This window comes from Triticum dicoccoides, chromosome 4B (assembly GCF_002162155.2).
Source record: "Triticum dicoccoides isolate Atlit2015 ecotype Zavitan chromosome 4B, WEW_v2.0, whole genome shotgun sequence".
In the NCBI taxonomy this organism is placed as follows: Eukaryota; Viridiplantae; Streptophyta; class Magnoliopsida; order Poales; family Poaceae; genus Triticum; species Triticum dicoccoides.
Genome location: NC_041387.1, coordinates 275,198,128 through 275,342,306, shown reverse-complemented (window position 1 = coordinate 275,342,306; position 144,179 = coordinate 275,198,128).

Here is a 144,179-nt window from a genome sequence, read left to right as displayed (position 1 = left end):
CTAACGCCACCCTCGGCACATTGAAACCGACCGTGTCTAGCGATGATATGAGCGTGTCGCTCACCGCGGTCGCCGTGTCCAGAGGCGGTGTTGGAGCTGCGCCCCCTTGTTGGCCCCAACGACCCACATGAACGGTTGTCGGTTGCGAGGAGGTCGTGGGCCAGCTCCTCCATTGGACTAGTCTGCGCTACGTCGTCCCGACGGGTGTGCCGCACATGTCGGTTTCCATATTTTCCCGGCCATATTCGAGCGTCAGTGCTCCGCGTTGCACATTAGGCCTTTCACTATGTAGGCCAAGTGAGACAAATTATTGTTTATTTGAGCCGTTCAAGTATAATCATGTGGCGTTTGCTTATTTCTCATTCTTCTCCAACCCTCTTCTCCAACGATCATGTCGCCCTCCAGTCGAGTCCATCCTCCCGCATGCCTCATTTGAACATTCTGCCGAGTATCATTCGCATGTACCCACCCTAGTCCTCTTTCAGTAGATCTCCGGACCCCGAGATGAAATCGAGAGGGAACGAGTGGGGGCACGTGATACCTAAGGCGGATTCAAAATTTTGAACCGGTGATCATAGCATCCGCAAATCATATATAAAGGGTATTCAATGTTCGTTTCGTTTTTGAACGTACAATATACTCCCTCCTATCCTTTCTAGTTTACATATAAGTTTTATGTGTTGTCAAAGTATCTCTACTTTGATCAAAAAGGTATCAACATTCAACAACGCCCAATCAATATTGTTAGATTCGTACGTACTCCTAGATTTGTACTCGAGATGGTTTCCAATTTGACTATTGACAAGGTTAATAGTACATGAGATGTATAATGTGAAAACTATATCATTTGAAACTCCTTTCACATACGAATTTGACCGTATGCTTTGTGTAAGTTGCATGTCATATATTATTACTCTAACATTTGGTCAAAGTTAGCCTCAAAAAACACATTAGGCCCTGTATAGTAAATGGAAGGAGGGAGTAGTAGTGGAAGTGGATCCTCTAACGTAGGTATCCCTGCCTTACCCTCCCTTTCGGTCACTTACTGGCGGACCCCATGCTTCCTAGGCCTGGCATGTCAGTTACTCAATAGGTTCGGCCATGACAGGGGATCCTCATCCGTAGTATACTCCCTTTGTTTTTATTTACTCCGCATAAAACGGAGGGAGTGGTAGTATAATAAATGACGCGGGCGGGGGAGGGGGAGGGACGTCGGTTTGCTCTTAACTGTGGTCCCACAAGCAAGCAAAAACGCAAGACGAAGCACGTTCCATTCGATGAGCGACATGGAGGGTCCAGCGTGCCGGGCTGCAACGCGAACGCGACAAGAGCGATGTGCAGTCAAAACCGATTGACCGGTCGTCACCGGAACCACTATTCACACCAGAACCTTCACTGCTCGGCCTATGCCAGCCACTGCCCTAAAACCACACCAAATCTCCAGCCCATTCCCCCACCTTTCGATCCCCTAGCCCGCATCAAGCATCCCCTAGTTCGCCGGAAACCCATGGTGCGCCGCAAGATCACTTACTACAAGATGATAACGCCGGAGCGCCACATAGAAATCGCAGCGGCGGTCGGCGCCACAGACCTCCGTTCCCAAGCCTGCTTTGCGGCAGGCCAATCCCCGAGTTCTCTGGAGCCAAGCTACAAGGAGGAGGAAGCCGATCCAATGTTCATGGCGGAGGTCGCGGCGCAAAAGGTGCCCGATGGGTTTGAGATGATGGACGTCGACTTCGTGCTGGCGTCCGAGGCCCCCATGGTGCAGGCGAACCAGTGGTTCAACATGGCGATACTAAAGGAGGCCCGGGAGGCAGAGGCTCAACTCGACGCGGAGCGCGCGCATGCCGCTGCCATTGAGGCTCTCCTGCAGGGGGAACCGGATGTCGTGGATGTGAACTAGGCGGCGGAGGCTCAACTTGAGGTAGAACGCGCGGATGCCGCTATCATCGAGGCCCTCCTGCAGGCGGAACCGGACGTCCTGGACTTGAACCGGGCGGCAGAGGCTCGACTCAACGCAGAGCGCGCAGATGCCGTTCTCATAGACGCCCTCCTGCAGGCGGAAACGGAATGTCCTAGACTTGAACCGGGCGGCGGAGGCTCGACTCGACGCGGAGCGTGCGAATGCCGCTGCCATCGAGGCCCTCCTTCAGGCGGAACTGGACGTCCTCGACTTGAAATGGGCTGTGCTCTCATCCATGCAGAGCGCCCGCACGCTCCGCTTGAACGATTAGCTGAAGGCCAAGGACAACCACTATGCAGAAACACACGTCGGCAGCTACGGCTGGTTCGCGCCGGCAGCCAAAGACGACGAGGCTGTCTCTTTCCGCGAGCAGTGATAGTTTTTCTTTATGTTGTTGTTTTTATGGAACTTTTTTTGTGTAAAAACATATATTTGTTATGCAAGTCGCCTGACTTGGGTCAGTCTACCATGTCAGGCAGTTGGATGAATATCCTACGTCTCGTAACCCTTCTTTCCTTCTTCCTCACCTCTTCTTCTTCCCCAATAGACCACCGCAAAGGCCGTACGGATACTCCCCAACATGCGGTTGGATAAACATACTCTATGAAAAAAAATATGTGTCAACGATAGGATGGCTGTGTTTGGTTTGTTCACATACGACAACACATGTCAGTGAGGGTGCGTTCCCCTGGTTGGGTTTGCGACATGCAGGAGCGATTGTGTGAGGGTGCGGTGCGACCGCGGTGTGCAGGAGAGACCATGTGAGGGTGTGGTGCAACCGCGACAGCCGTGCGCAAGTGTACCTCCTTCTCATTTTGAAAACTTTAGGCAAGCTTGGCAAAAATGTGTGGCGAACTTTGGCAATGCAAGGCCTAGACCCAAACAGGATAAGTACGTACGTACTAGGAGTACTAGTGTTAAAAAAGAAAGGCGGGGGTTTCCTTCGCGGGATTTAATCGATACAAATCCTCGTTTCACGTGTCAATTAATGCGTATTTTTTTCTCCAGAGACCAAAGAGCTAACCATCTCACTCCTCATCGCTTGATTAATGCAGCGCCATGCAAACCAACCTTCTCACTTCCGCATGCATGCAGGGGATATTAATGTCCTTGGTTGCTAACCCCATCAAGTTTGCCTCGATTAGTGTTAGTGGCCCTTTGCAAATTGTAATTTTGATATACTGGCCTTCTGTACAAAAAAATGGAGGTAGTAACTATATTTGACTTCCTTCCCCATTGCGGTGACATCGACGATATCTTTTTTTCGGTGGTTTGGCGAAGTGTGTTCGACGGAGAACACCATTGAGGGATACCACGGTAAGTCTTTCAAAAGTGCCAGCTGCAAGCCGAGACAACCGCCTTATTTGCATCCAGGAAGTCCGTTGAACCAAAGGACTAGTACTACTAGGAGTACTAGTGTGGTGAGATGGTTTCTCAAAGAAGACGATGGAGAAGCGGAGTCAGCGAAGAGTGAAATGATGGTTGCTTCGTCCGTGCTTTTGTGATTTGATGCCTCACTGCTTTGTGATTTGTGATAGAAGGGACAGGGGAGTAGACTCTGTGTTCTATATTGTACTACATGCGTCCAAGCATGGGAGAAAGAGGAGAGACGTTGCATTTTTCTATTCCTTCAATCAATCAATCAGGGAGCTTCGGTTCCATCTTTTTGGCTTTGGCAACACCGTCCACAATGGTTCCCACGATGCCAAAAGCTATTTTCACATTTGGATACACATTGTAGATGCCCTTAACCGTACCACTTGGTTTTGCTCCTGTGTGCTATCTATACAAATCTCAATTATATTGATCTAAAAAAATTATAGAATCAAGATTAGTAAAAAGGAGGTGATTTTGCCACACGGATGGCGGGGGAGGTTTCTTATTTTCGGAGGACGTTGTCCTGGTGGTTTGCTAACACGCGGTCCCACGTGTCAGTGCTTTATCAAGCCAATCCGCGTCCCACATGAGGCAGAACAATGACAGAAGCAACATGTGGTTAAGTTGAAGAAGATGAGGGAGAAGCGGATTCAACATCGAGTGAGATGATGGTTGCTTCGTCCCCCCAACTTATTTTTTTAGCATTATTACTTTGTCCCTCCAACTTAACTGCGGGAAAGGTGCAGCTTTGTGATCCGACGCCTCATTGCTCATTACTACACAGTGCCATGACTGGGGTGCTTCACCCCGGCTGCCCTGCACTGTATTCCAGTATGGCACGTGGACCCGGTAGCTTGATGTCCCACATGTCGGTGAAAGGGGCTAGAAGATTTATGAAAGCGAGCGCTCCACTCTTACGACGGAGGAGTAGACGACATGATGGCCCAGAGAACCGTCACTTGTACTGTATAGTACTATAGTTTTGCTGTTTCGCACGATCCATCGATACAAACCCGATTAAACAGGAAAGGGCGTGATTTTTCCCGCGTGGTAGATGATACTAGCCATACATTTCAAAGGCAATTTTAATGTATGCAAACTGAATAATTATAAGTAATAATATGATATCTAGTAAAACTAAAAACACATATGATTTATTGTGTTAGAGTGTAGTCGTAGTGCTGTATTGCATAGTTGTTAGATGTAACATGCGAGAACGTGTAGAGATGTAGTTTTGGAGGTCCTATAGAGAGAAAAGCGTAATACGGTCACTGAACTTCAGAATAAGCTGATTACGGTCACTATATACGTTTTGCGGTGATTATACGGTCACTTGCTCACGGTTCAGCATCGGATTGCACTCTGTTGACCGGCCAAATAGTTTGCGTGGTGCCATGTTGACTAGTTAAATTGACCATGTTCCTTGTGGGTCCCACCTGTCAGTTCGCATAGGGAAAAGATCAGATAAACACAAATTTACGCAGGCGCGACAAGGCTCCAACCCGTGCGCGGGAATCACCTGGTTTTGTATGTGTCTGTCAGGGCCTGATGTGTGCGCATGCACGTGTAGGTTGAGCACTTGAGAGTGTGTGTTGGTCGTGTGGTGTACTGGTGTGTGCATGCATGCGTGCGTGTGTGCATGTGAGTGTTGCGTGCGTGCGTGGCTGCGTGTGTACGTGTGAGTGTTGCGTGCGTGCGTGGGTGCATGTGTTTGTGTGACTGTTGCGTGGATGCAGTTCGTGTGCATGCGTGCGTGTGTGTATAATCACCACACCAGCTCCTGTGTGTTAAAACAAACGGCTCAGCATACCAATACAAGGCCACCTTGTCCGCTGTGCCCGCGGTCATGACTTTGAACCACCGTCCAAAAATTTTTTTCCGTTTGTTTTCATTCTTACTAGCAAGATGCCCGTGCGTTGCACATAACATCAAGATGCATTTGTATGACTTGTTTATCTTGTGAGAGAAAAGGATGAATGAGGGAAGGCCTTAGTTGCAAATGTGGAGAGGTGTGTGGGTACCTTTTTGCAAAACTGCCATAGTTTCTTTCTTATCCGTCAGATATAAATCAAAAGGCCTATATTACAGGATGGCAGGCACACCATCATCACCAACTCTGTTTTTATAAGAGTGTATTTTATGTATTTTATAAGAGTTTAGATGTAGAGTAGATACAAGTCGACAGGTGGGCACGATGGTAGTGAGATAATGTGATGCAACACTAGAGGTGCCACGTGGAGCGTTTAACTGGTCAACTAGTCATGTCATGAGCAAATACAGAGTTGTATGGTGAGCCCATGACTATATAATAACCACTAAACGTAAATGGTGACCGTAATGAGTGGATTCTGAAGTCCAATGTACGTATCGTGCTTTCGCTTCAAATACAATGATCGTCATTGCATATATCACGAGAGAAAGATGAAACATGCATGAATTTTCTGGGGGCTTACTCTTAGAGGACCTGGAGATAGTTTTGTGTGCATACGTGAATGAGGCGTACAGGGGGGGGGTATGCGATGGAGAGAGAGATGCTCTTCGTTTCTCTTTATTATGACTATCTTTGTATATAGTATAAAAATATACATATTCACAGTGCGGAATAAATATCATTGTGAGCACCATGCAATGCAAATTAGCGTTCGTACTCCTCCATATAACTTTGTAATGTTGTATATATGTAGAAACTCTAAAATAATTGTTTGGCCACACTTTATTCAAAAGGAATGTTGTATGCGAAATAAATGTGAAGAGAGGGATTTTTAGATCAATGGGGTAGATGATGTAACATGTGTGAATGTGTAGTTGATGCATTTGGCGGGGCCTAGAGAGGCATGTGTCTGTATTACGTATTCGAGAGAGGCATGGATAGAGGAGCCGACGGGGGGCATGGGAGAGATAACATGAGAAATGAGAGTGGTATATAGAGAGAGAGAGAGAGATGAATAGGACGTCATGACGAGAGATTCCATTCCCTTGAGTGTGTATATGCAAGGGGGAGGGAATAGAGGCACCAGGAGAAATTTTTTGTGTGTGTGGTGTTTGTGTTGGTATGTGTGGGTGTGAGAAGATAATGAGACGTGAGGGCAGAGGGTGTGTCACCGCGTCAGGTCCGGTGGGTCGAGGTGAGGCCCTTCATTCGGTTCCGTCCTACGCCACATTGGTCGGCCCGAGACGCATTTAGGAAGACCCATGGATGACTAGTCGTACAAGACAAAGATAGCAGAATTGTGAAGGACTTGGTGTCCACTGACAAAGCCGGCTAGGATTTGTAACCCTAGGTTCTCGGACTAAGGTAACCCCTTTATCTCTGATATTACTATTCATCCAACCTAACTTTAAGGGGCATCCTACAGAATGCTCTGCTAGAATCATACTCGTCAATTAGGAAGAGAGGTGTGAGACAATGCGTGAGAGACAGGACTAAAGATAATGTGTGTACATGAGACACGTAGGCAGGTCCGTGTATATAGAAAGGGTCGATGGGGATTGTGCGTGTGTATGTTTGCGAGAGGAAGAGTGCTTGTGATAAAGGTTAGTGAAAACAGTTGTAAATGGTTACGAGAGGGAGGGTGGGTTATATCTAGAGCATGTGTGCGAGAAAGACACCTCGAGAGAGAGTGTGTGAGCATGTGTGAGAGACCACTGATGGAGAGTGAAACTACACGTAAAAGACTGCTGTACACATTGATTAAAGATATAAATTGTATCCAAATATTAGGATGGGATCATGATATTTGCAATTCGCGTAAGGAGCGGTCATTGATCCATCAGACATCTAGATTCTATCGAATTTGAGCATGTCTATGTTATTATTCGACACAATTGATCCACATAGTTAGTATTTTGAACTCCAGACAATGCATCGCTTTAGCAATCGAATATAAACGTGAGTATAGTTCATGTTCTGTGTGTAAAGCACATTATACATACGAAAGTTACACAATGAACATTATAAATAGCTACCTATGAACTAGCATACATTTGAATTCAACTTAAGGTGGTTTAAAAAAATCGAATTCAATGTGAAGTCCATTCAATTATTTGAATTTGATATCATGGCATTTGTAAACCATACCTAAATTATGAGGGCACCAATCTTTGCTCTGATTTTGTACATAATAGCATATGTAGTCATGTACAAAATAGATTCAAATTTAGCTCCTCCATTCCAAAATAATCGTAGTTATAGGATTTTCAAGTGTCAAAATTTCAAAAAGAAGCGGATAATTTAATGAGGTTTTCAAACATACAAGGTCAAATATAACGTTGTCTATTTAGGTCAATCCTCATAGTTCAAGAGTACTCTAAACGTGAATGCTTGTGTTTTAAAATTTCGAACGAAGCGCCAAAAGAGCCTCTACTCGCCCGAAACCGTGTGAGACCAATGTTTGGTAGTACAAGGAAATTACTTCTCTAATAACTCCGACCCGTGAAACCTACCGGCCCGACGTCCAAAGGTCTAAACCGGGGTATGTTTGTAGCTTCATCTAGACACCACGCAACCGCCTCCGAAAAACATTCATACACAATGGCCGCCTAAGCACACATGCGCGCGGCCGAAATCGCTCCCGCACACTATTTGGGACACCTAGGATTACCATCCTACCCCCGACCCATAGTAGGTCCAAAATTTAAGAGGGGGGCAAAGTTTGTACTTTCCCCAAATTTCAAACAAGCGCGTCCCATCTTCTGTTCAAAAAAGCCAAAAACAAGTGCGTCCCAGACCGAAACATGGTTCCCCCTACCCGTCCAATTCCCCATTCGTACTCTGTGGGCGCCAAAACTACCTCTCCACCAGATGCGAAACCCCGGCGTCCTCCGTCCGCCACCCCATCCCACCTATCAACCGCCGCCCTCCTCCATCACGCCGGAGCCGATACCCCGACCTTGTCGTCTACCGCAACCTCAACCGCAACGCCCTCCACGGCTAGTAGTTGAAGCCGAGGCTGAGACGTCCATACCCGAGCCACTTCAACCACGCCATCCTGCGCCTCACCACTGCCGCGGCAACTTCCCCACCGTCCACCGCACCAGAGCTATTCATGCTACGCCATCCTTCGCCGCCTCGGATCTGCTTCCCCTCCGCCGACATACGGCCACGGCAACACAGTCAACAATCTGGCCATGGGTTTGTCCAAGCCTGCACCCTCCAGAACATCAGTTTCCTCAGTAAAAAGAAGAAGATCGGCGAGACATGTGGAGGTGACCACACTGGCAACCGAAAAAGGTACTCCTCTTCCCTTATTCGTGCAAATCTTACGTCTCTGCTTGCACGGTATTCATCCCATAGAAGACACTAGTTGACCGCTTCTTCTTGACAATAGATGTTCCTAGTAACTCGCGATGCACAAAGTTTCTCCTCATATACTATTTCACCTTAGCTAGAGGTCCATCGCCCCCCTGAATTTCAATTTCTGGCCAGTTGATTCCCAATTAACGGAAGCATTCCCCGGTGTAACAGGTGCTAGTACGCCTATTACGCTGGGGAAGTAGCGCCTTGGTGTTTGTCTTAGGGGCGTGTGCGGCCTAGAGCTACTGGCGCCCGATCTGGAGGTCGGCCAGGATTAAAGGGATGGCCTAGGGGCGCTGCCAAGCATGGCGGTGGTGTGAGGTCGAGTGGAGGGCAGGGCGGCGGAGGCAGGGGTCTGGGCCGGTGGTCGCTGGCAGTTCGAGAAAGATCGTCAACAATGACTGGTGGGAGGTAGACGAAGGCCATCTGCCCATTCCTTATAGATCGGACGGTTCATTAAAAAAATCGACTGACCTATTTATTTTTAGTCGACTGTTATCTTAGATATGACCACATGTGGTGGTGTGCTGGAGGAGTACCTGCATTTCTTGTGCTCATATATTACAAAATCATACAGAGTAGAATCTAGTTTTGTTTGCCATGCAATTTTGTAGAGCTATCATATGTCTCCTGTCATTTATTTTTCAACCACCTACTATCTGCTACTTTTAAAGTGCACTAGTTCTGCACACACTTCACCCATACTCTCACTATTGTGTTTTTATGCAAGGGTAGTTCAGAGTCTGCCAAAAGAGAAGCAACAAAGAAAAGAGAGAAGTCGCGCAAGCTTTCTTCACGGGTATGCATGACACGTTACAGCGCTATAAAGGGTGTAGTGTCAGCAGATGGAAACGGTAAACGTAGCTCTGGAGTTGATGACCTCGCTCGCAATGAACCACCATCCCAGGTGCTTGCTTTAACTTCACGGTGTCATATGTGGTTGCATGTTCCATATGGTGTCTAGCTTGTATTCGAAAGGCCGAAGTTGGTCTTTGGGGCTGTTTGGTTCTAGGCCTAGCATTGCCACACTTTGCCACATATTTTTGCCAAACTTGCCTAAGGTTAGTTGATCAAAATGCCACAAGTTGGCAAGCCTTAGGGAATCTTGCCACATTTTTTGTGTGTATGCCATGTGGGGTCCAAGTGTGGCTTGCCTAAGGTGTGGCTTGAACCAAACACTCACCTAAGTTAGTCAAACTTGCCTAGCTTTAGGTGTGGCAACATTTGGCAAAGTTAGTCACAAACCAAACGGCCCCAAGATAAGGAAATATTTTTTTACATGAACCACCATCCCGTGAGCACCAGAAGACAAATAGCTAGTCAGGGCACTGGCCGAGCCAGTGACAAGCCCAACAAAGACAGGCATCACCTGGAAGCCAACTAAAAAGCTGCGATGGTGGCGAAGCAGCCCGCCTCCCACCAGGCTCTTAGGTCCTAGATGATCATGCTCACCACTCCAGCCGGATGTCTAGCTTGTATTGCTTCCAATTTGGTTAAATTGCATCTGCTTAGCTTACACATTATACCTTTGAATATGACATGCCTTTCTGTTTTTGTACATACTAGTACATCTGTGTATCCCTCATCAATCAATTATGATGAGGCAGGTAGGCAAGGGGACTACTCCTCATTTAAAGAATGCAGCGTCAGCCTCCCGACATGATTATCAAGAAATAAAAATGCTAGATGAAGATAGTGAACGTAGCTCTGTAGTTGATTACAGCATTTCCCTACACTAGCATCGCAGGGGCTTGCTCTAACTTGGCAGCGTGATATGTGGTTGCATGTTGCATATGGTGTCTAGATTGTAATTCTTCCAATCTGGTTAAACTGCATGTGCTAGTCTGCTTAGCTTATACATTATACCTGTTAATGTGACATGCCTTCCTGTATTTAGTACATAGTACATCTGTCTATTAAGCATGTCCTTACATAAAACTATTGTTTTTTTGTATCCCGCATCAATCAATATGACGAGACACCTTTAGTATATGCAGTGCGATATTAGTAGCATCTTTCATATGATTTATAGCATGCGCTGCTTCTAATTTGTTGAAATTCCATTTATGATGGGACGATTTTAACTTGGTAGAGTCATATTGGTTGCATATTTCATGTGGTGTCTACCTTGCATTGCTTCTTATTTGCTGGAATGGTTTCTGCTTAGTTTACACAAACAGTTGTGAACATGCCATGTCGTCCTGTTTTTCGTACATATTCCATCCTGGTATCATGTGTTTGCCTTACATCAAAGTAGTGATTGTCAGTATCATGCATGAATGAGTTCTGAAGAGAGAATTTTATTCCTTTTTCTTGTCGGTTTTACTTGACAAGGCAGCGGATAAAGGTGCTCCTTCCGAACGGAGGGCCTCTACAGTTTCTACTCCTCCACACCCCCAAGATGATTTCCAAGACAACACATGCATAGACACTCAATATAGTTGTGTTTATGATGAGCATGTCTCCCCTAGTGCAGCATCACCGGTGCTCCCTCTAACTTGGCACTGTTATATGTGGTTGCATGTTATGTGTGATGTCTAGCTTGTATTGCTTCTAATTTTGTTGAATTCCATCTGCTTACTTTACACATTATACTTGAATAAGACATGTGTTCCTAGTTCTAGAACATACAATATCTGTCTATCACACAATGTTCTTACATAAATTACTACTCTTGTGTAACCTGCAACAATCACTTATCATAAGATACATTTGACTTCGGAGTGTGATATAGGTTACATCTCACATTCTTTTCTAGCTTGTACTACTAATTTGTTGAAATGGCACTTATGACGAGACAATTTTAACTTGGTAGAGTGATATTCGTTGCATCTTTCATATGGTGTCTAGCTTTCATTGCTTCTAATTTGTTGAAATGCCTTCTCCTTAGTTTACACATCATAAGCTGTGAATATGCAATGCTGTGAATATGCAATGGCACTAATGATGAGAGACCTCTAACATGGTAGTGTGATGTTGTTTGCATCTTGCATATGATTTATTTCTTGTACTGCTTCACATTTGTTTAAACGCCATTTATGATGAGACACTGTTAACTTGGCAGAGCGAAATTTGTAGCATCTTTCATATGGTGTCTACCTTCCATTGCATTGCTTCTAATTTGGTGAAATGTCGTCTTCTTAGTTTACACATCATAGTTCTGGTTATCTCTTTCGTCCTGTTTTTCATACATATTACATCCTCCTATCATGTGGTTGTCTAACATCAAAGTTCAGTTCGTCTACATCACGCATCAATTTGTTCTGAAGAACTAAATTGTTATTTGTTTTTCTTGTCGGCTTGACTTAACATGGCACAGAGAAAGAGGAAGAAACACAAAATGGCAGGGAATGAGAAGCGGATGAATCCTGCAGATTCTGCTGGTACTGATGGTGCAATAGAAGGTCAAAGTCCAGCGGAAAATTGTACAAACACGGCATCCCATGCTACACGAGCTGCAAAAAAAGCCAAACAAAAACAAATAGCTGCCACCAAACAAGCAGAGACAGCCCTAGTTCTTGCAACACCTACCACAGTACTACCAGCTGCACGACTTACTCGTGCGTCAACTGAGCTAGCAGCACATTCCCAAGCTCCCTTGCCACCTGACACTACTTCCCAAGCACTCTTGACACAAGACGAGTTGGCAATATCAGATGAACCTTGTGAGCTTCAACGGCAAGAAGGTAGTTGCTGGAGTCAAGTTACAGTTGCATGCTTCTTTATATGAAGTCTCAAAGTTTGATGTACACTAACACTTCCTATGTTCGTCGTTGGACTAGCACCTAGGCGCAAGAGGAAACAAACATCAGGGATATTGCTCGATAGGTTAACTAAATCTATAGGAGGAAGAATGGAGATCCATTTTGAGGTAGGTTTGAAAAGGCCACGTGATGCTACAGAATCAGCCAAGTTAGTATTAGAGGCAGCAGTTTCCGTTAGTTGTCATGTACGTATCCTCCCAACATGGATTCAGTACAGGAATGACAAAGATGAAACCCAGTTCAACACCTTCCTCGACCATTTATCTGTAAGTATGGTTATGTATGGAAACTAGTAATATCATCTTGCTCTGTCCCATACTTTCTAGGTTGCTGATAATGAGACTCCCATAATTACCAACAGATGAGGTTCAAGTTGGATAGCCAAGATGATGCAACCAGACAAGCTTGCACCCATGTTTTCAAGTCTGCTTTGCGAGAGTATCGGTATAACTTGAGGAAAACTCACTTTGAAGGCAAGGCTAACAGTGAACTTTCCCAAACATCTCCAGTGGAAAATGTATCGGATGAAGACTGGAGGGGCCTTGTTAAACACTGGTCTGATCCGAAGTATCAGGTACATTATATATATGTGATCAGATCACATGTTGAAGTCCTATTTACGCATGTGCCACACAAATCTATCTTCTTGTAGGTGAACTGTTCAAAGAACAAGGCCAACCGTACGAAAGTGAAATTCCAACAGACGACGGGATCTCGTAGCTATATTGCACACTACGAGGCTCTTGTAATTAGCTGCTATTTCACACTTTTCGTTGTAACATATTATTAGATCTATAGTGACTTGTTTGAAATGCAGAGGAAAGCCCGCAAGGACCAAAAAGTACCTGAACCAAATGTCGTGGAAATCTTCAAGGACTATCACACCAACAAGAAGAAGGGCATGACTACACCAGTCAAAGCCACTGTTGTAAGTCCTTAATCCTCACGCCTTTTAACTACTACTTACTCTGACTTGTGCCTTGAACTGCATGGCTTGCAGCCAATGTCTATTACTCTTTTCAATTTTATACACAACTGTCTTAGCGTATGATTGCACCTTACAGGGTTTAAAAGAGAGGAGTGATGTTCCTTTGATCTTGACTCGTAATCTAGTTCCGTGCTGGACTTGCCGACACAACGTTACAATTGCATGTTTGTCTGCTCTCATTTGTTTTGTGATATGAATGATGTCATACTATGCTTACCGTATTATAAACTTCGTCTCTTTATCCTTACCCCTCAATACAATGTGAAGAAATAGACAATACATTAGCGACGGTACATGGTCATATGTTTGGAACATGGTTTTATTATGTACTTTGCAATAAAATACAACTAATATTTTACATGGGTTCACTAGAATAAGTTCTGTATATAGACCAAAGCTATTTTTTTTGGTTTTGCTACCTCCTTAATATCTTCTGCTCTGGTACTACTAATGTAAAACCTCAACTTTTCAGCGAGCTATGGAAAAAATGCTAGAACCGCCACCTTCTGAAGGTGGCGAGGCAACTATAACTGCAATGTCAGCTCTTGCTGCAGTGGGTCAGTACATGTCCACTAACAGTGCCAAAACACGTTCCTGTGTAATACTGGTTTGGTTGTTAAGGCAATATCGTCCAAACTGCCTCATGATCAAGATATGCAAGCTCAAAGCAATGTTTTATCTGTGCTCCAGACACAAGTCCATTCCCTAACAGAGACCCTTTGTGAAACAAGGAGAGACATTGTTCGATGTCGTCAAGATAGTCATGGTTTTGAAACCAGACTATCAGACATTTGCTATGTTGTTCAGGAGCCTAGGGGAAATGAGGCGAGGGTTATGGTGCTCCATCGGACAATACAACATGAAAACATAACAGTTAGGTCAAATGAACAGAGCTTCTGAACTTCTGGTGGTGCATTTATCTACTAGACTGTTAAGTTTTATGCCAACCTTCCTTTCATTATATAGTTGTAATTTGTTTTGGTGCAATACAGAATTTATTCTTAACGTGCAGCCACCGGCTGAAGAAAATAGCAAGCCATTTTTGTATAGTGTAGTGTGTTCCCTATATTTGCACTGGTGGCGATCTTTGATGCCGAGTGCATGTAATCTGTGCAATCGCCTTAATTGCCTAGCGTTAGTTTCGGCCTTATTTATTTCCTAGTCTTCTTTTTCCCTAGTTTGCTAGTGGCCGCAACTACCATGGGCCATATACGGGCCGTAGCATCCATGGGTCTCCTACGGGCCGTAGGATCCATGGGTCTCCTACAGGCCGTCGCTAAATGGGCCTCCAACAGGGCCGCAGAATCGGTGGGCCTCGAGCCATCGGATAAATGGGTCTACATGGGCCATAAACGGGCGTAATTGGTATCGGCCCAGCACGATAACGGGCCATTAACAGGCCGTAGGACAGCAACGACTTAATTCTGTCACATGCATAACGGGTCGTTAATGGGCCAGAATATAGGACGGGCTGGAAACGGTGCAACGGGTTAACAGGCCAGAAACGGGCCGACTCTTGCCATGGGCCGAATTTGGCCCATTAGGGTAACAGGCGAGTACGGGACGACTCTTGGCATGGGCTGAATTTGGCCCATTAGGGGAACAAGCCAGTAACGGGCCGAAAGTAATCGAGGGCCGAAAAGGAGCCCAAGAACGTATGGGCCGTTAATAGGCCGAAAGCTAACACAGGCTGGAAACGGCCCATGTAAATCACGGGCCATTAACGGGTACAAAGAAAATTATTGTTCATTATGGGCTAGAGTCACCGTGGGCCTGTAAAGGGACGAAAGATACGAAGGCCTCATATGGGCCGAAAGACGTCGTGGGCCATACATGGGCCGAAAGTGAAATGGGCTGGTGTTATATTCGCCAGGCCACATGACGTTGTTGGGCCGATTTCCTTTAGGGCCTAATGGGCTGTGAGTTAACGGGCCGTAAAATGGGCTATTTGTGAAGAGACCGTTAACAGGATTTTCATGGGTGAGGGAGTCCTGGATTAGGGGGTATCCGGAAAGCCGGACTGTATACATCGTCCGGACTATTGAAGCGTGAAGATACAAGACTCAAGACTCCGTTCCGTGTCCGGATGGGACTATCCTTTGAGTGGAAGACAAGCTTGGCGATCCGGATATTGTGTTTCCTTTCTTGTAACCGACTCCATGTAAACCCTAGCCCTCTTCGATGTCTATATAAACCGGAGAGGTTGGCCCTTAGAAGGCGATCACAACTACAATCATAATCATCATAGGCTAGCTTCTAGGGTTTAGCCTCTACGATCTCGTGGTAGATCTACTCTTGTACTACCCATATCATCAATATTAATCAAGCAGGAAGTAGGGTTTTACCTCCATCGAGAGGGCCCGAATCTGGGTAAACATTGTGTCCCTTGCTTCCTATTACCATCAGCCTAAGACGCACAGATCGGGACCCCCTACCCGAGATCCACCGGTTTTGACACCGACATTGGTGCTTTCATTGAGAGTTCCTCTGTGTCATTGCTGCAAGGCTCGTCGGCTCGTCTCATTGTCCCAGACAACATTACCTCTGGGGGAGCTCTAGCTGTAGGCCAAACTCTCTGACTTGGCGGCTTCGTCATGGCCGTCCCATCGGCCGTCGCGCCGACGATGGCCTCTCGGGTCATCACGCATAACCTCCGCCTCAATTCGGAACTCGCCGAACAGATGGATCCAATAGAGTTCTCCTCCCTCAATGAGCTCTTGGATCGCATCTCCGCTCTAGGAGTCACTACGGACTATGACCGGATCGAGCTTGAATCCGACCAAAGGGACATTAAATCCCCGTCGGCACCCATGAGATAGCGGTAGTGGAGGAACCGCACACGGATTACCCCTCGATTTTGAGGATGAATTATGTCCGGATCACCGACCTCCCGGAGCCGGACACCCGCCCAAGGGAAGACATGACCTAGATCCCAAACTTAGAATCGGGGACTGGGCCGGAGAAATTGGGCGGTACCCCGGGTCCCGAGTTGTCAGGATCGGAAGCTCTCATACCCCTGGGTACCAGATCGGATCAGAATCCGGATTCAGCTATTTCCACCCACACGGACTTAAACCGTCTCTCCCATATCAGGCAAGAGCCCCAGGATACAGTACACCGTTACTAGGCTAGATTCCTCCTTGTGCTAAACAAGGTCAAGGAATGCCGCGAGGAGGACGTAGTCTCCCTTTTCTGCAAATACTGCACGAACAAAGGAATCCTCAACGCTATAAGTCGCCGTGACATAGTGCACTTTGCGGACTTGGCAACCATAGTACAGAAGTATTGTGCGATGGAAAGCGCCTGGAAAACCCAAACAGAATTTTGGGATAGTCTGGCTCTCACCAAAACCTTTGTCCGAACTAAACGGGCGAACTCTCGTAAGTCGGCCGACCCCATCCAAAAGAAACCAAAGCCCGCCCCAGGGCGGGGAACCGTATTGGAAGAATGGCTCAATGGGTCATGTAAGCTGCACAGTACTCCGGGCACAATACCAACTCATAGCCTTAGGGCATGTTGGATACTCAGGCAGGTTGCAAAAAGTGACGAGGATCTTCTTGCAAGCCATAAAGCAGAACAACATCCCGCCAATGAAGACAATACGGTACTAACAGTCTTTGAGACTTTTACCTCAAACTATAGGCGCAAGCGAGCTCATTGAAGCTCCACTGAAATTTGCCATGTGGCAAAAATAAACCCGTGGAACGACACTGCTATAACTTTCAATCCCAGTGATGAACCTCGATTCCAGACTGTCCGGGCACCAGCCGCTCTGGTCCTTAGCCCAATGTGGACGGCTTTCGGCTCACCAAAGTGCTCATGGACGGCGGGAGCGGATTAAATTTGATCTATGAAGAAACACTCAACAAGATGGAAATTGACAAAAGCCGCATTGAACAAAGCGGTACAACCTTCAGGGGAATTATTCCTAGTCGGGAAGCGCGGTGTGCGGGAAAAATCACACTCGATGTGGTATTCGGCACCCCGGAGAATTATAGGTCTGAAGAAATCACATTCCAAGTGGCTCCTTTTAGCAGCGGATACCACGCCCTTCTAGGGAGGGACGCGTTTACAAGCTTTCAAGCTATACCCCATTACGGGTACATGAAGCTTAAAATGCCCGGACCCAACGGAATCATCACTCTAGCCAGTGATCCAGACGTCGCACTTCACGCTGAAAACAAAACCACAACACTAGCCCTGGAAGCACTATCCGAAGCCCTAGCAGCCGAAGAATTAACAAAACTGCGGGCAACCGTGGATAGGGACGACGTGATACTCGACAAGCGACTCAAGTCCACCTCATTCAAACCCGCGGATGAGATAGTCAAATTCCAAGTCCATCCGACGGACCCCACGAAGACAGCTTCCATCGGGACACAGTTGAGCCCCGCAATGGACACCGCACTACAAGACTTCTTACGCGAGAATTGGGACATTTTCGCCTGGCACCCATCGGACATACCGGGCATCCCACGCAGATTGGCCGAACACAACCTCAATATACTAAAAGGATACAAACCGGTCAAGCAGACTCTAAGGCGGTTTTCAGAGCCCAAACGGCAAGCCATGGGGGAAGAGCTAGCCAAACTACTCGAAGCCGGATTCATCAGAGATATCAAGCATCTGGATTGGCTGGCAAATCTGGTAATGGTACCAAAGAAGGACAAATCCTTGCGCCTATGTGTCGACTTTAAAGACCTCAACAAGGCTTGCCCCAAGGATCCCTTTCCTCTCCCTCGCATCGATCAAATTACCGATGCCACAGCAGGACACGACTCGCTGTGTTTCGTCGACGCATACTTTGGATACCACCAAAAAAAGATGGCAGAGTCTGACCAAGCTGCAACAGCTTTCATAACACCATATGGCACTTTTTGCTTCAACACTATGCCTTTCAGGCTTAAGAACGCCGGCGCAACCTATCAACGCATGATTCAAACATGCCTGGAAAAGCAAATCTGCAAAACAGTGGAGGCATATGTGGACGACGTGGTCATAAAAACAAGACACATCGAAACCCTAATAGATGACTTGAGGCTTACATTCCATAACCTCCGGACTTACGACATCAAGCTGAATCCGGAGAAATGCGTTTTCGGCGTCCCCTCGGGGAAACTGCTGGGCTTCATCGTTTCCAATAGAGGAATTGAAGCGAATCCGGCAAAAATTTGAGCTCTGTCGCAGTTGGCTATACCAACAGACCTCAAGAACATCCAAAAACTAGCTGGATGCTTGGCCGCTTTGAGCCGCTTTATCTCCAGATTAGGAGAAAAGGCACTACCTCTTTACCGCCTTCTTCGGCGCATCGAACACTTCGTGTGGACGGATGCAGTGGCAGCCGGACTCGATGAAATAAAGACCTTACAGGCCAGTAATCCAGTCCTAACAGCGCCAAATATCGGTGAGCCTATGCTGCTGTACATAGCTGCAACACATCAAGTTGTAAGCGTAGTGCTCGTCGACGAATGAGAGGTTGACGGATACAAATTGCCGCTCCAAAAGTCGGTTTATTACGTATCCACAGTCCTCACCCCATGCAAATCCCGATACCCACACTATCAAAAAATAGCATACACGGTCTTCATGGCATCCCGGAAGCTGCGACACTACTTTCAAGAGTGTTCGATTACGGTGGCCTCCGAAGTACCACTCAATGACATAATAAATAACCGCGACGCTATGGGAAAGATTGCTAAATGGACTATCGAGCTCCTTCCATTCGACATAACATACAAACCACGACGGGCCATAAAGTCGCAAGTACTGGCTGACTTTGTTGCCGAATGGACAGAAGCCGAACTCCCTAAAGAGTATGGCGCGTACCACAACTGGATCATGCACTTCGATAGCTCTAAAATGCTGGCCGGATTGGGAGCGGGTGTAGTCCTGACGTCTCCCACCGGAGACACGGTCTAGTACGTCCTCCAAATATTATACACAGACTCCAACAATGCAGCCGAATACGAGGCTCTGTTGCACGGTCTTCGGATGGCAGTCTCTATAGGCATCCAACGCCTAGAAGTGCATGGGGATTCGAACCTTGCAATATCACAAATAAACAGAGATTTTGATGCCAAGGATCCGAAAATAGCGGCCTATTGCAATGTCGTCCTCAAAATATCAGCTCGGTGCGAGGGGCTCGAATTCCACCATGTGGCTCGAGAAAACAATCAAGCGGCGGACGTCCTCGCCCACATCAGCGCTAAGCGCGACCCTGTCCCACCTAACATATTCCTGGAAGGGTTGTCCAAACCATCCATAGTATGGGAAGGGGAGTCCGGAAATACTAGCACGGATCCAAACACACCCCCAGATTCCGAACCATCAGACATAATCGGAGGCTCTACCACCGAAATAACATCTTCGGCCTATGAAATCATGGTTGTAATCGCCCCGTGGACCGAGCCTTTCTTGGCCTACCTAAATAGGCAGGAGCTCCCCGAAGACCAAAATGAAGCACACTGCATCGTCCGGCGTTCAAAAGCTTACAAAGTCCATGAAGGGGAACTCTACAAGAAAAGTGCTACCAGAGTGCTCCAAAGATGCATCTCCGAAGAGGAAGGGCGACAACTCTTGGCTGAAATCCATGCCGGACTGGGCGAGCACCACGCCGTGGCTCGAGCACTAGTCAGCAAGGCCTTCCGTACATGCTTCTATTGGCTGACGGCCCGAGCAGACGCACAGGACCTTGTCCAACATTGCGTCGGTTGCCAGCTCTTTGCCAATCAAAGTCATATGCCCCCTACCGCTCTCCAAACAATCCCCATAACTTGGCCCTTCGCGGTCTGGGGGCTAGATATGGTTGGACCTCTTAAAGGGGGAAGCCATAAGAAAAAATACTTATTGGTCATGGTGGACAAGTTCACCAAATGGATAGAAGCCAAACCAGTCAAAACGGCCGAATCCGGACCAGAAATAGACTTCATATCCGTGGTCGTACACCGATACGGTGTCCCCCATAGCATTATCACTGATAATGGCTCAAATTTCACAGCCGATGAAGTGAAAACTTGGTGCGGAAAAATGGGCATTAAGCTTGATTACGGTTCCATCTACCATCCCCACACAAACGACCAGGTAGAGTGGGCAAATGGTCTCATCATGAGCGGCATCAAACCCACACTAGTGCGATCCTTGACGGAGCCGGATACGCACTGGGTCGAAGAGCTTGACTCCGTACTCTGGGGGCTGCGGACCACGCCGAATCGCACCACTGGATATGCACCATTTTTTATGGTATACGGCGCGGAAGCGGTACTACCCTGCGACATAATACATGATTCACCACGCGTACGCATGTATGAAGAGAAGGAAGCCGAGTTAGATCGGCAGGATAACTTGGATGCCCTGGAGGAGGAGTGCGATGTCGCAAAAGCCCGCTCCGCATTCTATCAGCAGCAGGCTCGACGATATCAAAGCAGAGAAGTGCGGGCAAAACTTACAATATTGGAGAGCTCGTTCTATGCCTACCAGAGAAGAAGAAGGACAAGCTCAAGCCAAAGTGGGAAGGTCCCTTCGTCACTGACAAAGTTCTCACCGGAGGAGCGTACCGCTTACGTAATGCATCCGATAACAGGCTCCAGCCGAACCCATGGAACGCGCCCAGACTCCGGATATTCTACGCCTAATGTCGAACTCAGTGTTCGTCTCCTTACCCCTCCTTTTTAATTATGCTCCACCCCTTTTCCTTTCTCGACCTTTTTCCTCTTCACACAAAGTATTTAATACAGTTCGGACTCCCGGATCACTCCGGCCGCACTATGTGTGTAAGAAATACCTGGGGGCTTCCTATACGGAAGCTAAAAATAATTACTCAAATGGCTTTTGCCCATCACATATGCGTTTCTTTTTTCATATGTGCCTTTTCTTCACCATTATATGCATCGATATGACTTAAGATGTGGCCAAGCTGGGTTGCCTGGCTCCTGTGTTTATGCCCTACGTTCCCGTTAGTTCGGCTAGGGCATAAGGGGAGCACCTTTGCGATTGTTACAGCCGGTTCAGTCGGATGTGTACCTCAGACTGGGTGAAGCCGAAAGCTAGTTTCCTTAAGAGAATATTCGATCAGTGAACAAAAGATGTATTCGTTTATTACAATGTAAATCCCCAGAAGTCTTGTATCCTGCGCCATCGACGCAGTCCGGACATGTGCATTGTCGCATGTGTACCCAGGGAAAGGAACCCCTAACGGAACTATTCTCCCTGGAAGACGTTTCTTACTATCCATGTAATATAACATAACTAGTTGGGTACTTGTCTGTTCAAGCACTTATGACCCCTACACCTAGTTTCCACGCATACCCCAGTTTTGTATAACTGAGTGGGAATTCGGACACACCCTGGACTGTAGGATCCGGGGGCTGAAGCGAAAAGGTCCGCCATGACAAATGATTTTAATCCGGCTAGGGACTAATTATGTCCATTGAATTACACAGTCACTTGGACTGACTATATTCCTCCTCCATACCATCCAACATGCTATATAGCTTACAATCTTGTTGCGAATACTTGGCGGCTAACGCTACCTGGTCATATACCAGACTCACGGGAATCTCTTGCCCATCGAGCCCCGCCGGTCCTACTTCGGCCATATGGTTTGGGTCCAGCTTGGTGTAGCGCGTCTTCACCATAGCCCAAGATTCTCTTGCACCTTGCCGGCACGCTGAAACCTTCCACAATCGGAAGCGCCGCTGTGCTCCTTGAAGCATATCCACAAGCTCCCCCATGCCATTCGGCAGTACGCTTGATGGCCACAAGGCCTGAGCAACACCCTGCATCACTTGCCGAGCTCGCTCGTGCAGTTGCGAGAGGTCTTCCAGTACATCACTTGTAGATGAGGGCATCTCCTCTTCAGGGCAACCCGTTAACATTCATGTAAGCAAAATTCTTTCAATATGCTTCCTTGCCAAACTATCATGCAGTTCGTCTAGGCACTCACCATAAATGCCGCGTCGAAGCCTTTTTTCTCCTTCATGGAGTCCGCCAGCTGGGCGCGGACGTCTTTTAATTCTACGTCCAGTCGGACATTGGCATCTTGAAGATTGTTCTTCTCCTGCCTAACTTGCATAAGAATGTGCTCGCCGGCCTTTAGCTGCCTTTTGAGATGCGAGTCGTCATCTCTTACGCCCTCCGGATTCACCCCGGGATTGTCTGCGAAATCCTCTGTTAGACTTATTATGCCAACCATTTACTAACTGGTGCATCTTCATACAATTAAGACAAATGTTACCAGATGAGGCCTTCTGGGATTCCTCTAACTTGGCAACCGTGTCCCTCAGCTGGGCCTTGCATTCCTCCAGCTCCCGAGCCAATTGTTCATTCTTATCTACAAGGACATGTGCATAAATTGATCCTTAAAATAGTTGTCCCAACCATTTTAAGTCTCAGGGGCTACTGCTATACATGCTCATCAAATTTTCTCACCCGTATATCTTTGGCATACTGGTCCGTTGCTCGGGCAAGCCCGCCTTGAGCAGCTCGGAGGTATGCGTCTCCCGAATTGAAGGCATTAAATGCCTCTTCGGAATAGATGTTGTTCCGAAGCACGGCCGTCGGTGCCGGTGATTCATGGCGCTCTCTACTTTGGAGTTTGTGGCCGAGAGCATGTCCGCGTCCTCTGTCGGAGAACTATGCGGCATCGGCCCCGCTTTCGCCTCCGCTCTCGAAGCCGGTTCTGGAATCCGGCTGGTGGAGGCGCGATTGGTGGGGTCCCCGGATTTAGTCCGGCTTCTCCTCTTCCTGCCAGGACACAAAGGGCGTTGTTATACTCCAAATACCATAATCACGGGACGGGTTTTTTCCTTACCTCTGCAGCGGCGTATCGACCCTTACTGCCTTCCTCTTGATCCTGCCCGATCCGGATGCCCGTGGTCGACTAGTCCCCAGGGGCTCGGCCCCGCGCTCCGACCGTCGTCTCTGCAAAAAACACGACACTTCAAGCGTAAGGCATGACATCTGATGGGAGTCCTCTTCGGAGGATAGGGCTTTTCGGTTTGGCTTACACGCGACGTAGGTAGCGGTCCGGGATAGTCGGCAATAATGGCCACTGAGGTGCCATCACAGCTCGCTTGATAAAATGTCCCGTTGACAAGCTCCACGGTAATATCCAGATCTTCCTCGAGTCCTGGATCTAGGGCCCTTCCAGGGTCCTCTGGCTATGGGGAAGGGTCGGAAATTCCTTCTACAGCCCTCCTCAGTTCCTGCTCAGAAATATCAAGGCATGTAATCTTAGCGAAGAACGCTACAATAAGTGAAGCGGGGAAAAGAATGACGACTTACCTAGTTTGCGGGGTTGTACATGGAGAATCCATCCCGCGGTTTAATGTGGAGGAATTCTTCCTCTTCTCCTTTGTACAAATCAGACAATATCCTTGCCAGGGCAGTGGCGGAGTCCAGACCCTTACGGCCACAGCGGGTGGCATCATCTTCCCCATTGAAGTGCCACATGGGCTTCCCCCGATATTGAAGCGGTTGCACCCCCCGTATTACGCATATTGCCATAACCTCGACTATCGTCAGTCCGGACTTGGCCAGTAATTTTATCCTGCTCATCAGGAAGTGTATTTCCCTGGTATCCTCCTCTTGGGGGCCCCGGGGGCGCCAGCCTAGACGTGCCCTCGGTGGGACATCATTGAACTTGGGGAGACCCGTCCGGACTGGATCGGGAAGGGGGACATCATCAATGTAAAACCACTCCGAAGGCAAGTTCTTTGGTGCCTTCTTGGGAGTGCCGGATAGGTATCCGGTCTCGGCAATGCGCCATACTTCGGCCCCGCCCACTTGATGTAGGGATTCCCCTTGGTTGCGAGGGACAAGGCAGAACAGCTTTTTCCATAGCCCGAAGTGAGGCTCGCAGCCTAGAAATAGCTCACAAAGGGCAACATACCCGGCTATGTCTAGTACGGAGGCAGGGGTAAAGTTTTGCAACTGGAGGCCGTAGAACTCCAGGAGCCCGTGAAGGAACGGGTGGATAAGAAACCCGACGCCCCTTAGCAGATGCGTGATGAGGCATATTCACTCCTCTGGTGATGGATTAGGAGATCCCTCCGCTTGTTCCCCTCCATTAAAAGTAGCTATTCGAGCTCGAACAGGGACCATGAACACCGGTGGGAGAAACCCCTAGGTTTGTAACTCTATCAAACGGTTATGAGGAACTGAACACTCTTCCCAGTCCCCCTGCTTGGAGCGAGAAGAGCGAGCAGAAGAGCTGCGACGACCGGCCATGTTGAAATGGTTTTCCGAAGCACTCTGTTGGATGCTTGCTCGAGGGGGAGAGTGGCGTTTGGATATGAGAATCCCCGTCTCTTCAAATAGACGGTCAGCCCAAAGGATTGGGGGTGGTAAATGCAAAATTGCCTCGGCCCCTCGCATTCGCTCGACACGTGAAGATGGTCATTATTGAGGCATTGAAGCCGAGGAGTACAACATTTATGGGATGCCGGACACTATTCGTCGTAACAGGTACTTTGGAGTATTCAGAGATGGAACCCGCCTTGCAATGCCGAAGACAAGACTGCGCGCCGGACTCATCGTCATTGAAGCCTCGTTCAGGGGCTACTGAGGGCGTCCTAGATTAGGGGGTATCCAGACAGCCGGACTGTATACATCGTCCGGACTATTGAAGCGTGAAGATACAAGACTCAAGACTCCGTTCCGTGTCCGGATGGGACTCTCCTTTGTGTAGAAGACAAGCTTGGCGATCCGGATATTGTGTTTCCTTCCTTGTAACCGACTCCATGTAAACCCTAGCCCTCTCCGATGTCTATATAAACCGGAGAGGTTGGCCCTTAGAAGGTTGATCACAATTACAATCATAATCATCATAGGCTAGCTTCTAGGGTTTAGCCTCTACGATCTCGTGGTAGATCTACTCTTGTACTACCCATATCATCAATATTAATCAAGCAGGAAGTAGGGTTTTACCTCCATCGAGAGGGCCCGAACCTGGGTAAACATTGTGTCCCTTGCTTCATGTTACCATCAGCCTAGGACGCACAGATCAGGACCCCCTACCCGAGATCCACCGATTTTGACACCGACAATGGGCCAGCCCGTTAACTTTTGACCAAGTCAAACAGGCTGGCTTTTTAAGCTAAATGGGCCAGTGGTGGGCTGCGGCACATGTCGACATATCATAGGCGCCTATCTGACCCACTGACGAGCTGACACGTGTTTCGTCCGGCCAATAAGAATTTTACACGTGCAAATTTCCCATTGGTCAGGGCTGTTAACGGGTTATCGGATCCAAAACCGGACCCGATAGCTTAACAACGTTCCGTTACGATGGATGCCACGTGTCGGTCACCCTCGACGAAATCACTTCTGTGACGCGCAATTTATCGTCATGGAAGTGGACACTTCCATGATGATAATTTTGGTAATGTCATGGAACACTTCTACGACATCACATGTATGACTATCTTGATTCTGTCATAAAGTCGTCATGGATGTACATGCATGACAAAAAACGTGACCTACTGTGACAAACACGTATCATCACGGAAGTGTATTTCTTTTGTAGTGCATTGCCCTGCCGACCGCGACTCGAACCCACGCTGAGGGTAGCTCGCGTGAGTTTGTGGTGTGCGCGGTGATGCCTCCCGACACCTGGATCTGGCTCCCGCGGTTCTTCGCCAGCGAGCTACCTCCGAGGGGGCCGGTTGAGTTGTGGCTGCAGCACACTGGATGTTGCAGCTTGGCCACCGGAGCTGAAGTCGAGGTGGTGCCCCTGGAGACGTCTTCATGACGCGAGGTCGCTCGGGCCTTCCGCGTAGAGGTGGCCCTGGTGATCCACTTTGAGTATGACGGCGCGACCACTCTGTTCTTCAAGGTCTTCAATGAGGAGGGCGAATGGTCGGAATGCTGTCCCGAACGAAGCGGCCTGTGGAACGCCGCAGTGGGCGCCGGGCCCACTACTGTCCCCCTTGGTTCCTCATCCAGCAACGGCGACTCCTGGGAATCCAGTGACTCTCCTAAGCCCAGTGGTTCTCCGAAGTCGAGTGACGACAGCTACGTGCCGCCAAGCTCCTGCCCGGATGCAGTGCGGCCGCGGCTGCCGCCCGGCGTCGCCAGCGACGCTAGAGGGCTTAATAGTTGCTTTGCCTACGCGGAATGAAGATTGGCCCCCGTGGGGCTTGTAAAGATCAGAATGTACTTAATATCAATGCTGCTTCTTTTGATTTTGTGATGGATTTGCGTATCCCAGTTCGGCTCGATTCCTCCCTTTTCTTTTCCCTAGGCAGCATGGTGCTCTGCGCTGATAGGACCCAGTCCCCAGGCAGGCTTCAGCCGTCACTAGTATGCCAGGTCACGATGCCGTGCTCAAGGATAGGAGGTGAGCGGCCCGAGGTCCGGTAAGAGCTCATGAGGCGCGATGCTCATGAGGTCCCCCTTGGCGTGCAAGCAGCTACACAGAGAATCGAAAAGGGGGGGGTAGAACTGCCAAAATGGAACTACGAGGCGGGGTGTGCTAGGAGCGAAGCTGGTGCCGCAGCGGATCGTGACTTATCTTTTTGGTGTCTTGGTCCATCAGGGAGATGGTGCTTGCTCCCGCGCCTGTGATACCGTTGGGTGCAACCTGCATCGGCCACCTTCCTACCTCGCTCGCCTAGGTGCTCTACGTCCTCGGGACCCGACCCTCGAGCGAGCTCAGCCGCCGTTGGTATGCCAGGTCGCGATGCCGTGGTCAAGGGCAGGGGGTGAGGGTTGGAGAGCTAGTAGGAGCTCCCAAGACGCGATGCTCGGGAGGCCCCCCTTTAATGTGCAAGCGACTCTCGAGGCTGGAGGGTGGTCGTCCAAGCCGACCCGTGGCCCATTGCCAGATGAACCTGTAGGTTAGAAGACAGGAAAGACCGGGAACCCCTGCGGAGCGGGCCTGCAGCCCAGTGCATAGGACAGAGGCGCCGAGGACCTGGCGAGGTGGTCTGCGCGAGGCAAGACGCAAACCAGAGCTCGATCCCCGGGTTTATCTGTGTTGCATGGACGGACCCGAGCACAAGCACCGTGCCGACGTGAGTTGTCATGCAGCGATGCAGGAGTGGTACAAGCCAGCAAACACATGGGGGGCTGCAAGGCAGCGGTCGTAGGGTGACAATCATAGGTAAATTCATAGAAATGGTTAGATAGTCCTGGTGAATGCAAAATGATACATGTCGTAGGGCCGGACCTGCACGGCCTGGGGATGACGTAGCCCGAGGGGCACCCCAGACTGGACGAACTAGAGAGATGTCACCTGGTACCGTCGCTGAAGAGGTGTTGAAATAGCCAAAAAACACGCGCCACTGGAGCCGTTCCTCACGAGTCGTTCAGGTGCCGAGCCTCGGGAGGCTCAGGGGGCCCGGAAGGCTCATGGAGGTACTCCTCCATTTCTGCCAGGATCGCCTGATGCCTGGCCTCGCAAGCCGTTAGGGCGTCCCTGATGTCTACTACACAACCTTCTTCTTATAGACGTTGTTGGGCCGGCAAATGCACAGGTTTGTAGGATAGTAGCAAATTTCCCTCAAGTGGATGACCTAAGGTTTATCAATCCGTGGGAGGCGTAGGATGAAGATGGTCTCTCTCAAGCAACCCTGCAACCAAATAACAAAGAGTCTCTTGTGTCCCCAACACACCCAATACAATGGTAAATTGTATAGGTGCACTAGTTCGGCGAAGAGATGGTGATACAAGTGCAATATGGATGGTAGATATAGGTTTTGGTAATCTAAAAATATAAAAATAGCAAGGTAACTAATGATAAGAGTGAGCGTAAACAGTATTGCAATGCTAGGAAACAAGGCATAGGGTTCATACTTTCACTAGTGCAAGTTCTCTCAACAATAATAACATAGATAGATCATATAATAGTCCCTCAGCATGCAACAAAGAGTCACTCCAAAGCCACTAATAGCGGAGAACAAACGAAGAGATTATGGTAGGGTACGAAACCACCTCAAAGTTATCCTTTCTGTTCTATCTATTCAAGAGTCTGTAGTAAAATAACATGAAGCCATTCTTTCCGTTCAATCTATCATAGAGTTCATACTGGAATAACACCTTAAGACACAAATCAACCAAAACCCTAATGTCACCTAGATACTCCATTGTCACCTCAAGTATCCGTGGGAATGATTATACGATATGCATCACACAATATCAGATTCATCTATTCAACCAACACAAAGTACTTCAAAGAGTGCCCCGAAGTTTCTACCGGAGAGTCAAGATGAAAACGTGTGCCAACCCCTATGCATAGGTTCATGGGCGGAACCCGCAAGTTGATCACCAAAACATACATCAAGTGGATCACGTGATATCCCATTGTCACCATAGATAAGCATGGCAAGACATACATCAAGTGTTCTCAAATCCTTAAAGACTCAATCCGACAAGATAACTTCAAAGGGAAAACTCAATTCATCACAAGAGAGTAGAGGGGGGAGAAACATCATAAGATCCAACTATAATAGCAAAGCTCGCGATACATCAAGATCGTGCCATAGGGAGAACACGAGAGAGAGAGAGATCAAACACATAGCTACTGGTACATACCCTCAGCCCCGAGGGTGAACTACTCCCTCCTCGTCATGGATAGCATCGGGATGATGAAGATGGCCACCGGTGATGGGTTCCTCCTCCGGCAGGGTGCCACAATGGGCTCCCGAGATGTTTTTGGTGGCTACAGAGGCTTGCGGCAGCGGAACTCCCAATCTATCTTGTTATTCGATGTTTTTAGGGTATATGGGAATATATAGGTGAAAGAAGTCGGCCGGGGGAGCCTCAAGGGGCCCACGAGACAGGGGGCGCGCCTAGGGGGGTGGGCGCACCCCCCACCCTTGTGGCCACCTCGAAGCTTCCTTTACTTCAACTCCAAGTCTCTTGGCCGTTCCAAAAATAACGCTCCTGAAGGTTTCATTCCGTTTGGACTTTGTTTGATATTCCTTTTCTTCGAAATACTGAAACAGGCAATAAAACAGCAATATGGGCTGGGCCTCCGGTTAATAGGTTAGTCCCAAAAGTAATATCAAAGTGTATAATAAAGACCATAAACATTCAAAACGGATAATAAAATAGCATGAATGCTTCATAAATTATAGATATGTTGGAGACGTATCAGTCCCTCGTGCAGCGTTGGAACACCACAGCCGCACCCGGCAGGCCTAAAGGCATGCGAACATAGCTGTGAGGTGGACCCTCGCATCGGCCGACACAAGACGGCCACATGAGCTGCCGAGACGCTGCCCTGTTGAGCCCCGGGATGTTGACGCAGATGCGGAAATCCTTACCCTCGCCGGGGCAGTGAGCTGCGCCTCGCGGCAGGTGACGATCTCCTTGCGGAACCTTGCTTCTTTAATCTCCTCGATTGCCTTGCTAATGAACTCTTGCACGCCTGGTGCCTCACACCTGATGCCTTCTCCAGGGAAGCGTGCTCTGAAGAGCGCCTCCACAGGGTGCCTGAGCGCCTCCATCGTGACGCTGGCTAGGTCTGAGGCCTTCCCGAGGAGAGCCCCCGAGCCCAGCATGAGAGGGGTGTCGGGCGCACCTTTCTGCGCAATGGGTAAAGGTGCCGCGTCCGGAGACGCGAGGCTCATCGCGACATCCTTGAGTGATGCTCCTTCATGAGACCCCTGTCCCAGCTGGATCTTCTTCGTCTTGGGGGCGACCTTAGGTGGGAGGGCGCCGCCCTCGTCTTCAGGGTTCCCAACCGCTGCAGCCTAAAAGGTGCGCTCGAGGGAGCACACCGCATCCTTCTCTTGGCACGCGATCATGATGACGCCGCTGCTTCCTGGCATCTTGAGGACGTTGTAGCCGTGGTGCATAGCTGCCCTGAACTTGGCCAGTGTTGGGTACCCTAGGATGGCATTGTAGGGCAGGCGGATGTCAGTGACATCAAAGTTGATGAGCTGAGTGTGGTAGTTGTTGCGCTCGCCGAAGGTGATAGGGAGGCGAACCTGCCCTATCGGGTGTGTAGAACCATCGGTCATTCTTGAAAATGGCTTGGTCGGGTCAAGCTGGTTGTATGGCACTTGGAGCTTGTCGAATGTCCGAACAGACAGAACATTGAGCCCTACTCAGCCATCGATGAGAGCCTTGGTGACGACCACATTGCTGATGACGGGGGAGCAGAGCATAGGGAGCGCGCCAGCAGTGGCCACACACTTGAGCTGGTCTGAGGAGCTGAAGGTGATGGCGCACTTGGGCCACCTGAGAGGGAGAGTTGCTTCGGGCTTGGGGAGCACCGCATTCACCTCGCGCACGAACTTCTTGAAGATACGGTGGGAAGTTGGGGCTTGTGAGCCGCCCAAGATGCAAGCAATGGTTCGAGGCTCCTGGAAGCCCCCAGCCCCCTCATCCTGGTGGTGATCCTCGTTCCTTCTTGGTGGTGGAGGCAGAGGAAGCAGGGCCGCATTGCCCCAAGGGCGCTCCTCACAAGGTTGCTCCCTCCAGGAGCCCTCGAGAGGCTGGCCTTGCCAGCGGTCCTCACGAGGCTGGTCGCGCCACTCCTGACGATGGTCGCATCCGTCCCAGCGTCCTCCACCTCGGCCACCTCCACGATCATAGCCTCGATGTTGCGCTTGGGGCATCGACCGAGGCGCCCATCACGGAGGGCCCTGAGCTCCTGACAGTCATTGGTGTTGTGGCTGTGAACGTTGTGGAAGACGCAGAAGGGCCGTTTTCTCTTGGATGACTCGGAGTGGTCGCTGCCGCGCTTCATTTATGGTTCGGCCGCAAGCACGGCCGACCCCTTGCGCTTCATGTCCTTGGTCTTGGCCTTCTTGTCTTCTGGATCACCATCAGGTAGCTCGAGGAGGGAAAGACGTCCCTCCTCAGCCCTCGCTCACTTGTTCGCCATGTTGAACATCTCCAGAGCGGTGCAGAGATCCTCATGGATGGCGAGCTCCACCTTCATCTTGACATCGCGCACGCCATCAGTGAATGCTGAGATGATGGCCTCGGCCGACACCTTGGGGATCTTGAGGCGAATATTGTTGAAGCACTGGATATACTTCTGCAGGGTCTCTCCAAGTTGTTGCTTGATGCGACGCAGGTGACCCGCGGCCGGCGGACGGTCGCAAGTGCCCTGGAACTTGGCGATGAAGCGGCCGGACATCTCCTCCCAAGAATAAACCGACCCCTCAGGTAGGTTCAAGAGCCAAGAACGCGTGCCATCCTTGAGGGCCATCGGGAACCACTTTGCCATGATCTTCTCGTTGCTGCTGGCAGCCTCGATGCTTAGGTCGTAGAGCTGCACGAACTCGGCGGGGTCGGTGGTGCCGTCGTAGCGTGGAGGCAGGTCAGGCTTGAACTTCCTTGGCCAGACAACGTTGCAGAGCTCTGGAGTGAACAGGTGGCATCCTGGCGTGGCCACGGGAGGTCGTCGAGGGGTTGGAAATTGGTCCTGGTACACGCGGACTGCCACCTCCTTGGGCGGTATGCGGGCCTAGTGATGGGGTGCTAGAAGTACGCGCGCTTCTCCTTGTGGTTGCTGCACCACCTGGCAGCTCACGTCCTCCCGAGCCGGTGCAGGGCGAGGTGGGTCGCGCCGCGGTGCCACACGCCTTCGCTCGATGATGATGCCCGGGGCTGGAGGTGGTGGAGAAGCCTCGTGCGCCATGTCGCCCGCTGCAGGTGGTTGCTGAGGCAGCGAGCGAGCCAGCTCGGTGGAGCCCCCGTGCGCAATGTTGACGAGATGAGCGATCTGCTCGAGCCACTCCTCGTAGAGGTCGCCAACCTGGCGGTAGCGAAGGAGCTCCTGCGCCATGAGCAGAGCGGCCTGAGCATCCGATTGGCCGTGACCCGCGTGGAAGGACGAAGCTGCTGGGGTCAGTGACGGAGTAGCGGTGCACCCGTCATGGCGCACCGACGGGTGCAGGGATGAAGCTTGCTGCTCGTGGCCCGCAGGGCCCGTGGCAGCGTTAGCCACCGGAGACAGAGCACGACGGGCAGAACCATCACCCACTGGAGCCGTTTGTGCGACGCGGGCAGCGACCACGGCCCGACGCTCGGCGCGCGTCGGCCATGGAGGTGTCAGAGTGGTGGTGGATCGATTGACGGAAGAGACGATCTGACGCATGTAACAGCCCCAAAATTGGGTTATCAATTTTTGTGCTGTTATTCCTTCCTGGCACTCATTTTCAAAATCTTTCTCCTGTGTTGGATGACTCTGAGATTTATTGTCATTTCCACCCTTTCAAAACTTGCTTATGTCTTTTTCAGTGGCCAAGACCCCAGTTGCATCATCCTAAACCCTCTCAAACCCTAATTCCAAATTTTTGGAATTTGAATATGCCCTTTTTGATTACAAAGGAGCTATCATTTTCCTTGATCTGTTGATCATCCCATCTGTTCCTAGAGACCCTCCTACCCTTTTAACCTTGGATATGCAAAAGTATTGCCAATTCCCATGCAATATTTTTCAATTATGATTTATTCCTTTTCTTGCCTTTCCGAGGAATAAAATCAAAAGGCATTGCTAGCCATTTCCTAAATTCATGTGAATTGGTGGAGTTGATAATTATGCCTAATCCAAACTCTGGTAATTATATTGGCCATAATTAAATAAGGAACATTGCCTTTTCCTATTTAATACCAATATTGCATTTCTGCCATTTTCTAAAGGAACCACTATTTTTATAGCTGGAAAAATTCTCACATAAATTGTGGAGCTTTTCCTTGCTATATAATCAGTAGTTCCATCTTCATCTCATGTTCCACAGATCAAAAATTGGGCACATGATCCAATGCAAGTTTTTGCCTTCTCTGAAATTTTGCAAAGGAAGTGCTTTATTCCTAATTCCTATTGAGCTGCAATTTGGCAGGGTGTTTAGTATTGATAAATAACCCATGGATACCAAATATGAGCTCTATCCAATCATCCTAGCTCCCTGTGAAATTTTTCAAAGTTTCTGACCAGATTGTCACTTTGTGAAAGAAGTACCTTCATAGAGTTTCCAAATGGGATGAAACTTTTCCATCCTCTCAAGTATCCCAAATATTTATCCTTCACTCAAATTCAGCTCATTTCATTGAGTTATGTGAGCACATGAGCAATTCATGTTTTCTGCCCAAATTTTCAGTTTGTGAAGCAAGTATATTTTATATTGCTCCATTATAGCTGAAAATAATTGAGGCCTTCTCCTATCCATATAACCCACCTACCCAAGAGTTTGGCTAATTTTATTTAGCCAATATTTTCCTAGGATTTTCCCAAGTTTCTGGTCCAAAGTAATGCTTGTGAAGAAAGTACCAATTTGGTAAGTCCATTTGGTTTGATATTTTTACAACATCTATTTATGACCTAATAATGAGGGCTTGCCAAGTTATAGCTCAATCCAACACTCCGAGTGAGTGCTTCATCATCATCTAGTTTCTGGACATATTTTAGCAGTTGTTAAGCAACTATGCTAAATCATTGTCCTAATGGTCCCAAAACCCCCAGGACCGTAGTCCTTGCTTCCTTAAGCCTCCTAGACATCAATTCTACCATTTACCCTCTCTGGTTTTATCTCCAAAGTGTGGCCAAGTTTGCAACAGCAAACTTGTGGAGCTTGTTTTACTCAGCTCACTTTGTCTCGGCCTGTCTTGTTACCGTAGTAATAATCCACTCTAGAAGGACTACGCATTAGACATGGTTTAACCTCAGTAAAAACTCCAGAGCATGCCATGCCAGTGGTGACCACGAGGGCAGCCAGCCAAAACGGTGGTCTAGCAACTGTTCTTGTCGGCAGCGCTGTTTTGACCGTCCCTAACCTCGCCATTAATGTCCAGCTGCTCCGCATCATTGTTGCCGTTCGCCTGGACCCCACTCCCCCTTCGTTTGCTTCTCTGACGAGCCGTGCCAAGGGTCGAGCAGTGCGTGCCCGTGAGCCCGTCTTCTTCCTTGCCCCTGTCTTCTTCCTTCATCCGTCTGCGAGTGTCCCTCGTCTTCACGAGCCTCTGGCGCTCGTCGGGATCCCCCTCGTCGCCTTCCCACTGCCTCCCATGAGCCTTGGCCGCGTCTGCCGACAACTGCGCCATCGCCGACGCGCGACACGTCGCCCGCCGCGTGCCACTTCTGTTGGAAATATGCCCTAGAGGCAATAATAAAAGTATTATTATTATATTTCCTTGTTCATGATAATTGTCTTTTATTCATGCTATAACTGTATTATCCGGAAATCGTAATACACGTGTGAATACATAGACCACAATATGTCCCTAGTGAGCCTCTAGTTGACTAGCTCGTTGTGATCAACAGATAGTCATGGTTTCCTGGCTATGGACATTGGATGTCGTTGATAATGGGATCACATCATTAGGAGAATGATGTGATGGACAAGACCCAATCCTAAGACTAGCACAAAAGATCGTGTAGTTCATTTGCTAGAGCTTTGCCAATGTCAAGTATCTCTTCCTTCGACCATGAGAGCGTGTAACTCCTGGATACCGTAGGAGTTCTTTGGGTGTATCAAACGTCACAACGTAACTGGGTGACTATAAAGGTGCACTACAGGTATCTCCGAAAGTATCTATTGTTTTATGCGGATCGAGACTGGGATTTGTCACTCCGTGTAAACGGAGAGGTATCTCTGGGCCCACTCGGTAGGACATCATCATATGCGCAATGTGACCAAGGAGTTGATCACGGGATGATGTGTTACGGAACGAGTAAAGTGACTTGCCGGTAACGAGATTGAACAAGGTATTGGATACCGACGATCGAATCTCGGGCAAGTAACATACCGATAGACAAAGGGAATTGAATACGGGATTGATTAAGTCCTTGACATCGTGGTTCATCCGATGAGATCATCGTGGAACATGTGGGAGCCATCATGGGTATCCAGATCCCGCTGTTGGTTATTGACCGGAGAACGTCTCGGTCATGTCTGCATGTCTCCCGAACCCGTAGGGTCTACACACTTAAGGTTCATGATAATTATAAAGGAAGTTTGTATGTGGTTACCGAATGTTGTTCGGAGTCCCGGATGAGATCCCGGACATCACGAGGAGTTCCGGAATGGTCCGGAGGTAAAGATTTATATATGGGAAGTCCTATTTTGGCCACCGGAAAATGTTCGGGATTTTTTGGTATTGTACCGGGAAGGTTCTAGAAGGTTCCGGAGTGGGGCCCACCTGCATGGGGGGACCCACATGAACGTGGGTAGTGGGGGAAAGTCCCCACACCCCTGGTCAAGGCGCACCAAGATCCCCCCTTAGAAGGAAGAAGATCATATCCCAAAGGGATAAGATCAAGATCCCTAAAAAGGGGGGATAGCAATCGGTGGGGAAGGAAATGATGGGATTTCTTTCCTCCCACCTTTTCCAACGCCCCAATGGACTTGGAGGGCAAGAAACCAGCCCCTCCACCCCTATATATAGTGGGGAGACGCATGGGAGCTTGACACGAAGTTCTGGCGCAGCCCTTCCCCTCTCTCAAGTCCTCCTCCTCTCCCGCGGTGCTTGGCGAAGCCCTGCGGGATTGCCATGCTCCTCCTCCACCACCACGCCGTTGTGCTGCTGTTGGATGGAGTCTTCCTCAACCTCTCCCTCTCTCCTTGCTGGATCAAGGCGTGGGAGACGTCATCGGTCTGTACGTGTGTTGAACGCGGAGGTGCCGTGTGTTCGGCACTTGATCATCGGTGATTTGAATCACGACGAGTACGACTCCATCAACCCCGTTCACTTGAACGCTTCCGCTTAGCGATCTACAAGGGTATGTAGATGCACTCTCCTTCTACTCGTAGCTGGTTTCTCCATAGATAGATCTTGGTGACGCGTAGGAAAATTTTGAATTTCTGCTACGTTCCCCAACAGTGGCATCATGTGCTAGGTCTATTGCGTAGATTTTTTGCACGAGTAGAACACAAAGTAGTTGTGGGCATTGATGTTGTTCAATATGCTTACCGTTACTAGTCCAATCTTGTTTCGACGGTATTGTAGGATGAAGCGGCCCGGACCGACCTTACACGTACTCTTACGTGAGACAGGTTCCACCGATTGACATGCACTTGATGCATAAGGTGGCTAGCGGGTGCCAGTCTCTCCCACTTTAGTCGGAACGGATTCGATGAAAAGGGTCCTTATGAAGGGTAAATATAAATTGACATATCACGTTGTGGTTTTGCGTAGGTAAGAAACGTTCTTGCTAGAAACCCATAGCAGCCACGTAAAACATGCAACAACAATTAGAGGACGTCTAACTTGTTTTTGCAGGGTATGCTATGTGATGTGATATGGCCAAGAGGAATGTGATGAATGATATGTGATGTATGACATTGATCATGTTCTTGTAATAGGAATCACGACTTGCATGTCGATGAGTATGACAACCGGCAGGAGCCATAGGAGTTATCTTTATTTATTGTATGACCTGCGTGTCATTGAAGAACGCCATGTAAATTACTTTACTTTATTGCTAAACGCGTTAGCCATAGAAGTAGAAGTAGTCGTTGGCGTGACAACCTCATGAAGACACGATGATGGAGATCATGATGATGGAGATCATGGTGTCATGCTGGTGACGATGATGATCATGGAGCACCGAAGATGAAGATCAAAAGGAGCAAAATGATATTGGCCATATCATGTCACTATTTGATTGCATGTGATGTTTATCATGTTTATGCATCTTGTTTACTTAGGACGACGGTAGTAAATAAGATGATCTCTTACAAAATTTCAAGAAGTGTTCTCCCCTAACTGTGCACCGTTTCTACAGTTCGTCGCTTCTAAGCACCACGTGATGATCAGGTGTGATGGATTCTTACGTTCACATACAACGGGTGTAAGACAGTTTTACACAGCGAAAACACTTAGGGTTAACTTGATGAGCCTAGCATGTGCAGACATGGCCTCGGAACACGGAGACCGAAAGGTCGAGCATGAGTCGTATAGTAGATACGATCAACATGAAGATGTTCACCGATGATGACTAGTCCGTCTCACGTGATGATCGGACACGGCCTAGTTGACTCGGATCATGTGATCACTTAGATGACCAGAGGGATGTCTATCTAAGTGGGAGTTCATAAGATGAACTTAATTATCCTGAACATAGTCAAAAGACCTTTTGCAAATTATGTCGTAGTTCACGCTATAGTTCTACTGTTTTAGTTATGTTCCTAGAGAAAATATAGTTGAAAGTTGACAGTAGCGATTATGCGGACACTAGAACGCTTATGTCCTTAATGCACTGCTTAGTGTGCTGAACCCCAAACGTCGTTTGTGGATGTTTCGAACATCGAACATACACGTTTTGATAACTACGTGATAGTTCAGTTAAATGGTTTAAGTAGAGGCACCAAAGACGTTTTCGAAACGTCGCGGAACATATGAGATGTTTCGAGGGCTGAAATTGGGATTTCAGGCTCGTGCCCACGTCAAGAGGTATGAGACCTCCGACAATATTCTTAGCCTACAAACTAAGGGAGAAAAGCTCAATCGTTGAGCTTGTGCTCAGATTGTCTGAGTGCAACAATCACTTGAATCGAGTGGGAGTTGATCTTCCAAATGAGATAGTGATGTTTCTCCAAAGTCATTGCCACCAAGCTGCTAGAGCTTCGTGATGAACTATAACATATCAGGGATAGATATGATGATCCTTGAAATATTCATGATGTTTGACACCGCGAAAGTAGAAATCAAGAAGGAGCATCAATTGTTGATGGTTGGTGAAACCACTAGTTTCAAGAAGGGCAAGGGAACAAAGGGATACTTCATGAAACGGCAATTCAGCTGCTGCTCAAGTGAAGATACCCAAGGTTGAACCCAAACCCGAGACTAAGTGCTTCTGTAATAAGGGGAACAACCATTGGAGCAGCATTACCCTAGATACTTGGTAGATGAGAAGGCTGGCAAGGTCGATAGAAGTATATTGGATATACATTATGTTAATGTGTACTTTACTAGTACTCCTAGTAGCACCAGGGTATTGGATACCGGTTCGGTTGCTAAGTGTTAGTAACTCGAAATAAAAGCTACGGAATAAACGGAGACTAGCTAAAGGTGAGCTGACGATATATGTTGGAATTGTTTCCAAGGTTGATATGATCAAGCATCGCACGCTCCCTCTACCACCGAGATTGGTGTTTGCGTTGAGCATAGACATGATTGGATTATGTCTATCACAATACGGTTATTCATTTAAGGAGAATAATGGTTACTCTATTTTTGAATAATACCTTCAATGGTCTTGCACCTAAAGGAATGGTTTATTGAATCTCGGTCGTAGTGATACACATTTTCATGCCAAAAGATATAAGATAGTAATGATAGTACCACTTACTTGTGGCACTGCCATGTAAGTCATAATGGTATAAAACGCATGAAGAAGCTCCATGTTGATGGATCTTTGGACTCACTCGTTTTTGAAAAGTTTGAGACATGCGAACCATGTCTATTGGTGTATATGCATGAAGAAACTCCATGCAAATGAACCGTTCGGACTCACTTGATTTTGAATCACTTGAGATATGCAAATCATACCACATAGGCAAGATGACTGAAAAGCCTCGGTTTCAATAAGATGGAACAAGATAGCAACTTGTTGGAAGTAACACATTTTGATGTGTGCAGTCCAATAAATGCTGAGGCATGCAGTGAATATCGTTATGTTCTTACTTCACAGATGATTCGAGTAGATGTTGAGAATATTTACTTGATGAAACACAACTCTGAATTATTGAATGGTTCAAGTAATTTCAGAGTGAAGTAGAAGATCATTGTGACAAGAGGATAAAATGTCTATGATACGATCATAGAGATGAATATCTGAGTTACGAGTTTTGGCACACAATTAAGACATTGTGGAAATTGTTTCATAATTAATACCGCCTGGAACACCATAGTATGATGGTGTGTCCGAACATCATAGTTGCACCCTATTGGATATGGTGCGTACCATGATGTCTCTTATCGAATTACCACTATCGTTCATGGGTTAGGCATTAGAGACAACCACATTCACTTTAAATAGGGCACCACGTAATTCCGATGAGATGACAACGTATGAATTATGGTTTAGAGAAACCTAAGTTGTCGTTTCTCAAAAGGTTTGGGGCTGCGACGCTTATGTGAAAAAGTTTCAGGATTAAGCTCGAACCCAAAGCGGATAAAATACATCTTCATAGGACACCCAAAACATTATTATTATATTTCCTTGTTCATGATAATTGTCTTTTATTCATGCTATAACTGTATTATCCGGAAATCATAATACACGTGTGAATACATAGACCACAATATGTCCCTAGTGAGCCTCTAGTTGACTAGCTCGTTGTGATCAACAGATAGTCATGGTTTCCTGGCTATGGACATTGGATGTCGTTGATAACGGGATCACATCATTAGGAGAATGATGTGATGGACAAGACCCAATCCTAAGACTAGCACAAAAGATCGTGTAGTTCATTTGCTAGAGTTTTGCCAATGTCAAGTATCTCTTCCTTCGACCATGAGAGCGTGTAACTCCTGGATACCGTAGGAGTGCTTTGGGTGTATCAAACGTCACAACGTAACTGGGTGACTATAAAGGTGCACTACAGGTATCTCCGAAAGTATCTATTGTTTTATGCGGATCGAGACTGGGATTTGTCACTCCGTGTAAACAGAGAGGTATCTCTGGGCCCACTCGGTAGGACATCATCATATGCGCTATGTGACCAAGGAGTTGATCACGGGATGATGTGTTACGGAACGAGTAAAGTGACTTGCCGGTAACGAGATTGAACAAGGTATTGGATACCGACGATCGAATCTCGGGCAAGTAACATACCGATAGACAAAGGGAATTGAATACGGGATTGATTAAGTCCTTGACATCGTGGTTCATCCGATGAGATCATCATGGAACATGTGGGAGCCATCATGGGTATCTAGATCCCGCTGTTGGTTATTGACCGGAGAACGTCTCGGTCATGTCTGCATGTCTCCCGAACCCGTAGGGTCTACACACTTAAGGTTCGATGACGCTAGGGTTATAAAGGAAGTTTGTATGTGGTTACCGAATGTTGTTCGGAGTCCCGGATGAGATCCCGGATGTCACGAGGAGTTCCGGAATGGTCCGGAGGTAAAGATTTATATATGGGAAGTCCTATTTTGGCCACCGGAAAATGTTCGGGATTTTTCGGTATTGTACCGGGAAGGTTCTAGAAGGTTCCGGAGTGGGGCCCACCTGCATGGGCGGACCCACATGAACGTGGGTAGTGGGGGAAAGGCCCCACACCCCTGGTCAAGGCGCACCAAGATCCCCCCTTAGAAGGAATAAGATCATATCCCAAAGGGATAAGATCAAGATCCCTAAAAAGGGGGGATAGCAATCGGTGGGGAAGGAAATGATGGGATTTCTTTCCTCCCACCTTTGCCAACGCCCCAATGGACATGGAGGGCAAGAAACCAGCCACTCCACTCCTATATATAGTGGGGAGACGCATGGGAGCTTGACACGAAGTTCTGGCGCAGCCCTTCCCCTCTCCCAAGTCCTCCTCCTCTCCCGCGGTGCTTGGCGAAGCCCTGCGGGATTGCCACGCTCCTCCACCACCACCACGCCGTTGTGCTGCTGTTGGATGGAGTCTTCCTCAACCTCTCCCTCTCTCCTTGCAGGATCAAGGCGTGGGAGACGTCATCGGTCTGTACGTGTGTTGAACACGGAGGTGCCGTGCGTTCGGCACTTGATCATCGGTGATTTGAATCACGACGAGTACGACTCCATCAACCCCGTTCACTTGAACGCTTCCGCTTAGCGATCTACAGGGGTATGTAGATGCACTCTCCTTCTACTCGTAGCTGGTTTCTCCATAGATAGATCTTGGTGACGCGTAGGAAAATTTTGAATTTCTGCTACGTTCCCCAACAACTTCCTCCCCTCCTCCCTCAAGCTCCTCCGCGGCTATAAGTAGCCAGCCTCGAGCCCCCTCGCAGTCACCAAGCCTCCCTAGCCTCTTTCCCTGAGCTCCCGAGCCTCTCCGGCCTCTTCCCATCGCCATGGCCGCCGCCTCGGGCCTTGCTTGATTTCGGCGCTGCCTCGCTCCCCTCGCTGTTCTTCCACCACCAGCGCCTCCCCCAAGGTCCGGTGAGCCTCCCCGTGGCCTCAGCCCCCTCATTCCCTCGCTGGAGGCCCTAGTTCGCCCGATGCCCGAAACCCTACGCTGCCGTTCGCCATTCTCTAGGACGCCGCCGCTCCTCTCGTTTCTGGAGTCCATGGAGTGGGGGAACGGGTGCGCCTCTCCGCGGTGAGCACGTCGGTGGCTGGAGCGCCGCCGGAGGTAGCCCGTGTCGCCGGGGCTCGTCGCCGGAGCGCGGCCATCATCTGTTCCGCGGGCGTGCATCGAGGAGAAGAAAGGGAGCAGCCGGCTGGAGCGTTGACCTGGCCACGCTGGCCAGGCGGGCCCCTCGGCCCCACCTGTCAGCTGCACTGAAGCCCGGCCCCGCCTCTGCCCTTTGACCCAGTCGTCACCATGTTAGATTAGTGGAAGCGCCCCCGCCGAAGCCGCTTTCCTGATTCGAAGACATATTTCAGAAAAGACGTGTCCGTTTGAAACTGCCAGGGACCTGTTTGTAGAAGCATTTTTACAGATTAGTCCCTGAGTTTTAAACGTCCATATCTTTTTACTCTTAACTCCGATTGAGGTAAATCCAACGCCCACGTCTTCGTCTCGTCGAGCCCGTTCCGTTTCCATTATTTTCAGTATGGTTTGACACTGTCAAAATGACCACTTTGCCCATGTCCGTAAACAGCCCCCTTCGAGAGAGAACTGTTTCCGGCAATCTTTCCGCGGTCGTTTCTCACTTCTTCCCGGAGTATTTGTCGATCCCCAGGCAAGCCAACCTCTTATCATGAGCCCCAAACTTGCATGTTGACTTTGCTTGCAGCTTGTGTGTGTGTAGTTGCAGTTCTTTCTTATCGTTTTCGTCTACAGTTATTTCATTATGCTTATCATGCTTGTGTGTTCATGATATATTTTTCCATGATAATTAGAATGTTGTTATTGATGATGCCATGTCACTACTCTAATTTATTTTCATGTCATCGTTATAAAATGCTATGATGATGGTAATGCACCGTGGATATGTTAGTACTTGGTATTTTCATGTTCTTTATGCTGTAGTTGTTCACTTGAGAAGTTCGATGTGTTGTTAAAGCATTTGTATGATGTATGGTCATGGTTGCATTCAAGTTAAAATGCCGGTATGATGATTGATGATGGACAAGATAATAATATGACTTAATAATAAAACCCCTCCGTCATTGATGGGATCGAGTCATAGTGCCGCCAAATCGAACTTTTTCCAAGTGCAACCACATTTGCCGGTATGGGACGGCCTTAATGTGGTCTATTGTCGTGCCTCTAGTCGGTGCCTCCAACTAGGGGAGGTTATGGGCGCGCACTACCCTGATCAGGTAGGCGGAGCATAACCTTGTGAGCCCGTTGTTAAGTTAAGTTTTGGTACCGGGTCCTAGAGTGGATCGTGGAAACGACGGTGGTCGAGGTGTCTGGAGATAGACACGGGGCCACCCAGGACTAGCCTAGTGGGGAGTGAGTCGGACTGGCTGGGAGAGTGTCATGACAGTAGATCGGTTTCGTCAGAATGCTGTTGGTCCACCCGAATGGGAGTGCAAGGCCATGGGTTCCGTAGTGTGGGTACAGTGCGCTACCTCTGCAAAGTGTATATTTCACTATCAATAGCCGCGTCCTCAGTTATGGGCACAAGTTCATAGTAGGGTACACTATCGGGTCTTGGTCGAAATGGAGGATAAACCTGAAATAATTAAGCTGGTTAATGTGGTTAAGGATCACGGGCCAGATGTGGTCGGGTGGTGTTCTCCGTAAGGATTACAGGCCAGTTGTTGGTCCGGTTGTGATTGCCGTAAGGATCACATGCCAGTTGTTGGTCGGGTTGTGATCGCCGTAAGGATCACAGGCCAGTTGTTGGTCGGGTTGTGATCGCTATAAGGATCACGAGTTTGTCTTTGTTGATGATCAGGAAATGAGGTGATCACCGTTGGTAAGAGAGTCCGAGGGACTCAGTGCACAAGTTTGGTGGCATTGCATGAGTATATGATTGCATTTAAAGAACCATGGTAGAACATGAGATGGTTGCATACAGTTAACATGCTATGTCTGCATTTGATATGATAGGTAGTTTATTTTCAGCAGAGTTTCCTGATGCCATGCCATGCTTTGATTGATATGATTGAGATGATATGTTATGTTTTGCTGTTGCCATGTTAGAAGTAAATTTGCTATACCATGTCGTTGCCATGCTAGTGGATGCCATGTTGTTAGTTTGATTTTATGTTTTTGGGTGACATTATGCCATGCTTAGTTTCTGATATGAGATAGTTATTGTAGACGCTTGGTTCTTGCTTTGTCTTCTGCTTGTTTGGATGCTATGTATTTGGTTGTCTTGCAAGTACATTCAATGTACTGACCTGGCGTGTCATGCCAGTTTTGTAGGTCGTTCATTTGTTCCGTCGTGCTAGGCCATAATCTTGCCAGTCCTGTGAGTTGTGGAGCCCAGCCAGAGTGTTATGCTGCCAAATCTAGACTTCCGCCGCCATTTAAATAGACTTCCGCTGCCATGTAATTAGCCTTAGGGCTATGCCAAAAGATTATATTCATCACTGATGTAATCATATACACATGTATTTGATGAATATTCTTGTACCTAGAATGTTGTATGACGGACCTGTCGTGTGTCTGGTGTTATCCTGGGCTGACGCGTGAAGGCCCCCTGCTCCATCGGATCGGGGTGCCACATGGCTTGGTATCAGAGCAGCCAGGCTTGGCATAGATTATCCTAGCATTAGATCACTTCTACCATTAAGCCTTAATAACCCTAAGGGATTTGACCCATCCCTAGCATCCGGCATGGCCACTATTAATCAACAGTTGGCGCAGACGGGACCGACACGTCCTCACCCCGCTGTCCTCGCCTAGTTATCTGTGGATCAAGTAGCAATCCTATCCTTTCTAGTTGGCCGCACCGCTTTCCCGTCACCACTAAGGGAAAGGGGCCACGCCATGCGGGCCTGTCCCGCGTAGCTTCCTATAAATGCCCTTTCCGCCTGCCGTATCGCTCGCTCCTCAGTCCGCCATGTCCTTGCAGAGAAGCTTAGCTAGTAGCACCCCAGCCATGGCTAGCAGCTCCAAAACTCCCACGTATTACACCCGCACCTATGCCGTTAACCACCCTCGCTTTCCACCCCTTCTTGCCGAGATGCTCACCATAGCATTTGGCGGTAAGACTAGCCCCGATTACCTGGTGTTCCAATCGACACCTGTCCCTCACCTTCATTGCTTTGTTGCAAGAGTGCACATCAGCCTAGGTCCTGCAGCAGATGTCCAGCCTTTGGTTTTACAGGGTAGAGCCATGCCTACCTCTGGTTTAGCCATTCAAGCCGCTGCTGTGGAGGCCATCCTTCACCTCCGAACCAACTTCCCACATGTAGCAACAAGGCGGGAGTTCTGCTTTTTCCCCACTGTGTCAAACGCAGTAATGCAACCTTCTTCCGTTAGCCAAGGAGATGATCCTGCAATCGCTCGCCTGGTGCAATACATCACTGCCCAGAGGATGTTGATTTCAATGCTGCTTGCCGAGTTTAGAGCCATGGACAATAATGTGGTATGAGTCGTCAAGGAAGCATACCGTGAGGCTCGTAAGTTTGCATCTCAAGCTGTTGGCCCAACACCATCCGAACCAGTGCTATCCTCTCAACCAGTTCTATCCTCTCAACCTGTGTTGTGGCCCAAGCCAAACATCATCACCCTCGACAAGTCTCTTCTCCGGATCCATCAGCAGCATTTTCCTGGAGCAATTCCAGCCCCACCGCCCCAACCCATAGAAATGTCAGACAATGAAGATGGAGATTGGCCCAGTCTTCGTCCTCCAGGAGAGCCCCAGCAAGGCCAGTCTTCTGCATGACTTCAGTCACGCAGTCAGTGGTTCCTGCTAGTCGATCGGTCTGTCGGTTCATTCCCGATATGAGGATAGAACCATGTATCCTAGAGTGAGTAGTTTTGATTAGCGCGGAGTGCGTCTGTGCTTGTTGTATGCTGGTACTGTTGTAACCCGTATGCTGTGTTATTTGCTTGCTTGCTTTTTTTTGTGTGTTTGGTTTGCTTGTCTCTCTGTCAAATAGAAATGTTTGACAGGGTTGGCACCGTGTTAACAAGATTTTAATCAGTAGAACACATACACTAAAAACAACATTGACCCATTCCGAGTCTCTAATAAAATACGCGCTGGTGTAGGTATATGTATACCAGGAGTACATATGCCCACTAGCATTAAAACATCTAAGTGTGATTTGTCTGCTTTATTTTTCTGTTGCATGTTTATTACTTATGTTTGTTTATTTGGATTTTATTGTATACTGTACGCATACTCGGTTCACCCACGAGTACATTTGAGCAGTACTCGGGGGAATGCAAAGTCACATATCCCTCTCTATCTGTGCATACCCCGCATGCCAGATTTTCCAAACCTAGAACCTCTAACAGGCCATTTTGAAAGAACAAGTGCTCCCTAGGTGGTTTTGGTAATTAATGTCAACATATCTCTTGTTTGACTAACACTTTTATCTAGTATATTTCAGATAAGTTCAACAATGGAGTGGCATGGACTAAAGGATGTGGGAACTCCTTCAAGATGCTAAGGACAAAGGATTGGCTCAAGATTCAAGCTCAAGACTCTTTATTTTACATTTCAGTGATCCAAGATCACATTGAGTCTATAGGAAAAGCCAATACTATCAAGGAGGGATGAGGTGTTGCTTAATGAGCCAGTTGCTTCAAGTGCTTAGTGATATGCTCCAAATACCCTCAACTACTTTCCCACTTCCACACATATGTCCTAAACCTAAAGTCAAACTCGGCCCCACTGATTCTTTCTATCCGGCGCCACCGAGTTTGGATGTCTTAGCCACTGCCACAAACCCTAGGCAAATCGGTCTCACCGATAGGGATCTCGATCTCACCGAGATGGGATTGTAATCTCTTTGTGTATGCCCATTACCAAAATCGGTCTCACCGAGTTTGAGCAATCGGTACTACCGAGATTACAATGCAAACTTCCTGGTTGACTCATTACCAAAATCGGTCCCACCGAGTTTGATAATCGGTCCAACCGAGTTTGCCTGACCAACTCTCTGGAAAGCTTATTACCAAAATCAGTCCCACCGAGTTTGTGTAGTCGGTCTTACCAAGATTACGTTATGCCCTAACCCTAACCAAATCGGTCCCACCGAGTTGCATTCCGGTCCCACCGAAAACCCTAACGGTCACATTATTTGCTAAATCGGTCTGACCGAGTTTAACGATTCGGTCCCACCGAGTTTGGTAGATTGTGTGCAGTGGTTAGATTTTGTGTGGAGGCTATATATACCCCTCCACCTCCTCTTCATTCGTGGAGAGAGCCATCAGACTGAACCTACACTTCCAGCAGCCTATTTCTGAGAGAGAACTACCTACTCATGTGTTGAGGCCAAGATATTCCATTCCTACCATATGAATCCTGATCTCTAGCCTTCCCCAAGTTGCTTTCCACTCAAACCCTCTTTCCACCAGATCCAAATCCTATGAGAGAGAGTTGAGTGTTGGGGAGACTATCATTTGAAGCACAAGAGCAAGGAGTTCATCATCAACGCACCATTTGTTACTTCTTGGAGAGTGGTGTCTCCTAGATTGGCAAGGTGTCACTTGGGAGCCTCCAACAAGATTATGGAGTTGAACCAAGGAGTTTGTAAGGGCAAGGAGATTGCCTACTTCGTGAAGATCTACCGCTAGTGAGGCAAGTCCTTCGTGGGCGACGACCATGGTGGGATAGACAAGGTTGCTTCTTCGTGGACCCTTCGTGGGTGGAGCCCTTCGTGGACTCGCGCAACCATTACCCTTCGTGGGTTGAAGTCTCCATCAACGTGGATGTACGACAGCACCACCTATCGTAACCACGCCAAAAACATTCGTGTCTCCAATTGCGTTTGAATCCTCCAAACCCTTCCCTTTACATTCTTGCAAGTTGCATGCTTTACTTTCCGCTGCTCATATACTCTTTGCATGCTTGATTGATATGTGTTGTGAATGTTAAACTTGTGCCTAAACTCCACTTAAACTTTAAAGAAACTTAAAAACTGCAACTTTGGTACTTAGTGTCTAATCACCCCCTCTAGACACCTCTTCTCAAGGTCCTACAAGTGGTATTAGAGCATTGGTCTCCATTGCCTTGGTTTAATCACCATTGGAGGAAGATGGATGAGTCTACTTTGGGGAGTCTTAGACATAGAGTGCCTATTCTTGATGGAGAGTATTTTTGTGAGTGGAAAAATGAGATGCTTGTTATTTTCAATCAATATCATTTTAACAAGTACATTGCTAGCCCTTGTGCACCTTATGTTGATCCTATGCATACAACCCACGATGAGTCAATTGACATGATTAGGAATGTTAGAATTGATAATCTTATCACCAGAGGCTTGCCCAGAAACTTGATTATAAAACTGCCTACTTTTAAGTGTGCCTACACTATATGGAAATTTCTTGAGGAATGATTTCCTGCTTATTCTTTGAAAAATCTAGATGAAATTCTCCATAAGTCAATTGCTTTGAGTAAAATGAATTCTAGCGATCCTATGTTTGGTGATCGTCTATTTGAGCTTACAAACCTTATGCGTGCCAAAGGAAATGTTGGTATTATTAGTGATATTATTTCCGAAGCTATAAAAATTCATAGACAAGATTATTGTCAAATTCACTCTAACGAATCACCCTCTCTAGGATTTGATCCACCACATGATGATGTTGAACCTGGATACTATGATGAGGATGATGATAGTGACTTCGATCTTGATGATGCAATGAGACATTTTGGTCTTATGGCAAATCTTCGGGGATATATGTCAGGAGGAAAGGAATGGGTTCTTGAAAGTGGATGTACTGATCACATGACCGAAGATAAAGACATGTTTCGTGAGCTTGCTGATAATGATAGTCCTCGAAAGTATGTCACTTTCGGTGACAACTCAAAGGGTAAGGTGGTTGGCCTTGGTAAGGTGGCCATCTCACATGATAGCTCCATACAAAATGTCATGCTCATTGAATCTCTTGGATACAACTTACTTTCAGTATCTAGACTTGCTGATTTCGGTTTCAATGTCCTATTTACTGAAGTTGATTGCCAAGTGTTTATCGAGATAATCATAAAATGGTCTTTACCGGCATACGTAGAGGTGATCTATACATTGTTGATTTCACTGAAAAGGCTCAACCTAAAACTTGCTTCATTGCTAAATCATCAAAAGGCTGGTTATGGCATAGACGATTAGGTCATGTTGGTATGCGAAACCTTGACAAGCTTATTAAGGGGAATCATATCCTTGGAGTTAATGATGTCATATTTGATAAGGATAGACTTTGAAGTGCTTGTCAAGCAGGTAAATAGGTTGGAGGAAGGCATCCCATGAAGAACATCATGACCACGAAGAGGCCACTCAAGCTACTTCACATGGATCTCTTTGGTCCCAACTCTTACAAGAGTCTTGGTGGAAATACTTTTGGTCTAGTTATAGTTGATGATTTTTCCATATTTACGTGGGTTTTCTTTCTCGATGATAAATCGCAGGTCCAAAAGATCTTCAAAAACTTCGCTAGGAAGGCCCAAAACCAATTTGAATTGAAGATCAAGAAGGTTCGCTGCGACAACGGAGCGGAGTTCAAGAATGCAAATGTGGACACCTTTCTTGACGAAGAAGGGATTTCACATGGGTTCTCGGCTACGTACACACCTCAACAAAATGGAGTTGTTGAGAGGAAGAACCGGGCGCTCATCGAAATGGCGAGAATGATGCTTGATGAGTACAAGACGCCGAAGCACTTTTGGGCAGAAGTGGTTGAGGCAGCTTGTCATGCAACAAATCGCTTGTATCTTCACAAGCTACTCGGCAAGACGGCATACGAGCTACTCACCGGTAACAAACCCCAAGTTGGATACTTTCGAGTATTCGGCTCAAAGTGCTACATTCTTGATAAGCATCGTCGTTCTAAATTTGCTCCTAAGTCTCATGAAGGTTTCCTACTAGGTTATGGCTCAAACTCTCACACATACCGTGTCTACAACAATTTCACCCGAAAGGTTGAAGAGACGGTAGATGTGAAGTTTGATGAATCTAACGGCTCGCAAGTAGAGAAATTGCCAATTGATGTAGGAGACAAAGATCCTTCGGAAGCAATCCAAGACTTGTCTATTGGCAAGGTCCGTCCAACGGAGGTGAAGGAGAGTACCTCATCCGTCCAAGTGGAAGCTTCTACTTCACGACAAGGTGAACCAAGAGTTGATACGGAAGCATCCACAAGTGGGACACACCAAGATGAAGAAAACAAGGAAGTGCATCAAGATGAACGTGAACAACCTCCTTCTCCACCACGACAAGAGAATGACAACGCCAACAATGAAGAAGGCCAAGATGAAGAAGATGTTCAACGAAGATCCAAGCAAAAGCTTTCACGAGTTCGAGCAAGAATTGCTAAAGACCATCCCGTCGAACAAATCTACAATGATATTCAAACCGGGAGAATCACTCGCTCTAAAACTCGTTTAGCTAACTTTTGTGAAAACTATTCTTTCATCTCTAGCATTGAACATATGAAGGTCGAAGAAGCATTGGAAGATCCGAATTGGATAAATGCTATGCATGAAGAGCTACACAACTTTGAGAGGAACCAAGTTTGGACATTGGTTGAGAAGCCCGACAACAACCACAACATCATCCGTACCAAATGGGTGTTTCACAACAAGCAAGATGAAGATGGACAAGTAGTTCGCAACAAAGCACATCTCGTCGCCCAAGGCTACACACAAGTCGAAGGTATGGACTATGGTGAGACTTACGCCCCCGTTGCTAGATTTGAGTCTATTCGCATCTTACTTGCCTATGCTAATCACCATGATATCACCTTGTAACAAATGAACATTAAAAGTGCTTTTCTAAATGGTGAAATAGAGGAGGAAGTTTATGTTAAACAACCTCCCGGCTTTGTCAATCCTAAGAAACCCAATCATGTTTACAAACTTCACAAAGCTCTTTATGGTCTTAAACAAGCTCCTAGGTATAAATGCTTGACCAAGTTCCTTATTGAAAAAGGCTTTGAAATTGGGAAACTTGATTCCACACTCTTTACTAAAAGGGTTAATGGTGAACTATTTTTGTGCCAAATCTATGTTGATGATATTATATTTGGTTCAACTAACCCTCATTTTAGTGAAAAGTTTGCGAAGCTAATGTCAGAGAAGTTTGAGATGTCTATGATGAGTGAACTCAAATTCTTTCTTGGTTTGCAAATCAAGCAAACCAAGGAAGGTACTTTTGTCTCGCAAACAAATTACACCAAGGACTTATTCAAGAAGTTCAATATGCAAGAATGCAAAGGTATGACTACACCCATGCCTACTAGTGGACATCTTGACTTAACCAAAGATGGTGAACCGGTTGATCAAAAGGTTTATCGCTCTATGATTGGTTCATTGTTATATCTATGTGCTTCACGTCCCGATATTATGCTAAGTGTGTGCATGTGTGCACGATATCAAGCTGCTCCTAAAGAATGTCATCTTAAGGCCGTGAAAAGGATAGCGAGATACTTAATCCATACACCAAATTTTGGCATTTGGTATCCTAAGAGGGCCTCTTTTGATCTTGTTGGCTATTCCGACTTGGACTATGCCAGAGATAAGGTTGATTGAAAGTCCACTTCGGGTATTTGTCAATTTCTTGCTAGATCTCTTGTGTCTTGGTCCTCCAAGAAACAAAACTCGGTATCCTTATCCACCGCCGAAGCAAAATATATTGCCGCTGGTTCATGTTGTGCTCAATTACTTTGGATGACCCAAACTCTTAAAGATTATGGGATATATGTGAAACATGTTCAATTGCTTTGTGACAATGAAAGTGCTATCAAAATTGGTCATAATCCTATGCAACATTCTTGAACTAAGCATATTGAAGTTCCTCATCATTTCATTCGAGATCATGTTGCTAAGGGTGACATTGATCTTAAGCATGTTCGCACCGAAAATCAATTAGCGGATATATTCACTAAACCTCTTGATGAGAAAGTGTTTTGCAGGTTAAGAGGAGAATTGAACATCATTGATGCTTCAAACTTGGAGTAGAAACTCCGTTGGATACATGCAAGACATGAGCTTATGACTAATCCTTGATATTTCTCTTATGATGAAAATCTTATGTCTTGGATATATTTGTATCTTGCATGTTATCTAACCCATGTAGGTACTTGGTTGAATCAAACTCCATGAGATTGTAACCTACTCATATCTTGAGCAATCTCTACATCACCAAGTCTCTACACAAGGTGGTTGAAGCCAAGGAAGCACAAAACTATTTAAACATATCCTTTGACAAATTCTATGTTGAGCTTCATGATTGTCATTTTTGGATACACAAGTGCTCTTCCTTGCAAGAACTAACCCATGTTGGTAGATGGACTCAAATTCCAAGTGGTGCTCCAAATTCTTGATGAGCTACATCGACCTCGAGCAACTCACACAAGTTCAACTACATGGACAACACCACCAACCAAGGTATGTTATTCCATCTTAGAGAAGCTTTACTCCAAGTCATGAGCTAAGGCAACTCGACAAGATGTGAATACATCAATATGCTTAAACAAAAAATGGCAACCCCATTTTGAGCTTAAACGATGAGTATGGCCTATGATCAAGTGATCTCACTTGACTCCTAAGTCAATATACTCTAACATAGGTGACTTTGTCGCCAACCATCTCTAGATGAAGTTCTCCTATGTTCTTTTCTGAGTTTTTGCATTTGTCTCATGCATATGTGTTTCCCCTTTCAAAAAAGAACTTCATCTAGATTTCTTTCTTTTTGTTCTGCATTTTCTGCATCCAATTCCTTGCATATCATTCAGTAGATTCCTTGCAAATCTTTGTGAGATCTTATTAGTCTAGTGAGCTGAGGTGACAAGTGTTTTCTCTGCGATGAACTCGGCCTCACCAATTTTTTGTTTTCGGTCCAACCGAATCCTTTCGGTGCAACCGAAGCCTACAACTCGGTGCCACCGATTTCACAACAGGAAAAACAGTTTGCCACTTATTTTGTGTTTCTTCTGATCCAGCTCCACTCAATGAATCTTGTCCTCTACAAGCATCACATTTTTATCATTGCTTTATGTTGTGACTCAAGGATCAAACCCATTCACGACAACTTCCAGAGGGAGAGAGAGAGATTGCATCTTTATCAAGCCCTTCTTGGAAATTGATGTCAAAGGGGGAGAGAGAGATCACATCAAAGCTTATCATTTTAGACAGAGTATCACCTCCTCTGGGGGAGAGAGATCCTTCAGGGAGAGAGAGAGAGATCTCCAGGGGGATAGAATACTAGTAGAAAGTATTTATCAAGGATCCCAGATGCTTGGTGTTCAAGAGGAGAGATGCCACATGTCTTCTTGAGGGGAAAGGCATGTTCATATGTGCTTACTTGCATTAGTTTGCATTAGCTCTGTTCATTTATATCTGTCAGCTCTGATTTTCTGTTCCCTATCTTCTCCCAATATCCCATGTTAGATTCAGGGGGAGCAAGACATCTAAGGGAAAGAGATCATTTAAAGTCATTGCATATCTTTACTCTTGGGGACATGTCTAATCCAATGTGGTACTCAGTACTCACTCTCTACATGTCATCCCAGTCTTGGTATTCTTGTAGTTTCTTTTGTTTGCTCTGGATAGTAGATGTATTGTTATCTAACCTTATTTTCACAGGTTCATTCCATCCTAAGCCTACTCAAGACTACAAGGTAAGTATATGCATCACAATCATGCGTATGAGGAATTCTTGCTGATGTACATACTGTTTGCAAGAAGGACTCATGGGCATGAAGGTATTTCCTTTAATACTTTTTGCTCTGATGCATATGGCCAAGATACATGTAACACATTGCCTGCTCTATCATGGTTATGCTCTCACATGCTTCTATATTTCATATTCACATGATAGCATACATGTAGGGGGAGCCTATGCTTGTTACATGTCTTTCCAAAGCTTTACTTGCTATTTATTAAATCTTTATCTAAAGCTTTGATGTATGTTGTCATCAATTACCAAAAAGGGGGAGATTGAAAGCACAAGTGCTCCCTAGGTGGTTTTGGTAATTAATGTCAACATATCTCTTGTTGGACTAACACTTTTATCTAGTATATTTCAGATAAGTTCAACAATGGAGTGGCATGGACTAAAGGATGTGGGAACTCCTTCAAGATGCTAAGGACAAAGGATTGGCTCAAGCTTCAAGCTCAAGACTCTTCATTTTACATTTCAGTGATCCAAGATCACATTGAGTCTATAGGAAAAGCCAATACTATGAAGGAGGGATGAGGTGTTGCTTAATGAGCCTCTTGCTTCAAGTGCTTAGTGATATGCTCCAAATACCCTCAACTACTTTCCCACTTCCACACATATGCCCTAAATCTAAAGTCAAACTCGGCCCCACTGATTCTTTCTATCCGGCGCCACCGAGTTTGGATGTCTTAGCCACTGCCACAAACCCTAGGCAAATCGGTCTCACCGATAGGGATCTCGGTCTCACCGAGATGGGATTGTAATCTCTCTGTGTATGCCCATTATCAAAATCGGTCTCACCGAGTTTGAGCAATCGGTACTACCGAGATTACAATGCAAACTTCCTGGTTGACTCATTACCAAAATCGGTCCCACCGAGTTTGATAATCGATCCAACCGAGTTTGCTTGACCAACTCTCTGGAAAGCTTATTACCAAAATCGGTCCCACCGAGTTTGTGTAATCGGTCTTACCGAGATTACGTTATGCCCTAACCCTAACCAAATCGGTCCCACCGAGTTGCATTCCGGTCCCACCGAAAACCATAACGGTCACATTATTTGCTAAATCGGTCTGACCGAGTTTAACGATTCGGTCACACCGAGTTTGGTAGATTGTGTGCAACGGTTAGATTTTGTGTGGAGGCTATATATACCCCTCCACCTCATCTTCATTCGTGGAGAGAGCCATCAGACAGAACCTACACTTCAAGCATCCTATTTCTAAGAGAGAACTACCTACTCATGTGTTGAGGCCAAGATATTCCATTCCTACCATATGAATCTTGATCTCTAGCCATCCCCAAGTTGCTTTCCACTCAAACCCTCTTTCCACCAGATCCAAATCCTATGAGAGAGAGTTGAGTGTTGGGGAGACTATCATTTGAAGCACAAGAGCAAGGAGTTCATCATCAACGCACCATTTGTTACTTCTTGGAGAGTGGTGTCTCCTAGATTGGCTAGGTGTCACTTGGGAGCCTCCGACAAGATTGTGGAGTTGAACCAAGGAGTTTGTAAGGGCAAGGAGATCGCCTACTTTGTGAAGATCTACCGCTAGTGAGGCAAGTCCTTCGTGGGCGACGACCATGGTGGGATAGACAGGGTTGCTTCTTCGTGGACCCTTCGTGGGGGGAGCCCTCCGTGGACTCGCGCAACCGTTACCCTTCGTGGGTTGAAGTCTCCATCAACGTGGATGTACGATAGCACCACCTATCGGAACCACGCCAAAAACATCCGTGTCTCCAATTGCGTTTGAATCCTCCAAACCCTTCCCTTTGCATTCTTGCAAGTTGCATGCTTTACTTTCCGCTGCTCATATACTCTTTGCATGCTTGCTTGATATGTGTTGTGAATGTTAAACTTGTGCCTAAACTCCACTTAAACTTTAAAGAAACTTAAAAACTGCAACTTTGGTACTTAGTGTCTAATCACCCCCCCTCTAGACACCTCTTCTCAAGGTCCTACACATTTTCATCTGGTCATTTCTCGTCCCCGATTCTTTTTCGTGAACCCTATCGTGTTTCCGGAGAAACACTGCCAACTTTATTTCTCGCGAGCCATTACAACTCCCCAATACAGATTTCAACTCCGATTCTACCTCGACACCTAAGTTTCATGGAGTAATCCGCAAAAATTTTCCCGTGCCCTAAACTGATTCCCGAGCTGGCGTAGCCACCTCACCTGCATCCGAACCCATCATCCACACCATCACTGCCTTGCGTGGCACCGCAAGTCGCCACCACTGCTCCACCAAAGGGTTAAATTTAACCCAGAGGTTTTTCCCCGGAGTGGTTATCCTTTCTTTGTGGTGTAACCCTAGGAATCTCGAGGACGAGATTCTTTTAAGGGGGGAAGGTTTGTAACAACCCCAAAATTGGGTTATCAATTTTTGTGCTGTTATTCATTCCTGGCACTCATTTTCAAAATCTTTCTCCTGAGTTTGTTGGATAACTCTGAGATTTCTTGTCATTTCCTCCCTTTCAAAACTTGCTCATGTCTTTTTCAGTGGGCAAGACCTTAGTTGCATCATCCTAAACCCTCTCAAACCCTAATTGCAATTTTTTGCAATTTGAATATGCCCTTTGTGATTACAAAGGAGCTATCATTTTCCTTGATCTGTTGATCATCCCATCTGTTCCTAGAGACCCTCCTACCCTTTTTAACCTTGGATATGCAAAAATATTGTCAATTCCCATGCAATATTTTTGAATTATGATTTATTCCCTTTCTTGCCTTTCCGAGGAATAAATTCAACAGGCATAGCTAGCCATCTCCTAAATTCATGTGAATTGGTGGAGTTGATAATTATGCCTAATCCAAACTCTCACAATTATATTGGCCATAATTAAATAAGGAAAATTGCCTTTTCCTATTTAATACCAATATTGCATTTCTACCATTTTCTAAAGGAACTACTATTTTTATAGCTGGAAAAATTCTCACATAAATTGTGGAGCTTTTCCTTGCTATATAATCACTAGTTCCATCTTCATCTCATGTTCCACAGATCAAAAATTGGGCACATGATCCAATGCAAGTTTCTTCCTTCTTTGAAATTTTGCAAAGGAAGTGCTTTATTCCTCATTCCTATTGAGCTGAAATTTAGCAGGGTGTTTAGTATTGACAAATAACCCATGGATACCAAATATGAGATCAATCCAATTATCCTAGATCCCTGTGCAATTTTTCAAAGTTTCTGACCAGATTGTCGCTTTGTGAAGGAAGTACCTTCATAGAGTTTCCAAATGGGATGAAACTTTTCCATACTCTCAGGTATCCCAAATCTTTAGCCTTCACCCGAATTCAGCTCATTTCATTGAGTTATGTGAGCACAGGATCTATTCTTGTTTTCTGCCCAAATTTTCAGTTTGTGAAGCAAGTATATTTTATATTGCTCCATTATGGCCGAAAATAATTCCAGGCCTTCTCCTATCCATATAACCCACCTACCCAAGAGTTTGGCTAATTTTATTTAGCCAATATTTTCCTAGGATTTTCCCAAGTTTCTGGTCCAAAGTAATGCTTGTGAAGAAAGTACCAATTTGGTAAGTCCATTTGGTTTCATCTTTTTACAGCATCTAATTATGACCTAATCATGATGGTTTGCCAAGTTATAGCTCAATCCAACACTCCTAGTGAGTGCTTCAGCATCATCTAGTTTTTGGACATATTTTAGCAGTTGTTAAGCAACTATGCTAAATCATTGTCCTAATGACCCAAAAAAACCAGGACCATAGTCCTTGCTTCCTTTAGCCTCCTAGCAATCAATTCTACCATTTACGCTCTCTTGTTTTATCTCCAGAGTGTGGCCAAGTTTGCAACAGCAAACTTGTGGAGCTTACTTTACTCAGCTCACTTTGTCTCGGCCTGGCTAGTTACCGTAGTAATAATCCACTCTGGAAGGACTACGCGTTAGACATGCTTTAACCTCAGTAAAAATTCCAGAGCATGCCATGCCAGTGGTGACCACGAGGGCAGCCTGCCAAAACGGTGGTCTAGCCACTGTTCTTGTCGGCAGCGCTGCTCCGACCATCCCTGACCTCGCCATTAATGTCCAGCAGCTCCTCATCGTCGTCGTTGTTCGCCTGGACCCCGCTCCCCCTCCGTTTGCTTCTTTGATGAGGCGTGCCAAGGGTCGAGGAGTGCGTGCCCGTGAGCCCGTCTTCTTCCTCACCCCTGTCTTCTTCCTTCCTTCGTCCGCGAGTGCCCCTCGTCTCCGTGAGCCTCTGGCGCTCGTCGGGATCCCCCTCGATGCCTTCCCACTGCCTCCCGTGAGCCTTGGCCGCGTCTGCCGACGACTGCGCCGTCGCCAACGCGCGACACGTCGCCCGCCGCGTGCCACTTCCTCCCCTCCACCCTCGAGCTCCTCCGCGGCTATAAGTAGCTAGCCTCGAGCCCCCTCGCAGTCCCCAAGCCTCCCTAGCTTCTTTCCCCGAGCTCCCGAGGCTCTTTGGCCTCTTCCCATCGCCATGGCCGCCGCCTCAGGCCTTGCTCGATTTCGGCGCTGCCTCGCTCCCCTCGCTGTTCTTCCACCACCAGTGCCTCCCCCAAGGTCCGGTGAGCCTCCCCGTGGCCTCAGCCCCCTTATTCCCTCGGCGGAGCCCCTAGTTCGCCCGATGTCCGAAGCCCTTCTCCGCCGTCCGCCATTCTCTAGGACGCCGCCGCTCCTCTTGTTTCTGGAGTCCATGGAGTGGGGGAACGGGTGCGCCTCTCCACGGTGAGCACGCCGATGGCCGAAGCGCCGCCGGAGGTGGCCCGTGTCGCCGGGGCTCGTCGCCGGAGCGCGGACATCCTCTGTTCCGCGGGTGTGCGTCGAGGAGAAGAAAGGGAGCAGCCAGCTGGAGCGTTGACCTAGCCACGCTGGGCAGGCGGGCCCTGCGGCCCCACCTGTCAGCTGCACTAAAGCCCGGCCCCGCCTCTCCCCTTTGACCCAGTCGTCGCCATGTAAGATTAGTGGAAGCGCCCCCGCCGAAGCCGTTTTCCTGATTCGATGACGTATTTCAGAGAAGACGCGTCCGATTGAAACTGCCAGGGACCTGTTTGTAGAAGCATTTTTACAGATTAGTCCCTAAGTTTTAAATGTCCGTATCTTTTTACTCATAACTCCTATTGAGGTAAATCCAATGCCCACATCTTCGTCTCGTCAAGCCCGTTCCGTTTCCATCATTTTCACTATGGTTTGACACCATGAAAATGACCACTTTGCCCATGTCCGTAAACAACCCCTTCCGAGAGAGAACTGTTTCCGGCAATTTTTCCGCGGTCGTTTCTCACTTCTTCCCGAAGTATTTGTCGACCCCCAGGCAAGCCAACCTCTTATCATGAGCCCTGAACTTGCATGTTGACTTTGCTTGAACCTTGTGTGTGTGTAGTTGCAGTTGTTTCTTATCGTTTTCGTCTGCAGTTATTTTATTATGCTTATCATGCTTTTGTGTTCAGGATATATTTTGCCATGATAATTAGAATGTTGTTATTGATGATGCCATGTCACTACTCTAATTTATTTTCATGTCATCATTATAAAATGCTATGATGACGGTAATGCATCGTGGATATGTTAGTACTTGGTATTCTCATGTTCTTTATGCTGTAGTTGTTCACTTGAGAAGTTTGATGTGTTGTTAAAGCATTTGTATGATGTATGCTCAGGGTTGCATTCATGTTAAAATGCTGGTATGATGATTGATGATGGAGAAGATAATAATATGACTTAATAATAAAACCCCTCCGTCATCGTTGGGATTGAGTCATAGTGCCGCCAAATCGAACTTTTTCCAAGTGCAACCACATTTGCCAGTATGGGACGGCCTTAATGCGATCAATTGTCATGACTCTGGTTGGTGCCTCCAACTAGGGAAGGTTATGGGCGTGCACTACCCTGATCAGGTAGGCGGAGCATAACCTTGTGAGCCCATTGTTAAGTTAAGTTTTGGTACCGGGTCCTAGAGTGGATCGTGGCCACGACGGTGGTCGAGGTGTCTGGAGGTAGACACAGGGCCACCCAGGACTAGCCCAGTGGGGAGTGAGTCAGAGTGGCCGGGAGAGTGTCATGACAGTAGATCGGTTTAGTCAGAATGCCGTTGGTCCACCCGAATGGGAGTGCGAGGCCATGGGTTCCGTAGTGTGGGTACAGTGCGCTACCTCTGCAAAGTGTATATTAAACTATCAATAGCCGCGTCGTCGGTCATGGGCACAAGTTCGTAGTAGGGTACACTATCGGGTCTTGGTCGAAATGGAGGATAAACCTAAAATAGTTTCCTGATGCCATGCCATGCTTTGATTGATATGATTGAGATGATATGCTATGTTTTGTTGTTGCCATGTTAGAAGTAAATTTGATATACCATGTTGTTGCCATGCTAGTGGATGCCATGTTGTTAGTTTGATTTATGTTGTTTGTTGATATTATGCCATGCTTAGTTTCTGATATGAGATAGTTATTGTAGACGCTTGGTTCTTGCTTTGTCTTGTGCTTGTTTGGATGCTATGTATTTGGCTGTCTTGCAAGTACATTCAATGTACTGACCTGGCATGTGATGCCAGTTTTGTAGGTCGTTCATTTGTTCCGTCGTGCTAGGACGTAATCTTGCCAGTCCTGTGAGTTGTGAAGCCCAGCCAGAGTGTTATGCTGCCAAATCAAGACTTCCGCCGCCATTTAAATAGACTTCCGCTGCCATGTAATTAGCCTTAGGGCTATGCCAGAAGATTATATTCATCACTGGTGTAATCATATACACATGTATTTGATGAATATTCTTGTACCTGGAATGCTGTATCACGGACCTGTCGTGCGTCAGGTGTTATCCTGGGCTGACATGCGAAGGCCCCCTGCTCCATGCGGATCGGGGTGCCACAACACACCCCTACCTAGCGTGCCAAATGTCGGATTACGGGACCAGCAAACCTGGCGCGACAAGCTCAAAGAGACAAAGATACACAATAGTTTATCCTGGTTCGGGACACCTTGCGGTGTAATACCCTACTCCAGCATTTTGGTGGATTACCTTGGAGGGCTGAGGACGAACTAGTACAGTGGATGTACTAGCCTCAGGAGGTGAGGTGTTCTTGAGCTCAAGAGAGCTGGTGAGGTGGTCGGGTGAGAATGGATCCCTTCCCCCTCTATAGTGGTGGCTAGTGCTATTTATAGTGGCCTTGGTCCTCTTCCCAAATGTTGGCAGGAAGGGATCCCACAACGGCCGGATTTGAAAGGGGACAAGTAGTACAACTTATCCTGACAAAAGTAGTCTTCGACTGCGAAAAGCCTCTGGCCGTGATGCTACGGTGGGCTCGTCGATCACCTCTGTCCTGCCATCCTGGCAGTCTTGGTCTCATTGCACCAGAATGGAAACCTTTGGCTGATTCCTTGGGCCTCCGCACCTATGGCTTGCCTCCTTTGCACGGAAGAGGAAACCTGCGCTCTGCGCCCGCCTGGCGCGTGCCATGCCTTGGTCGTCATGGCTCACGTCAGCTGAGCCTCATGAGGTAAGCCTTGCATAGAACTCTCTGCCCCTTGGGAGCCAGCCTGAGGAGGCCGTTCCCCTCGGCGGTCTTGGTGTCATCTGTCTCGTGAGGCTTGTCCCCTCATGATGGTCTTGAGCTGTTGATGTTGAAGCTGTGCCATACCAGGCCGTCGATGGAGCCACGCGGTGGGCCGCTGGCAGGCAGGGCTGGATACCCCCATATCCAGGACGCTGACAAAGATAATCAAGTACCACAAGTATGTGAGTAAGCAAGCACAATATGAGCAAGCACAAAGATAATCAAGTACCAACGCCATGAAGGCTCTCCCTATTCTCTCTGTGAGATATCACCACGAAGGCGATTCTCAACCACTAGTGGTAGACCTTGGGGTGGTCTCCAAACCCTCACAAAATTTCTGGGGGAAATCACAATGGTTTGATTCCTCATCGAATGACTCCTACCGCCTAGGAGTCTCCAACCTCCAAGAGTAACAAGATCAAGGGAACCGCTCAAAACTTTCTCAAATCACAAATTCCTTTGGTTGACAGGAGGAGAGAGGGACGATCTATCTTTTGATTGGAACAACACTCAAGAATACTCACAAACACTCTTGGGATCTAGGATTTGGTGAAAGAAAGAGCATGTGAGAGAGAAATGTGTTCTTGGAATTTTTGCACTGTGTTGGAAAACCCCCACATGAGGTGGGAGAAGGATATTTATAGTCGTAGTAGAAAAGTGGTTGTTGGAGGTCACTTATGCTGCATAGACACCGGACGTCCGACAGGTACTGGATGACCGGACAAAAAAGTTGGACCAAACGTCCGACAGGCATCGGTCGTCTAGCAATCAGGAAAAGCAGTGGTCTAGTGCAACAGTAGAGAGGAAAGACATAGAGGTAGCGGACGTCTGAGAGCGTCGGTCATCCGGTGCACGGTCATCCTGAGAGGACGAACTTCCATTAATTTAGGCTCTGTGAAGTGGCACCGGATGACCGGTCACTAATGGACGTCCGGAGGCCGGTCGTCCAGAAGGACCAGAAATCTAATAATTTCTGTTCTGTGGCAAGCCACCATACATCCGCAGAGCACCGGACATCCGGAGAACTAGGAAGCATCGGGCGTCCGGAGACCTTCGGTCGTCCGGACAAAACAGGCCAAAAAGCATAGCAAGACAAAAACTCCTTGTCGGTGTCAAAACCGGTGGATCTCGGGTAGGGGGTCCCGAACTGTGCGTCTAGGCGGATGGTAACGGGAGACAAGGGACACGATGTTTTACCCAGGTTCGGGCCCTCTTGATGGAGGTAAAACCCTACGTCCTGCTTGATTAATATTGATGATGTGTGTTACAAGAGTGGATCTACCACGAGATCAAGGAGGCTAAACCCTAGAAGCTAGCCTATGGTATGATTTTTGTTCGTCCTATGGACTAAAGCCATCCGGTTTATATAGACATCGGAGAGGGATAGGGTTACACAGAGTCGGTTACAATGGTAGGAAATCTACATATCCGTATCGCCAAGCTTGCCTTCCACGCCAAGGAAAGTCCCATCCGGACACGGGACGAAGTCTTCAATCTTGTATCTTCATAGTCTTGGAGTCCGGCCGATGATGATAGTTCGGCTATCCAGACACCCCCTAGTCCGGAACTCCCTTAGTAGCCCCTGAACCAGGCTTCAATGACGACGAGTCCGCCGCGCATGTTGTCTTCGGCATTGCAAGGCAGGTTTTTCCTCCGAATAATTTATAGAAGATTGTGAACACCAGGATAGTGTCCGGCTCTGCAAAAATAAATTCCACATACCACCGTAGAGAGAATAATATTACACAAGTTCAATCTGCTGACGTATTTTGTGGCGTGACGTCATGCCACTACCAAGCCTTTACTCAAATTGTTTTTATTGTTCCACCTCAGCGCGTTTAGCGAGGCGGTTTCCTTGGCACGTCTTGTCGAAGCAGAGATCGTGTTCCTCTTATTCCGGGATTCCCATCACTACGGACGTGGGTAACCCCACTGCGCCCGTTGCCACGCCCCCTCCATCGAAGGCGGGTTCCAAACGGTCACGGGGACAGCTCTTGGTATTCTTCCTCTTTATAATGAGACCAAGGCCCGTTCTTTTCCTTCAATCCTCTATCGAATCCGCCCCTCGCTCTGAGTTCCAACACCCAGGGCTCCATATTCGGGTACCTTCGATCTTCGACAATGTCCGGCCCCGACCTACGAGGCCGGTGGATGCCCTCCTCTGTCACGGAAGAGGACGTGCTAAAGCTAAGAGACGCCAGGTACTTAACCTACGAGATTTCGCATAGGTCGCCTGCCCGAGGGCAAGTTATTCCTACTCCCGAGCTTGGCGAGAGCGTCGTGTTCATGTCTCACCTCCGTCGGGGTTTAGGCTTCCCGACGGATCCCTTCGTGAGGGGGCTCATGTTTTACTATGGGCTGGAATTCCATGACTTGGCTCCGGAGCCCATCCTCCACATCTCATCATTCATTGTCGTCTGTGAAGCCTTCCTCCGCACTACCCCTCACTTCGGCTTGTGGCTCAAAACCTTCGACGTGGAGCCGAAGATGATTGAGGGGCGTCAGGCAGAGTGCGGCTGGCGGTTATAAGTAAGAGGGCCGATGCTCCATGGCCCGAGGGCTCTTTTCAGGAGGAGCTCAGCTTGTGGCAACAGGAGTGGTTCTATATCACCGCTCCCAGGGGCAGCAGGCAGAGGCTGCCGCCCGTCTTCCGCTCGGGCCCTCCACAGCGACTGACGTCATGCGTCAACAAGGGGCGTGACTGGGGGCCGTCCAAGGACGTTCCCTTGTTGCAGGACCATATCCGAGGCCTCCAAGAAAGGGAGATTAATCTGGCCGTAGTGGTACAGGTTATGTTGATCCGTCGCCTACTGCCCTGCAAACGTCGCCCCCTCCGCCTGTGGGAATTTAATCCGGAGGGGCCACGAGCTCTCCAACACTTCATGGGTTTGACACCCGCGGAGATGTACAAACTGTTCTTCGGATCGCCTGAGATGCGTCCGGAATTGACCGAGGATGCTGGCCTAAGATGCAATTGCCTGGATACTCAAGTAAGTAGCCATGTGTCCGGACACATCGTCCATTCATTTACTGTGAGTTTGCCTTTTAACCAGCTATTCCTTGGACAGGAGTGGATAGTGCAAGCAAAACTGATACGGTGTCCGGCCCCCCTCCCTGAGACCACGCAGGATCCCGTGTTAATCAAAATGTTAGAGGTTGCACCTTCGGAGGAGGGCGAAGAAGGGCACAGGGGAACTACCACCCCAGCCACGGAGGCTTTTAGTAAGGGAAGAATCAAGAGTCCCTCCTTCCAGGGGGAGAAGAGGGCCGCTTCCGAAGACCCGGAGGCCAAGGCCTCAAAGCGGGGAAAGAAATCTGTACCGGAAGGTCATGTGCCGGGAAGAGCCCCGGCTGTACTGTCTCCTCGGAGGAATCAGCCCTCTAGCGAGCCGTAAGTAAAAAAGGGGAATTTTGTAATAGTGGGCATCCCTGTTTAATTTCTAAGGGTAACCGAAGTTTTCACCTTGTAGTTCGGATCTCAGCCCATCTCAGCACAGCTCATCTTTGGGAGACCTTTGTCCGGAGATGATGGAGAGTGAAATGCCTCCATCTACCGCCCCATCGTGCGGGGAGGACGACCCTGAGGTGTCGTCGCGGAGGGTCTCCCCGAGTCCGGCGGGGCCAGAGAGTTCGGCACCCATTGGAGTACGGCCGGTGGAGCTGCAGGATTTGCTTAAGAGGGCGTCCATCTCAGAAGATCACCGCACATTAATGGGTATGGTGATTGAGAGGATCTCATCCACCGAAAGCGGGTTATGTGAGGCCGTCGGAAGTTTGCTGACGGGATTTGAGGTACGCAAAAAATGACATACCTTTTGACAATTTTGCACATGAAGTGCGCCCTGTATAGATAGTAGCCCCTGAGACTTGGTATGCTATCGAAAGCGACAGCGTGCCGAGGATCATAATCTCAGTTATAGATTGTCACCTTTCCTATGCAGGTGGCGGAATGTTCGATGGCCAGCCGGACTGATGGACTTGCCGAGCTGAAGAGGCAACTCGACGTTGCGGATGCGGACATCTCGCTGGTCAATAAACGACTCGATGAGTCACAAGGTATGTGGTTGCTCTGCGGTCGCCTAGTAAGGGAGCTGACGCCCATTCCTTACAATTTGTATGCCTGATGCAGATAGTGCTGCTGCTGTGGAAGGCCTCCGAGCAGAACTTGCTCGGGCCAAGGAGCAAGCCAGAAAAAGCGAGGCGGCTGCCTCGAAGGAAGCGGAAGAGCTAGAAGCCGAGAAGGCCGCTCACTGCCGAAGCAGGGAGGAGATGGCCGGAATGGCCACGAAATTAAAAGTTTCTACCGACCGCCTGACGGTTCTTGAAGGAGAACGCCGAGCGGAGCAAGAGGACCTGAAGAAGGCCGATGCCGAAGCCAAGGATGCCCGTAGTGCGATGCGGGCTATGAAGGAGGAACTGCATCAGGTCGGAGACATTGTGGCTGGAAAGCCCTTTATGCTGCATAGGAAGTTCACGGATCCGAAGTATGCTCAGCTGGGCCGATTGTACGATGCGGAGGATCCTTATCTGGACTTGGCGGCGAGTGCGGCGGACGTAGTCGTGCACTTTCGAAGCCAGGAGGATCACGAAATGGAAGAGCTTTTCTGGTCTCAATTCCATAGTCCGGAGCGTCCACTTCCGTTGAGTGATCGGCTGGTTGAGTGGGCTGAGCTGAATAGATTGTCCGGACTTGCCATGACGGATGTGGTCGCTCATCTGTGGCCGAAAAGGCCCAAGCCGAAGAGTTATTTTGGCTTGTTGTAGCAATTCCTTGGGGCGGTGCCGCGTATTGGGGCGATGAAGCGGTCGGCATGCATAGAAGGTGCACGGATGGCTCTCGCCCGTGGTAAGACATACTGGGCGGAGATGGATGCCACCGCTGTTGCATCCCGGGGTTCGGACAAAAGCAGATTCCCCATCGAGCACTATTTTGAGGAAGTCCTGCAGGGCGCTCGTTTAATAGAGTCGCAGTGGTCGAAAGATGTTATGTTTGAATGACATGTATGATTTCTGAGATCATGTTTATAATGCAATAACTTTTTATACTTGTGTGTTCAAGTATTGAACTATCTCCTGTGCGGCCGTATATGTATGTATAATCTAAAAGATGGCAGTCTTTGGCTTCAGCCCCCACGCACATGGTGCGGGGGTGTTTGCAAAAAGAAAAGCGCTTTTTCACACTTAATCCAACGTCTTGGTCCTTTTAAGGAGGTGATAGCGTAGCAAACTAGGCAACCTGACTATAATGATTTATCACTTTCACTTGGCCATAGGAGCTCGAATATGGGGCTACTATATAGCCCCTGGTGGCACCGCTCTTCCCGAACTCGGGGCGCGTATGTGCCTGACCGGGAAGCGGTCCTTTGTCAAAGCGGAGGAATTCTAAACATTCCAATGGTTGATCGAGTGGTTGACCTGTCTCTCTCTATATCATGACAGTCAGTTTTCGGCTTTCTCTACTAAGGTGCTCGCCCGGCCGAACCGGGGCACAATCGCAGTAGTTCTCCTGGTGCCGCGTTAGCCGATGATGCGGAACGTAAGGTAGTTAAACACAGGAGCCGGGCAAACCCAACATTTGACCAAAGACATGATTCGGAGCTGATGCATATAAGGACTAACTCGAGATGCCGAACACTCCCTGAGGTGTTCGGTCTTTATGATACCGGGCAGAACAATGCCCTAAGCCCATTGTGTCCAGGTACAGGCGGGAACTTCTAACGCGGCCGATGCCAAAACGCCAGCCTCCTCCTCGGCTATGGTGGGAAACCGAGGGATGTGTATCAACAAGAGACAGTAAGAAAGGTTTACGCAGGGTCTTAATCTGAAAAGAATCCTTGCAACAGGTCCCTGCTGCACGTCTGCGCCTGTGTCTCCGTTGTGCTGTATCCTGGACGGGTGTAGCACGTGCTTCATCTGTAAAAGAGAAGGACTTAGTTTCCAAGAAATATCATTCAGAAGTTGTATTAAAATAGAATAAAATGAAGAAAGTTGAGCTTTATTGGCTCTCATCATTTATACACGCGGCCCCTTATAAAGGGGGTATGCGGCTGGGAAGCCCCTTGTTTAGTTATGCCGGACTCGCCTAACCATGTCCGAGGTGTGAATGACCTGTTTTTAGGGGCTTTGACCTGCAAGGTCTGATTAGTGTGTGGCTGTTGAAGCAGTCTCACGTTCTCCGTGGTCGAGGAACACTCGGAATTACTTTTTAATGAAATTATGCCACGTTGACCGGGCATTCTTAAGCGTAAAAAACGCGTAATGTGGTATTGCATTAGGGCTGGCGATAGCTGCGCGCCCCAGTAGTGCTTAAGGGCTACTGTTTGAATGGGGTGATGGAGAGTGAGCTTTTCGCGACGGAGGTTGTCAGATGAACCGAACACAACCTCTAGTGGTACAGAGCCTATATAATTGGCTTAAAGGCCTGTCGTCACTCCTTTGAAGGAAGTGCTACTACGGTGAATTTTGGTAGGGTCTATCCCCATTCTGCGGGCGGTGTCCTGGTATTGCAGGTGCCGCGCTGTCCTTTCGTGTTATCACATGAAGTAAGTTAACTGTTTTGACTTCTAGTGGGAAAGTCTTCTGTTTTCCGGAGTGCTGCTTTTGGGTTTCGTCACTTTCGCTTGGTGTGTCGAGCCCCTTGTGTTCGGCATTAAGTCGGCCGGACTGTTTGAAGACCCAACAATCTCTGTGAGTATGGTTTGAAGGCTTCCCGGAGGTACCATGTATTTGACATAGTCTATCCAGAATCTTGTTTAGGTTGGATAGCTCGTCACTGTTGTCCTTGAGGGGCAGTGTTTTGTTGTTCGGCCGAGAATTTTTGAATCCGGCGTTGACCGCCATACTATTCGGGCCATTTTCCTTATTCCAGCGCTGATCTTTTCTGCGTCGTGATTTCCCATTTCCATCCCTAACTTCGAATGTACTCGGGTCGCTGGTGCTGCATCTAGCCAGCCAGCTGTCTTCCCCCGCGCAAAAGCGGGTCATGAGGCTTGTTAGTGTGGCCATTGTTCTTGGTTTTTCCTGGCCGAGTTGTCTGGCAAGCCATTCGTCCCGGACGTTGTGTTTAAAGGCTGCTAAGGCTTCAGCGTCCGGACAGTCTACTATTTGGTTCTTTTTAGTGAGGAACCTGTTCCAGAATTTGCGTGCTGACTCTCCGGGCTGTTGAGTTATGTGAATTAAATCGTCTGCGTCCGGAGGGCGGACATAGGTCCCCTAAAAATTTTCTCGAAACGCATCCTCAAGCTCTTCCCAACTTCCAATGGTATTTTCTGGGAGGCTTTTAAGCCAATGCCGAGCTGGCCCTTTGAGCTTGAGGGGTAGGTATTTTATGGCATGGAGATCGTCTCCTCTGGCCATATGTATGTGTAGGATGTAATCCTCAATCCAGACTCCGGGGTCTGTTGTTCCGTCATATGCTTCTATGTTTACGGGTCTGAATCCCGCTGGAAATCCATGATCCAGTACCTCATTGGTGAAACATAGTGGGTGTGCGGCGCCCCTGTATTTGGGTGTGCCGTTGTCTTCAAATGCTCGGCGGGTTATGTTGCTTCCTGGAGTCTTCTTTTTTGGCCCATAAATAGATCTGACTGGGTCGTCCTTTTTCCCAGGATCTTTAAGCTAATCGTGTGCCGGCTTGTGTGCGGCGCCCCTTGTTGCTCTTGGCCTGTCATCTGGTCATCTATCCAGCCAGGCGGCTTCTTTCTTTTTTGACCGCGGGGGCTCTAAGGCCTCCTCGTCAAATTCGGGCAACAGCTTGCGCTTCGGGTAGCTCTTCGTCTAGTGACTAGCGCCATGTTTATCTGCGCTGTTGAGTACTTTGCTCCATCTCATTCTGAGTGCATCCTCCGCTGTTTTGAGCTTCCGCTGTTGCTTCTTCAAACTTCTTGCAGTGGCGACGAGCCTTTTATGAAGGTTCGTGTGCTGTGGTGATGTGATATCGTCTTCGCCGGGGATGGGTTGCTTGTCCAGTTCATCATGTTCGGCTGGCTGCTCGGTGACATTTGTATCGTCCACTGCTTCGCCCTGCTCTAGGGCCAGGTCTGTATGGGTGCCGTTTTTATCGAGGCCGGTCTTCGGGCGGCGCTTGCGCCGCCGTTTTGGTTGTTTGTTGGGGGAGTTGTCTTTCGCCACGTCCCGTTTTTCCTCATTATCGCTTCCTTTTGGTGTATCCACCATGTATACGTCGTGAGTTGGGGTGGCTTTCCCGTGCCCGGTAGGCGCTGGTTCTTGGTCGTCTCCGGCATCGTCGTCCATACCGTCGATGTCTTCGGAGTCGTAGTCTAGCATGTCGGTTAGATCGTCGACAGTGGCTACCAAGTGGGTGGTGGGTGGGCTTTGAATTTCTTCGTCGTCTGCGTCCCAACTGTCCTGGCCGCAGTCCGGCTAGGGCTCTCCTGATAACCAGAGATACTTTAGCGAACTCAAGATGTCACCGAAAGGTGAGTGTTGAAAGATGTCCGCTGCGGTGAACTCCATGATCGGCGCCCAGTCGGATTCGATCGGAGGGGGCACGGGAGGTTCGGAGTCCGGCGAGGAGTCCGGCACCTCGGAGTCACGAGCTTTATGAGGGACAAGGTCAGTGTTCGGCTCTATCGCCGTAGAGGTTGCAGCCCCCGAGGCGGTGTCTAGCCATCCGTCCTCGACCTGCGCAGCCGGCTCCGAATTGAAGATCGGAGCGGGTTCGAGTGCGGCCTCCAGGGTACCGTCCGGCTGTAGAGCTAAATCATGCTCGCCGTGACAGTGCGGCACGCTCGGCTGTGGCTCAAATCCATCGAGGATCAAGTCCTCGTGGATGTCGGCCGTGAAGTTCAAACTTCCAAATCTAACCTGACGGCCAGGGGCGTAGCTTTCGATCTGCTCCAGTTAGCCAAGCGAATTGGCCCGCAGTGCGAACCCGCCGAATACGAAGATCTGTCTGGGGAGAAAGGTCTCACCCTAGACTGCGTCGTTGATGATGGTCGAAGAAGCCATCGAGCCTATCGGTGACGACACAGAGGAACTCTCAATGAGAGCACCAATGTCGGTGTCAAAACCGGCGGATCTCGGGTAGGGGGTCCCGAACTGTGCGTCTAGGCGGATGGTAACATGAGACAAGGGACACAATGTTTTACCCAGGTTCGGGCCCTCTTGATGGAGGTAAAACCCTACGTCCTGCTTGATTAATATTGATGATGTGTGTTACAAGAGTGGATCTACCACGAGATCAAGGAGGCTAAACCCTAGAAGCTAGCCTATGGTATGATTGTTGTTCGTCCTATGGACTAAAGCCATCCGGTTTATATAGACACCGGAGAGGGCTAGGGTTACACATAGTCGGTTACAATGGTAGGAAATCTACATATCCGTATCGCCAAGCTTGCCTTCCATGCCAAGGAAAGTCCCATCCGGACACGGGACGAAGTCTTCAATCTTGTATCTTCATAGTCTGGCAGTCCGGCCGATGATGATAGTTCGGCTATCCGGACACCCCCTAGTCCGGAACTCCCTCACTCCTCCTAAGAGATTTTTCCTAGATTTTGAGCAAGTATTTTCCGAGAACCAGTGACCCCCTCTTAATAGTGCGGGATCCCTGTACTCAAATAAAAGGAAAACATAGAAGGATCTAAAGCTTTCTGTCTTGTTTCACCTTCCTTTGAGTATCTTGAATATGACAGTTATGAACCACACTAATATCTTTCAAGAACAAAACCTGAGATGCACTTGACAGAATTGATTAGTTTCCTATATGTATGTTCTCAACAATATCAAAATATGATTAAGGGTGTGATTGCACTTACACCCCCGAAGCCAGTGAAGAAGTCAAAGGCTTCAAATTCTTCTGCTGCTCCAAAAGCTTCAACCGTGAAGCCTCTCAAGTCTGCACCTCCTGAATCCAGTGTGCAGTCTAAAGACTTATCTCGCACATCCAAAAGGACTAAGAAGATCTCAGGGCAAGCTCATACACCCACAAGCATCCTGCACAATGGAGAGGGTGTCATTGATCTATCTAGTGATGAAGATATTGCTAATGATGCCCTGGAGATGCTGATCAAGAGCAAACAAGAGGCTGAAATCTTCAATGATCTGCCATTGTTTGACGCTGATATTCTGAACAACTTGATTGATGAATGGTTTGAAGACACATTTCTTACCATTGATGATCTGCAACTGCCCTTTGACATCAGTGTGACATTTCAAAGCTTCATTGCCAAAGAGCTTGCAATCGCTCATAAGTTCATTGAGCAGAAAAACAAAATTGATCATGAGAAGGCTCTCTTCAAGAAGCACATGGCCAAGCTCAGCGTCACCAACGTGCAGAAATACCAAAAGATGATGGCTGATCTCAAGGCTGAATTTGTCAAGCGTTATGATGAAGCCAAAGGCTCATGAGAGCGCCTCAAGCATTATCCTAAAAAGTTTGTTCATGATCACAATGAATCCTTTAAGAGGAAAGCACTTGGGCGTCCAGGCATTGACCCCAAGTTGGCTGCTAAGAAGAAGAAGAAGCCAATGCAAGCTGAAGCAAAAGCTCCAAGGCAGGAAAGACCAAGCATTGTCTTCCTGCCAGCATGACTGGTGTGGGTGTCCAGGGAACCAGGGTACCCAAAGTTGCCTTCCTGCAGCCCACGGCGTGGCACCCTTGATGGCCTGGTACGGCCCATCTCCAAGACCACCAAGACAAGACCCTCGCGAGGGGCCAGGCCTCGCGAGGCAGACGACACCAAGACCTCCCGAGGGAGCGGCCTCCCGAGGAGCGAAGATTTCTATGTAGGTACCCCACCTCATGAGGCAGAGGTGACGTGAGCCAAGACGACCAAGGCCAGGCGGGTGCAGAGGTGGCAGTTTCTTGTTTGGTGCTAAGGAGGCAAGGACATGCATGGGTTCCCGAGGAATCTCCCAAAGGTTTCCATTCTGGTGCTACAAGACCAAGAACACATGTTTTTTGACTATAAACAATAGGGTAAAACCCAACTACAACTTTTATTAATAAAGAAAGCAAACTAACTGTAGTAGTCTTGAAGGCTTAAGATAATCCCTAGAACAAAAGAGAAAGAAATAAAGAGAAAACTAAGAAAAAGCTAAGGGAAAAGCTAAAAGAAAAGCTGAAAAGAAACTAAAAGAATAAAAATACAAAAAAATAAAAAAGAAATTACAACATGGCATCCAACCAAACAGAGAATTGACTCTCATGCTTCTGTTTAATCCTATATTTGAGTAGCTTAAGTTCCTCCAGAAAGATGAATTTCCAGCCTTCAAATGAAGGTGCTATATTTTCAAATATCTTATTATTTTTGGTTATCCCAATGGCCCATGATCCTAGAATAATGATCTCCATATAGAAAGGGTAATTGAGCTTATCTTTCAGATCTTGAAATGTTTCTAGCACTGATAAGTTGGGTGTTCTTGTTGGGTAGATAAAATCCCAGCATTGCCTTGCAAATGGGCATCCCGAGAAAAGATGATGTAGCGTTTCTTCTTGTTGACAATCCCTTACTACACAATTGTATGCTTCTAGCTCAAATCTCTTTCGCCTAAGCAAGTTCCCTGTGTTAACTCTATCATGTAACAGCATCCAGAAAAAACCTTATGTTTGGGCTGACATGAGCTCTTCCAAATCCAATTAAAGTGTGGTAGAGTTTGTTTGTGTCCAATTAGAACATTGTATGCTTTGATGGAGGAGTAGAATTCATTTCCCCAGATGTAGCTCCATGTGTCCAGTGAGTCTAATTATTCAGATTGTCTCAGATAGATGCATATATCCTCCATCTCCATAAATTCTTCATATGCTTCTGTTGTGAGTGGTAAATAGAACAGGTCTTGAAGGTATTCAGTGTTACCCACATGTTGGACATTTATTTGTGGGTTCTTGGCAAATGAATGCAAGTGATGGAATTTATGTTTGAGGTTTGATTGATGCCACAGATCATCCCAGATGAATGCACTTTTACCATCTCCCACATTACATCTGGCAATTGGTTTGAACTGATCAATGAGAGCCAGGTTTTATTTCCACCAAAAAGAGCCTATCATATTATCTCCTGGAAGTTGCCCATCATTATAGTAAGTTTCCCAAATTAAATTGACCCAAGGTATATCATGTCTGTTCAAGAACTTGTGTATATTTTTCATAAGAAGAGTTTTGTTCTGTGTGTAAATGTCCATGACTCCCAATCCTCCTTGACTTTTGGGTCTACATAATGTGTGCCAAGCCACCAATGCTGGTCTTCTATCCTTCATGTCAGGGCTTCTCCCAAGGCAATGCCTTAAATATTTTATAATCTGTTTCTTAATGGTAATAGGAATGTCTAAACATCATATGAAGAATACTGATAGTGATGTAAGCACAGATTTAACCAACAAAAGCCTTCCTACTTGGGTCATGAATGTAGATATACTAGCCAATCTTTTTGCAGTTCTGTTGACAAGAGGAAGACACTGCTCCATAGTTGGTTTGTATATTCCCAATGGAAGTCCTAGATAAGTAAAAGGGAAATATTCTCTGGCATATTTGTAGTGTGTTTGTGAAATGATCAATTATGTCATCAACAATGTTAACAGGGAACTTGATTGATTTTCCATAATTGACCTTGAGTCTAGTTGCTGATGCAAAAGTATTTAAGAGTGCTTTGAGGCATATCAATTGCCTAGCATTTGCTTGCATTATAACCAGAGTATCATCTGCATACTGCACTATTGGGAAATCAGGGCATGAGTTCACTTGAAGTGGTGTAGTGATAAGATTTAGTCTCATGGCTTTGTTGAGAATAGATTGTACCAAATCAGCAGCCAGTACAGATATTAAAGGAGAATAAGGATCTCCCTGTCTCACACCTCTCCTGATGTAGAAATTTTTACCAGCCACTCCATTTAACATCATAGCTCAAGAAGCAGAGGAAAAGATTAGTTTCATCCATGAAATCCATTTTTCTCCAAACCCCTTTGCTCTAAAAATATCAATGATTGCTTGATGTTCAATTCTGTCAAAAGATTTTTCAAAATCCAGTTTAATTACTAGCACCTCTTCCTTTGACTTGTGACATTGATGAATATACTCATATGCCCATCCTAGGCAGTCTTGAATCACTCTGTTTTTGAGGAAGCCATATTGGTTAATGTGCACCAACTTTAGTATAACTCTTCGCAATCTATTTGCCAACAGCTTTGTAATTATCTTTAGCACTCCATTGAGCAGAGAAATTGTCCTGAAGTCATTTGGTGAGAGTGGCACTTCTTTTTTTTGTATCAGAGTACTGAATGAAGTGTTTATACTTTCCATATTTACAATGCCAACATGAAAATACATGATGAGTTCAGTAACATCCTCTTTAATAATATCCTAGCAAGCTTTTATGAACTCATTATTAAAACCATCATGACCTGGAGATTTATATGTTGGAAGATTTTTTACTACATCATTAGTTTCCTCCTGTGTAAATTGTTTTTCCAAGTCTTCAAGTACTTGAGGGTCTACTATGTGCTCATACAGGTCTTTAAAATCAAAGTGGATTGTATGTCCATTTGATTGTCCCAATCTTTTTTTGAATGCCTCCCAAAGAATGGCACCTTTTCCTTTATGATCTTAACTTCCACTTGATCCTCATTCGGCAACATTGCAATTTTATTATATCTGTGATTAATGGAAGCCTTGGTGTGGAAGAATTTAGTGTTTTCATCCCCAAATTTAACACCTTTAATTTTACCTCTTTGCTACCAATAAATTCTCTGATTGTTGAGGACTGTCAGCAAAAAATCCATAAGCAAAGTTCTACAATTACCTTCAAATACAGATAGATCTCTATATTCCTCAATCAAGTCCCAAAGGAAGATGGACGCATTTAAATCCTCAGTCTGTTTTTTCAGACAGGACAAGCTTTTAGCACACAACTTTAGTGCTCTTATCAGATTTTTGAATTTGGCATTAATCTTTTTTGCATGATCTGTGTATCCGACAGGTATACTCCAAGCTGCCTGGACCACTTGCTTAAATGAGTTGTGTTTTAACCAGTAAATTTCAAATTTGAATACCTTGGATTTGGGGATATTTGTGATAATTTTGATCATACATGGAAGGTGGTCAGAAATTGGCTTTGCTACAGGAAGAGCAGTGGAGTCTGGGTAACTTGTCATCCAAGCTGCAGAAGTAAAAAGCCAATCTAACTTCTCAAGTAGTGGGTTTTCATGTATGTTGCTCCAACTGAATTTTCTACATTTTAGTGGAAGTTCAATCAGCCCAAGATTACTTATAGCTTCATTAAATAAAAGCATCTCATTGACATCTCCTCCAGGTCTATTCCTATCCTCAGGTGATCTGATAAAGTCAAAATCTCCCATGATTATACTGTCCACATCATTTGGCATTTGGATATTACTAAACCAGTCTATAAATTCAATCTTGCCTTCATGGTTGCAAGGCCCATATATGTTTGTGAGAATCCAGTTTTTTGAGGAAGTGTTGCAAGTGAACTGTATGGATAGTGAAAATTTATTCTGAAATATCATTTCACCTATGAACAGTGCTCTATTCCATGCAGTATGAATGCCTCCAGAGGCCCCAATTCATGGTAGATATTCAAATTTATTAAATCTCTGAGGGCAAAATTTGTGAATATATGCAAGGTCAAAAGTCTCTCTCTTTGTTTCGTGAATGCACACAATCCTAGAAGCACTTTCTTCCACTTTTTGCCTAATAGCCAGCCACTTATCTGAAGCATTAATATCTCTGACATTCCAATTTAGTATATTCCAAGATCTGTTGCCATTCATTGATACCCCTTGACTTTCTTATTGATGTACCAAGGCCCATCCCATGGTATGAGTCCCAAGCTATGAATAATGTGAAGACATATAATCTACATTTCTCATGTTGATAGGTAGAAATAACAACCAACAAGAGAGAATCAAAGCTAACCATTCCAACAACATCATAGAGGAAGGAAATGAAACTTTCTCAGCTAGATAAGTATCATCAATCTCATAGAAACACCAGGTCCAGGGGCTAAACATAATGAGCAAGGTAGCAACATACAAAAGGTGCCTCTCTGGGCCATAATCCATCATCTTACATAGTCTGAAATTTACAACCCCATCATACAAAAAACAAGCAATCTCCAAACTAGAGCAATGTAACATTTTGCTGCAGTGACTATAGCTATGAAGCAACCCAATCATTAAGCTATCTTGGGTTGATTTGTAGATCCTACGGCCTTGGACACCTTCGCCACATCCTCTTGTCCCATCTTCATGGGCCTCTTGGACAGCTTCTCTTGAAGTTCATCCTCAGCCACCTTACAGAAAGATTTAGTCAGGTTTTTAACCACTTTATTTTGAATAACTGGTGGTATAGCATTACACGGCATATAACATTTAGCATCACAAGATTTTCTTCTATAACCATTATTATCTTTCTTAATTTTGTCACTCCTTCTTACCTCAGCTTCTACCAAAGGCTCTTTTTATCTTCTTTTCTTGGAAGTTGCTTCTCCCACTGGCAGCAGAATTACTCTGTTAGGAGATATTTGCTTTAAGGGACTTCCAGCCCCACTTGAAGAGTGTGCAGCTGGGCTGATTCCTTCATTTTGTTTTCCTACACCCTGCATAATCTCCTTACAAGTGGGAGCCTAAGAGGTGGAGCATCCATCAGGTGTATGAAAAAGGATATTCTTCACAATCACAGTTTGTAGTACGAAATTTCCACAAATCAAATTTTAGCAAATGCACTGTCCAACAAAATTTATTAGGGGTCAACAACAGATGAAATAGGAAGTTGAACCAACTTACTGGGATTTCAATTTTAAAAGTGTTGGTTTCTCCCTGAGTTGCTGGGGCAAAGTGTTGTATCCATAGGTCCAGTCCTTATTCAGAAATTAAATGAGATCCATTAATAACTTCCAAAGCATGATATTCAGCAATGGTATGAAAATCAAACATATGAGGGGAGCCTGGGTTAAAGTGGGGTCCATCATTACCTTTCTTGTTGAAGTCAGAAGATGTTCCTACCTAAGGAATTAGGACGTCCTCTTTTCCTTTATCTGTTGAAGAAATGGCCTGAGGTTGTGCTGCATGTGCCTCTTCAGTAGCAGTCATTTCAACAACTTCTTTTGCATTAGTTGGCACTGTATCCATCTTATTAGCAGCAGTTTCAGATCCCTCATTTGTTTCATTATGTACCACTTGAGTCATAGGTCCACCTGCAGAAGTTCCTCCCCCTTCCTTTAGTGGAAGTGTCAAATCTGTGTCTTGTTGGTTTGGCTCTGTACCAGCTTCTGCTCCTGCAGTAACTCTCCAGTCCCTTTCTATTGCAGCAAATTCTCCACATTATTCCCTTCTAGCTGGAGATCTTCCTCCTCTTCCTTAGCATGATAGGCCATAGCAATGTTAAGGAGCCCCATGCCCATTGGTTGAATTTGCACACCCTGATTTACCTCTTCACTAGCAGAGTGAATAAGTGATAAAATGTCTTCTGGTAGTGATACAGTAGTAGTTATGCTACTGTTAGGATGCCCATCATCTTGGAGTAAAGGAATTTCCACTTGTTGTTGCTATGGTTCTGTTGGATGGGGTTGAGGGAATGCCCAATGTTGCTCTTGATCTTCCTGCTCCTCCCAATCATCCTAGTCCTCATTTTGAGCATGGATATTATGTACTGGAAGAGGCTGAAACCCTGGAAAATCATTAGCATGCTGAGGAACAGGGTGTGGGTCCACACCATTAGGTGGAATAGGGTCCTCATCAGCAGGCCCACCACCGAACATCTCTTCTAAAAGTATCTCAACTAAACTGGTCCATGATTCTTCTTGAAAACTTTCCCCCTTAGACCACCTAATACTTTTTGGAATGTCAATTAGCTCTGTCACTCTAGCCTTAACCAGGATTTTCCCCCTCAATGCATCTTCTCTCTCCCAGATTATAATTCTGCCCCATTTGTAAATGGCCGCAACAATGTCTTCAGTATTGCTGAAATCAAATGGGACACCAACAAACAATAACCATCAAGTCATATTGAAATGAACCCTGCGCCAGTTTCTGCCCACATTGTGCTTGGTAAATGAAATAAATACATCTCTAAAAGGGTGTGGGCTCTGCCTAATGAGCCTATCTCAATCACGGACATGCATGAACTGGACGTATGCCTCTCCAAAAGGGCACGACTAGATTTCTCTAAACCCTACTTGCTCAACACCTTGCTAAAACTCCTCCAGGACCTTTGAGACATTGAAAAAAATACATCAGTAGGATGCTGGTGGATGGAGGCAATCACCCAATCTTCGTGCCTTCTTGGGCGATGAGGAAGGATTGCTCTAGAAACCCCAGTTCTTTGTTGGATTTCTTGTATCTGGAACCCATGCGGCATAAAGGAAAGCAGGTTGATGGGGATGTTGGCCATCAGAGAGGCAACCGGTGAGGTAGAGACCAATGCCCTCACCGGTGATGAGGACTACATAGGCGAGGTTGTCGAGGTAGGAGCAGAGGATGGAGCAAAGTTGGTAAGTGAATTGGAATGCAAGGAGGCAAGCAACGGTCTCAGTTGGAAGTTTGGAAAAAGATCCTTGACCAGCTCCATAAATGACGAGACCCGCCTAATCCGAGGAGCAGGCCCAATGTAGCGGAACCAGACCGCAACCTCTCCATCGGCCCACGCCCCCTCAGATGGGCTAGTGAATGAGCTAAATCCCATAAAAGGCGAGAGCCCAGGTAAATTTGGAGTTGGGCAATTGCGAGCAAAGTGACCGTTGGCTCCACATGCATGGCACACTACGTGCATTTCTCCATGCATACGTGGAGTGACTTGGGGATCAAATTGTGGCCTAGTAATATTAGAATTAAACTGAGATGAATTGGATATAATTGCTTGGTTATTGCCCTCATGAATAGGCCCTGATAACCACTCGAAGACTAATCTGTCATCTCTGACCACCGTACTGTAGCTCCGGTGATTACTGGACTGAGGAACCAGGACTCTACCATTTCTACCCACTAGAGTCCATTCCTTGTCAAGCTCAGCATAGAAAGCAGCTTCTTCTCTATGCCAATTTGGACCACCAAAAATCCAAAGGCTAAAAACCATCTCAAACTCCTTTTCAACAATTCTACCCGCATTATAGATCTCAAAGCCAACCAACTTTGAGGCAACTGAAAACATGTATGATATGTCTCTCAAAAACTAACTCGAAAACCTTGAGCATAACCTCCAAACATAGCAAGGAGAGAAACACTAACCGTGTGTGCATCAGTTTGAAAGATGCTCTAGAGAAAGATACCACCAATATGAACTCCTTCTAACGGAAGCCTAGAGAAAAAACCACTGGGTAACCAAACTTGGACCTCATATCTTCCTGAAATTTCTTGCCACGATCAAAGTTGAGTGCATAGGGTGCCATCTTGATTGTGTTGAGTGGCTACCAGGGCTGGAGTGGCCACTGGTAGGGAGGAGCGGGTGGCCGCCGGGGCCGGAGTGGCCACCGACACTAGGTGGAGGAGACGCTAGGTGGATGAGAGGCTAGGTGGTGAAGACCACTGATGTCTACTACACAACCTTCTTCTTGTAGACATTGTTGGGCCTGCAAGTGCACAGGTTTGTATGATAGTAGCAAATTTCCCTCAAGTGGATGACCTAAGTATTATCAATCCGTAGGAGGCGTAGGATGAAGATGGTCTCTCTCAAGCAACCCTGCAACCAAATAACAAAGAGTCTCTTGTGTCCCCAACACACCCAATACAATGGTAAATTGTATAGGTGCACTAGTTCGGCGAAGAGATGGTGATACAAGTGCAAAATAGATAGTAGATATAGGTTTTTGTAATCTGAAATAATAAAAACAGCAAGGTAACTAATGATAAAAGTGAGTGTAAACGGTATTGCAATGCGTTGAAACAAGGCCTAGGGTTCATACTTTCACTAGTGCAAGTTCTCTCAACAATAATAACATAGATAGATCATATAACAAGCCCTCTACATGCAACAAAGAGTCACTCGAAAGCCACTAATAGCGGAGAACAAACGTAGAGATTATGGTAGGGTACGAAACCAGCTCAAAGTTATTCTTTCGGATCAATCTATAAAATAGTTCGTACTAGAATAACACTTTAAGATACAAATCAACCAAAACCCTAATGTAACCTAGATGCTCCATTGTCACCTCAAGTATCCGTGGGCATGATTATACGATATGCATCACACAATCTCAGATTCATCCAACCGACACAAAGTACTTCAAAGAGTGCCCCAAAGTTTCTATTAGAGAGTCAAGAACGAGTGCCAACCCCTATGCATAGGTTCCCAATGTCACGAAACCCACAAGTTGATCACCAAAACATACATCAAGTGGCACATGATATGCCATTGTCACCACAGATAATCACGGCAAGACATACATCAAGTGTTCTCATAAAAGACTCAATCCGATAAGATGTATTCAAAGGGGAAACTCAATTCATCACAAGAGAGTAGAGGGGGAGAAACATCATAAGATCCAACTACAATAGCAAATCTCGGGATACATCAAGATCGTCCCATAGAGGGAACACGAGAGAGAGAGAGAGAGAGAGAGAGATCAAACACATAGCTACTGGTACATACCCTCAGCCCCGAGGGTGAACTACTCCCTCCGCGTCATGGATAGCGCCGGGATGATGAAGATGGACACCGGTGATGGGATCCCCCTCCGGCAGGGTGCTGGAACGGGCTCCCAAGAGGTTTTTGGTGGCTACAGAGGCTTGCAGCGGTGGAACTCCCGATCTATCTTCTGTTCTAGAAGTTTTAGGGTACAAGAGTATATATGGGTGCAGGGGGTACGTCGGAGGAGCTACCGGGGCCCCACGAGGCAGGGGGCGCGCCTTAGGGGGGTGGGCGCGCCCCCCACCCTTGTGAGCACCTCCCGTATCTCCTGACATAGAGTCCATGTCTATCCGGTGGCTTTCCTTCCAAAAATAACTTCTCCAGTTGATTTCGTTCCGTTTTGGCTCCGTTTGATATTCCTTTTTCACGAAACACTGAAATAGGCATAAAACAACAAACCTGGGCTGGGCCTCCGGTTAATAGGTTAGTCCCAAAAATAATATAGAAGTGGATAATAAAGCCCAATATTGCCCAAAACAGTAGATAATATAGCATGGAGCAATCAAAAATTATAGATACGTTGGAGACGTATCAAGCATCCCCAAGCTTAATTCCTGCTCGTCCTCGAGTAGGTAAATGATAAAAAAGATAATTTTTGATGTGGAATGCTAGTTGGCATAATTTCATTGTAATTCTTCTTACTTGTGATATGTATATTCAGATCCGCAAGATTCAAGACAAAAGTTCATATTGACATAAAAATAATAATACTTCAAGCATACTAACAAAGCAATTATGTCTTCTCAAAATAACATGGCAAAAGAAAGTTCATCCCTACAAAATCATATAGTTAGGCTATGCTTCATTTTCGTCACACAAAGATGTTCCCAACTTCTATACCCCCGATGACAAGCCAATCAATTGTTTCATACTTAAATAATCTCAAACTTCATCAACCTTCACGCAATATATGAGCGTGAGCCATGGATATAGCACTATGGGTGGAATAGAATATGATGATGGGGATTGTGTGGAGAAGACAAAAAGGAGAAAGTCTCACATTGACGAGGATAATCAACGGGCTATGGAGATGCCAATCAATTGATGTGAACATGAGGAGTAGGGATTGCCATGCAACGGATGCACGAGAGCTATGAATGCTCAACAAAAGAAAACTAGTGGGTGTGCATCCAACTCGCTTGCTCATGAAGACCTAGGGCATTTGAGGAAGCCCATCATAGGAATATACAAGCCAAGTTCTATAATGAAAAATTCCCACTAGTATAAAAAGACAACTTATGAGACTCACTACATGAAGAACAAGGTGCTACTTTGAAGCACAAGTGTGGAAAAGAGATAGTAGCATTGCCCTTTTTATTTTCTTTTTTGGGCCTTTCTCTTTTTTTGGGCAATACTCTAATAATGATGATCATCACACTTCTATTGATTACAACATAAGGATTACAACTCGAAACTTAGAACAAGATATGACTCTATATGAATGCCTCCGGCGGTGTACCGGGATGGTGGAATGAATCAAGAGTGACATGTATGAAAATTAATGCATGGTGGCTTTGCCACAAATATGATGTCAACTACATGATCATGTAATGGCAATATGACAAAAGTAATGTATGTCATGAATATGATGATGGAAGTTGTATGGCAATATATCTCGGAATGGCTATGGAAATGCCATGATAGGTAGGTATGGTGGCTGTTTTGAGGAAGATATAAGGAGGTTTATGTGTGATAGAGCGTATCGTATCGCGGGGTTTGGATGCACTGGCGAAGTTTGCACCAACTCTCAAGGTGAGAAAGGGCAATGCACGGTACCGAAGAGGCTAGCAAAGGTGGAAAGGTAAAAGTGCGTATAATCCATGGACTCAACATTAGTCAAAAGAACTCATATACTTATTGCAAAAATTTAGAAGTCATCAAAAACCAAGTACTACGTGCATGCTCCTAGGGGGTCAGATTGGTAGGAAAAGACCATCGCTCGTCCCCGACCACCACTCATAAGGATGCACAAGCTAGGTACACTTCATGTTTCAAATTTGTTACACAACTTTAACCATACATGCATGCTACGGGACTTGCTAACTTCAACACAAGTATCTCTCAAATTCACAACTACTCAACTAGCATGACTCTAATATCACCATCTTCATATCTCAAAACAATCATCAAGCATCAAACTTCTCTTAGTATTCAACACACTCATAAGAATTCTTACAAATCTTGTATGCTTAGCATATTAGGATTATTTAAGAAAACTACCATGCTATTTAAGACTCTCAAAATAATATAAGTGAATCATGACAGTTCATCTGTTTCTTCAAAATAAAACTACCACCATGCTCTAAAAGTTATAAGTGATGCACTAGAGCAAATGACAAACTACTCCGAAAGATATAAGTGAAGGTCAATGAGTAGCTAAATAATTATGCAACTATGCGAAGACTCTCTCTCATTTAATAATTTCAGATCTTGATACTTTATTCAAACAGCAAGCAAAGCTAAAGAAAACTACATTGCAAGGATAGCACAACTCATGTGAAGAAGCAAAAACTTAGGCTCAACCGATACTAACCGATAGTTGTTGAAGAAGAAAGGTGGGATGCCTACCGGGGCATCCCCAAGCTTAGATGCTTGAGACTTCTTGAAATAATATCTTGGGGTGCCTTGGGCATCCCCAAGCTTGAACTTTTGTGTCTCCTTAATTCCTCTCATATCATGGTTTCTCTTTTCATCAAAAGCTTCATTCACAACAAACTCAACAAGAACTCGTGAGATAGGTTAGTATAAACCAATGCAAAACCTTACCATTTTCTACTGTAACAAATCACTTAAATAATTATTAAACATTGCATACTAAATGCCTCTGCATATTTAATACTCCTATCATCAAATAGAATCATTAAACAAGCAAACATATGCAAACAAAGCAAACATAACAGGAATCTGTCAAAACATTACAGTCTGTAAAGAATGCAGGAGTATCAATACTTCCCTAACTCCAAAAATTATGAACTAAACTTCCCACTGTAATAAATTTATCATAGCTCAATATGCAAACTGATTCAACATTATACCACTCTCTGACTTTTCTAGGGAATTTTTGCAACAGCGGTAGACTTTCTGTTTTCAAACAGCAACATGTATATTAGCATATAAGCATGGCAAAGGCTATCCTTGACTTCTTTATTGAAAATAAAGATGCAAAACATTATTCTAACTAAAATCAAGCAAATACTAACAAAAGAAAATGACGCTCCAAGCAAAACACATATCATGTGGTGAATAAAAATATAGGTCCAAGTAAGGTTACCGATGAACGAAGACGAAAGAGGGGATGCCTTCCGGGGCATACCCAAGCTTAGGCTCTTGGTTGTCCTTGAATATTACCTTGGGGTTCCTTGGTCATCCACAAGCTTAGGCTATTTCCACTCCTTATTCCATAGTCCATCGAATCTTTACCCAAAACTTGAAAACTCCACAACACAAAACTCAACAGAAAACTCGTAAGCTCCGTTAGTATAAGAAAATAAAACAACCATTTAGGTACTGTAATGAACTCATTCTAAATTCATATTGGTGTTAAACCTACTGTATTCCAACTTCTCTATGGATTATAAACTATTTTACTAGCCATAGAGTCATCAAAATAAGCAAACAACACAATGAAAACAGAATCTGTCAAAAATAGAACAGTATGTAGTAATCTGTATCAAACGTATACTTCTGGAACTCCAAAAATTCTACCAAATTGGGACGACCTGAGCAATTTGTGTACCAATCCATTGCAAAAAGAATCAGATCAGAATCTTGTTATTGTGAATTAACAAAACTAATTTACTGGGTGAAAAAGTTTCTGATTTTCAGCAGGATCAACACAACTATCACCGTAAGCTATCCTAAAGGTCTTACTTGGCACTTTATTGAAACAAAAGCTATAAAACATGATTACTACAGTAGCATAGTCATGTGGACACACAAAAACAGTAAGGATAAATATTGGGCTGTCTCCCAACAAGCGCTTTTCTTTAATGCCTTTCTAGCTAGGCATGATGATGACAATGATGCTCACAGAAAAGATAAGAATTGAAACATAACGGGAGCATCATGAAGCATATGACTAGCACATTTAAGTCTAACCCACTTCCTATGCATAGGTATTTTGTGAGCAAACAACTTATGGGAACAATAATCAACTTGCATAGGAAGGTAAAACAAGCATAACTTCAAGATTTTAAGCACATAGAGAGGAAACTTGACATTATTGCAACAATATAACCAGCACCTAAAGCATATGTTCCTCCCTCAATATAATTTTCAGTAACATCATGAATGAATTCAACAATATAACCAGCACCTAAAGCATTCTTTTCATGAACTACAAGCATAGAAAATTTAGTACTCTCCACATAAGCAAAATTCTTCTCATCAATAGTAGTGGGAGCGAACTCAACAAAATAACTATCATATGATTGAAAATAAAGATCAAGATGACAAGTTTAATGGTTATCATTATTCTTTAAAGCATACGTGTCATCACAATAATCATCATAGATAGGAGGCATGCTTTCATCATAGTAAATTTGCTCATCAAAGCTTGGGGGACAGAAAATATCATCTTCATCAAACATAGCTTCCCCAAACTTGTGGCTTTGCATATCATCAGCACCATGGATATTCAAGGAATTCATACTAACAACATTGCAATCATGCTCGTCATTCACATATTTCATGCCAAGCATTCTATGTAATTCTTCTTCTAGCACTTTGGCACAATTTTCCTTTCCATCATACTCACGAAAGATATTAAAAAGATGAAGCGTATGAGACAAACTCAACTCCATTTTTTGTAGTTTTCTTTTATAAACTAAACTAGTGCTAAAACAAGAAACAAAAAGATTCGATTTCAAGATCTAAAGATATACCTTCAAGCACTCACCTCCCCGGCAACGGTGCCAGAAAAGAGCTTGATGTCTACTACACAACCTTCTTCTTGTAGACGTTGTTGGGCCTGCAAGTGCACAGGTTTGTAGGAGAGTAGCAAATTTCCCTCAAGTGGATGACCTAAGGTTTATCAATCCGTAGGAGGTGTAGGATGAATATGGTCTCTCTCAAGCAACCCTGCAACCAAATAACAAAGAGTCTCTTGTGTCCCCAACACACCCAATACAATGGTAAATTGTATAGGTGCACTAGTTCGGCGAAGAGATGGTGATACAAGTGCAAAATAGATAGTAGATATAGATTTTTGTAGTCTGAAATAATAAAAACAGCAAGGTAACTAATGATAAAAGTGAGCGTAAACGGTATTGCAATGCGTTGAAACAAGGCCTAGGGTTCATACTTTCACTAGTGCAAGTTCTCTCAACAATAATAACATAGATAGATCATATAACAAGCCCTCAACATGCAACAAAGAGTCACTCCAAAGCCACTAATAGCGGAGAACAAACGTAGAGATTATGGTAGGGTACGAAACCACCTCAAAGTTATTCTTTCGGATCAATCTATAAAAGAGTTCGTACTAGAATAACACCTTAAGATACAAATCAACCAAAACCCTAATGTCACCTGGATACTCCATTGTCACCTCAAGTATCCGTGGGCATGATTATATGATATGCATGACACAATCTCAGATTCATCCAACCCACACAAAGTACTTCAAAGAGTGCCCCAAAGTTTCTATCGGAGAGTCAAGAACGTGTGCCAACCCCTATGCATAGGTTCCCAATGTCACGAAACCCACAAGTTGATCACCAAAACATACATCAAGTGGCACATGATATCCCATTGTCACCACAAATAATCACGGCAAGACATACATCAAGTGTTCTCATAAAAGACTCAATCCGATAAGATGACTTCAAAGGGGAAACTCAATTCATCACAAGAGAGTAGAGGGGGAGAAACATCATAAGATCCAACTACAATAGCAAAGCTCGGGATACATCAAGATCAGGCCATAGAGGTAACACGAGAGAGAACACGAGACATAGCTACTGGTACATACCCTCAGCCCCGAGGGTGAACTACTCCCTCCTTGTCATGGATAGCGCCGGGATGATGAAGATGGCCACCGGTGATGGGACCCCCCTCCATCAAGGTGCAGGAACGGGCTCCCGAGAGGATTTTGGTGGCTACAGAGGCTTGCGGCGGCGGAACTCCCGATCTATCTTCTGTTCTGGAAGTTTTAGGGTACGAGAGTATATATGGGTGCAGGGGGTACGTCAGAGGAGCTACGGGGGCCCCACGAGGCAGGGGGCGCGCCCTAGGGGGGTGGGCGCGCCCCCCACCCTCGTGAGCACCTCCCGTATCTCCTGACATAGAGTCCAAGTCTATCCGGTGGCTTTCCTTCCAAATATAACTTCTCCAGTTGATTTCATTCCGTTTTGACTCCGTCTGATATTCCTTTTTCTCGAAACACTGAAATAGGCATAAAACAACAAATCTAGGTTGGGCCTCCGGTTAATAGGTTAGTCCCAAAAATAATATAAAAGTGGATAATAAAGCCCAATATTGCTCAAAACAGTAGATAATATAGCATGGAGCAATCAAAAATTATAGATACGTTGGAGACGTATCAACCACAGGCTCGGCAAGACGGAGGTCATCACCGAGCCCAGCGTTGCGTTACGACCATAAGCTTTGCAGGCGAAGACCACCATTCATCAGGATTAGATCTACTACTTGTCCCCTTTCAAATTGGCGGTTGTGGGGTCCCTTCCCGCCTAAGTTTTGGGAAGAGGACCAAGGCCCCAGAGTTCGAACCTTCTTGGGTCTACGGAGCCCAGAATCTGTCATTTGGCGTGCCAGGTAGGGGTGTGTTGAAGTCTCCTCCTCCTCCAACTACGCTTCGCCCTTGCCTCGTGGCCCCCATGGTGGGCGTGGCCATGTAGGCGTGGCCTCTCGAGGCATACAAGAGCGGAATGGGTTGCCCGGGTTTCACCTCCGATCTACGATGAGTGTAGTGGGCCGTGAAGTTCAGGCCGACATTGCCCCTGTGATATGACGGTGTCGCGGACCCTGAAGGGTTCCTCCGGTCATACATGTAGGCCATCGAGACGGCGGGCGACAATGAGAAGGCCATGGAGAACTTGTTCCCCCTCGCCCTCACGGAGGCTCCTCGATCTTGGCTCCATGACCTCCCTCACGCCTCGATCTCCTCTTGGGAGGAACTCTGCGACCAGTTTGTCACACGATTCGCGGCCCCAGCACCCCATGTGGTCGCGTGCATCATCGGCGCGTTGCAGGCGCCTGCGTCAGACCGGCACATCAAGCAGCTTCTCCGTCAGCAAGGTACCGCCCGACCACAGCGCATGGCGGCGTTAGGCCATGCTAGACCTGAGACCGCCATCACCTTCGATTCCAAAGACCAACCAAAGGCCACGATCGCGGCAGGTGCTCTCCCCATGCTATGCACTCCCACCATCAGCAATGTCACGGTGACCAAGACCCTCATCGAAGGAGGCACCAGCGTGAACGCCCTCTTGGTGGAAACCTTGGATTTGCTTGAAGTACCATATGATCAGCTACTCGCCACCCGACCTTTCTCGGGCGTGGTCAAGGGCGCGGCCACTCCCCTGGGGCAGATACGCCTCCCCATCACCTTCAGCACGCGTGAAAACTACCACACCGAGCTCATTGACTTTGATGTAACCCATATCGGCCTCCCGTACTATGCCATCTTGGGGTATCCGGCCCTCGCCAAGTTCATGGCGGCTACCCATCTTGGTTACGACATCGTCAAGATGCCGGGAAGCAGCAACATCATCACGGTGGTCTGAGATACAAAGGATGCGTTTCGGGCCCTCAAGCTTTCCTACAGGTCCGCGGCGGCTACGCGCCCTGCCACAGCGGGCGTGGCGGTGGCTAAGGAGGACGCGTCCACGAAAAAAAACAGTTGTTCTCTCAGGACCGGGGCCAGACATAGCAGGTGCCTATCGTCACCGGGGGCTTGGGCCACACCTTCACCATTGGTGTGGGCCTTCCTCTAGATCAATAGGAGGTGCTGGTGGCATCCCCGAGGACCAGCAAAGGCGTATTTGCGTGGGAAGCGTCAGACTTGGTGGGTGTCCCAAGGGAGGTAACTGAGCATCACCTGATGGTGTGCCTAGGCACTCGCCTGATGAAGCAAAAAGCGCGGCTCCATGCACAAGAGAAGCAGGTGTTCATCGTCCAGGAGGTTGGCAAGCTCCAAGAGGCCGACATCATCCGGGAGGTGCGACACCTGGATTGGTTTGCGAATCCCATGATCATTGAGGGAGTCCTGGATTAGGGGGTATCCGGACAGCCGAACTATATACTTTGGCCGGAATGTTGTACCGTGAAGATACAAGACTCAAGACTTCGTCCCGTTTCTGGATGGGACTCTCCTTTGCATGGAAGACAAGCTTGGTGATCCGGATATTAGATCTCCTTCTTTATAACCAATTCTGTGTAAACCCTATCCCCCTTTGGTGTCTATATAAACCGGAGGGTTTAGTCCGTAGGAGGACAACCATAATCATCATAGGCTAGCTTCTAGGGTTTAGCCTCTATGATCTCGTGGTACATCAACTCTTGTAATACTCATATCATCAAGATCAATCAAGCAGGAAGTAGGGTTTTATCTCCATTGAGAGGGCCCGAACCTGGGTAAAACATCGTGTCCCTTGCCTCCTATTACCATTAGCCTTAGACGCACAGATCGGGACCCCCTATCCGAGATCCGCCGGTTTTGACACCGACATTGGTGCTTTCATTGAGAGTTCCTCTGTGTCGTCACTGCAAGGCTCGATGGCTCGTCTCATTGTCAAGGACAACATCACCTTTGGGGAGAACTGGTGGTAGGCGAAACTCTCCGACTAGGCGGCTTCGTCATGGCCGCCCGATCGGCTTCCGCGCCAATGATGACCTCTCGGGTCATCAAAAACAGCCTCCACGTCAATTCGGAACTCGCCGAACAGATGGTTCCAATGGATCTCTCCTCCCTTAATGAGCTCTTGGATCGCATCACCGCTTTGGAAGTCGCTATAGACTATGATCGGATTGGGCTTAAACCCGACCAAAGGGATATTAAATCCCCACCGATCACCCACGAGATAGCAGTAGTGGAAGAGCCACATATGGATTATCCCTCTATTTCAAGGACGAACTATGTCCGGATTACAGAGCTCTCTGAGCCGGATACCCGTTCGCGGGAGGACATGACCCAGAACCCGAACTTAGAATCGGGCAACGGGCCGAACAAATCGGGCAGCACCCCGGAGCCTGAGCTGCCAAGCCCAGAAGCTCCTCTGCCCCTGGGCGTTAGATCGGATCAGAATCCAAGTTTAACTATGCCAACCCACCCAGACTTAAGCCGTCTCTCCCATATCAGACAAGAGCCCCAAGAGACAGTACATCCCTACTGGGCCAGATTCCTCCTTGTGATAAACAAGGTCAAGGACTGTCCCGAGGAAGACGCAATCTCACCTTTTTGCAAAAATTGCACGAACAAAGGGATCCTTAATGCTATAAGTCACCATGACATAGTACACTTTGCCGACTTAGCAGCCATAGTACAGAAGTAGTGTGAGATGGAAAGTGCCTGGAAAACCCAAACAGACTTTTGGGATAATCTGGCTCTCTCTAAACCCTTCCTCCGAGCTAAAAGGGCAAACTCTCGTAAGTTACCCGATCCAATTCCCAAAAGCCCAAAGCCTGCTCCAGGGCGTGGAACCGTATTGGAAGAATGGGTCAATGGGCCATGCAAGATTCACAGCACGCCGGATACTACGCCAACGCATAGCCTTAGAGCATGCTGGATACTCCGGCCGGTAGCAGAAAGTGATGAGGATCTTCTTGTAAACCATAAAGCAGAGCAACATCCCGCTGAAGACAACAATGCGGTACTGACCATCTTCGAGACTTTCGCCTCAAATAATAGGCGCAAGCGAGCTCATCGAAATTTCGCTGAAATCTGCCACGTGGAAAAAACTAAATCCGTGGAACGACACTGCTATAAATTTCAGTGCCAGTGACGAACCTCAATTCCAGACAATACGGGCACCAGCCGCTTTGGTCCTTAGCCCAATCATGGATGGCTTTTGGCTCACTAAAGTACTCATGGACGGCGGAAGCGGATTAAACTCGATCTATGAAGAAACACTCAACAAGATGGAAATTGATAAAAGCCGCATTGAGGAGAGTGGCACGACCTTGAGGGGAATCATCCCTAGTCAGGAGGCACGGTGTGCGGGAAAAATCACACTCGATGTGGTATTCGGCACCCCGGAAAATTATAGGTCCGAAGAAATCACATTCCAAGTGGCTCCTTTCAGAAGTGGATACCACACCCTTTTAGGGCGGGACGCATTCACGAGCTTTCAAGCTATACCCCATTACGAGTACATGAAGCTTAAAATGCCCGGACCCAATGGAATCATCACTCTAGCTAGTGATCCGGACGTCGCACTCCGCACCGAAAATAAAACTGCAGCACTAGCCCTGGAAGCACTATCCGAAGCCCTAGCGGCCGAAGAACTAACAACGTTGCGCGCCAAGGTGGACAGGGACGACGTGATACTCGACAAACGACCCAAGTCCACCTCATTTAAACCCGCAGACGATATCGTCAAATTCCAGGTCCATCCAACGGACCCCACAAAGATAGCTTCCATCAGGACACAGTTGAGCCCCAAAATGGACGCCGCACTACGAGATTTCCTACGCGAGAATTGGGACATTTTTGCCTGGCATCCTTCAGACATGCCGGGCATCCCACGCAGGCTAGCCGAACACAGCCTCAATATACTGAAAGGATACAAGCTAGTCAAACAGACTCTTAGGAGCTTCTCAGAGCCTAGACGACAAGCCATGGGAGAAGAGCTAGCCAAGCTACTTGAGGACGGATTCATAAGATATATCAAGCATCCAGATTGGCTGGAAAATCTGGTAATGGTACCAAAGAAGGACAAATCCTGGCGCCTATGTGTCGATTTCAAAGACCTTAACAAGGCTTGCCCCAAGGATCCCTTCCCCCTCCCTCGCATCGACCAAATCATCGACGCCAACGCAGGACACGACTCACTATGTTTCCTCGACGCGTACTCTGGATACCATCAAATAAAAATGGCAGAGTCCGACCAAGCCGCAACGGCCTTCATAACGCCTTATGGTCCCTTCTGCTTCAACACTATGCCTTTCAGACTCAAAAATGCCGGCGCAACCTATCAACGCATGATTCAAACATGTCTAGAGAAGCAAATCGGCAAAACAGTGGAGGCATATGTGGACGACGTGGTCATAAAAACAAGACACGTCGAAACCTTAGTAGATGACTTGAGACATACTTTTGACAACCTCTGAACATACAACATCAAGATCAATCCAGAAAAATGTGTTTTCGGCGTACCCTCCGGGAAGTTGCTCGGCTTCATCGTTTCCAATAGAGGAATCGAAGCAAATCCGGCAAAAATCTGAGCTCTGTCACAGTTGGCTATCCCAACAGACCTCAAGCATATCCAGAAACTCACTGGATGCATGGCTGCCTTAAGCCGCTTTATCTCCCGATTAGGAGAAAAGGCACTACCTCTGTACCGCCTTCTCCGGCGCACCGAACACTTCATGTGGACGGATGCAGCTGTGGCCGTACTGGAAGAAACAAAGACCCTATTGGCCAACAATCCAGTCCTGACCGCGCCAAATACTGGCGAACCTATGCTATTATACATAGCTGCAACACATCAGGTTGTAAGCACAATGCTCGTCGTCGAATGAGAAACAGACAGATACAAGTTCCCGCTCCAAAACCCGGTATATTATGTGTCCACTGTCCTCACTCCATGCAAATCCCAATACCCACACTATCAAAAGAGAGCGTACGCGGTCTTCATGGCTTCCCGGAAGCTACGACACTACTTTCAAGAGTGTTCGATTACGGTGGCCTCCGAAGTACCACTCAACGACATAATAAACAACCGCGACGCCACGGGACGGATTGCTAAATGGGCCATCGAGCACCTTCCGTTCGACATAACATACAAACCACGGCGGGCCATTAAGTCACAAGTATTGGCCGACTTCATCACCAAATAGACAGAAGCCGAACTCCCTAAAGAGTACGACGCGTACTCCAACTGGATCATGCACTTCGACGGCTCTAAAATGATGGCCGGAATGGGAGCGGGTGTAGTCCTGACATACCCCACCGGAGACACGGTCCAATACGTACTCCAAATATTATACACAGACTCCAACAACGCGGTCGAATACGAGGCCGTGTTGCATGGTCTTCGGATGGCAGTCTCTATGGGCATTCAACGCCTGGAAGTGCGCGGGGAGTCAAACCTCGCAATATCACAAATAAACGGAGACTTTGATGCCAAGGATCCAAAAATGGCGGCATACTGCAATGCCGTCCTCAAAATGTCAGCTCGGTTCGAGGGGCTCAAATTCCACCATGTGGCTCGAGAAAACAATCAAGCGGCGGATATCCTCGCCTGCATCGGCACTAAACACGACCCTGTCCCATGTAATATATTCCTGAAAAGGCTGTTCAAGCCATCCGTGGTATGGGAAGGGGAGTCCGGCAACACTAGCCCGGCTCCGAATACAACCCCAGATTCCAAACCATCTGATGTAATCGGGGGCTCCGCCACCGAAATAACACCTTCGGCCCACGAAATCATGGCTGTAATCTCCTTGTGGACCGAACCTTTCTTGGCCTACCTAAATAGGCAGGAGCTCCCTGAGGACTAAAATGAAGCACGTTCTATTGTGCGGCGTTCAAAGGCCTACAAAGTCCATGAGGGAGAACTCTATAAGAAAAGTGCAACCGGAGTGCTACAAAGATGCATCTCCGAAGATGAAGTGCGACAGCTCTTGGCTGAAATCCATGCCGGACTCGGCGGGCACCACGCTGTGGCTTGAGCACTTGTCAGCAAGGCCTTCCGTACAGGTTTTTATTGGCCGACAACCCGAGCAGATGCACAGGACCTTGTCCAACACTGCGTCGGTTGCGAGCTCTTTGCCAATCAGAGCCATATGCCCGCTACCGCTCTCCAAACATCCCCATTACTTGGCCCTTCACGGTCTGGGGGCTGGATATGGTCGGACCTCTTAAAGGGGAAGCCATAAGAAAAAAATACTTATTGGTCATGGTGGACAAGTTCACCAAATGGATAGAAGCCAAACCAGTTAAAACGGCCGAATCCGGACCAGTGATAGACTTCATATCAGGGGTTGTACACCGTTACAGCGTCCCCCATAGCATCATCACTGATAATGGCGCAAACTTCACAGCCGATGAAGTGAAAACTAGGTGCGGCCTCCGTCTACCATCCCCAAACAAACGTCAAGGTCGAACGTGCAAACGGTCTCATTATGAGTGGCATCAAACCCAGACTAGTGCGGTCCTTGACAGAATCAGACACGCACTGGGTCGAGGAGCTCGATTCTGTACTCTGGGGGCTGCGGACCATGCCGAATCGCACCACGGGATACACACCATTTTTATGGTGTACGGTGCAGAAGCAGTACTACCCTGCAACATAATCCATGACTCACCTCGCGTGCGCCTGTAGGAAGAGAAGGAAGCCGAGTTAGATCGGCAGGACAACTTAGATGCCCTGGAGGAAGAGCGCAACGTCGCAAAAGCCCATTCCGCATTCTATCAGCAGTAGGCTCAAAGGTATCAGCAGCAGGCTCAAAGGTATCAAAACTCGTTCTACGCCTGCCGGAGAAGAAGAAGGACAAGCTCAAACCTAAGTGGGAGGGTCCCTTCATTATTGATAAAGTTCTCACCGGAGGAGCGTACCGCTTGCGTAATGCATCCGATAACAGACTTGGGCCGAACCCATGGAATGCGGCCAGACTCCGGAGATTCTACGCCTAGTGCTGAACTAAGTGTTCATCTCCTTACCCACGCTCTTTTAATTATGTTCCCCCCTTTTTTCCTTTCTCGCCCTTTTTCCTCCTTCACACAAAGTATTCAATAAGTGCGGACGTTCGGATCACTCCGGCCGCACTATGTGTGTTCACCATACCTGGGGGCTTCCTATATGGAAGCTAAATATAATTACCTTCATGGCTTCCTGCCTATCACATATGCGTTCTTTTTCTATATGTGCCTTTTCTTCACCATTATATGCATCGATATGACTTAAGATGTGGCCATGCTGGGTTTCCCGACTCTTGTGTTTATGCCCTACGTTCCCGTTAATTCGGTTAGGGCATAAGGGGAGCACCTCTGCGATTGTTACGGCCGGTTCAGCCGGATGTGTACCTCAAACTGGGTGAAGCCGAAAGCTAGCGTTCTTAAGGAAATATTCGGTCGGTGAACAAAAGATGTTTCTTTCGTTTATTACAATGTGAATCCCCATATGTTTTGTATCCTGCATTTTTGTTCGCAGTTCGGACATGTACATCGATGCATGCGTACCCAGGGAAAGGAACCCCTAAGGGAACTATTCTCCCTGGAAGATGTTTCTTACTACCCATGTAATATAACATAACTAGTTGGGTACTTGTCTGTTCACGCACTTATGAACCCTACGCCTGTTCACGCACTTGTCTGTTCACGAAACTATTCGGATACACCCCAGACTGTGGGATCCGGGGGCTGAAGCGAAAAGGTCCGCCATGACAAAATATTTTTAATCCGGCTAGGGACTACATATGTCCATTGAATTACATAGTCACTTGGACTGACTATATTCTTCCTCTATACCATCCAACAGGCTATCTAGCTTGCAATCTTGTTGGGAATACTTTGCCGCTAGCGCTACCTGGTCATACACCAGACTCACCGGAATCTCTTGCCCATCTGGCCCCGCCGGTCCGACTTCGGCCATATGGTTCGGGTCAAGCTTGGTGTAGCTCGTCTTCACCATGGCCCAGGCTTCCCTTGCACCTTGTCGGCAGGATGACACCTTCCACAACCGGAAGCGCCGCCGTGCTCCCTGGAGCATATCCATGAGCTCCCACATGCCTCCTGGCAGTGAAGCGGATGGCCACAAGGCCTGGGCAATACCCCACATCACCTACCGAACTCGTTCGTGTAGTTGTGAGAGATCTTGCAGTAAATCGCCTGCGGACCCGGGCATCTCCTCTTCAAGACCGCCCGTCAACATACCTACAGACATAAACTCTTTTAATATGCTTCCTCGCTGAACTGTACTGCAGTTCGTTTAGGCACTTACCATAAATGCCGCGATGAAGCCTCTTGTTCTCCTTCACTGAGTCCGCCAGCTGAGCTTGAACATCTGACAATTTGATGCCCAGCCGGACGTTGGCATCTTGGAGATTGGTTTTCTCCTGCCTAACCTGCATAAGCACTCGCTCGCCAGCCTTTAGCTGTCTTGGAGATATGACTCGCTATCGCTTACGATCTCCGGATTCGTCACGGGATTGTCTGCAGAATTTTTTGTTGGACTTATGAAGCAAGCCAATTACTAACTGGTATATTACTTTGGATTTCTCTATTGAGACAAATGTTACCAGAAGAGGCCTTCTGGGAATCCTCTAGTTTGGTAACCGCGGCCCTCAGCTGGGTCTTACACTCCTCCAGCTCTTGAGACAATTGGTTATTCTTCTCTACAAGGACCTGTGCATAAAATGATCCTTAAATCAGTTGTTCCAACCATTTCAAGTCTCAGGGGCTACTGCTATACATGCTTATCAAATTTCCTTACCCGTATATCTTTTGCATACTGGTCCGTCGCTCGGGCGAGCTCGCCTTGAGCAGCTCGGATGTATGCGTCTCCCGAATTGAAAGCATTAAATGCCCCTTCGGATGCTATTGCGAAGTACGACCCGTCGGCGCTGGTGATTCATGGCACTCTCTACTTCGGAATTTGTGGCGGAGAGCATATCCGCAGCCTCTGTCGGAGGACAATTCGACACCGGCCCCGCATCGGCCTCCTCTCTCGAAGCTGGTTCTGGAATCCGGCTGGTAGAGGCGTGACCGGCAGGATCTCTAGATATAGTCCGGCGACTCCTCTTTCTGCTAGAACACGAAGGACACTGTTACATTTCAAACACGATAATCACAGAGCAGGTTTTTTACCATACCTCTATAACAGCGTTTCGGCCCTAACCGCCTTCCTCTTAAGCCTTCCTGACCCGGACGCCCTTTGCCGATGAGCCCCCAGGGGCTCAGCACCGCGTTCCCATGGTCGTCTATATAAAAATACGATATTTTATGCATAAGGCATGGTATAAGAAAGGAGTCCTCTTCAGAGGATAAGGGTTCGGCTTTGCTTACACGCGATGCAGGTAGCAGTCCGGGATAGTCGGCGATAATAGCCACCGAGGCGCCATCGCAGCTAGCCTGATAAAATGTCCCGTTGACAAGCTCCACAGTTATATCCGGATCTTCTTCAAGTCCTAGATCGAAGGCCCTTCCGGGGTCCTCTGGCTGCGGGGAGGGGCTGTTGAATCCTTCCACGGCCCTCCTCAGTTCCTGCTCAGAAATTTCGAGGTAAATGATTGTGATGAAGGGCGCCAGAATGAATAGAGTGGGGGAAAGAGTGACGACTTACCTAGCTTGGGGGGTTGTACATGGAAAATCCATCCCGCGGTTTAAATGAAGGAATTCTTCTTCTTATCCTTTATACAGATCGGACAGTAGTCTCGCCAGAGCAGTGGCGGAGTCCGGACCCTTACGACCACAGTGGGTGGCATCATCTTCACCGTTGAAGTGCTACATGGGCTTCCCCCAATATTGAAGTGGCTGCACCCCCCGCATTATGCATATTGCTATAACCTCGACTATAGTCAGCCCTGATTTGGCCAGTGTCTTTATCCTGCTCATCAGGAAGTGGACTTCTCTGGTATCTTCCTCTTGGGGGCCCCGAGGGCGCCAACTTCGGCTTGTCTTCGGCGGAGCGTTGTTGAAGTCAGGAAGGCCCGTCCGGATTGGATCCGGAAGAGGAACATCATCAACATAAAACCACTCTGAGGGCTAGTTTTCGGATGCCTTCATGGGAGTACCGGACAGGTATCCGGTCTCGGCGACGCGCCATATTTCGGCTCCGCCCACTTGACATATGGATTCCACCTGGTTGCGAGGGACGAGGTAGAACAACTTCTTCCATAACCCGAAGTGAGCCTCGTAGGCCAGGAATAATTCAGAAAGGGTGACGTGTCCTGCGATGTGCAGCACGGAGGCGGGGGTGAAGTTGTGCAACTGGAGGCCGTAGAACTCCAGGAGCCCGCGAAGGAATGGGTGGATTGGAAACCCGACGCCTCTTAGCAGATACGGGATAAGGCATATTCGCTCCCCCTGGGATAGATTAGGAGATCTCTCCGCTTGCTCCCCGCCATTATAGGTGGCTAGTCCGGCTCGGACGGGGACCATGAACATCGGTGAAAGAAACCCTTGGGTCTGCAACTCTATTAAACGGCTATGGGGAACAGAACATTCTTCCCAATCACCTGGCCTAGAGCTGAGGGAGCGAGAAGAGGAGCCGCGTCGGCCGGCCATGTTGGGATGATTTTTTCCGGATGTGCTCTGTTGATGCTTGCTCAAGGTAAGAAGGTGAGATTTGGGTCCGAGGATCCCCCTCTCTTCAAATAGAAGGTTGGTCTGCAGGGCCAGGGTGGCAAATGCAAAAATGCTCCGGCTCCTCGTATTCGCTCGACACGTGGAGATGGCAATTATTGAAGCACAGAAGCCGAGGAGTACAACATTGATGGAAGCCGGACACTGTTTGTTAAACGGGTACTTTGGAGTATTCGGGGATGGAACCCGCCTTGCAATGCCGAAGACAATCTGCGCGCCGGACTCATCGTCATTGAAGCCTGGTTCAGGGGCTACTGAGGGAGTCCTGGATTAGGGGTATCCGGACAGCCGGACTATATACTTTGGCCGGATTGTTGGACCGTGAAGATACAAGACTCAAGACTTCGTCCCGTGTTCGGATGGGACTCTCCTTTGCGTGGAAGACAAGCTTGGCGATCCGGATATTAGATCTCCTTCTTTGTAACCGACTCTGTGTAAACCCTAGCCTCCTCCGGTGTCTATATAAACCGGAGGGTTTAGTCCATAGGAGGACAATCATAAACATCATAGGCTAGCTTCTAGGGTTTAGCCTCTACAATCGCGTGGTAGATCAACTCTTGTAATACTCATATCATCAAGATCAATCAAGCAGGAAGTAGGGTTTTACCTCCATCGAGAGGGCCCGAACCTGGGTAAAACATCATGTCCCTTGCCTCCTATTAGCATTAACCTTAGACGCACAGATCGGGACCCCCTACCCGAGATCCGCCGGTTTTGACACTGACAATCGTCCCCAAAAAAGGCGGGAAGGAGCACATGTGCGTCGACTTCACTAGCCTCAACAAGGCCTGCCCTCAGGATCCTTTCCCGCTCCCACGTATCAATCAGATCGTGGACACCACCGCTGAGTGCGATTTGTTGTGCTTCCTGGATGCCTTCTTGGGATATCATCAAATAAAGATGCCCGAGGAGGACGTCGAGAAGACATCCTTCATCTCTCCGTGTGGTGTGTACTACTACACTTGCTTGCCTTTTGGGCTACAGAACACTGGCACCACTTTCCAGCAATTGATGCACATAGTGCTCGGGCCATAGTTGGGGAGAAACGCGGAGGCATACGTCGATGTCATCATGGTCAAGTCGCGGGAAGCAAGGACCCTGATCAAAGACCTGGAAGAAAGTTTGCTAACCTGTGCAATGTAAACTTGAAGCTCAATCCGGAAAAATGTGTGTTCGGGGTCCCGTCCGGCAAGCTGCTGGGTTTCCCGGTGTCGCATAGAGGGATCGAAGACAACCCCGAGAAGGTCAAGGCAATGGAGCGGATGAGCCCGCCTCAAACCCTCAAGGAGATGCAGAAGCTCGCAGGGTGCGTAACCTCTTTGGGGGCGTTTCATCTCCAAGCTTGGTGAGCATGCCCTCCCTTTCTTCAAGCTAATGAAGAAGAAGGGCCCGTTTGACTGGACCCCGGAAGCTGAGGAGGCCTTCGAAGACCTCAAGTGATACCTCACGAGCCCACCTATCATGGTGGTGCCCCGCCCGCATGAACCTTTAGTGATCTACTTGGCGGCCACTCTCCGCTCGGCCCGTGCTACGCTCATGGCAGTCAGAAAAGGGCCGGCCAGTGCGGGCTCGAAGCAGAGCGGCCAGCAAGGAGCCACGCAACCTTCGTTGTCCCACGGTAACGCTCCTGAGAACCCTGCTGCTTCATCGACCCCCGAGCTTTAGGAGACCCTCGCACCCCTGATGGAGCAAGGCGCCCTCGACTTCTCACCTCTCGACAAGCAACCGGTGTACTTTGTCAGCACGATGCCACGCGATGCACGTGCGCGCTACCCCATGTAGCAGAAACTCCTGCTGGTGCTCCTCGTCGCCTCTAGAAGCTGCGTCACCATTTCCAAGGCCACCTCATCAAGGTCATGTCGGCATATCCCCTGGAGAAGGTGCTGCACAACCCCAATGTCATCGGGAGGGTAGCAGAATGGGACATTGAGCTGTAGGCCTTCCAGCTGGAGATTAGCACGACCAGGGTCTTCAAGGGCGCGGCCCTGGCCGACTTCGTCACGGAATGGACCGACACCCCTAATCGGGGGCTGGATGATGGTCAACCCTCACACCCGGCGATGAAGCGCCCGACGGATGGGTCATGCACTTCGATGGTGCCTTTGCACGGCAGGGCGCATTGGCTAGAGTAGTGCTAATCTCGCTGACGAAGGGCAAGCTGTACTCGTGCAGCTCTGCTTCTAGCGTGACGAGAAGGTCTCGTACAACATCATGGACTACGAGGGCTTTATTGCCAGCCTTAGGGTCATGGCTGGCCTGGAATCAAATGGCTTACCATCAAGGCCGACTCCCAGCTCCTCGTCAACTTCTCCAACAAAGAGTACAAGCCGAAGGATTAGCACATGGAAGCTTACTTGGAGGAGGTACATAAAATAGAAAAACGCTTCCTGCGCTTGTAATTGCAGCACATCCCTCGGGGCGCGAACAAGGAGGCCGACTACATCGCCAAGAGGGCGTCCCACCGTGAGCCAAGTGGCCTAGCGTCTTTGAAGAGAGGCTTGACAAGCCATCCACAGCTCTCACGGTCGTGCGTTCGGCATTGCTCCGGGAGGAGTTGTCGCCAGCCCTGGCCTCAAGAGCCCCGGCCTGTGGCCCGTCCTCAGGAGGTTGTTTACTCCGGGAGCTGGAGCCTCAGACAGGCTGCTGGACTGAGGAGTTCGAGGAATACCTCCTCCATGGCACCTTGCCATAGAAAGAGGAGGACGCAGAGCATGTCGTCTGCCAGACCACTACTTATTGCTTGCAAGATGACGAGTTGTACCGGCAACGCCCCAACGACGTCTCGCTATGGTGCATATCCAACGAACAAGGGCGCGAGTTGCTGGCTGGTATCCACGGCGGGGACTACGGGCACCACTCCTCATCACGCACCCTTGTGGGCAAGGTGTTCCGTAGCGGCTTCTATTGGCCTACGACGCTCAATGATGCCACTGAGCTAGTACGATCCTGCGAGGCATGCCAGTTCCATGCCAAGTAGATTCACCAGCCCATGCAAGGCCTCCAGACCATCTCGCTCTCGTGGCTGTTCGCAGTCTAGGGATTGGATATCCTGGGCCCTTTCTCTCGGCGGCTGGTGGATATCGCTACCTGTACGTCGCTGTCGACAAGTTCACCAAGTGTGCGGAAGTAGAGCTAGTATGCACCATCCCCGCTGGCTTAGCTGTCAAGTTCATCAAGTGCCTCGTGAGCTGTTTCAGTGTCCCTAATTGTATCATTACTCACAATGGCTCACAATTCATGAGCAACCTCTTCAGGATGTACCACGCTAACCTTGGAACTCATAGATGCTATGCTTCGGTGGCACACCCATGGAGCTACAGCCAAGCCGAGCGTGCCAACGCGGAGGTCCCGAGGGTCCTCAAGGCGAGAAACTTCGAGAAGAAGCTTGAGGCTTGCGGCAGGGGTTGGCTCGGTGTGCTTCAGTCTGTGTTGTGGTCTATCCGCACCACTGTGACTAAGCCCACCAACGAGACCCCATTCTTCCTCATCTACGGGGCCAAGGCGGTCCTCTCTCACAAGGTCAGGCTTCGCTCCTTGTGGGTCCTGGCATTCGACGAGGTGCATCAGGATGCCTAGCGGGGGAGAGACCTCATGCTTGGGGAGGAAGCCTGCTGCCAAGCCTCGCTTCGTGCAGCGAGGTACCAGTAGGCATTGCGGCGTTACCACTGGCGCAACGTCCTCTCCCGGACCCTTGAGGTGGGAGACCTCATCCTAAGGCGGGTCCTTTCCAGGGAGGGCCTTCACAAGCTCTCGCCAATGTGGGAGGGTCCGTTCAGGGTCGCATGCGTCTCCAGGCCTGGCGGCGCGCACCTGGAGACGCAGGATGGGTTCCCCATCTAGAATGCCTGGAACATCCAGCATCTCCAAAAGTTCTACCCTTGACACTCTCACGTAATAATGTGTGGGGCTTTACACGCCCCGGAGTCTCTTGAGCGCCGCCCTGGGGCCTCGTAGGGGCTCCCACCCACGCCCAAGTGGAAGCCCCATGCTCCATGCTGGCGGACGACATGGTCTTTGAACAACTGTGCCCACGCCTGGTGGAAGCCCCATGCTCCGCGCTGGCAGGAAGACTAGAGGACTAGTGTAGGCGCCGGACGCGGCTGTTCTTTCGCTTGCTTTTCTAGCCAATTTTCCGCTTCTTAGAATGAAATTCAAACTTCTTGCGTCTTTATTTGAAGGGGGTTGGAATTTTTCTGCTTGCAGCATTTGCTCTCTTGAATCTTGTTTTCAGGGAAGTGACAGTTGCCCGTCGCTCCTTCCAGCGTGTCTCGCAAGTGAGGGCTGGACACGGTGTGTACGCCTGGGTCAGCCCATGAACACACCTCACCAAAACCTGGGCGTCCTAATCCTCGCGTGACGCTCTCAAAACAAGCTAACGGGCATGTATGCCCCCCTGAGCCCTCATCTCCCAGCCTTGTCGGGCATCATGACCCGGCATACGAGCGTCGGGCGTGGCACCTTGTGAGGCACCCCCAGAGGCCCCGCGCTCTCATCTGAGCCCTCGGGGCCTGCAGCCATTAGGCGCCTCCTGAGGCTCGAGGCCCCTATGATCCTCCGGAAAGAAGACCCCGACAAGATCCCTAAACCACTTTGGTGCCCTGGCCGCACCGTTATGGGAATGGGAGACACGCAGGGGATCTAAGCTTAGGAGGAGCGCGCCCTCGCGACGCAGGAATCCGCCATAAGTGCACCAAGCTAAGTTACCTAATCGCAATCAAGCAGGATCCTGTCGATTGATATCGTCACAAATGCCAAGGAAAAATAAAAGGCAAAAGGCGTCCTCGCAGCCACTCCATCTCCTAAGGCTGGGCTCTAGTGATGCCTACGCTCAGTTGGCGTGGGTGATCTGCTGCCACCCACAGTTCAGGAACATGTAGTCGGGAGGGGTGGCCTCAACCTCCACCCACGAGGCCTTGCTGCAGCAGCCGTCGGCCTGCAGCCAGAGGCCGCCAGGCCCTTCGACCGACTGCACGCCCACGAAAAAGTGTGGGAGATGGAACCAGGTGCCTGCCTGCCCCTCTTCCCACACCACAAACCCCCCGGGATGTATCAGCTAAGTGGGATCGCGGGTTCGGTGGCTGGACGGCCGCCACATGCTTTCCCCCTTGGCCGTGGTCGTCTCGGCCGCTACAGGCCCTGGTGCGGGAGGGAGCCTTCCCGCTACTACCCAAAGTGGCGTCGAACTTCGAGCGGGTGCGCCTGCGCCCCCGGGGAGCCACCATCGGTGTCGCATCATACTTGCAGGGATGGCCGCGGCCTCTCTTGGGCGGCGGTGCGCCTGGTCTCTCCATGGGGGCCTTCCCTTCTCAACAGCGGAAAACCTCCTCACAGGTGCCTTGGATGCGGGGCATCGAAAGATCAAGAAGGAGAGAGGGGAGAGGGCTAGTGAGAACATGAAGATGGACTAGGGGCTCCGTCCCCCTTGCCCCTTGGCTTCGCCTCGAAGCCAGCACGAGCGTGCCTTGGGCCCGGGGGATACTGTCGGCATCCTGGGAACGAGGGTACCCAGACTTGCCTACCTGTGGCCCACGACATGGCACCCTCGACAGCCCGGTACGGCCCATCTCCAAGATCATGAAGACAAGACCCTCGCGAGGGGTCAGGCCTCGTGAGGAGGATGACAACAGGACCTCCCAAGGGAACGGCCTCCCTAGGCGGTCTCCCGAGGAGCAGATATTTCTATGCAGGTACCCCACCTCATGAGACAGAGGTGACGTGAGTCATGACAATCAAGGCCTGGCGGGCGCCAGCGGGCACATAAGAGGTAGTTTCCTCTTTGGTGCTAAGGAGGCAAGGACAGGCAAGGATTCCCGAGGAATCTCCTAAGGTTTCCATTTTGGTGCTACAAGGCCATGACCACAACCTCGACAAGACAGAGGTCATTACCGAGCCCCCCGTTGCGTCACGACCAGAAGGTTTGCAGGAAAAGACCACCTTTCGTCAGGATTAGATGTACTACTTGCCCCCATTCAAAATGGTCATTGTGGGATCCGTTCCCGCTTTAGTTTTGGGAAGAGGACCAAGGCCACTATAAATATAGGTTAGACACCATCGTAGAGAGGGATCAGATCCTTTCCACCCTCACCAACATAGCCCTCGCGAGGCTGTTCATCCACTGTACTAGTTCATCCTCAACCTCTCATGAGGCCAATCCACTACAAAGCATAAGTAGGGTTTTACACCACAAGGTGGCCCGAACCTGGGTAAATAGCCGTGTTCATGTTCTTCCTTGCTCGTGCGAATCTGGCTGGGCTAGGCTGCGGGGTGACAGACTCTAAGCTTGAGAGTTTGAGATCTTCGCACATGCCCCAGAGTTCGAACCTTCTTGGGTCTGCGGAGCCCAGAATCTGACAACTGGCTCAAAGCCAAAGGTCCCATCAGCTGCTTCTGAGAAGAAGAAGACAAAGCAGAATGAGGCTGATGCCAAGAAGCGAAAACATCAAGAAGCCTGTGAAGCCACTACGCCAAGGAAGAAGCTGAAGAAAAATCTTCAAAGTCTTTAAGAAAAGATCAAGATGCCCCTCAAGAGCCGCTGCTAGTTGAACCCAACTATGTTGCCTTACTAGCCTCCTCCAACTGCAAGCGCCATCTTGTTGTACATGAGTCCGCTACCACAGAGGCTCATGAGTCCGAAGAGATTCCAGCTGCTGACCCAACCGCAGCTGAAGACATTGGTCATGAAGACAATGTAATTGATGATGAAGTCCTTCCTCAGTTCCCCCAGATCATTCCCAAGCCGGTATCATCGCCTGCTCCCTCGAGCAGTGAATAGATTAGTATTGGCGGTCCTATGACGCAAATCACTCATGATTATTTCTGGGAAGAGCAACACCCCCAACACTCCGCTCCATGAAGTCATCCAGCGCACTCCACTATCTCAAGTAACCACTCCAATGATTGAGACTCCACAAGACACCCCTGATGACATGGAGAAGACCACACCCTCACCACAGGCGTCACCCTCTTTTCGAAGGCTTCGCTGAGGCTCAAGGCCAATGGTCTCCATGTCGAGCATTCTTGAAGAGGTTGTGCAAGCCCAAAGCTCATTAGCACGTCAAGTGTTCCCTGAAGCCATCCTACAGAGTTTGCACATGAGTATGAAGCCAGAGAGGCTGAATATATTCCGGCTACATCAGCCGAGGAAAGAGAAGAAGAAGAAGAACAAGCTGTTATTCCCCCTACCACTGAACCAAGTGTGAATCAACATGTAATTGTGCCTGAACCACCAGTTCTTGAATCCCCTGAAGCCACTTCAAATGATGTTGCTGCTGAAGCCAATGACATGTTCATGGCTGAAGACAATATATAGTCTAAAGCCACCCTTCAGCCTGAAGCCCTAGATGCCACCAAAGACATTCAGCCATCCACCTCGAATGTTGCTGCTGCTCCACCTGTACCACATACTATGGAAAGGGCCTTCAATCGTGAAGGTGAGCTCATCAACTTCAGATGGCAAATCATGACACCCCCGGCAGCTCTTAGTCCTCAATATGACTACCATATCGAGCACATGCCTCAGACGTAAAAGCCGAAGCCCAGATGTCCAAGGCTTCCTAGTGCTGTTACAACCCAGGGTGCATTCAATGTATTGAGCTTCAGAGAGCACAACACATTCTTTGATAGTGCCAAGAATCCCTACGACAAGCCCAAGATATCTTTTGACATGTTCTGGAGTCATCAGCAATGAAGCTACTACTCGTGCATCTTGTACAACCAGGACCGGATCTTCCCTTATAAGTTATAAGCGCATGTGTTGTGATGCCATTGCTGGACTACCGTGCCTTGAAGAAGCTCTTGACTGCTTTCCTGAAGTTGGCTTGCTCCCATTTATCGTCGACAAGGAGCACTATAATGAGGAACTCTTGCTGCAATTCTATGCTACTCTTCACATCTCAGGCTACAACAGGGATTTGAAGACATGGGTCCTTGATTAGATGTCAGGTGATGTGCATCATGAAGCCAAAGCTCAAGACATTATCGAGCTTACTTCCCAGCCCACTCCTGGTGATCTCTATGAACCTGGTTGTCAGCGCTATGACCAGGAAATGGAAAGCATCTTTCAGAAGCCAGAGCCCAACATGAGCCAAATGCTCAGCATGATGAAGCCATTGCCCGTCGATGATGAATACCCCAAGGAATTCTTCGTCAATGACCTCGAGTATCTGCCCCTCTCCATCTATCACATACTGAGGCATACTCTGTGGCCAATAAAAGTGCAATCTCCTCAAAGATTGAAGGCACAATGAAGACATTTGCCTTCTACATTCTGAATGGCATCAGGTTCAATACTGAAGACTTCTTCATCCGTCAGTTGGCAGCTTCAGGCATTGATCAGTTTGGTCTCAAGTTCTATCCACCATGGGTTATCCACCATGTTGTCTTTCTGCTTGAAGTGGATATGTCCCATGAAGCCATATATACTGAGCCGGCAATGAACCTGTTCGTGAAGACAATGTTGCCTTCCAAAGCGTCCATGTACCCAATCCACCTACTGCTGCTGGTCCTCTGGTCGGTCAGCTTTGGCTGCCGCATTGTGCTCCCACTTATGAAACAACCAACATAGTAGCCAATAGTTCCCAAAAGCGTGCTCGTGTGCTTAATGACAAAAAGCTTCTTGTTTCTCTTCATCAGAAGCAGGATAGGCATCATGATTGGATGAAGCATTAGATACAAAGTCTTCTTGTGGATGTCAATCGCATACGCAACCTCTCCACCAAGAATTCTTTTGTTGCTCATGAAGCTTGTCGCCGTGCCTGGAAGATCCTCACTCTACTATGATCTGAAGATGAGCTTTAAGTGGATGGATTCACTGAACGTTTCAAGTTTGACTCTAGGCCCCCATAGTCAGCAAGTTGGCGTCCAACACCATCTATTGAAGACTCTAACTACTCCTCTTCAACTCCAACTATTGTTGCGCGAGTAATTGATGAGGAGGACGATGCCACTTCACCAGCCATGGCTTCACTGCATCAGGATTCTACATCAAGCCCGTATGCACCGCCCAACTCCACCATCGACCCTCTGCCCCAACATCTTCACCAACACCTTATGGGAATGCTTAGATGCTCTATGTCTTCACTTCTTTTTGGTCATTCCTGACAAAAGGGGGAGAATCATATGAGTTGATAGTCTTCAAGCAGGTCTATATGGGTCGGGTGCTTATTTCTGTTAAGTTTTTGCAACTCTTGTTCTTGAATTGTTGGTGTTTGAGTTGTAACACTTAAAACTTCATGGTCATCTGCCACTTTTGCTGCTACCATTTATTGCGATGATAAATTCCGCATGAAGTCATTCTGCAGACGCCCATTTTTCATTGTGCATGTCATTATCTTCATTACATTCTTGCTTGCATGATGACTTGTCTTCATGAATTGAAGGAGATCTCCACAAAGCAGAACCTGCAATGTGCATTTGCATTCAAAGGCAAACTACTAATGTGCACATCTGCAGGGGGAGCTCTTTCAACTCCATGAAGCCAATGACTATGTTCTTTAACTTCCACATATTTTTATCCCCATTGAAAACTTCAACCAGTTTGTCATTAATCACCAAAAATGGGGAGATTGTAAGTGCATCTAGTGCCACCCCTAGTTGGTTTTGGAGTATTGACGACAAACGTGGTTGAGGGACTAATGTGTTTGTGAGAATTGCAGGATAACACAGGTAGAAGAACGTCATTGATTCGGTTTACCTGTGGGAGATGAGCTTTAAAAATGTATGAAGACATTCAAGACAATGGTGGTTCGTGAAGACATACAAGTTGAAGATAATGACGTGTGAAGACATTCACTTGAAGGCAATGGAGTGCGAAGACATAATTTATCTCGTAGTTTCATTTTCTTCTTTCTTGAATCATAGGAACCACTGAACTGTTAAGTAGGGTCCAACTGAACAAAGTCAGAAAACGGATGTGATGCTCAACCCAAATCCTATGTCTTCTAGGGAAGACAATGACAGTAAATCTTATCCAGAGTTCGATGGTCCAGCCTTTCTTGTAGCCCTAGTCAAGCTGCCGCGTGTGTTTGAACTGTCACACCCAGTGTTTTGTAACATGTCTCTTGCATTATTAAAGCATGACAAACTTGGACCATCAAAAGCTTTCACATTATGTGGTTTTCTATTTGATTTGGATTTTCTGTCTATGGTTTCAAGTGCTCATCATAGCTTCACCACCTAAACTTCATCTTCTTGACCCAAATTTCTTCTCCCTGACCATGCCATGTGTATAAGACAGAATAGGATTTTCTTACAAAAATATTTTGGCCATTTTTTTTACTAAATTAGGTTTCCAAAAACCCCTGAATTGAGGTTTCACTGCAAATACTTAATTAAGGGGAGTAAAAATCTTTCAAAAGATGTATTTGACTCCTATTAGATATAGGACCCCCCAAAACCACAAAACAATAATTTTAAAAGTTAATTTTCTATTTTATTTAAAGGCTTTTTCTTTAAGGCCATAAATGGTCTTTAGTAGGTTAAATTATTTTATTTTAAAAAATATATGTGAGAAAATTTAGGGAAGCTCAGTGGACATATATTATCCATATATAAGAGTTTCAACATATGGTCATGTTCAAAATATTGGTCAAATCCGTCAAAAATCTCTTCTGGAAATTTCAAGCTATTGAAATATTTACAAAGGGAATTTTCTCTAAAAATTCCAAGATAATTCTGCCAAGTCACACATGCCTAATGTGATGATCTTGCAAAGTTTTATCCCAATCAAAATAGTCTTGGTTCACAAAAGTGCCCTAAAACCCTCTCTGTCCAGATCCAAGTTTGAACAACTTTACATTGCCAACTCCTTCCGTTTGACCCCAAATTTTGTGGACATGCTCACAACCAAATATTACGACGCTACACAAAGTGGTGCATCAAGGGGAATAGTTTTGCAGGACTAGATCTTGGAAATCCCATTTCTGTTGATTTCTAGGGTTTACAAAAGTTGCATTGGCAACTTTACCCAAATGGACTCAAGCTTGGTGGAACACCTTATTTCTTCATGCCATTTGACACTGTCAACTCTCATGCCAAGAGGAATTCATCTACTTGCCCAAATCAACATCATACTCCTTCTGCTAATTTTACAAAAGCATCGCTTTGACCTCTTCCACCAATCTCCATGGGCTAAAATTTTACCACAACCCCTCCTAGTCCTCTTCTACCTCCAGTGACTCTCCCCTGGCCATTGTTCAATGATTGAGGGGTAAAACACCCCCATTGACCTCCCTAGACAGCAGCTCCCCTCTCTTCCTCACCTCCCTCCTCACTCTAGTGGCTCTCCGTAGTATCCAAAGCTCCTTCCCACATTCTTTACTCCTACCTAGCTTCACCAGACATGAGTGGGCACACCCTATTCTCTTAAACAATGCCATTCCGGCCATTTGCATGCTCTGGAGCACGCTACAGTGCGACCAGACACTGTAGCCGCCCTCTGCCAAGCACCTTCGGCCACCTTGGGCCTCCCCAGCGCGCCCAACGAGGTGCCTTGGCGTCCGCAACATGCTACACCTCTGTCCCCCTCCTCCTTCTCCCTCCTGCTGCCCCTGCTCGCACGCGCGTCGGCCGCCCGAGAGCTCCAGTGAGTAGCCTCATAAGCACGGCACCTCTGGCCCTCCCCTACTATCTCTCTTCACTCGCCCACTCAGAACCAACCCAAGGAATGCCCCAGACACATCGTAGCGAGCCCCCATGACCCGTGGCGATGACATCAAGCTCGCCGGCGCACGAGTCCTTTGTGGACCGTTGCCTGCCTATTTAAAGGATGCCCCGTGCCCTCCTCTCCTCACCACTTGCTCTCTCCCACACCCGATCTACCCCGTGCACCCCAGTTCATCTCCAGAAGGGCCTGAGCTTAAGATTGAGCTCAAGCTCCGCCGCTTCGGCTCGCCATTGTCCGCACAGTGCAGGCCTCCTCCACCACTCCTTTTTGTCGATTTGAAACCGTTGTGGCTCACTGATCATTTCCCCTCTCCCCCCCGCTTTGTTTGCAGCCAGAAACGGCCTGAACCATCAACGCTCGACGCTCCTCCGCCGCGTGACCTCGTCACTGACGAACCAGGCCACTCTGGCGACGGGGACCACCACCACCCGAATGGCGAATCGAAGTTGAGTCCAGCCGTGCCATCGCCTGACCTCGCCGTGCCCTGCATCGCCGCCGGTTGGCTGGCCTACCCTTTGGTCGGGAGGTCAGAGATGACAAGTGGGCGCCACCTGTCATGCTCACCTCTCCCTCACCCCTCTCTCTCTCATTGACGCCCGGGCCCCGACCGTCAGGTTTAAACCTGGCACGCGCACCGCTCTGGCTCACCGATTCTCTTTTGGGCCTGTTGCGCTGCGGCTGTTCTGGCCCAGTAGCATAGTGCCCCTTTTCTTTTTCTTTTTCTGTCTATTTGGACAATATTCCACAGGATTAAATATTTATCCAAGTTAAGTAATTCCAACTCCTAAATTCTTGTAATAATCCCACCTATTTAATGGTGTAACTTTCATATAAATCCATCACACTTCTCTGTACTGTTCAAATTTAAATTCAAATTTAAGCAATTATATCCTTCTTTGAAAATCCATTACTCTATTCCTTTAGCTCCAAATCCAAATCTAGGAATATACCCCTTCTTAATTTTCACCCTATTATTTAACAAAAATAAGTTGATATTTTTCTGAGCAATTTGTTTTTTCTGTTTTACTATTGCCTTATTTTTCTCGTTGTTATTTTGCGACGACAGAATGCGTTGTTGACGAAGGAGTTGGACCAGAAAACTTTGAAGACCCTGAAGACTTTGCCGAGCCAGGCAAGCAGCCCTTTAACCATGTCTATGAAACCCTCTTTATGCATGCCATATAGCACTTTATAATTGTTGCATCGGAATCATGATGAGATGACGACCACTTTGGTGGGATGCCTTTGTTACTTCCTTGTTGATACTTGCATTGTGCATGACCCTACATTCCTATGAGGGTGATGCGGGTGGGAGTAGATAGGATGCTAAATTAGTGGCTATGCAAATGCAACGGGTATATGCATGGTGATGGAGACAAAGTATTCTCAAAAGACTTCTCGAAAACCCCGTCGGGTGCCACTAATGCCCGAGGGAGATGCTGAGGTAAGTAACCACTTGATGACTAAGTGGTGTACCGAGGCAAGTGAGTCTGTTGTTTTCAAAAATGGATTGGTTTAAGTTGCGACCATTACTCCAACCTTACATGCGCAACCAGTTTACCCGTCTATGGGAAGTGCATTATTTATTACCTAGTCCTCGCTAGGATGGAGGACGCATTACTAGTGATGGGAGTGGCGTGGTCACTCTCGGGATGGGTCGTGCCAGGTAGGGTGGCTATGACTATTTTCACAGGGCACCCAACACATCGTCGGTACCCCCGTGCTTGTGCTATATGTTGAATATGGGAGCGTGGCTCCACCGAATTAAACATGTGAGCACGGTTGTGGCACCGGGGGTTGATATCAATCGAGTGGACTCCATGTTGGTGGCATCTAGGGAAATGTAGTGATCGGTTGCTTCCCCCGAGTACTTGAGTTTGATAGAGGCGGGGTGTCCCGATCTTTCGATGAGATGATAACTATCGATTTGGTGGAGACGACTTTGACGATCCGACTACAAACGTGCAACGACGTTGTGCCTTAGCAATCGCTAAACCAACTTCGAGAGGTTATTGACCACGCCGGAGCACGATCAACCTGACCACGAAGGTCTATTCCTGCAAGCAATCGAAGAACAAGCAAGAATATGATAAAAGCAATTTGAATATCGCGAATATGTATGAAGTATTGATAATGGTGGGGATCCGAAAAGTGGTCTTGGTCTGGTCATTGGACACAAACGAAGCACACGAAGTTGCAATGGCTAACTTTTAACTAAACAAATCCCAAGCAAAAAGCTACTAGATGGATCTACTTATATAGGAGCAAGGGGTGGCGGCCAAGGAGGTGGGAGGACGTCCCAAGGCAGCCTAAAACTAAATCTAGGTCGTACAAGGCCAATGGGCCCAAGTGGAGGTGATGTAACACCTTTGGACTTGTAGTTTGACTCGGATTCTGCTGCAGCATCAGATTGTTTCGTCCACAACTCAATGCTCCGGACGAATTTGAAGGTGATTCCAATTGGGTTGGAAAGTGCACGAAATCTAGTTTGCAACAAAAAAAGAATCACCCAATTCGGAGTCCGTATGAAAAACTTGTGTGCGTTTTGAGTCAGGTATGTCTGTGCAGTCCGAATCTGAATCCAGAACGTGAGAGACTTGGACTCTATCTTCTCTTGGGCCAAAAGTGACGTGAGAGAACTTTTTGGACAGCAAATAAACATCTATTTCTTCCTTATCTTCATATGTGGATTGTACAAATGTCCCATACACCTGCAATTAGACAAAACACAAAAGTGTGTGAAGTATTTTTGTTCTAGATAACATAAATACATTATTGAATAGTTTGCACTAGAAATCACCTGACAAATATGCATATATGCAATATTTGTGGTCATATCCAAGGTAGTCATGTCCTCATCATCCTCCCCTTCTTGAAAATAAAGCCGTCCTCGGCGTTGCTTAATCTGAAATGTGGCTAACAAAAGAGACAAGGTGTACATGTTGTATATGTATATGTCATCCATTTTTACTTCCCTTGATTTTTGCATATATGACACATGAATAGATGAGTAACTTGCATAGTTCATAAAATCTAAAGCCAAAAAATTAGCACAAGAAGTAGAAGGCATGAAAATATTGCAACTCAGTTTGCACATATAAGTGAAGCTCTTATTCATTTCAAAATATTGACAATGTTCATCATTAAACCATCCCAACATTGGTGAATAAACCTTACTTGCATCAAATTTACATGCTACAACATGCTTAAATAAGCAAACATGCAATAAGTCATTCAACACAGAATCATCACCAAGATTAGAGGTCATATCAAAATGATTAAACATTGGTTCTTTTGCATCAATAGTTAATTCAATGGGTGCACTCAAAATTGTTGGTATTTCAGTTGTTTGATCACATGGCAAAGTCAAATTATCAACGTAGTCCTCTAAAATAGGTGGTGTGATCAAAGTAGTGGGTAGCTCATCAGATGGTGCATTCAAATTGACAAGACATTCATCATTCTCATGTAGAGATGGAAGATCAGTACCTTTGTCATTACCTCTTATGATCAACTGAGATGATGTAGCCACTCTCGGGGGCGATGTGTCACATGGTGGAGGTGATGTAGTCCTGACAACAACGGATGTGGTTGTCATAGTATGCCTAGTAGTTGAAGGAACAATCATATCAACTCTTGGAATGTGCACTGTGCGCTTGTTCTCCTCGTGGCTAACACGTCGTTTTATTTCCTGTTCAGCTTTGCAAGCAAGATGAAACAAATGGTCCATAGGATAACACTCTTCATGAATTAGTATCTCTTGAATATCACGGTTTAATCCTCCCCAAAATCTATCCATAAAATCATCTTCACTTTCTTCTAAAGAGGAATGCAACAAGGTAGTTTGTAAATCATCATAATATTTTGTTACAGTTTCACTACCTTGTTTTAAGTGTTGCAACTTCTTAATCATGTCACGAGTATAATAAGTAGGGACGAAAGTATGTCGCATGGCAAGTTTCAAATCATCCCAAGTAGTAGGTATATAATCAGGGTGTAACCGACAATATTCACTCCACCAAACCAAAGGATAACCAGTGAAAGAACCAACCGCAACCTTAACCTTTTTATGTTCATCGAAATTATGGGAAGCAAATATATTTTTTATGTCGAACTCCCATTCAATATATAAAGCAGGTTTAAAACGGCCATTAAATGGTGGTATAGATACATTAACCTGATCATGTGCATTTGGATGTTTGTGCACCTCTCGTGACGGTTGTGGTATTTGCAAAGGTGGTGGCACGTCTCCCGCGATCGACGAAGCCCATGAATTGACTCTGGATCCTGTCATGATTAGTAGAACAAGAAACAAAACCCAAAAATAATGTTCCTATAACTACTAGGATGTGGTGGTAAAACACTCACAGTAAAGCAAATATGAATGTCTTACACGTTCTTACCATGCAGCAGGCGGTGATCGGCAACCAGCGGTGTCAAGTAACTCCGAATATTGAGTAAAGCGATTGCCAGGGGAGCGTACGTATACACGGTGTAGAAATATGTGGAGCTGGGTTGGCTATATATGGTAGCAAAAGATTAGCAATAATCAATTCAAAGATGCAATGTTGAATAAACACTCAACGACGGTACTGTGCTGGTCCTAGGCTAGACCGAACTAGAGACGCGAGCCTAGAACACTAATGAGGTCACGTCGTAGCACAACCAGCATCAATGAAGGATACAAAGTAGCTCTGGACAGCAAGATATAAGTGAAGATCACAACGGCAGTAAAGATAATGATGTGAAACAATAGCCAAGCTGTTTTACTGAACAGTGCACAAAACAGATTCCAATCCGAATTCAGGTACGAGATTGATTCTAGATAGATCCAATTTTTTTTCTTCTCTTTTTTTTCTGACGCTTTTTTTTTCTTTTTCTTCTCCCTCTTTTTCTTTTTTTTTCTTTCCTTTTTTCTCTCTTTTTTTCTTTATCTTCTTTTTCTCCCTCTTTCCAAGACAAACTAGATAAGATGCAGATTCGATCAGGCGAAGATGTGAGTGACCTCAACTATGATTATGACAATAAACAGTGCGTAGCACGTTGTGAAAATTGGTGGATTGGATGGTGGACAGCGGATGGGATAATCATGCAGCGGCTGCGTGACTAATGTGAACAGAACTCGAAACTCTAAAGGAACTAGACACTAAGACCAGCAACTCGACACGACGATGCAACCGATAATTCAACTATGCAAGCAATGAAAAGAAAATTGCAAAGGCTCAGACTGGCTTGGACCAAGGATGAATAGATCTAACTCTTTTTTGTGGCTTTTTCTTGGAAAATAGGTAAGAAAATAAATCTAATCTAGGAAAACTGGAAATTCTCACCGAGCAACCTGAAAACTGATACCACTTGATAGAGGCGGGGTGTCCCGATCTTTCGATGAGATGATAACTATCGATTTGGTGGAGACGACTTTGACGATCCGACTACAAACGTGCAACGACATTGTGCCTTAGCAATCGCTAAACCAACTTCGAGAGGTTATTGACCACGCCGGAGCACGATCAACCTGACCACGAAGGTCTATTCCTGCAAGCAATCGAAGAACAAGCAAGAATATGATAAAAGCAATCTGAATATCGCGAATATGTATGAAGTATTGATAATGGTGGGGATCCGAAAAGTGGTCTTGGTCTGGTCGTTGGACACAAACGAAGCACACGAAGTTGCAATGGCTAACTTTTAACTAAACAAATCCCAAGCAAAAAGCTACTAGATGGATCTACTTATATAGGAGCAAGGCGTGGCGGCCAAGGAGGTGGGAGGACATCCCAAGGCAGCCTAAACTAAATCTAGGTCGTACAAGGCCAATGGGCCCAAGTGGAGGTGATGTAACACCTTTGGACTTGTAGTTTGACTTGGATTCTGCTGCAGCATCAGATTGTTTCGTCCACAACTCAACTCTCCGGACGAATTTGAAGGTGATTCCAATTGGGTTGGAAAGTGCACGAAATCTAGTTTCCAACAAAAAAAGAATCACCCAATTCGGAGTCCGTATGAAAAACTTGTGTGCGTTTTGAGTTAGGTATGTCTGTGCAGTCCGAATCTGAATCCAGAACGTGAGAGACTTGGACTCTATCTTCTCTTGGGCCAAAAGTGACGTGAGAGAACTTTTTGGACAGAAAATAAACATCTCTTTCTTCCTTATCTTCATATGTGGATTGTACAAATGTCCCATACACCTGCAATTAGACAAAACACAAAAGTGTGTGAAGTATTTTTGTTCTGGATAACATAAATAGATTATTGAATAGTTTGCACTAGAAATCACCTGACAAATATGCATATATGCAATATTTTTGGTCATATCCAAGGTAGTCATGTCCTCATCAGAGTTACTGCGGGATTGTGGATGACACGAAAACTTCCCGGATCTTGTGGGTAAAGTGTGCAACCTTTACAGAGTGTCAAACTATTTGAATAGCCGTGTCCACATCCAAGGACAGTTGGGTAACCGCTCTTGGGCTACGTCCACATGTCTACAAAACCTGGTGAGTGTGTATGGATAAGTGGTAAGAACTACCTAGGTCACGTCGAAAGACTTGACATGATGATTAAATTGGATTGTTTCCAACTCTATTTATGTTGATATCTGTAACCTGTTCTCATGGTTACTTGAATTCTCATGATGCATGTCCTACAAGTTGTTGAACATGACATAGCTCTCAAAACTAGCTTTCTGCAAAGAATTACCTATATCATGCATTGATGTACCTTGAACCGAAATATAGGTTGCTTGCAGGTACATTCAAAGTACTCATTGGCTTTTCACTAGTTATTTAATTGGCCAGGCATGGAAAAGCAGGAGTTCAAGGAAGAGTTCCTTGGTGACGACCACGTGAAGTAGGATGTTTCCTAGTCAAAATTCCTGTAGGGTTAACGCAGATGGCATGGGTTCTACTTTTCAATGAAGATTTCCGCTGCTTGTGTTTCATTTGATGTTCAGCTCTTGAGGCTTTATCTATGTAAGACTTGACCATAATGGTCATAATTTGTGTAAGATAATATGTATGGATGTAAGACTCTTGTTATTCAGCTTCTGTGTTCAGTGAGCACTGATCTCTGGGATCACTATACACGTGCATTCGGTGATCTCGACTTATGAGTCGGGGTCCCCACAGAGCTGGTATCAAAGCCAGGTTGATTGTAGGAAGCCTTAGTTAGCATGGGCGTTAGTTAGGCCAAAACCGTGTTACATACCCTCTATACTCCTCTTCTTTTCTAAGATTACCAAACCTAAGATATATTTACCCCTGGTTGACCTCTCCCATGCAACCTTTGTAGATGGCCGCTGTGGCCAAAGACTTCCTAACCACCGGATTCCCTGCGCTTCTGGAGGATAGCCTCCGGAAGTGCCAGTTTCACCGAGCCCCCATTTTCACCTACCATGAGCATTGGATCAATGACACCAAGATGGAATTTCTTGCCTTACCGGAAGGAGAGTGAGGATGAGAGCAGACCACCAGCTCCACCACTCGAGGAAGAACTTCCACTCCTGTTCCAAACTTACTTACGCCTTTGTGCCGACAGTTTGGCACAACACTTGGCCTCAGAGTCAATGGAGCTTCAAAAGGAACTCAACGAGACCAAGTCACTTCTTCGCCAAGCTCAAGGGAAGACGGATAGGATCAAGAAATAAGGTGCTTCCCCTAGACAGCCTGCAGTTGCATATAAAGGCGGAAGACCCCCAGTAGATGCACCTACCAAGGATGGAGAACAACCCTAGCAACACCGAATGAAGGCAAGGGACTACCGCAAGCTCTTCATCACACCACCGGCAAAGCAACACCATGTTGAGCTCCTCCACTGCCCCACCCCTTCAAGTAATGAAAAGTCAGACTGGTAACGACAAGGAGGAAGACCCAGAAGAGCCAGAGTATGCGACCGAGCATTCCACAACATAGGTCCCCTATGTGAAGTCGTCCATGTAATGGTTCAAATGAAACCATGTAGTGTTGTGTTTGCTTTTGTATGTGTTTGATGGATGTTGTACTCTTCCTTCGGGAACATGTAAACGACCACATCACCTGTTTGGATTTTAATGAGTGTGTTTGGCCCTTCTGGGCCTTGCATAAAAACAACTTGTTTCATACCAACCCCCTTACTAGGCACCCCATTTATCTTGCTTTCCCCTCATCTTTGCCAATTATGATACCTTGACCGCTCCAACAGGATGCCTGTTGTAACCTGTACTAGTAACTCTGCCCAGCAGCAAGGAGCCGGAGGATCCACCCAAGGAGGAGCCAGTCAGGACCAAAACCAAGGACAAGCTACACCACCGCCACCACCTCCGAACATGGACATGGCTCAGCTTCTCCAAGCCTTCTAAGAGGAACACGAAGCCAACACTGCAGACCTCCAGATGATTGCTCAAGCTATCAGCAACAACCGCTAGCCGGCGGGGAACGTCAATGGATGGTCCACGTTGGCTGAGTTCAAGAAGCATGCACCACCCGCCTTCATCGAGACAGCTGAACCCCTGGATGCAGACGACTAGGTACGCACCATTGAGGATCTGCTGGAACTAGTCGGCTGCACTAAAGACCGTAAGAGGGTGGCTTATCCCGCCCACTGTCTTGGAGGAACTACTAGAGCTTGGTGGGATGGATTCATGGTCATGCATGTTGGACAAGCTATCACTTGGAATGACTTCAAGGCAGAATTCCCCAAGGCCCATATTCCTTCCGAAATGATGGCCGTCAAAAAGCATGAGTTCCGAGCCCTGAAACAAGGAAGTGGCACTTTCAAGGAGTACATGCAGAAGTTCAGTGTTTTGTCAAGGTATGCTCCTGAGGAATGTCAGCACTGATGCTGCGAAAAGAGAGCGCTTCATGGAAGGCCTTAATCAGACTGTGCAGTGCTCGCTTGTTGTGTGTGACTTCCCAACCTTTCCTGATCTAGTGAACAAGGCACTCATGCTTGAGGACAAGCAACGTGCTTTAGATGATACCCGTAAGCGCAAGATGATCAGCAAGGGTAGCCCCAGCTGCCAGAAGCCTCGCCCATGGCAGCCAACCCCAGTAAGGCCAACCTATCAGCAGCCAAGAGCCCCTCCACCCCGCACCAACTATCAGGCTCAGTAGTACGCCAACCCCAAGCCAGCTTACAACAACCCCAATAACAATACCGGCAAAAGCAACAACTCCATCTAAGTCACTTGCTTTGGGTGTGGTCAGCCAGGACACTACTCCAAGAATTGCCTCAACAAGAAGCCCGATGCTCCGCGCCCCAATGCACAGAACCCATGACAAGGCTGCAAAATGCCACCAAGGAACCAAGCACCCTGCAACCTTCCCGACAGTGGCAAGGGGCATGTGAATCACGTCACTGCAGAAGAAGCCTAGGAAGACCCGAACGTCATACTAGGTACTTTCCTCGTCAATTCATCACCTGCAACTGTCTTGTTTGATTTTGGAGCCACACATTCATTTGTCACCCAAAAGTTTGCACTAAAACATGGCATGACCCCTACACTTCAGAATAATCCCATGGGGGTACAAACCCTTTGAGCAGAGACAAGAGCCAAGATAGGGTGTAAAGGAGTCGGGATCATCATTAACAGGGTAGAGTTCCTAGCAGACCTTATCATCTTGAGATCACAAGGCTTAGACGTGATCTTGGGAATGGATTGGCTCATGAAGCACCAAGGCTTGTTAGATTGTGCCAACCGGACTATCACAGTGACCAATGACCAAGGAGTTGAAGTTAAGTTTACCCCCAACCCCTCCTCTGCCCAAGTCACTGTCACGCCCAATATGCGACCCTATCCTAAAGGAAGTCGAAGGTCCCACCAAGGATAGAAGAGCAGATTGGAGACACTTCTGCAAGGTGGATATCATTACATCATACCATTACATAATAGTTGGGGATACATACAAGAGGCATACAATGCCACATGAATACAACAACATCATACATAAGAGCAACATCCGACTACGGATGAAACACAAACAGAAACTCAAATGACATCCACCCTGCTAGCCCAGGGTGCCGACCAGGAACCTATCCCCTGAACGAACAAGAAGCAGAAGAAGAACTCCAAAACGAACAAGCATCGCTCTCATGTCATGACCATCGAATTACCTATACCTGCAACTGTTGTTGTAGTAATCTGTGAGCCACGAGGACTCAATAATCCCATTACCATTCGTATCAAGACTAGCATAGCGTAATGGGTATGGAATGGATAAGTGGTGAGGTTGCACCAAGCGACTAAGCAATGTATTGTGGATAACTTACGAGTACGAGAATAAGATGAGAAGCTACGCAAATGGTCGCAAACTAGTAATGACCAAGAAGTGATCTTGAACTACTTACCTTCAAACATAACACCACCATGTTCTCTTCTCGACCCACTCGAAAAGATACCATCATGGTTACACATGCGGCTGGGTATTTTAATTCAAATCTGGTGTCAAGTTCGCTACAACCGGATATGAAAAACTCCGATCTGCCACATAACCGTGGACACAACTTTCGAAAGATCAAACCCTGCATGGGTGTCCCAACTTGGCCCATTATAAGCTCATGATTCGCGGAGACAATCCTCCATCACGGGACATCCGATCAGACTCGGGATCCCGATGCACAAGACATTTCGATAATGGTAAAACAAAACCAGCGAGACTGCCCGAATGTGCCGACAAATCCTGGTAGGAGCTGCACATATCTCGTTCTCAGGGCACACCGGATGAGACATCCTATGAGTAAAACCAACCATCAATTTTCCCCGAGGTGGCCCTGCAGTCTACTCGGATCGGACCAACACTCAGAGGAGCACTGGCCAAGGGGGTTGATTAAAAATACTGGGGGCCCGCAAAAATCCCCTATTTAAGTTTTAGTTTTTTTGACAGAAGACTGTAAGGGAACACCCCACAATATATTTGGTGCAACAAACCAAATTGCAAGTACCGTGCCTTAAACTTGGGTGGGTGGGAAGGCATCAGCCCCTTCCCACCACTAGGCTATGCCTTAGTCTGCAATTTTGGGCCTTGCTGGAAGAGTTTTATTCAAAGCGAACTGTCAAGAGGGTCCCATACTCCTCACTGTGTCAGGGACGCAAAATCAAGGAACATAACATCGGTATGACAGACACTAGGGCGGCAAGAGTGGAACAAAACACCAGGCAAAAGGCCGAGCCTTCCACCCTTTACCATGTATGTAGATGCATTAATTAAATAAGAGATATTTTGATATCCCAAAATATCCATGTCCCAACGTGGAACAACCTGCAACTGCACCTGCAACTAGGAACGCTATAAGAGGAGCTGAGCAAAGCGGTAACATAGCAAAACAACGGTTTGTAAGGAAGGGTGAAAAAGGTTAGAGACTGTCATGGCAATTTGGGAGGCTCGATAAACAAGTGGTAGGTAGCGCGACATACCGATAGCATCGAGACAACTAGCATAGCAATGATAGTAGTGAGATCCAGGGTAACGGTTATCTTACCTGAAATCCCGCTAGGAAGAAGAACGTGTCCATGAAGAAGACGAACGGGCGAAGACGAACCAAGCGTAGTCGAACAAATCCTCACGATCGCAACAAAATAGGAACTATCGAGAAGAAGCACAAGCGGAAAGAAGCAAGCAACATGGTAAACACACAACACGTAAACAAGGCATAATGCACAACCAAGCATGATGCATGAAAAGGCTACATGACGCTACTCATGGCAAGAGATGATGCATGCAAGAACATCACATCTAAGCAAGTTTAACTGAGGCCGGAAACAACATATAACAATTCCAGTAAGTCCTCATATACAAATTTCGAAATTGGTCCAGAACTGAATACGCATTATGTTCAAGTTGTTAAACAGCAAGTTAATATGCACCATGATGATCTACACGAAAACTAGTCAAGTTACATATAAAGTTCATTTAATTCGGAGCTACGGCCTAGAAGATGCGAGCAAAACAAGTTAAACATGTCATTGATGCAAAATGCATTCAAACATCAAGCAAACACACTAAAAACAAGGATTCAACATCACATGATGAAACTACATGCAATTCTAAGCAAGTTTCATATAAATCATGCCCAAAACGGAGCAACGGTGCAACACATACACTCCAAACAAGTTTCATACACAATCTGCCCAAAACAGCAAGTAGGCACTTTGCAAACATCCAAACTACATGCTACATGAATCATATGACCACAAACTTGACATTCACTTCATGTAAAGATTACACACTTCAAATATCATTAAGGTTCAGATTTATAGGCATCAAGATTAAACCAATATGATCAATGCAAAATGCAACTTTATAACACAGGAGCATATACATGAGCAGAGTTAATATGATGGCATGTTGAGGCATGAAACAAAGATTATACATCACCTATACATGGAAACCAAGGGAATGGCATCAAATTAAACATAGCAAAGAGCAAATAACATCCAGACATCATATGCATATGTCTCACGGATTAGTGGGAACCAACAAGACAAGATTAAAAGTTGAAACAGTTTCTGCAAGTGTAAAACAGTAACATTATGATAGCATGTTTGGAAGCACGGAACAGAGGCATATGTTATCCAAAATTATCGAACTTGGCATCTGGGATAGTCACCCGTAATATAATTCAAAACATGTAAATGGAGCATCTCCAAAAGAGGCATGGATCAATCAATAACAAGCTCACACCATGGCATCATGAAGTTAACAAAAAACTGGAACATCATATAGGCATGTTCATGGCAAAGACAACATATGCTATATCACATATATGAGGTATCAAATGGCATGGAACGATAGAGCATAAAATGGATAACAAAACATATCAGCTAAGCATCTACATATTATGCATGTTTTAATTGGTATCATCAAGCAAACACAGCAACATAATATAACAGATTCAGACTTGACAGAACATTAACAACAAGTAGCCCACTTCACAAGCATGATGCCCTCACTATAGGTCATATCAAAATACGTGGACCCCACCATAGAAAATGTGGCATAATGATGCTCATAAAACATGTAGACATGATGCTCAAAAGAAAATCACAGAAAAAGATATAAAAAGACAAAAGGGCAAGTTATAATAGTTTTCAGCAGTTAACAACAACATGCACTTTTGCAATAGAGATTAGGATGTCAAGATGCACCCTAACATGAATGAAAAGCACACAACCATGTAGAGCATGAAGAGCAGAACATTTGCATATCAATATCATCACCATAGTATAAACAGAGACAAATTTATAACACTCACAAGACACCTAAATAATGTTAACATGCTGCAGTTTTCGGCAGTTTATATACCTTGGCAGTTTTGCAACAAAGATTAAGACATCAAAATGAACATCTACATTAATGTGCAAATTCAACCACCATGTAGAGCATCAAGATATGAACCTTTGGACATATCATACACTCCATTTGGAGCCACATGCACAAAGTTAGGACCCACACAAATATGCCATATGAGATGATTTTACAGGGACTTAGCAGAAAATCACAGCGGCGCGAGATAGCTAAAAAACGCACTGGGCGGGGCTTAGTGGGAAATGGACGCTCATCTAGCTGGGCTGGCCCAGGTTGGTGAGGGGTAGGCCGGGCATGGCAGCTGGGCCTGACGCGGCCTGTCGCTAGGGGGCTGCCGCGGGGCCCGCGGGGACGAACGCAGACTCGTCGCCCTCCTCGGCCGTGCGAGTAGAGGAGGCGAGCGAAGGGTGGCGCGCCTGGATGTCGCCGACAGCGGCAGGAATGGTGCCGGGTTCAGGGACGGCTGGAGGTGGCTAGAGGCGGGGAGACAGCGGCGGATCTGGGTAGATCCGCCGGGGATGCGGGGCACGACGGCGACCTCATGCGGCGGCGGGCGTTCTCCGGCGAATGGTGGCATGGGGCCAGGGTCTCAGGGAGGTGGCGAACTGATGAGGCGGGCGCGGTCGACGAGGCCGGCGGCGGAGAGCTCGATCCCCTGTGGCTCCGCTGCGGGAGGAGCTCGGGACGAGCAGCTGCGGGCGCCTTGGGCGGATCAAGGCCGAGCGCGGCCGGTGCGGGCTCCAGATGGGCTCGCCGGGCCTGGCGGCGCGGGAGCGTGGTGCGGGGACGTGTGGGACTCCCAAGTTTGGACCGAGAGGCGGCATAGCGGAGGTGGCGGCGTGGGATTGGCCGGGTGAGGTGGTCGGGCAAGGCGGACATGTCCGGCGCGGCAGAGATGCGTCCGGAGGCGCGGATGGGGAAGGAGGCTAGGATTAGATGGGGAGAGGTATATTCATTGGTATAGGGAGATAGGAGAGTCCAAATGTGGTGCAGTTTTCGCCCACACGATCGTGATCCAACGACGGAGAGCATGGAGGGGGTTTAGATGGGCTAGAGGGCTGTGTGGAGGGGTGCTGGGCTGCAAAGAGAAAGGGGTCCGGTGGTCAACGCGGTTAACCGTTGGGGCATCAAATGACCTCCAAATGGAACGAAATTTGACAGGCGGTCTACCGGTGATATACCAAGACTACTCGTCAACTCTCGGCCCATTCCAAGAAAAAATTTCTATGGCTCACAAAACAAGATCTAGGAGGTGCGACGGGTGCGTGCGAGAGTGTCTGTGCTCAGAACGGACAACAGAGAGAACCGGGAGAACCCAGACGGATGCAAGTTTTGAAAAACATGCAGATGAGTTCATGGCAAAGTGCAACACATAAGAAAATGACATGGCAACGATGGCGAATAACTGGAAGACACCTGGTGACTCGGACTTGGGGCGTTACAACTCTCCTCCACTAACAGAAGATCTCGTAACGAGATCTAAGGAACGAGATGGAAGAGAAAGAGGAAAAGGTGAAGCAAGAGTGCAAGAGAAAAGATGAACAAGATCGAGAGCACTCGGGTAGAAAGAGGAACGACGAATATGACGAGAATTAAAAGCTCATGGAATAAGATAGACTCTGAAACCACTCCGGTTAGAATAAGATAGGAAAGGAATAAGAACAAAAGAATTTGGGTAGCACTCCGACTGAAGATGGAAGGTATAGAACATGAACTTTACAAGATGGAATGACACTTGACGAGATGAACAACACAATGCCTCCGGAAGTATTGAAACAGCTGGATGAAAAGAACGGATAAAACAACAACAACTTCCACCATGAATGACTTTAATAGCAACCTTAGAAGGAAGGATTAAACTGAGTTGTTGAGAAAATCAACAACAAAAGAACAAGCTTTTTGTGGACTTACGAAAAAAAATCTCAAGACTTGAGGTCAAATTACGACCCAACAAAATGCTTTAATATCTGAGAAGAACGAAGAAATGCAAAACTCCACTTCAAAAGAATACAAAGAATTAATTACACTTCGAGATGCAAGAAGAAAGGATACTTGAGCTCCTCCAACACGAATCTTGATGAACACTTGAAACAATGAATAAAATACTTGACGAACCACCTTGAAGAACTCCGATAAACAAAAGGATGATGGCATAGGATTGAAGAATGAAAAGAATAAGATTAAAGCCTTGCAGTGACTTAGATGGAGGTTCCTATGAGATGGCTGAGGAAACTTTGAACTCCAGAAAGAAAAGATGAAAACAGTTCAAACCGAGAATGTGGTATGAAGAACAAACTCCGAAAGAAGAGATTAACCACTTCAAGGAAAGAAAAAGATTTATTGTATGCTTATCCTTCACCAAATTAAATTGATGACAAGCAACGGATTTTGCATACTACTTATTCTTATTGAAAAGGATTAAGGGGGATATAGCACAAAACTTGAGAAAGCCTTCATGAACCACCGGTAGGATTGGAAAGAATGAATGAATTAATATGATACCAAAGAAAAAGGAGTCTTGAACGAACCACTGTAAGAATTTGGAAATGACTGATGAAAGAGAATGAATCACCGGGAAGAATTAGAGGAACAAATATGCATGAGGGGATTCAGATACAAAAGAATGAAGAGATCACGAGCTGAATTAAAGAATACTTGACAGATGCGCCGGGATGATTGGATAACGATAGCTGGAATGTGAGGATGAAGAACTCTTCTGGAATGATGTTCTTCGCTGGATCGAAACGAAAACAACTCTTGAATTGCTCTGGATGGGTAAGAAAAGAATCGCACGATTGGAAACAATAAGAGGATAGCGACAACCTAGCACCACGAATCTCGGAGAGAGGGGACAAGATTTAAGAGAAACTCTTCTTTGATCTTCAAATGTGGAGAATGATGACGAGAAACACCACCAAAAATGTTGAGATACTCCGAGAGAATGAAAAGAGGAAAGGTTGAACCAAAGATGAAAAGGATATGAAAGCGATCTTGGAGAAGGCATGTGACTGATGGAATCCAATCTTAAATTACACTTTGAAAAGAATTGGGAATAGCTCCGGAATAATTAGAAAAGTCAGGTAAGATCCTGGGAATAAACATTTTGGTTATGGGCCCATTGAAAGAAGAACTGTTGGAAAGGATTGTTGAAAGAGAAATGATGCACCAGAACAATTGAAGACTTGAATGAGGTGACAACCTCGAATTAATTTGAACACAAACGAATCTCCTGAGATGTCTTCCGCACTCCGTAACGATTTAAATGGCGAAAGGAGAATGAGCAAGGGGAACACTTGATCCAACAAAAATAATATGATCAACCCAAAAAACATCAATTGAGTCCACCGAAAAAGAAAGAGATGAAGAATGACAAACGAAACGAGAATTCACCGGTTGAAATAATTGAGGGAAGACTGAAGAGGCCCTGCACGAATGAAACTGATGCTCGAAAGAGACTTAGGCTCTGGGAAGAAGAGGGGCGGGGGGCGGGAAAAACAAAGGCAACTTGGAAGGGAGAACCGACGAATAACTTTTAGAGAAAACACCAGTTGAAAAAATTGAGGAAAGAATGCAAAGGCTTCGCACGAGTAGGATGGATACTCGATTGCGGACTCCGACTCCAAGAAGAAAAAGGGTGGGAGGGTGGGAAAAAGAAAACAACTGAGAACGGGTAAAAAACTTTGTTGAGAAAGAACTGAGGATTTATCTTCCAAAGATGAAGAATGATCGGATCAACTCGAAGAGAAGTGCACCGGTTGAACAAAGGATAGACAACGAGCGAAAACACCTGCAAGATCCTAAAGAAAATTTGAAGGGAAGAGGAGTATATCAAAAAACCTATGTCAAGATTCCTCACCAGAACGACTAAGGGGCTGAGGAGTAAAAAGAATTCCTACTCTCCAATATAACTAGACTCCGAAAACAGTTTTCTTCTAGACTCAACAACGACCATGCTACGAACAACCAAGGGGGTTCCTATGGTCGGTCAAAGCTCTGATACCAACTTGTCATGCCCAATATGCGACCCTATCCTAAAGGAACTCGAAGGTCCCACCAAGGATAGAAGCGCATATTGGAGACACTTTTGCAAGGTGGATATCATTACATTGTACCATTACATAATAGTTAGGGATACATACAAAAGGCATACAATGCCACATGAATACAATAACATCATACATAAGAGCAACATCTGACTACATATAAAACACAAACAGAAACTCAAAAGACATCCACTCTGCTAGCCCAGGCTGCCGACCAGGAACCTATCCCCTGAACAAAGAAGAAGCAGAAGAAGAACTCCAAAACAAACATGCATCGCTCTCACGTCATGACCATCACATTACCTGTACCGCAACTGTTGTTCTAGTAATCTGTGAGCCACGAGGACTCAGCAATCCCATTACCATTGGTTTCAAGACTAGCAAAGCGTAATGGGTATGGAATGGATAAGTGGTGAGGTTTGATACTTCTCCAACATATCTATAAGTTTCGATTGTTCCATGCTATTATATTACCCGTTTTGGATGTTTATCGGCTTTACTTTACACATTAATATCATTTTTGGGACTAACCTAGTAACCGGAGGCCCAGCCCGTATTGTTTTTTTTGCCTATTTCAGTGTTTTGAAGAAAAGGAATATCAAAGGAGTCTGTTGGGGATATAACTATTAGGTATGACCCGCTCAGGAGGGGCTGGGTTATACCTATGAGTATTCTTGAAGCCCAAGACCAAGGTTGAAGATGGCGGTTCAGTAAGGGCCCAAAGCCCAGAGGCGACTTAAGGCCCGTAGTGATAAACCGTCATGTATGTGTGACTTATGTTGTAAGACAAGAAATATTAAGAGACCGAGCCAGACACTGTTTATAAGCCGTCCGTGACTCTGTAGAGCCGCTGGGCGTCTGCCTCTGTATATAAAGGGACGACCCGTCGGCGGTTCAGGGCAAGTAACATCAACTCGAGAGCTAGATGAAGCGATTTGCTCCATGTTTATCGAGACATAAGCAATCCCACTAAAAACTAGACCGTAGGCTTTTACCTTCACCGTAAGGGGCCGAACCAGTATAAACCTCGTGTCCTTTGTCCTGATTAACCCCTTCAAGCTTCCTAGTTGCGATGGCTCCACAACTAAGTCCTTTCACTAGGACATCTGCCGTGGCAATTCCATGACAGTTGGCGCCCATCGTGGGGCCAGCGCATGGTGGATTTGAGTTCTTGAAGGGCAGCTTCGAAGGGCTCAAGGGATACGCTGTGGGCCGGATGACCAAGAGTCGTCGCGGCAAGCTCTACATCAACGACGTAGGATGGCGCCCCGAGGCCGGCTCAATTGAGTACGGGTACCGGGTCCCCTTCAATGGAATTCACGTCTTCATCGGCAAGATCGATGAGCCGGGGCCTGAGCCAGACATCTGCACCGACCTCGTCGAAATGGCTCAGCACACGAAACCCGCCCAGGCTTCGCCTGCTGTGAAGCATGCCTTCGTGGGATGTATCCATGAAGGGCTCTCTGAAAGATCGGCATCTGGCGGTGAGACGGCCATGTACTCTGATGGCGGGTCATCCACAGGAGAGACAAATTCATTATATCAACTGCAACACGGCGGGCTCGGGGGCTATTCCGATGGTAGCAGTATTCTTGCTTCGAGCTGCCGAGCCGGGTTGGGATCTTCATGGCCGGTACACAACCTATCCAAGACTCCACAACTGCGGTAGCCATGACCCCCAGGGCAGTAGCAGCCGGGGCAGGAGGCCCTATGCGCTCGCCAGCTCAGGTGCTGATGGATCTTACAGATAAGCTGACCACTATGTTAACCGTCGTGGTTAACCCGGAGGACCAAGCTCGTCATGATGAGGAGGTGGCACAGTTAAAATTGGATATGGCGCATCCTAAGGAAGACCTAGCAGCGAAAGATGTCAGGATAAATGCAGAGCGGGCAGCTCTAGTTTTTCGGGCTCAGCAGATCCAGGCACAGACTTTCCGGGTCACGCAAGATTAGAACGCGTCTAATGAGGTCATGAGGAGAAGGCATCAGAAGAGTCAGTCTCGACTCCCCCCTGTTTATGACGCTCGAAACTTCTTTCACACACCAAGAGCAGGGCCTAGTAACCCGCCGTGGCTCTCCCCACGTACAGGTACCTGCCGTGCCTCTCTCCACGGGCAGGACTGGACCGTGTTGCAACACCTGGGGACGGCGCGCCGGTTCAACCGCAGGTGATGGGACCTCTCCGCGTAAACATAGCGCCACCTCAGTATGTACCAACACCCCCAGGTCACTATTCTAACCCGTTGGAGAACATGATAGCAGCAGCGGCACGATTGGCGGCTCTCCCAATTGATGGTGACTCTCCAGCGGCGGTTGAAACCCGCCGGGTCAGAGAACTTCTTCAGACTGCCTTGGCACAGCAGGAGGCGTACTCATACAGCCGGGATAGGATCCACTCAACCCCTCGTCCAAGCCGAAGCCCGAGTTATAGCAGGCACATAGATTCAGCGGCCGTTTCAAGCAAGGTCAGGCGCCGTGACCAGCTAGGTGGTCATAACCCGGCGCGCCATGAGGCCTTTAACTTGGTAGATCAAGACCAGATACGTTAAGAGGCTGAGCGAGCGGCCCAGCAGGCGGCTGAGCAGGCGGCTCAATTTACGGCTTACTATCCATATCCGGCCTATCCGACGACTTCTATCGAGGCAGGTGTGGCCACCAAAACAGGAGGAGTCCCCTGTCTAGTGCCGGCTCTACGTAACGAGCGTTTACCCAAAGATTTCAAGTGACCTAGGAAGGTGCCGAATTACACGGCCGACTTACAGCCCGGGGCATGGATTGAAAGTTACGAGATGGCTATGGAGTTATTGGAGGTCAGTGATGCTGCAATGGGTAAGTACTTTACCATGGTGTTGGATGGGACCGCCCGCACTTGGTTGAAGGGCCTACCACCTAATTCAATCAGTTCATGGGCGGAGCTAAAGGCTCGGTTCATCCAGAATTTCAAAGACATGTGCAAGCAGCCCATGTCGATCGTGGATCTGACGAATTGCAAGCAAGAGGAGGGTGAGTCTACAACCCATTGGGTGCGCCGGGTTAAAGCCATAATACATTCATCTGATAAGACGGATGCCGGCTCTGCAGTCTTAATGTTGGAGAAAAATTGCCATTTTTTGCCTCTGAAACAAAAACTGGGGCGGCTCAAGCGCAATTGTAATGATATGGGCATGCTAATGGCGGCTCTAGTCAAGTACGCCGACTCTGATAGTACCAAGGATCCCAAGTTTGATGATGACAAGGCATGGAAGGGAAAGAAGAATGGCAATGGCAAGGGCCCTCAGCACAACCTGGAAAATCAATGAGTTATAAACGTAAGGCTGCCGGTAGTTTGGATTTTGTGGCTAACACTAGTACACAGGGTAATAACCAACGGCGCAAAGGGAGGCCACCTCCCCGGTCTGGCGTGTCAGGCCCCACACTTGAGCAATTGTTGAACGAGCCCTGTCCGAGACACGGCACTCAGCAGAAGCCGAATACCCATTTATGGAAGGACTGTACGATCATGAAGGCCTTCCAAAATTCCAACATGTTTGATGGTAACAATGGGCAGAGCGGCGGCTCAGGTGGCAGTGGTTTTCATGGCCCGGGCGGCGGGTCAAATCTCAATTTCCAAAATTCCCAGGGTAACCAAGGTGGGTATAACCAACAATCTGGCCAGGGCGGTCAGCAACAGCAGCAAGGTGGATGCCAGAGCAATCCAAAGCAGCTAAATAGTGGACAATATCATGTGTTTACCACTAGTTTATGTAAACGAGACCAGAAGCTTCATAAGAGGGTTGTGAATGCGGTTGAGCCGGCAGTTCCTCGTTACTTGAGATGGTCTGAGCAACCTATCATATGGAGTAGGGAGGATAACCCTCCCCGGGTTGACAATCCGGGTCACTTAGCCCTGGTGGTGGCCCCTCAAGTGGGTGGATATAAATTCACCAAACTACTCATGTATGGAGGCAGCAGCATCAATATCCTCTATTATGAGACCTTCCGTCGCATGGGGCTAACTGATAAGAGCCTTAAGCAGTCCAACAATGTCTTCCATGGAGTCGTACCCGGTAAATCGGCGTATCCAGTCGGTAAGATCGAATTGGAGGTAGCTTTTGGGGATGAATATGACTCCAGAGCCCAGAAATTGATGTTTGAAGTAGTCAAGATCAAGAGCCCGTATCATGCTCTGTTCGGGCGGCCGGCTTATGCCAAATTCATGGCACGGCCATGTTATGTGTACTTGCAGCTCAAGATGCCGGGTTATAAGGGAACCATTACGGTGCATGGGAGCCGGAAGGTGGCCTTGGAATGTGAAGAAGGTGACGCAGCTTATGCTGAGTCGGTCTATGCGACAGAAGAGTTAAAATTCTACAGGGACAATGTTGACCCGGCGGATATGACATCTCTAAAGAAGCCAACCACAGAACATGAGACGGTCATTAAGTTTAAGTTTGCCGATGATACTAAGCTTGTTGATTTTGTTTCAGGCGATACATCCAAACAGTTCAGTATCAGTGCTAATTTGGATCCCAAATAGGAAAGCGCGCTCGTCGAGTTCATCCGTGAGAACCGAGACATCTTCGCATGGAAACCTTCTGACATGCCAGGTGTACCGAGAGAACTCGCCGAGCACACTCTTAATATTGACCCAAAGTTTAAGCCGGTCAAGCAGTTTCTTCGGCGGTTTAATGAGGAGAGGCGGGAGGCCATTGGTGAGGAGGTAGCCCGGCTCTTAGCAGCTGGGTTCATCATCAAAGTATTTCATCCAGAGTGGTTGGCTAACCTGGTGCTTGTGCTTAAGAAAAATGGCACTTGGCGCATGTGTGTGGATTACACAGATTTGGAGAAGGCTTGACCAGCTGATCCTTTTTCTCTCCCTCGTATTGATCAAATCATTGATGCTACGGCGGTATGTGAGCGTTTGAGCTTTTTGGATGCTTACTCTGGTTATCATCAGATCAAGATGGCAGTTAAGGACCAGGAGAAGACGATGTTCATTACTCCATTTGGAGCCTTCTGCTATGTATCAATGCCCTTTGGGCTGAAGAGTGCCCAGGCGATTTACCACCGATGTGTGCAGAATTGTCTTCATAATCAAATTGGACGCAATGTTCATGCTTATGTGGATGACATAGTGGTAAAATCCAAAGAGAAGGAGACCTTGATTGATGATCTCGAGGAAACCTTTGACAATCTTTGGGTTTACTAGATGATGCTTAACCCGGCCAAGTGTGTTTTTGTGTGCCTACATGCAAGCTTTTGGGTTTTCTGGTTCCTAACAGGGGCATCGAGGCTAACCCGGAGAAGATCAAGGCCATCACCTCTCTGGCCAAACCAGCATGTATCAATTACGTTCAATGTTTGGCGGGTCGTATCACTGCTCTAAGCCGGTTCATAAGCCGGTTAGGGGAGAAGGCCATGCCACTATATCAAATGATGAAGAAGACAGATAACTTCACGTTGAGTGACGCCACAAACGCTGCTTTTGAATATCTGAAGAGAGAGTTGGCTGAGCCGCCGGTTCTTGCTGCTCCCATTGACAAGGAGCCCTTGTTACTATATGTGGCTGCTAACACGTGTGCTGTCAGCGTGGCCATCATGGTGGAGCGCAGGGAGGCTGGCAAGGAACACCCGGTTCAACGGCCGGTTTACTACATCAGCGAGGTGCTGATTGAGTCCAAGCAGCGATATCCGCATTGGCAGAAGCTCATCTATGGGGTGTTCATGGTAAGCCGGAAGCTTAAGCAATACTTCTTGGGCCACCCCGTCACTGTGGTTAGTTCTGCCCCTTTGGGGGATATCATTCAAAAAAGAGAGGCTATAGGACGAGTCGCCAAATGGGCCATTGAGCTTGGGCCTCATGGCTTAAAGTATGTGCCGTGCACAACTATCAAGTCTCAAGCGCTAGTGGATTTCATCAACGATTGGCTAGAGTTGTAGATGCCTGAAGAAAAGTCGGACAACACGTATTGGACAATTCATTTTGACGGGTCCAGGCAATTGGAGGGTTTTGGGGCTGGAGTTGTTTTGGTTTCCCCTCGAGGTGACAAATTCTGTTATGTGCTCCGGTTAATGTTTCCCTATTCGAACAACGTAGCTGAGTATGAAGCCTTACTCCATGGTCTCCGAATAGCTAAGGAGATGAGCTTAAGCCATGTAAGGTGTGTCGGCAACTCTGATCTGGTGGCTCAGCAGGTATCAGGCAAGTGGGATTCTAAGGATCCTCTCATGACGGCTTATCGCCGTGAAGTCGATGCAATTGCGGGACACTTCAAGGGTTATCAGGTGGAGCACATTGACCGCAGAAAGAATGAGGCGGTTAATGCTTTAAGCCGGCTGGGATCTCAGCGTAAGCCGGTGGCACCTAATACTTTTTTGGATATTCTGCATAACCCTTCTGTCAAGCTACCCACAGAGGAAGACTTGGCTGTTCCTGACCCAGAAGCGCAATTGGTCGCGGCTCTTCATATCATTCTAGATTGGACGGTGCCATACCTGGCTTATATGACCTGGGGCGAGTTGCCTGAGGACGAAACATTGGCCAGGCAGATAACCCGGTGGTCTAAGTCTATGACGATTATCAATGGTGAGTTGCATCATCGTAGTGTTACAGGGGCATTTCAGCGTTGCGTCTCTCCTGAAGAAGGCCAAGAAATTCTCCGTGAGATTCATGAAGGGGATTGTGGTCACCACGCCGGGTCAAAATCCCTCGTGGCTAAGGCTTTCCGTCATGGATTCTATTGGCTGACGGCTCATGCTGATGTAGAGGACTTGGTTAGTAGATGTGATGTTTGTCAGAAGTTCTCAAGACGGGCTCATGCGCCGGCTCAAGAATTGAGGATGATTCCAATTACCTGGCCATTCGTAGTCTGGGGGCTTGACATGGTTCGGTATTTTAAAAGGTCCAAAGATAAAAAGACCCACCTCTTGGTGGCGGTTGATAAGTTCACAAAGTGGGTTGAGGCAGAGCCAGTCAGTAAGTGTGATGTAGCCACGGCAGTTCAATTCCTGAAGAAGGTGATATTTTGCTTTGGCTTTCCACGCAGCATTATAACTGACAATGGCACTAATCTATCTAAAGGCGCCATGGAAGAATTTTTTCAATGGGAGCATATTCAGCTTGATGTTTCATCAGTGGCTCACCCCCAATCCAATGGTCAAGCCGAGCGAGCCAATCAGGAGATATTGAAAAGGCATCAAGCCCCGGCTTTTTGTCCCTTTGCAGCGGATGCCGGGTTGCTGGGTTGAAGAGTTACCCTCTGTGTTATGGAGCATTAACACTACTCCTAACAGATCTATGGGTTATACACCTTTCTTCACGGTCTATGGAGCTGAGGCGGTTCTCCCTTGCGACATACGTCATGACTCGCCTCGTGTGGCGGCTTATGTTGAAGCAGACAATGAACAGGTGCATCAGGATGCTCTCGACCTGTTAGATAAAGAGCGAGACTTGGCAGCAGCTCGCTCGGTGATTTACCAGCAAGACTTGCGCCGATATCACAGCCACCGGGTTAAGTCCAGAGCCTTTCAGGAAGGTGATTTGGTGCTCCGGCTCATCCAGGATCAAACCGATGCACACAAGCTATCCCCACCTTGGGAAGGGCCCTTTGTGGTCAGCAAGAACTTGAACAACGGGTCATAGTACATTATCGATGTTCGAGAGCGCAAAGACTCATGTAAGTCGGAGGAAGAGACCCGCCGGCCGTGGAATATCGCTCATCTTCGGCCCTACTACACTTGAGACATAGGCTCTCCTGATGTACATATTTTTCCAATGTAAATATTATGATAAATAATAAATCAGGACCTATGTCCTTTTTACCTTCCCCCAAGGTAAATTTGTCATTATTATTATTTCTTTCTCACATGATCACTTGGGGGCTGGTCAAATTTGATCCGGCTTCACCCGTTTGATCCGGCTTACGATCGTATTCGAATATAGCCGTTAAAAACTATGATCACTAGGGGGCTTCCTGTTCAAACATAGGTCGTATTCGAACCAAAGAGAAAATAGTTGTCGGTACCCTTTTGATTAGCACACTGCCGAGCTCACTAGGGGGCTTCTTGACCGTATTCGAATGATAGCTTAACCCCTTTTGGGAACCGACTTTGATCGTATTTGAATCAGAGTCGTTAAAAAACTCTCAAGGTCATTAGGGGGCTTCCTGTTCAAACATAGGTTTTATTCGAACCAAAGAGAACACAGTTGTCGGTACCCTCTTGATCGGCGCAACGCGAAAGCCATTGGGGTCTACATGATCGTATTTGAATCCTAGCTTAAACCCCTCTGGAACGGTTTACTAATCGTATTCGAATCAGTAGCCTTGCAATGTTTTGTGCTTTTTTGTTGTCTTTGAAAACACCCTTTGATGAGGACATGACTACCTTGGATATGACCAAAAATATTGCATATATGCATATTTGTCAGGTGATTTCTAGTGCAAACTATTCAATAATCTATTTATGTTATCCAGAACAAAAATACTTCACACACTTTTGTGTTTTGTCTAATTGCAGGTGTATGGGACATTTGTACAATCCACATATGAAGATAAGGAAGAAATAGATGTTTATTTGCTGTCCAAAAAGTTCTCTCACGTCACTTTTGGCCCAAGAGAAGATAGAGTCCAAGTCTCTCACGTTCTGGATTCAGATTCGGACTGCACAGACATACCTGACTCAAAACGCACACAAGTTTTTCATACGGACTCCGAATTGGGTGATTCTTTTTGCATTGGAAACTAGATTCCGTGCACTTTCCAACCCAATTGGAATCACCTTCAAATTCGTCCGGAGCGTTGAGTTGTGGACGAAACAATCTGATGCTGCAGCAGAATCCGAGTCAAACTACAAGTCCAAAGGTGTTACATCACCTCCACTTGGGCCCATTGGCCTTGTACGACCTAGATTTAGTTTTAGGCTGCCTTGGGACGTCCTCCCACCTCCTTGGCCGCCACCCCTTGCTCCTATATAAGTAGATCCATCTAGTAGCTTTTCCTTGGGATTTGTTTAGTTAAAAGTTAGCCATTGCAACTTCGTGTATTTCGTTTGTGTCCAACGACCAGACCAAGACCGCTTACGGATCCCCACCATTATCAATACCTCATATATATTTGCAATATTCAGATTGCTTTATCATATTCTTGCTCGTTCTTCGATTGCTTGCAGGAATAGACCTTCGTGGTCAGGCTGACCGTGCTTCCGGCATCGTCAGTAACCTCAGGAGATTGGTTTAGCGATTGCTAAGGCGCAACGTCGTGCACGTTTGTAGTCGGATCGTCAAAGTCGTCTCCACCAAATCGATAGTTATCATCTCATCGAAAGATCGGGATACCTTTGCCTCTATCAAGTGGTATCAGTTTTCAGGTTGCTCGGTGAGAATTTCCAGTTTTCCTAGATTAGATTTATTTTCTTACCTATTATCCAAGAAAAAGCCACAAAAAAGAGTTAGATCTATTCATCCTTGGTCCAAGCCAGTCTGAGCCTTTGCAATTTTCTTTTCATTGCTTGCATAGTTGAATTATCGGTTGCATCGTCGTGTCGAGTTGCTGGTCTTAGTGTCTAGTTCGTTTAGAGTTTCGAGTTCTGTTCACATTAGTCACGCCGCCGCTGCATCATTATCCCTTCCGCCGTCCATCATCCCATCTATTAATTTCCACCACGTGCTACGCACTGTTCATTGTCATAATCATAGTTGAGGTCATTCACATCTTCGCCTAATCCAATCTGCATCTTATCTAGTTTGTCTTGGAAAGAGGGAGAAAAAAAAAGAGAGAAAAAAAAAAGAGAAAGAAGGAAAGAAAAAAAAAGAAAAAGAGAGAGAAGAAAAAGAAAAAAAAGCGTGAGAAAAAAAGGAGAGAAAAAAATCGAATCTATCTAGAATCAATCTCGTACCTGAATTCGGATTGGAATCTGTTTTGCGCACTGTTCAGTAAAACAGGTGTATCTTCCTCATACGAAGTCCGTTTTGACTCCGTGAGTACTCAAATTGAAGCTAGAGACGAGCCGCATCTAAATAGTTGCAGAAGCTTGTTCAATATTTGACACCTCAAACTCGGCTTCTAAATAGGTCTTTTTGCCCTCTGAAGTTCGTGAACACAGCTTGTTCCAATTTTTCAGGCCAGTTTTAGAATTCTTTGACTCCTCATATCAACTCGGAATTGAGTGATTCTTTTTGCATTAGAAAGCTTGAGTTAGTAGCATTCTTTGCAAGAATTTACCAGAAAATTGGCTCAAACTTTTTAAGAGGAAAGTTGGAGAGAGAGTTGTTGTATATCCTGCTTGGCAGTTGTTTTTCATCATTATCTTCACTTATATCTTGCTGTCAAGAGCTACTTAGTATCCTTCATTGATGCTAGTTGTGCTACGCCGTGACCTCATTAGTGTTCTAGGCTCGCGTCTCTAGTCCGGTCTAGCCTAGGACCAGCACAGTACCGTCGTTGAGCGTTTATTCAACATTGCATCTTTGAATTGATTATTGCTAATCTTTTGCTACCATATATAGCCAACCCAGCTCCACATATTTCTACACCGTGTATACGCACGCTCCCCTGGCAATCGCTTTACTCAATATTCGGAGTTACTTGACACCGTTGGTTGCCAATCACCGCCTGCTGCATGGTAAGAACTTGTAAGACATTGATATTTGCTTTACTGTGAGCGTTTTACCACCACATCCTAGTAGTTATAGGAACATTATTTTTGGGTTTTGTTTCTTGTTCTACTAATCATGACAGGATCCAGAGTCAATTCATGGGCTTTGTCGATCGCAGGAGACGTGCCACCACCTTTGCAAATACCACAACCGTCACGAGAGGTGCACAAACATCCAAATGCACATGATCAGGTTAATGTATCTATACCACCATTTAATGGCCGTTTTAAACCTGCTTTATATATTGAATGGGAGTTCGACATAAAAATATATTTGCTTCCCATAATTTTGATGAACATAAAAAGGTTAAGGTTGCGGTTGGTTCTTTCACTGGTTATGCTTTGGTTTGGTGGAGTGAATATTGTCGGTTACACCCTGATTATATACCTACTACTTGGGATGATTTGAAACTTGCCATGCGACATACTTTCGTCCCTACTTATTATACTCGTGACATGATTAAGAAGTTGCAACACTTAAAACAAGGTAGTGAAACTGTAACAAAATATTATGATGATTTACAAACTACCTTGTTGCATTCCTCTTTAGAAGAAAGTGAAGCTGATTTTATGGATAGATTTTGGGGAGGATTAAACCGTGATATTCAAGAGATACTAATTCATGAAGAGTGTTATCCTATGGACCATTTGTTTCATCTTGCTTGCAAAGCTGAACAGGAAATAAAACGACGTGTTGGCCACGAGGAGAACAAGCGCACGGTGTACATTCCAAGAGTTGATATGATTGTTCCTTCAACTACTAGGCATACTATGACAACCATATCCGTTTTTGTCAGGACTACATCACCTCCACCATGTGACACATCGCCCCCGAGAGTGGCTACATCATCTGAGTTGATCATAAGAGGTAATGACAAAGGTACTGATCTTCCATCTCTACATGAGAATGATGAATGCCTTGTCAATTTGAATGCACCATCTGATGAGCTACCCACTACTTTGATCACACCACCTATTTTAGAGGACTACGTTGATAATTTGACTTTGCCATGTGATCAAACAACTGAAATACCAACAATTTTTAGTGCACCCATTGAATTAACTATTGATGCAAAAGAACCAATGTTTAATCATTTTGATATGACCTCTAATCTTGGTGATGATTCTGTGTTGAATGACTTATTGCATGTTTGCTTATTTAAGCATGTTGTAGCATGTAAATTTGATGCAAGTAAGGTTTATTCACCAATGTTGGGATGGTTTAATGATGAACATTGTCAATCTTTTGAAATGAATAAGAGCTTCACTTATATGTGCAAACTGAGTTGCAATATTTTCATGCCTTCTACTTCTTGTGCTAATTTTTTGGCTTTAGATTTTATGAACTATGCAAGTTACTCATCTATTCATGTGTCATATATGCAAAAATCAAGGGAAGTAAAAATGGATGACATATACATATACAACATGAACACCTTGTCTCTTTTGTTAGCCACATTTCAGATTAAGCAACGCCGAGGACGGCTTTATTTTCAAGAAGGGGAGGATGATGAGGACATGACTACCTTGGATATGACCAAAAATATTGCATATATGCATATTTGTCAGGTGATTTCTAGTGCAAACTATTCAATAATCTATTTATGTTATCCAGAACAAAAATACTTCACACACTTTTGTGTTTTGTCTAATTGTAGGTGTATGGAACATTTGTACAATACACATATGAAGATAAGGAAGAAAGAGATGTTTATTTGCTGTCCAAAAAGTTCTCTCACGTCACTTTTGGCCCAAGAGAAGATAGAGTCCAAGTCTCTCACGTTCTGGATTCAGATTCGGACTGCACAGACACACCTGACTCAAAATGCACACAAGGTTTCATACGGACTCCGAATTGGGTGATTCTTTTTTTTTTGGAAACTAGATTTCGTGCACTTTCCAACCCAATTGGAATCACCTTCAAATTAATCCGGAGCGTTCAGTTGTGGACGAAACAATCTGATGCTGCAGCAGAATCCGAGTCAAACTACAAGTCCAAAGGTGTTACATCACCTCCACTTGGGCCCATTGGCCTTGTACGACCTAGATTTGGTTTTAGGCTGCCTTGGGACGTCCTCCCACCTCCTTGGCCGCCACCCCTTGCTCCTATATAAGTAGATCCATCTAGTAGCTTTTCCTTGGAATTTGTTTAGTTAAAAGTTAGCCATTGCAACTTCGTGTACTTCGTTTGTGTCCAACGACCAGACCAAGACCGCTTACGGATCCCCACCTTTATCAATACTTCATATATACTCGTAATATTCAGATTGCTTTTATCATATTCTTGCTTGTTCTTTGATTGCTTGCAGGAATAGACCTTCGTGGTCAGGTTGATTGTGCTCCGGCGTGGTCAATAACCTCTCGGAGTTGGTTTAGCGATTGCTAAGGCGCAACGTCGTGCACGTTTGTAGTCGGATCGTCAAAGTGTCTCCACCAAATTGATAGTTATCATCTCATCGAAAGATCGGGACACCCTCGCCTCTATCACCCTTTCGACTTGAGACTTTTTTTGAGGTTTACAAGTTTAAGTATGATTGCTTTAACCCGGCTCAATATCGACTGATGAGTCGCCCATCCATAAGCATCATTGTACCATTGAAATTTTTGGGTATCCAAAGACTGGATTGTCACCCTTACCGACCGGGTCATATATGGCGGTGCAAAACTAAGAAGTCCTAATCATACAATCATAGTTGTGTTTTTTACAACAAGCTAATCTATGACTCTTTTTAAAATCCTTTTGACCCGCCTGGTTTTTAGATGTCAAGGGATTTTTGCAGTCTGTTTTCATATGCAGGACCGTTTTCGAAACCTGATCAAGCATACGGTAAGCAGATGAAAAGTAACACGGATGGATACAATACGGCGGCTTAATGGCATTAAGCATTAAAACATGCGCGATGGCACGGCCAAAATAAAGTTATTTCTATCCTATTACATGACTCCTCGAGTCCAAATAATTCACATTGTTTTTAGTACACCCCGGGTATGAGCCGACATGGCAGATTTGCCTTCATGATTGGCCTGAAGCGTCCGGGTTAGCCCTCTCCACGCCTTTGCCCTGCTCCCTTTCCTGGAAGGTTGACGATGACCAGTCAATGTTGTTCAAGGCTTCAAATTCAGCTTCAGCATCAACAAGGCCGGCCGGGTCAACTTCAGGAGCAAAGGTATGCTTATGGAGTGGGGGAATCAGACTGGTCACTTCATTGTGAGGCCTTGGAATTCTCCGGTTCTCTTCATCAAAACCCGCTCACTCACATTGATATCTATTAATGGGCATCTCCATAACCCGTTGATATGCCTAGTTGATGTGAGACTATCTTCTACTTTTTGGGTCTTCTCCACAACCACCATTCTATTCCACATATAGTGCTATATCCATGGCTCACGCTCATGTATTGCGTGAAAGTTGAAAAAGTTTGAGATTACTAAAGTATGAAACAATTGCTTGGCTTGTAATTGGGATTGTGCATGATTAAATACTTTGTGTGATGAAGATAGAGCAATAGACGGACTATATGATTTTGTAGGGATAACTTTCTTTAGCCATGCTATTTTGAGAAGACATGATTGCTTTGATTAGTATGCTTGAAGTATTACTATTTCTTATGTCAATATGAACTTCTGTTTGAATCATTTGGATCTGAACATTCATGCCACAATAAAGAAAATTACATTCAGAGTTATGCTAGGTAGCATTCCACATCAAAAATTAAGCTTGGGGATGCTTGATACGTCTCCAACGTCTCTATAATTTTTTATTGTTCCATGCTATTATATTACCCGTATTGGATGTTTATGGGCTTTACTTTACACATTTATATCATTTTTGGGACTAACCTACTAACCGGAGGCCCAACCCATATTGCTGTTTTTTTGCCTATTTCAGTGTTTCGAAGAAAAGGAATATCAAACGGAGTCCAAACGGAATGAAACTTTCGGGAGCGATCTTTTTGGAACAAACGTGATCGAGAGGACTTGGAGTGGAAGTCAAGAAATAACCGAGGCAGCCACAAGGGAGCCTGGCGCGCCCCCTAGGGCTGGGCGCGCCCCCCACCCTCGTGGGCCCCTCGGGAGTCCACCGACCTTCTTATTCCTCCTATATATACCCATGTACCTCGAAAACATTAGAAGCACACAATCAAAACAAGGTTTCAACATCACATGATGAAACTACATGCAATCCTAAACAAGTTTCATATAGAGCATGCCCAAAACGGAGCAACGGTGCAACACATACACTCCACACAAGTTTCATGCACAATCTGCCCCAAAACAGCAAATAGGCACTTTGCAAACATCAAAACAACATGCTACAGTTATCATATGAGCACAAACTTGACATGCACTTCATGTATAGATTAAAAATTTCAAATATCATTAAGGTTCAGGTTCATAGGCATCAAGATTAAACCAATATGATCAATGCAAGATGCAACTTTATAACACAGGAGCATATACATGAGCAGAGTTAATATGATGTCATGTTGGAGGGATGAAACAAAGAAGCTAGATCAACTATATATGGAAACCAAGGGAATTGCATCAAAGTATACATAATAAAGAGAAAATAACATCCAGGCATCATATGCATATGGTTCCCCGATTAGTGGGAACCAATAAGACAAGATTGAATGTTGAAACAGTTTCAGCAAGTGTATAACAGCAACGTTATGATAGGATGTTCGAAAGCATGGAACAGAGGCAAATGATGTCCAAAGTTATCAAGCTTGGCATCTGGGCAAGGCATCCACAGTATACTTCAAAACATGCAATTGTAGTATCTCCAAAAGAGGCATGGATCAATCAATAACAAGCTCAAAATATGGCATCATGAAGTTAACAGAAAACTGGAACATCATATAGGCATGTTCATGACAATAAAAACATATTCTACATGACATATATGAGGAATAAAATGGCATGGTGTGATAGACCATAACATGGACAAGAAAACATGTCAACGAAGAATCTCCAGATAATGCATTGATTAATTGGTAGCATCAGGCAAACATAGCAACATAATATAACAGATTCAGACTTGACAAAACATTAACAACAAGTAGCCAATTTCACAAAGCTTGATGCACACACTACATGGCATATCAAAATACATGGATTGCACCATAGAAAAGATGGCGTAATTATTCTCCTAAAACATGTAGACGTGATGCTCAAAAGAAAATCAGACAAAAAGATATAGAAAAGACAAAAGCGCAAGTTATAACAGTTTTCAGCAGTTAACAGCAACATGCACTTTTGCAACAGACATGAACATGTCAAGATTCACCATAACATCAAATCAAAGCACACCAACATGTAGAGCATGAAAAGCAGAACATTTGCATATCAAGATCATCACCATAGGATCAATAGGGACAAAGTTATAGCACTCACAAGACACCAAAATAATGTTAACATGCAGCAGCTTACACCACTTGGCAGTTTTGCAACAAAGATTAAGACATCAAGATGAACAGCAACATTAATGCAAATGGAACCATCATGAAGAGCATCAAGAGGTGAACATTTTGACATATCATACACTCAATTTAGAGCCACATGCACAAAGTTAGGACCCACAAAAATATGCCATATGAGATGATTTTACTGGGACTTGGCAGAAAATCACATCGGTGCGAGATAGCTAAAAAACGCACCGGGCGGGGCTTAGTGGGAAAATGGACGCTCACCTAGCTGGGCCTGGCCGAGGTCGGTGAGGGGGAGGCCGGTCATGGTAGCTGGGCCTGGCGCGACCTGTCGCTAGGCCGGCCGATGCGGGGCCCATGGGGACGAACACGGACTCATCGTCCTCCTCGTGCGTGCGAGCACAGGAGGCGAGCGAAGGGTGGCGCGCTTGGAGGTCACCGGTGGCGGCGGGAACGGTGCTGGGGTCGGGGACGGCTGGAGGTGGCCAGAGACGGGGGGACGACAGCGGATCCGGGCTGATCTGGTCGGAGGAGAGGCAGAGGGCGTAGATCCGCCAGGGATGTGGGGCACGACGGCGAGCTCATGTGGCGGCGGGCGTTCTATGGTGAACGGCGGCACGGGGCCAGGGTCTCAGGGAGGCGGCGAACTAACGAGGCAGGCGCGGTCGACGAGGCCGACGGCGGAGGGCTCGATCCCCTCTGGCTCCCTGTGGGAGGAGCTCGGGACAAGCAGCTACAGGCGCCTTGGGCGGATCCGGGCACAGCGCGGCCGACGCGGGCTGTAGATGGGCTCGCCGGGCCTGGCGGCACGGGAGCGGGGCGCAGGGACGCATGGCACTCCCCAGTTGAGTGTGGGAGGCGGCAGAGCTGAGGTGGTGGCGGGGGATTGGCCCGGGTGAGGTGACCGGGCAAGGCAGACATGTCAGGCACGGCGGAGACGCGTCCGGTGGCGTGAAGGGGGAAGGAGGCTAGGGTTAGACGGGGAGAGGCATATTTATAGGTAGAGGGAGCTAGGAGAGTCCAAATGTGATGCCCCCGATTCAATCGTACACGAAGCAAACATGTTCGATCAAGATCAGGGACTCACGGGAAGATATCACAACACAACTCTAAAAACATAAATAAGTCATACAAGCACCATATTACAAGCCAGGGGCCTCGAGGGCTCGAATACAAGTGCTCGATCATAGACGAGTCAGCGGAAGCAACAATATCTGAGTACAGACATGAGTTAAACAAGTTGCCATAAGATGGCTAGCACAAACTGGAATACAAATCGAAAGAGGCGCAAGCCTCCTGCCTGGGA